Source organism: Carassius gibelio, chromosome A16 (genome assembly GCF_023724105.1).
Source record: "Carassius gibelio isolate Cgi1373 ecotype wild population from Czech Republic chromosome A16, carGib1.2-hapl.c, whole genome shotgun sequence".
NCBI lineage: Eukaryota > Metazoa > Chordata > Actinopteri > Cypriniformes > Cyprinidae > Carassius > Carassius gibelio.
In genome coordinates, this window is record NC_068386.1 from 25,595,890 (window position 1) to 25,738,434 (window position 142,545).

The following is a 142,545-nucleotide window of genomic DNA, read 5'->3' on the forward strand; positions in this document are numbered from 1 at the left end:
AGAGTTTGCAGCGAGGGTTAAAGGATCATTTGAATGTCAGCTGCTTTAGCCTCAGTCATGTAATAAGCTACACTTCCTGTTTCAGCACAATGTCAAGGTTGTTAGGGGAGAGAGAGAGAGAGAGAGAGAGAGAGAGAGAGACAGAGACACTCACAGAGAGGGAGAGAGAGAGAGAGAAAGAGAGAGGGAGGAGTTACTGCGTCATGCTTACTCTCGCCTTCCCTGTTCACCCTCCGACGGTCAGCCGAGCACATGCTTTAATGTTAGCCCACTGGAATAAAGGACCCCTGCTTCACACAGCTCGCTCCTGCATGCTCATACCATCAGGTGAATTCAGAGCCAACGGGAATATAAAGAGCGAGAAAAACAGAGAAGGCTGATTAAACTGCTCTCAGAATGTACTGAAACCTCAGGAGAATCAGGTGCAATGTGTATGTTTGTGTGTTTGTGATTATCCTGTTTAGTGCACTAAAAGTGGTGTTCTGTAAACCAAAGAGCCAAAAGGAGATTCAAGGGCACTGAAGAGTCGTCAGCCACTGGTATGAGCACAAACTGGTTATTGTGATTGGGGTGAATAGATCATAACATTTATGTCATAGAACAAGGAAGGTGGTAAATACTGGAACGGTTGGTGTAGTATTAAGTCTGCTGAATTTCTGTGTAATCTGAGGGGCTTTTGTACTCTAGTACTGTAAGTTTGGTTGGGAAAGGTCATGTGAAACAGAAACATAATAGAGAACTGCAGAAATTCAATAGCAGTAAAAATGTGACTTCCTTAAGGGAAGTAAATACAATTGAGAAAATTACATATATATATATATATATATATATATATATATATATATATATACACACACACACACATACACATCATGTAATTACTTATGCATGCAAAGGCAAATGTCACTATCCATAGTTATGTCCAATCTTGTTCCCTGAGGGCTACTTTCTGGCAGAATTTAGCTCCAGCCCTAATAAAACACATCTGAAACATCTAATCAAGGTCTTCGGGAAACTTCTAGTGTGTTGTAGTTATGCTGGAGCTAAACTCTTCAAGAATGGTCATCTTTGGGTTGGTTTTCTAAAGCATTGTTAGCCAACTACAAACTTGACTTCTGGCATTACTAAATTCGGTATTGCCATAGTTCCAACAAACATTAGCAAAACACATAGCAAACTTGTGTGGTTGGATTTACATCCCTCAACCTGTGGTTAAAAGACTAGATTCTTTAAGTATGACATGTGGACTTAAATAGATCATGCTCTTGGGAATGATAAGCAAGGTAACATGTTGTTCATTTGATGTCCTTCATTTGGTTTAAATACATTTAAATCCATACATTTTAGCATATAAGCTGTTTATAAAGAGTGTGCATGTGCATAAATGCATAAGGGAACCCCAGAGTATTATGTAAGGATTTTTGTGATCCTGTGCTGAATCAAACATCAGATAAAGCAAAACTATGGGGAAGAGAAATAGTGTTCGTAAGAGCAGCATCTCAGAGAAACTACATTGTGCAAGAAGCTGTTGACAAAATGAACCTCATGCATACTAGAGTAAATTATATTCCAATTATGTTAGCGTGATTTCAAAAAAATGAATGGTTTTCTGCTGTTTGTGTAAATTAACTTAAATTATCTGACATTAATTGTGATTCTGAATCAAAGTTATTACTTCACCACCTAAACCTTTTGTTGAACCAACATAGTTGAAATGACAAATGTGTGACTACATCATGACCGTTTCAGGAAAGAGTTGCAACTAGTTAATTTCTCCACATGATGCATCGTACTAAAGTGGTTTGCATTGTTGTATCGGAAACACTACCCTGGATGCTAAAACAGATTGTGATGGAAATATTTTATGTAATGGTTTAAAAAGGGTGTGTTTAATCCAGAATATTCAGAAAAGTGCAGACTAAGGATGCTCAGATCAAAGAACATGTATCTATGATACCACCAGTGGGCTCCCGGCCATGAATAAAGTTTTATTCCTGCACCATTGTGGCATTGAGCATGAAATCTGAAATTTGAGGCTGCTCAGATTCTGTCCTTGAATATTCTCTTCTCTGTTTTGCACAGTACAGTGTTAAAGTAGTATTGTGCCATTATATCAAATGTATTTAAGTTTAAATGATGAGCAAAACAGCAATTTTAAGTCAAAGAAATTGATGGGTTATTGTAAAACTAATTAGTTTCCCTGTACTTCATTCTTTCAGATTACTTATAAAAGCGAGTTGCCTTTTTGGTGTGTGGACCTCAGTGTCTTCATCATGTCGCTGTTCACACACGTGTTGGCCTGCCTCTTTGGCATCGGATCATGGGTGGCTATTAATGGGATGTGGGTGGAGCTACCTCTGATCGTCCCCTCCATTCCTGAGGGTTGGTACCTTCCCTCCTACCTCACAATCATTATCCAGACGGCTAACATCGGGCCTCTCTTCATCACGCTCATGCACCGCTTCAGACCGGGCGTGCTGGACGAGCGGCCGGTTATCTACACGATCGTAACGGTTGGTGTGGTGGCCACCTTCCTCATGGCATTCCTCTGGAACTGCACACTTACTATTGGAGGAGACAAACACAGTGCTGCCTTACTGTCCCTCAGCTTCCTGCTGTCTGTGGTGGACTGCACCTCATCCGTCACCTTTCTACCCTTCATGATGCGTCTGCAGCCTCGGTATCTCACCACCTACTTCATTGGAGAGGGTCTAAGTGGCCTGGTCCCAGCACTGGTGGCTCTTATCCAAGGCGTAGGGGTGGTCCACTGCAAAAATGCCAGTGTTAATGCAAACTTTAGCATGGGGAACTCATCCTGGGGCTTCGATGGAGAACTGCAGGCACACTACCAACCGGCCAACTTCTCCGCACAGGGTTTCTTCCTGTTCCTCAGTGCGATGATGATGGTGTGCTTGGGCGCTTTCTTGTTACTCAACTTCCACCCAGCAGTGGCGAGGGAACACAAGAGCAAAGGCTATATTGATGATTCTCAGCGGTTGGAGAAGATTGATATGAGCCAGGCCCCAAATAATGAAACTCCAGAGCAAAGGCCCATGTTGGATTTTCCAGAAGGCCAAGAGATAAAACGACGCAGTTCATTTGGAAAAGGAACCTACAGCAGAACAGAGCTGGTATATATTTTTCTAGTTCTGGCCTGGGTCAATGCATTGACCAATGCAGTCCTGCCCTCAGTCCAGTCTTACTCCTGTTTGCCATATGGAAATCAGGCCTATCATCTAGCAGCCACTTTGTCTTCAGTAGCCAATCCAGTGGCTTGTTTCATTGCCATGTTCGTGCCAATCAGGTCAGAACAATTATTAGACAGATTCATGCAGTTATTCCATGTCTGAATTACATTTGATTGGCTGACAAATCTAACTCTCTTTACTCATGTTAAAGGTCTCTGGTGCTGATGGGGGTTATGACAGTGACCGGCACAGGGTTTGGAGCATATATAATGGCCATGGCAGCACTTAGCCCTTGTCCTTTGCTGATCAATCATGACCTAGGACCAGCACTCATCGTAAGACTCACACACATGCTTTCTGCTTGTCAAGCATAACAATTCGGACCTGTAAATGTGACTGTAAAGTACATTTACTGGCACTGTTACTTTGTTTTACGGAATTCAAAAGAGCATAGGACTTTACACTCTTAAAATAAAGGTTATGTATTAGCATCAGCAGTTCAACAAAGAACCTTTAACATCCATAGAACCTTTCCATTGCATAAAAGGTCCTTTATAGTGGAAAAAAAAGATTATTTAGATCACTAAAATGTTCTTCACACAAATGATTATTCTATGGAATCACTGCAAAAGCCCCTGTTTATAACCTTTTTATTTTAACACTGTAGGTAACAAATCTTACTACATTTATATAAAAAAAAAATGTAATCTGTATTTATACTACATACAATGAATGGTACTACATACTTCAGAACAAATGCAATGCGAGGGCAACAAAACTGACATAATCTCTGTTTTCTCTTTCTCCCTTCATCTTAAGGTCATGACCTGGGTCATATTTGTCCTGACTTTGTCCTATGTGAAGGTGATTATTGGAGTGATCCTGAGAGATGAAGGTCACAGCGCCCTCGTGTGGTGTGGAGCTGTGGTGCAACTGGGCTCTATGTTAGGTGCCCTGTCTTTGTTCCCTATGGTTAGTGTCTATAGGCTTTTCCAGTCGGGAGATCCCTGTAATACCAAGTGCCCTACATAAAAACAATCATTATTCCGATAGATTCAGAGTAAAACACTAAGGTGTTAGAGAACAAGGCTGAATAATACACACATGTATGACCACACATTTTTTCATGGTGCTTTTTTTTTTTTAATTTACACGGAACCCAAATTCCAGGTACTGTATTGTTTCAAAAACTATTTTTACTTTTGGTTCTCATTTAGTTTATAGTATTACATGATGAAAAATCAAGCTTCATAATCTTCTGTAATATCTGGTACTGACTTATAGTTACAACGTAACTTGTCAGTTATGATATTTTTGTTATTTCAATGTTATACTTGATATGTAGTGTTTTTATTATCATATTGAACTGTTACTGAAGTCTGAGATCACTTTTTTTTTAAGAATTGCAAAATATTTATGATTTTAAGCCTTGCCAACCCTATTTATTTTATTTTATTATTTTTTATTTTTTTACAAGAATTTAGAACGTTTGGAAATAAATACATTTTGTTCTCTCAGAACGAAGCTGTGTTGTGGTAATTTCATATATAAAATCGTATATAGCCTAGAACACATAACACCATCATACAGTTGCTCAGAATGTGAATTTTTATAGGCAAACGGGAAATTATTTATTGTTATCAAGGCAAAGTGCTGCATAACTACACATATCAGCAAATGTGACAGTAATTTCCATTTCCATAAATCATCAGGCTCTTGATACAGCTAGTGTTATGCCACATATTCTCAAAAATTAGCTTAAGAAAGGCCAAAAACCCAAGTGAGCGATCCAATGGCATTAATGGCCTGTAAAAACTCCCAAAGATGTAAACATGAGAAAGAAATCTGAATTGTTCTTCCTCCTCTGGCTCATATTCATTAATCTCTGGCTAAATATAATACACCCACAGACTGTAACATATTGTGACGACTTAATTATATACCTTATAATCTGATTATTTTAGGACAGTGTGTTGTGTTGCATTCTCTAAACTAACCACTCCAGCTATTCATCTGTTTATACCACTGATCTGTATATTATAGATCATGGTTTATACCCCTGCTTTTGTGTTTCTCGATAAGCAGGTCTGCTAGCTGATCTAAGTAGAGGAGGCCATAGATGAATTACAAAATAATAATTATAGTAATAATAAAGTTAATTACAGTAAATAAATTGCATTACTGAATAATATTCATAAATGTTTTTGTTCACGAACTAAACAGAAAAAGCCCTTACCAAGATGGCCGCCGTTCCGGGTCGTGTACTTTACTGGCTGACTCACGCAACTTCCGCTCTCAACTCCTCCTTTGTCTGAGTCCTTTCGGTCCTCCGCCTAGTTATTTATTTATTTCCTTTTCGTTTGTGGGGTATATTTTAATATATCCATATCTCTCGGTTATTGAATGACACTCGATTCCGACACATATATGCCTAAAAGCAAAGCCCCCAGAATGGATGATGTGGACTACAGTAAGTGAAGCTGGTTTTGCGGTGTCTTTAGTGCCGCATCGCGACTGTCTTCTTCTCACGAGCTTCACGTAGAAGGATGCTCGGGGTCTTGTGAAGGTTTAAACTCTTCTGTCAGCTGTTTACAATCGTCTCTGACGCTACAGTAGATCATTCAGCTCATCAGCAGGATTCATTACTGCCTGGCCTGTCTCAAGTGTTTACATCTGTAATGTGACCAGAGATTGAATACATTAATCTGTGATTCACAGTTTCTTAGAGACACTATGTGATATTTTACAGCGGTTCTTCATCTTTTGGGAGGATGTTTCAGTCTAGGATCCAGCTCAGTTTTGCTTGTCATCTGTCTTGTCATCATCAGTCTGCATTCTTCATGGTTTACTGGAAGATCTTGAAGATTAGCTGGAGGCCTGTGTATAGTGACATGTACGAGTCTGAGAGCACATTAAACCTGTGATAGGGTCAGTAGAGAAGTGTCACTGATCTGTGAGGGTTTGTACAGTCGGTTTGCCTTCTTCAGGTGAAGCTCAAGAGTTTGAATGATGCTGCTGGGGTTTGTTCTTGAAGCTCCAAGACATTCTCAGAAAAAAAAAATAATAATAAAGTATGTTTACAAATTTAGAATTTGCAGATTTTACAAAATATGGCGGATTAAATCAACTGAATAACCAGAATTTACAGATTTTTTTGTAATTGTTACTCTGTGTATTGTTATTATTATTATTATTATTATTATTATTATTTATATTATTATTATTATTATTAAAAATTTTGTAACTGCTTTTTTAGAATATATATTTTTTCAATTAGTTTTTTAATGGAAATGCTGGAAGTGAGGTAAGAGATTGATGGTATTTTGGGATTTACTAAATATATCAAGAATCCAAATTTAGAATTGAGACAAAACCCAAATATTGAGACATTTACAGATTCAGGTGATTTATAATTTTTAAAAAATATTATTTTAAACTTAAAGAACAAAAATAGGTTCAAATGGCAAAACAGACATTTATTAGAAATTGAGTCTTTTGACATTTGACATTTTTGCAGCTGCTGTTTAGAATAAGTGATGGCTTATTTTGTACCTTTTTAAATTAAAATACTTGAAACCGGTTTAATTTCAAATGTCCAAATTTAACGTGAAATGGTCATGCTTATGTTTTGAAGTGCAATGGAAAAAAATCGTATTAAGTAGAAAAATGCAATGTTCTGTATATCACCGACTCTGTTCAGAAAGCAGAAGCTAATAGCAGCAGGTTTTTTATTTTAAGCGATTAGCTTGAGGATCTGATCTGGAGATTGTGGAATGTGTTTTGCGGGGAGCGTCAGAGTATGTGTCTCTGCCTGCAGCGCTGCTTTCTGAGCCGCTGTGGGTTTGGCTCTGTTCTGTCCCGGCCTGCTCTCTTTAACCTCCAGCTGGTGTCGTAAGAGTCCTCCGCTAGCACGCAGATAAACGGCCCTGTGCATGTGTGCTATTAGACACAGGCCAGCAATTACAGAATATATCCACCTCAGCAGGAAAACGAGAGAATGTTATTGTGGGAAACTGTGTGAATTTGTGTGAAAGATGTATGGATGTAGAACTCATATGCCTCTCCAGGACCCTTTGTCCTCATTTGATTCCTCTTTCGTTCCTTCCACAGTCCCAGCAGACCTGAGCCCAGAGGAGCGCTCCGAGCTGGAGGAGATCCGGCGCAGGAAGGGGGCGCTGCTTCTGGAGATCCAGCGGCTGAAGGAGGAGCTGAGGGAAGCCATCATAGAGGTGGAGGGGCTGGAGAGCAGCACGGAGGGCAGGTCAGTCTCACATGGACGGGAACCCGTTTGTGCTGCTGGTGGTTGCTCCAGTGTTTGCTTTATTTAGTTCTCCAATAACACTGAGATAAAAGCACACACACGTTATCTCTCAGCCCTCATTGACATGAACTTAAACTTTACATGCTGTAGGTTTGTAGGACACTCAGAGGCAGTCTTGTGTTTCACACCCGAAACATGAAAACAAGATTGATCTCCTCTCTGTTTTTTTGTAGTAAAACATTACAGAAGAATCGTCATGTGGCCATGGGGAGGAAGAAATTCAACATGGACCCGAAAAAGGTAAACCAACCTGTTTTAAAAAAGAAAAAACAGTGTGCCATTTTTTAACCTGCAATATTAATATCACATGGTTGCATTTTAATATATATATATATATATATATATATATATATATATATATATATATATATATATATATATAATATACACATACACTAGCCTTAAGAAGTTTGGGTAATGTTTTTAAAAAGTCTTTTATGCGCAACAAGGCTGCAAAAAATACAGTAAAACCAGTAATACTGCGAAATATGAAATATTATTACATTTTAAAATAAAATAATGACTATATTGTAAAGTGTCATTTATTTCTGTGATGTGCATTTATTTCAGCATCATTCCTCCAGTCTTCAGTGTCACATGATCTTCAGAAATCATTCTAATATGATGATTTTCTGCTCAAGAAACATTTCTGATTATTATCAATGTTGAAAACAGTTGTGCTGATTATTATTTATGTGGAAACTGTGATGCAATTTATTTCTGTGGTGACTAAAAAGAAAAAAAAAAGCTTTTATTTGAAATGGAACAAATGTTGTCATTGTTAAATAAAAGTATTAGTTCGTTTTATTAACATTTAATCAAGATCAAATAGGTTTTCTGCATCACAGGAAAACATAGAGCCCTACAATTATACCAGCACAATGTATACTCTCACACTTTAACTGTTTCTAACTCTTAATGATTATCTAATCAAAATAAAAGAGCAGCGCTGTATCGGTATCACACACACTCCAGACGCGTCACGTTCAACTCAACAGTGCTCTGAAACAGTTTATTCACCAAATAGACCCAAGGCAAAAATAAGTTTGAAGTTCAGTGTTTTAAAAAACGGAGCAAATGAAAAAGAGTGAACTATATTATAGTTTTATTAGAGCCACAAAAAGACAAAGGTTTTGATGAATGATTTGGGGCGAATATATAATGTAATTTAATGTTAAACCTCTGCATTAAATCTTGTTGTGTTTGTTTGTTTTCCTCCATGGTCTGTTTGGCAGGGTATTGTATTCCTTGTGGAGAACGAGCTTCTCAGACACACTCCAGAGGACATAGCTCAGTTTCTCTACAAAGGAGAAGGACTCAATAAAACAGCAATAGGAGACTATCTGGGGGAAAGGTACTGTGAGTTCATATCGGTATCAAGGAAGTTTCTATTTGGTGAAAAAGCAGCTGTTTGATATTTCTGTTGTTTTAAACGGCAAACCATCTAACAGCTGAAGAACAGCTCTAAGAATCATTGCTATATTATTGCTCAGCTCTCATTTATAAAGCTGTTTTGAAACAATGTAAAAGTGCTCTGCTCGACTCGATCTCACCAGACCTGTAGCTGATTGTTGATTAGTCAATCCCTGCTGCTTATGTTTAGTCAGAAACAAACCTATTATAAACCGAGATGTCCTTAAACTATTCCTCTCGCTCTCTCTTTCAGAGATGACTTCAATATTAAAGTGTTGCAGGCTTTTGTTGATCTTCACGAATTCACGGATCTGAACTTGGTACAAGCACTTCGGTAAGTCAGCAGATCTTCATCTCTGTAGCCTTTTGGGGTGTTTCTTCATGTGTGTCCCTGGAGCACAAAACCAGTCTGAAGTCTCTGGGGTAAATTTGTAGCAATAGCCAACAATACATTGTATGGGTCAAAATTATTGATGTTTCTTTTATGTCAAAAACCAATAGGACATTAAGTAAAGATCACGTTCCATTGAGATATTTTTTTAATTTCCTACCGTAAATATATCAAAACTTAATTTTTGATTAGTAATATGCATTACTTAGAATTCATGTGGATGTTTGGAAAAATTGACACTTAAGACCGTTTTTGTGCTCCAGGGTCACATATAAGATCTAGAGAGCTCTTCCTTATTTGGTTTTCTTTCAAAATCTGGTTGTTTTTCCAATTGTTCTTAAAGTTTTGGTTGTGTTCCTGATACATGAGTGTTTCTGCAGGCAGTTCCTGTGGAGCTTCCGCTTGCCCGGCGAGGCTCAGAAGATCGACAGGATGATGGAGGCCTTTGCACAGAGATACTGTCACTGCAATCCTGGAGTCTTCCAGAGCACAGGTCAGACAGACACACACCAGCGGCTGAGGCTTTCATCTAACATCACTCCCATTTGTGTGATTTGGATGTCTTTACCGTTATTCAGATATGCACATCCTATAGTCATAATTGTGTAGGCATGTCTGGTTTGACTGCTTGTGTAATTCATGCACACTCCCACGCTAAGAAGAGCTCAGAACTTGTCGACCACAAACCTGTGGCTACTTCAGGAGTGTTTGATTGTTAGAGCGTTTGTTTCGAGTCCTTAAACTCTGTGTTCTCCTCACAGACACCTGTTACGTGCTGTCGTTTTCCATCATCATGTTGAACACCAGTCTGCACAACCCCAACGTGCGGGACAAGCCCACGGTGGAGCGCTTCATCAGCATGAACAGAGGCATCAACGACGGAGGAGATCTACCCGAGGAGCTGCTCAGAGTGAGTGTGCTCTACTGAACTGTGTGCATTTCTTCAATGTTAAAATAATGAATGTTAATGATTCCTGTAATGCGAGAAGCACAGAGGGAATAATTTAATCCAGTCATAAAAATAACATTTGAAGTACTTCACGGAATGAATTTGGCATATTTGGTGTGAATAAATCAAAAGTAGGTGTATACAGGTAATTAAATCTTGCATTATTTAAAAATTGCATTTTTAAATAATAAAGAAATATTTTTTTTTGCCTTAATTTCAACATAAATCACAAAATTCCATTATTGTAAACATTTGTAAAAAATTATTGCATAGTAAAAGTTTTGTGAAATTAAATTGATTTGTTACAGTTTAATCAAATCTTTAGAACGGAAACCAAAAAGTCTTAAACTTCATAAATTGTTGTTGAAGCTTCATGATTTCAATGGATTAGATATGCTTTTTGATCACAAAAAAATATTATTTATTAAATAATATTTAAATTTACAATTTAAATGGAGTCCAGAAAAGTGAAAAATGTAGAGACAAATGTTGAGAAAAAAAGGATTTAGGAAAAAAAAAAAATCACAACACATGATTTACTAATGATTTACTAATAGTGTGTGTGTTTTCTTCAGAATCTGTATGACAGCATCAAGAACGAGCCCTTTAAGATCCCAGAGGATGATGGGAATGACCTGACGCACACTTTCTTCAACCCGGACAGAGAAGGCTGGCTCCTCAAACTGGGTGAGTCCCTCCTGATGTACTTCCTGTTTAACAGAAGTTGTTGGCAGGGTGTCTCTGTCCTTGCCGTCGCATGATTTCTTGCTATTTCATTGCTGCTCTTTGCTCTATTTTCCCAAACAAAATAATAATAAAAAACTTTCAGGCACTTTCAAAGATTTACTCCCTTTCTGCTTGGCCTGTCTGTGATCTCTCAAGCACTAAAAGCTTTTAAATCTTCCTGTCTCTCTGTCTTTCTGTTTCCTGTGATCCGTCCCGCGTTCACTTTTCCCACCTCTTGTGGCTCCTGCTCTGCTTGACCTGTGATTTTCTCTGCTGGTGCTGTCCACCCTTCAGGAGGTACGTACACAACAGCATCTTAACAATATACATGGTTTTATAAACATGGTCTGTATAATAAAATGATTCTCTTATTGGCCTGATTAACCAAGCTGTCCATAAAACAAACAATACACGCATTTTAGATTAATAAAAATTTATTATACAGACTTCATAATTAATGGTCTTTGATGATTTGTTAATTGCATTTAATATATTACACTTTCCATCCATCTTCAGTTGGTTTCTAAAAGATGTTTTATGCACGAGTTTATGCACTGTTCTGACAAATAAAAGCATATGCATCTAAACGGTGAATCATTTTCACAGAGCAATTGATTCAGTCGATTCAAAGATTCAGTGTTTTTCCCATTATTACTGATCAGATGCACCATCACATTTGAGTCTTGGAAATGAGCTCTTTTGACTCTTAGCAGTAAACAACAGCAACTAACCAGGCAATCGCTCACAACTCACTAGCATCGTGACAAAGAGCTCTGGACTAGCAAACATGACCTACATCAGGCCTAGAAATCTAGTTGATTTAGTTTAGTTGGGTTTTTCACGGCAGCATACTCTAGATGTTTCTTTCTGTGTAGTTTATTAACAGTCTGACACAGAGGAAATGATTCATTTCTTGTGTGTTTTACACCTCTAATCCGTATAATCTTCTTTCTCAGGAGGTCGTGTGAAGACATGGAAGAGGCGATGGTTCATTCTGACTGATAACTGCCTCTATTACTTTGAGTACACAACAGTAAGTCCAAGAGCCTTGTAGTCATATTTTATCTTATATGCATGTGCATATTTTTATCAAATATATTGCATTATTAATATATATAACTATTTTTTCTAATAGTTAACTATTTATTAAGCAAGATAATAAGTCGTGACACTTGTCTTATCAAAATTAGGACCCTTACGTGAAACAGAATAAATTAATGAACATTAATTTATTGTACTGTAATATAAGATATTTGAAACAAACACAACTATTTAGGAACTCGCTGGCAAAGGACAACAGTCAATTATGCAGTTTAGCTTACATAGTTTAGGTAATTATGAATGAACATGAATATTTTTTATATTAGTATTAACTAACTTTAAAAAAGTTTTTTTTTTTTTAAATGAACAAAAAAAATTGTTAATTCATGCTAGTTACTGATTAACTCAGCGGTTCTCAATTACAGTCTTCGCGCCCACTGCTCTGCACATTTTGTATCCATGAATGAATGTTCCGAAGTGAAGTAAACTTCAACGTATTTCCCTTGCTCAGGGAGTAGGGAGCAGTAAACACTGTGTAGAGACCATGTAAATCGGAACACAGTTTATGCATGGAGCTCACTTTTAACGAGGTGATTATCTGAATCAGTTGTGTTTACAAAGAGAGACATACAATATGTGCAGAGCAGTGGGGCGCGAATTTTAGAGCCACTGTATTAACTAATGTTAACCAAAGAGCAGCAAATGAACCCACGGTTCAATAGGACGAGGGCGAGAAGGGATGTCTCGAATGATCCTTCTGCCATTGCCTTCATGACTTTTTGTTTCTCTCTTGGGTGGAGGTCACGCCAGTGCCCCCGTCCTCCAACCTCATCTCAGACAGCCTTGTCTCGCCTTTCCCGAGCCAACCTTAATGATTCTTCTGCAGGTTCACCTACAGAAACCTTGTTATGACTATTACTTCCTCCCAATAGTCAAGTTTGATCGTCTTCTAGGCGCTTCCCCATCCAAGCGGTAGTAGCGACAGGCGGTGTGTACAAAGGGCAGGAACTTAATCAATGCGAGCTTATGACACACGCTTACTGGGAATTCTTGTTGATGGGAAATAGTTTCAATTTTCAATTCCCAAACCCAATAAGGAGCGGGGTCCAGCACAGGTTACACACGTCATGCACCACCACCCACCGAATTGAGAAAGAGCTATCATTAGCCGTGTTTCCACTATCGAGCTAGGACCGGGCGTGCTAGTGCATGCCAGGGCCAGTCACATTTCCACTGTCACTTCCGGGGCTTGATCGTGCCTCGCCGGGGCTTCCTCGGGGCCAACGGCCAGGGTTTTTTGGCCCGACGAAAACCTTGGGCCAAAGTGGGCCAGCTGGGGCTAGAGGAGGAGTTATGAACAAAGGCGGAGTTTCTCCGTGTCTAGAGAGCTCAGCGCAGATCATTTCAGAAAGATAACAGCTTTAACACCAGCATTAAAGATGTTTTAAAATAAGTTGAGCTCAAAACTCACTCTTAGTTAGCAGCAAGTGTTTGAAATAACTTGATCCGATGTGAATTATAATCACTAAACAAGGCAGAAATATTTATAAGCGATGTAAAAGACTATGCACGCTAAACATTAACGTTACCCTAAACATGGTAAATATGACCGCTGGAAAAATCAGACGTCAGCTTCTTATTCTCTATTACAATTGTGAATTTATTAAGTACATTTTATCTGTCGTCTCGTTTCGTTTGTTTAGCTCCACGTTGCATATCATCAAAATATAATAATGATTTTTGTTTGGGAGCTTTTATAAAAATAGAAAGTCTGCACTGAGGATCATTTCAGAAAGATAACAGCTTTAACACCAGCATTAAACACTTTTTTTTTTTAAATAAGTCAAGTTCAAAACTCACTTTCAGTCAGCAGCGAGTGTTTGCTTGATATAACTTGATCCAATGTGGATTATAATCACCATACAAGGCAGAAATATTTATAAGCGATGAAAAAGATATGAACGCTAAACATATAGTAAACATGGTAAAATATGACCGCTTGAAGAAATCAGACGTCAGCTTCTTATTCTCTATCACAATCGTGTATTTATTAAGTAAACTTATATTATCTGTCACAAGCATCGTCTCGAGAGTTTTTCTCACAAAATAATTTTTTCTCATAAAAGAATATAGCCTAATAATTTATAGCCCAATATTTTGTTCGGGAGCTTTTATAAAAACAGATATATTATAATTCATTCTAAATGTGACGGCTCCTGTGGCTAATAAACAGAAACAGACTCGACTGAATAAGCAGGCTATTTTCATGAGCGTTAAAAATAAATAAATAAAATGGAAATAAGTGTATTTATGTGTGATTAATTTTGAGTCCTGATAAATTAAAACAATATGATCAATGTATCACTTATTGTATAGTTAAAACATCGATGCTTTTGAATTTGAATATATAACAAAGCATGCAAACAAACGGCCGCTTTTATCATGTTCGTTTTGTGATCGCACATGTTCCAGTGACTTATTTCTTAGTTTTCTGATAAATTCTCTATGATGGTGAAATGATGAGGTTGCATGACGTTGTTCTGAGAGGCGTGTAAAGGGCGTGTTTAAGTGACGTGTAGCGGTGCTTCAGGTCCTGACTGTCCGGGTCGGGTTTGCAACTTTGCAGCCTTCACCCAAAGAATCGTGGTTTCCTGCACGCTGCGGGTTTGCATCATTTATTGTCAGAACTACAACGGTATCTGATTGTCTTCAAACCTCCACTTTCGTTCTTGATTAATTAAAACATTATCGGCAAATGCTTTCTATTTCATCCGTATTGCGCCGGTCCAAGAACTTAATCTCAATATGAATATGAATGCCCCGGCCGTCCCTCTTAATCATGGCCCCGGGTACCAGAAACCCACAAAATAGAACCAGAGGCTTATTCCATTTTTCCTAGCTGCAATATTCATTGGTGACGGGCAGCCTGATTTGAACATTCAAATCTTCTTAAAAGTAAATGCTCCAGGCCTTGAGGTGACTGGACACCCAGTTACAGCATCCGAAGGGTGCCAAAAGGCAGGGTCTGGGACAGGCGGTGGCTTGCCTCGCAGCGGACCGCCATCACACTCACGAGATCCAACTACAAGCTTTTTAACTGCAGCAACTTTAATAAATGCTACTTTTCATTAGATAGGGCTGTTCTTTTGAACTTTCAATTCATCTGTAAATTCTGAAAAATAAAATGCATCATGGTTTCCACAAAATAATCGACAACAAAACTGTTTTCAACACTGATAAAATTCACAAATGTTTGTTGAGCAGCAAATCAGCATATTTCTGAAGATTTAAGTTATGACGCTGAAAATACAGCTTTGATCACAGAAATAAATTACATTTTAACAGATATTCACATATAAAACAGCTATTTAAAATGGTAATAACATTACTGATTTTACAGTTTTTTGTGCAAATAGATGCCTTGGTAAGCAGAAAACTCATATCAAGGTGGTGTATGTAATAGAAGGAAAATAAAAATTGACCCATAGTAGATGGTACTGACTGTGTGTGTGCGTGTGTGTAGGATAAGGAGCCCAGAGGCATCATACCATTGGAGAACCTGAGCATTCGAGAGGTCGAAGATCCCAGAAAGCCAGTAAGTTTGTTGACGTTCTCATTACACAGCTAAACACATTCAAACATTTTCATGAAACTTTTCATAGGTTAACTGCAGGTTTCTTTACTGACCATTAGGGCTGGGTTTTGTATCAGAGATGGTTTGTGGGCTCTGCTTATTGATTGAATTGTGTTTTCTGTGCAGAACTGTTTTGAGCTGTACATCCCTAATAACCGCGGGCAGCTGATAAAAGCGTGTAAGACTGAGGCCGACGGTCGAGTGGTGGAGGGAAACCACATGGTGTACCGGATCTCAGCTCCCACCCCGGAGGAGAAGGACGAGTGGATCCACAGCATCAAGTGAGTAAACCGTCAGCGCTGGAGGGGTTCATGAAGATCTCAGAGGACACAGCATGTAAAAGAGTTAAGGAGCACACAAGGAAATGTATTCACACTGACTGCAGTAGACTGCAGACTGAGTGTTTGCATTACTGAAGTACATTTGCATTTCCTGCGATGAACGATGTATGTGAACTCCTCTGGGTACAAAAATGATTTTAGCAGATATACACATTTAAAATGTAGATTTGAGCTCACAAGCTTTTAAGTCCCTCCCCAACATAATGTTTAACCCTGCTGAGGCTGACATACAAAACAACAATGTGAAAAAAACAATGCAAATATAAAAAATATTAAGATTGAGATTATAAACTGATAAGATTTTTTATTCTGAGTTTATTTATTAACAGAAGTGTGGCTATCTAGGATAGTTTTTAACCACACACTTAAATGCTCACGAAGAAGAGAATTAATGAGTAATGTAAGGGGTTACTTGCACCTCAGCTTTTATGATGTGTGATTAATGTAAACACTGTGTGTGCACACTCTTGTAATTCACTTCAACCTTTTCGAACTTTATAAATGAGTATTTTAGATTCAAGTGGTGTGTGTGTAAGGAACTGGAAGCTAGCAGAGTAGGGCTTTATCTAAAGCACGCAGTGCCGTCTCCTGTTAAAAACCAAGCTCAGACTCGATTAAAGAGAGAATTGTGATGCTTTTGCAGAATCAATCAACGAATCGATTTATTGTCACACCCCTAAAAAATATGCAATTTGGTATAGATGCTGAAATGTGACCATGGACCGCAAAACCTTTTAGTGTATTTAATGTCAATTTCTTAAGTGTCAAGTGTCAATTAAAAATACATTTACATATTTCCATTGATGTATGGTTTATTAGGATAAGACAATATTTGGCTGAAATACAACTATTTGAAAATGGAGAATCAAGTAAAGCTGAGCTGCTGTACAATTACACTAAAAGAGCTTAAACCTTAAAAAAGAAAATGATAAACCATTAGATGACAGAAGGCATGGAGTAGATTGTGTGTGAAACCCTTTTATCAGAAAAATGAGGCCTTAGAAATGTGTATCAAATATGATCCAGTAGACTTTACAGGTTTAAGATGATCTTGTGTTTTTGTTTCAGATCTGCTGTGAGCGTGGACCCCTTCTACGAGATGCTTGCAGCCAGAAAGAAACGCATTTCTCTAAAGAAGAAAGAAGAGCAACCCTGAAAGTCCATCCATCCATACGCTCCCTCCATTCTCTGAGAAACCAACAATCCTTCATTAAGGTAGCTCTCGTCAGATCTGTCTGTAATTCTGGTTTATGGAGAAAAGGATGACTTTTGGGGAACCATAACATCATCGTCTTCGGTCTGGATTTCGTTGGTCTGGACTGCAGCTCTTATCTCCATGCTTCTCCTACACTTGCACACTACACAGTGTTATTCACTATCACACTAGTCTGTACAGATACTCACTGTATAATGCTGAGATTCCATACGACTTCACTGACAAACCTAACATTCATCAACCATCCTCATCTCACGCTCCCTTCTGCAAGATATTCACAGCATTTTACTGTGAAGTTCCTAATCAAACAGGGTAGACGACCAAACAGCCTGATGCATTCTTCATCACCCTCATCATCATCAGGGATGAATCTATCCCAACCTTTAGCAGAGATGAGCGGGACGCTTCGTTCACACTGAAGGCATTTGTTAGTCTATTCTGCTGCCTGTCTTAAACTTATTTAATGGAAACTGACTCTATTTATCTCAGACTCCTTTGAGTGTATTTACATGTTATAAATGAAGAAGTAAATGAAGGTCATTGCTGTTCACACCACATGATGAACTTCAGTTTATCTATTTGGTACATATCACTTCCATCATATCTGTGAAACAGGATATGCGTTTTACCCTAGTATTGGACCCCACTGGTGATGTCATTTCCTGTGCACAGTTGATGACAACTGTATTGATCTTCACTGACCCATCAAAGCGTCTGCAGAAGTGCTCATCTTTATATGTGAATCCTTAAATAAGCTCCTTCCCCTTGAGAAAAGAGCCTTAAAAGTCCCACTGCCCTGCTTCTGAATGTTCTTACTCTAGTGTTTCAAAACTCAACCATTGGGGCTGTGAAACAGTTATCTGGGGAATCCCACCAAAACATGACTAGATTATACCAGATTTTCAATAAAAAAATTTTTTTTATCATAATCTCATAACTAAGCAAAGTTCCTCCTAAATGCATACAAGTGTTTGGTGGGATGAAATCTAATTTCTTCTCTGAAATTTGGAATTAATTTTGACTGAGATTCGCTCGCTTACTATTTCATACTACAATCTTGATTGGGAAAAGAATCATGCAAGTAAAGGACTGAGTATGTTAAATTAGCTGAGTATGTACTCGCCCACCAGCCATTCAAGATGTAGAGGATGTTTCTTCATCAGATTTGGAGACACAAACTCATCCTAATCTTGGATGGTTTGAGGGTGAGTGAATTATCAGCAGATTTTCATTTTTGGATGAACTATTTAAATTTGAAGTCCTGTCTTTCTGAATGTGTGTTTGCTATGAGAGAGACAGATGCGTGTGCTTTATCCCCATGAAAATATGTTTTCCTCTTATCCCCGATCTTGAGATGTGTGCGATGACCTTGTGAACACTAGTCACTGCTGTTCGCTTTGAAGGAGTCCATGGCAGCTTTTTCCAGTGTACTTTATATTTTGCCTTTTCTGTTTGTAAAAATACATGTTATGTTTGTTTATACAAATTGATATCATTTTTTATTTATTGTTTTTCATTTCTTTCTTTGTTTGTGAGAACTAAGGATGGGGTTGCATGTTGTACTGAAGCGTCTTTTGTAAAGGGTGTTTCGGGCGACTATTAGCGCTCTGTATTTCTAGACTCCACAAATTGGCATCGCAGTTAAAATGGGCTACAAAGCAGTAACAAAATCGGAAATGCAATATTCCAAAAATATCTTAAAAATGATGGATCATACAGAACACTAATAGCGCCTGGAGTCTAACATAATAACTGCTCTATTTAAATATACTAAATATGAAACGGTTAATACTGAGAATTGTTTAGCAGTGCATTTTGCTTGACTTTTGTGACTTTTCCCGATGAATATAAAGCTTGGCTATAGTAATTGATGTCTTTGACTTTAAGACATATTTAATAGTTTGGAGTTAGAATCCATGTTTATGGCACTTTATTAGAGTTCAGCACAGTTTTGACTAAACCGCAGCTTGTTTTACTCTCGGAGTGTGTAACTAGTACTGCAGTTCTGAACTGGTTTAAGCTTTGCTGCACATGTATACAGTATCCCTATAAGATCATTTGGGGTGAATCTGCTTCACATTGTATTGTATGTGACCGAGAGACTCCAGAAGTGTTAAATAGCATCAGCTGCTGACTACAACAGTGCATTCTTTGATATAAGCTATGCGTTTAAACCCATAATTCAGGCATGACATGGTTTGATGAAGATGGAAGAATGACGTCTGGAGACTTACATTTGGGCATTCTTGATGAGAAGTGCAAAGGTGCCAAAACCTTTCAGCAAATGAAAGCATTTCCTCTTCCTCCTCTTTATTTTCTCTCCCGGCTTCTGATTGGCCACAGAATGGTACAGATTGTTTAAAAAATAATGTAGCAAAATGAGAACTCAGTTATGGTACACTGGTGCCAATCAACTCTAATAAAACGGATAAAAAGACTTTCACGTTGTGTGTTTTTGATTTCTGGTGAATCATTATTTATTTTATTTGTTTATTTAAGGTTAAATTTAAGTACTTCAAGGTAAACTCGACTAAGATGCAACATGTTTCTGTGGCAACTAACTGAAATAAAGCAACTATATTTTATTTTAGTTAATGTTTGTTTCAAATAACACATTTTTATGGTTTTAGTTTTAGTTAACATCTATTTGCCACCAATTTACCAAAATAACTTTTTTTGTCATGTGGCTGTGGTGCAAAATTAGGGCTGTCGACAGGTCAAACTATTTGCATACTTTTTGTAAATGACGTTATTATTATTTTAAAAGTATACTTTGTAGTAAAACTATAAGTGTAAGATGTCATTTTGTGTGGATAACTTATGGACTTACAGTAAAGATGGCTTTGGAAACCAGTTCAACGTGACGGGGAGCACCGGGCTTACTTTAGAGGTTGTTTTACATCTATTTTTGATTGTTGTAATGTCGTCCTTGCCGTCTCCCGCAGGTGGATATACATGCACACAGTAAGTGTGTTGCTCTGATCTCATGCTTTTCATCCTACCTGAGGCTGAAGACTTTGGAAATGCTATGAAAAATATTTACAATGTATGCAAAAAGATTTTAGAACTAGTCAAAAAATTATGGAATTGCAATGAATTACTTATTTATTTATTCAAAATTCAGTTCCTTTATTGCATTTCTGCTTTCAAAACTGTAAACAAATATAAAGTTAATAAAAACAATAAATGCATACTAAATTCCGATGAACAAACATTAGTGGAAAATTATATTCTTTTGAAACAAATTTGCATTAAATTAAGGACAGTAGATTAAGCTAAAATGCTACGACACTTAATATGAAACTAAAGACCTATCAAAAGTATCTCAGAATAGCTGCTTATTTAGCTCCGCTTTGAGTTGGCTAAACATTTTAACATGGACAAATACAGGTCAAACTAAGAAATACTAATTTCTTAATTAGAAAAACAAAAACAATGTACAAACACAACAGCAGCGTGTGTGTGACTTCTCTTTGGTTTCGCTGTATCTTTAGATTTTTCTTACAGTACAAGAAAATCAATCTGCTCAAGTTACTTTTACATCTATATTTATAGCACTTCTGGCTATGATCTATGGTTTCTATCCAAGTTATGACAATATGTTGTGTACTTGCATCTAACACTGAATGGCATTTAAGAGCCATTCATAGAATAAGAATTTTAAAAAAGTTCAGTAAGAAAACATTGGCTACACAAAACACTGAAACAATACAAAACAGGTCCGTGCTGAAATCCAGGAGGTCATGGGGTCATTCAAGTTTCTCATGTAAACAGAAGGCCATATTTTTGAAGTGATAATGAATTAGTTTTGCATTAAAACCAGGTTATAAGTGATCAGAAGCTGATGTGAAATCACTCTGCACTCAGATGCTTGTATTCGGACCGTCCTTCTCTTTAATGGCAGGGGTCAAAGGGGTATTTGGTGACCCCGCCATGCAGCTCCACCACTGACTCCGACCAGGCGATGATGTCACCGGTCATGTGACCTCCACATGACGCCAGGTTGTAGATGTCATGCGGTGTGAGAACATGAGACCACATCTGCACGTCTGAGATTTCACCAACGAACGCCTGCGTCGCATCGAAACGGCCCCCCAGTGTGTCCTGGAGATCGGGGAATATTAGATCAGATTATGCTATCCACATGTTCTTGGTTTTTGCTTAAATATGAGCAGTATGTGGTTCGAGTTTGTTGTATGCTGTGTCTGTTTGTCACCTGTTCCTGTCCCAGTATGAAGACTCCTCCAGGTTTGATGGGATGCCAGGGCGAGAGGTTTTCCCCTGAGCCTCTCTTCACTCCGTCCTGGAAGGCCTCCCACAGTCCGTCCCGCGTCGACCACGTCACACACACGTGGTGCCATTTACCATCACTCACCGAGAGTGGCAGAGACACGGCCTGTTAACACACACACACACACACACAGAGAGAGAGAAAGAGAACTGATCAGGACACAGAACTCAACTTAAACATTGAATTCTGTTGCTCCTCTACTCTTATTTTACCATCTGTCCTTCATTTGTCTAGTCAAAAAATCCTTAAGGAATGTAAACTAAGCTAAATTTTTGGAATTTATTTCCTAATTTACTCCTCTGTGTTCCAGATGGAATCAAATAAGAATCCTCTAAGATTCACCTAAGATCCTGCTGGATGAACTGAAAGTCCTACGGGAGTCTTATTTGATACCCGGAAATGTATTCAATATTCAATATTATTTAACGGAGGAAATCCGTTAAAAAGGAAATCACAGGAGAGCTGAAGGAATTTTAAAACTTAAAATTATTTTTAAAGTCTTAAAGAGGCCCACTATTATTGGGAATGATTGCACTACATCCCAAAGTTCAGAGTCAGTAAGATTTTTTTTTTCTTTTTTAATTAATACTTTCAATAAGCATGGATGCCATAAATTGATCAAAAGTGACAGTAAAGACATTTGTGATCTTATAAGATATTCATATTCAGTGTTGGGCAAGTTACTTTTAAAAAGTAATTAGTTACAGTTACTAGTTACTTCTTCCAAAAAGTAACTAAATTAGTTACTCAGTTACAAATTTTAAAAGTAACTAGTTACTTAAGAAAGTAACTATTGCGTTACTTTCAAGTAAAATTAAATTTTAAATGCTCAAATGTGACCCCACCTCTACCCCTCTTTAAAGGAACTTAAAATACATGTGCATGTTCAATTATTTATGATAAATCTGAATAGTATAATGAAATGGACACTTAATACAATACATTATTAACAGAAACATGAAACATTGTACACACATCTGAAGTGAGACTAGCCTCCAATCAAATTCCATGTATGTAGATATTATGTTTATATAGTGGATCAATGCAAATAACACGATAGATTTTTGGGAACTTTTGATATTTCCTTTTATTGTTTCTTTAATTTCTTGAAGGAAAAAGTAATGTATACTTCTATTTAGAGAAGGCTACTGTTGGATTATTTGGGCTCGTCGCCATACCTGTCTCTCGTTGACTGACTGGCTTGTGTTGTTCCTTGTGTGTCCTGTCCTGTCCTGTCCGACTATGCGTTATGATGGGTTGTTCGCAATTCATGAGCGTTAGTGATGATGGGTCGTTCGCGAATGAGCGTTAGTGATGATGGATCGACTCGTTCGCGAATGAGCTTTTGATGAGTCGTTCGCGATTCGCGAATGAGCCGACTCTAAGAGCCGGCTCTTTTAGTTGAACTTCGGGAGCTGGCTCGCATATCTGAAGAGCCGACTCTATTTTTTCAAATTTAGCCTATAGAAATTAAATAATTATGTAATAAAAATTGAAATATTATAGTCAAAGTCATTTAAAGAGCCGTTTGTGAGCCAAAGAGCCGGCTCTTTTCAGTGAGCTGAGTCAAAAGAGCCGAATTCCCATCACTACTATGCGTGCTTTCGAACACCCGCCCAACTCTACCTCTGATTGGCTTACAATGAAATTTTACTCTACCTCAGCCAATCGTCAGCATTTATGCGCTTGTCTCGTGCTCTGCCCACTAACCAAGGAAGAACAGTAAAAAAAAAATATTTGCCTCTCGCTCAGAGATCTAGTTGGTCTGATGAAAAAAAAGAACAGCTTCATCATCTGTTATAGTAACGCGCCGCATTTTTTGGCAGTAACGGTAACGGCGTTATTAAGATGAGAAGAGTAATCAATTAGATTACTCGTTACTGGAAAAAGTAATGCCGTTAGTAACGCCATTATTTATAACGCCGTTATTCCCATCACTGTTCATATTTCAAATAAAGGCTTTTCTTTTGAACTTTCTGTTCATCATAGAATCCCGAAAAATAAAATGTATCACAGTTTCCATAAAAAAAATGGGACTGTTTTTAACACGGACATGTTTCTGGAGCAGTAAATCATCATATTATTCTGATTTCTGAAGTTCATGTGACACTGAAGACTGGAGGAATGATGCTGAAAATACAGCGGAGCATCACAGAAATACATTACAGTTTACAATATATCACTTACATCAAATTTAAATAATATTTCACAATTTTGCCTTTTTTACTGTACTTTTGATCAGATAAATGCGGGCTTGGTGAGCAGAAGAGACTTAATTAAAAGATAAATCTTGCCAACCCCAAACTTTCACCTGTAGTTAGAGTGCATGAAAAACATTTTCAATGCATTCTTTTATGAATCATGTGCACATTCCCTCCTCTCTTTCACTCACTCTGTCATCGACCAGCAGCTCCATGGGGTTGTTTCCCCACTCGATGAGCACCAGCTCGTTGGCCTGTCCGGGCACAGAGTAAGAGAAGGGTGTCCCGAGCCCCGGGCCGATGCCAGCCTTCATCCACAGACACAGCGTGAAGGAGAAGATCTCGTGCAGCAGCGTGCGCTTCACACGACCGTACATGTAGTTGGTCCTCATGGGGAAGCCCATCTGGAAAGCTTCTGTGGGTCTGCTGTTCTTTCTAGAACCTGTGGAGATGATAATCAGTCTTACTTTTTTAGATTAGATGAATCTACCAATTCATGTTACTGATTAAAAAAAGTTATGACCAGTCTTAAAAAAAAAAAATTGTATATGAATAATTTACTTTAAGACTAGTCTAAGTCCTAGTGTAACCAGTCTAATCCAGACTCAAAGATAGAAGAATGAAGACAATGCAAATTTGTCAGAATATATTAATTATTATTATTATTTGATTTTTTTTTATTTTTTGAGAGAGAGCTTATCTTAATACTTTATTGGATCTGTAAATTGTATAAATACATTTAAAGTCAAATAGTTAATTGTTTATTTAATTTAGTTTATCGTTGTTTAACATTGCTATCTGATTTCATGTCTGAATTATTATGTGGATTATGTAATTAGATTCTAGAGAGTGTTTATAATCAGATTACAAATAAATTTTTACCCGTTTTGGAAACCATGGTGTAATGTTATGTATAATAGCAATCCATATAGTTGATGACAAAGAATTACATTTATTTTCTTTCTCTTTGGGTAATTTTGTATCAAAATAGTAAACAAATAATTGTATTTAAAATTATCTGATGAACGAGTTAGGTCAGAAGTAATCTAAAAGAAACTAACTACAATGTCCCAATAACCATAGCACTGTCTAAATTTTCAATAAGTTTTATTTTTTACAAAAGAGCATGGTATCTGACTTTTTACTGGTCAAAGATGGGCTACCAGCCGTAATCGTCTTGACCAGAAACTGTGAGGTCCACATCCAGCTAATGAACCATCTAGAGCATCTAAGGACCAGACCCGTCCTGAAGTGGTCTAAAGCAGGGTTCTCCAGCAGAGTTCATCTAAATTAACTCTTACCTGTGTCAGTGAGCCTGTGCTGCAGCTGACTGAGGACCGCGTCCAGTTTGCTGTGGACTCCACTCTGTGCTTCTCCGTGACCTTGTAGGTTATACGACAACCTCTCGAAGCCATGCTCGGAGACTCTGCTGTCATGGTGACTGCTGTCTTGGTGTCCGTTCTCATGGCTGTTGTCGTCGTCATGGTGGCTGTCATCATGGTGGCTGTTGTCATGGTGATCACCGTCATGGTGACCATCGTCATGGTGATCGTCGTCACGGTCACTGTCGTCATGGTGACCGTCGTCATGGTGATCGCCGTGGTCGTCATGGCCGCCGTGGTCTCTGTCGTCGTGCCGACCGTCATCCTCCTCCTCATGCTTGTGGTCAGTGTGAGCGGCGCTGGTTAGCGAGGCAGAATGGTGCTGCATCTGTTGCTCCAGAGCACTGATCTTCCTCTGCAGGAGGTCCTTCAGGGAGCTGGAGTGGCTGCTGGAGGTGTTTCTCGTCTGCCAACACAACCACAGCAGTCTGAGAAACGGCCTGCGCACTGCTGCTCTTGGTAACAGCTCCTAACTACTTGCTCACCTCTTATCTTATAATATTTGATAAACTGACAGCCTGGATGATTTTCATTACACTAATGAAACATATTTCTACACGTTTTACATGTTTGAATCCAAAAGAAGCAATGTCCCATCAGCTTTATCTCACTTTGATTGACAGTTTTAAAAATGGTCACACCTTGGATGTTGGCGTCATTGTTTTGTGTATTTGTTGTTGTTGTTTAATAAAACTAGTAGTAATGATAAAATGATGCACTTTAGTGAGATTTGGATTATTTTAGGTTTTATTTTAGATTATTGTAATTGTTTTTGCCCCTCTTAATTGTTGCTCCCCTTGGCTGTTGGGGGTCATTTTTTCACCCAGAACAGTAAAAGTGTAGCTTTTTTAATGAAAGCACTTATGAAATAATAACAATAACATCTTGCACTTATTTGGGGATTTAGATTATTTGATTCTTATTCAGATCTTATTCAGATCCTTTTTACATGAACATTCACCACAGTAAAAATCTACACTTCTGAGTTGTAGTATAAAGCCAGTATAAGAATACATCATGTGTTTGGGCAAGACTGCTGCCATCTGCTGAAAAAAAAATAATTCCACACAACTTCATACTTGATTGCATTCAAAACTTTTTTTAAAATTGCTTTTTTTAAGGGTCTTTCCCAATAATTTCCAATGGTCAGGGAAATTTTGACAGTAAACAGTTAAGTTTTTGACTATTACTATTACTATATTACAATAAATGTCACTATTACTATTACTATATACTATATACTATTGACTATACTATAAAAACAATATAGACATATTTAAAAACTAACATCAGATTGGATTGCATCAAATCTTGAATTAAACTGAGTGGAATATTGTTATGATACTGATTTTTTTGCAACATTAACACTGTTATCTTCCTGTTTATTACTCTGAAGCAGCTTTGAAGCCATCTGTGTTGTATAAATGCTGTTTTGTAGAGTCTACCTGCATGTTGTCCAGCCGTTGTTTCAGGCTCTGCAGCATCCTGCTCATCTGCTCCGGTGTAGAGGAGGGTGAAGGGATGTCCCCCGTCACGTGCTTCTCGCTCAGCGCAGCTTTCCCACCACGATGCCCTCTGACCCCGTCACCATAGTGTCCCAGCTCCAGCCCGAGGTGTCCGGTGTCGGGGGCCGTGGGGTAGGCGTGGTGGGCGTGATGGGCCAGGTGTGCGGGTGTGTGGCTCAAGCCCTCGCACAGGTTCAGTTTGGCGGTGAGCTCTCGGATGGTCTCCCTCTGGTCCAGGATGGTTTCCTTCTGCTGCACCAAACTCTCCCGCAGGTGCAGGATCGTCGCTTTGGCCTCCTCCGACATTCCCCACCAGCCGCTGCTGCTCCCGCCGTGGTGTCCGCCCGCCGTGGGGAAACACCTGGGATCGGCATCAGCGGGAATGGGGGTACAGATGAGACGAGGATGAGGGTTGTAGTCTGAACCCGGCATTCCTGTCCCAGCACACACGGAAAAACAGATGGCACAGAAGAAGAAGGGAGTGAACAGCCATTCAGTCTTTCTTGAGCTTGCTGGATGCATTTTTGTTTGATGAATGCTCAAGGTTTTATCCTTTAGTTATTTGATGTGTAAAGCTTCTAGATCTGTAGCTTCTTTAGTCCGTCTCCAGGATTGCACTGATATCTGTCTCGTCTTCTTAATCCTGTGAAACTGTCTCTTGCTGCTCACGGTGTGTTTCTCAGCCTCCTCCTCTCTAAGATCATCCGCCGCTCAGAGACCGTATGTAATCTGTCTGCTCTTGCCTCCTCGGAGAGGCTCATTTAAAGCCTGGAGAAAGACGGAAAGAAAGAATGAAAGTTTTTAAATGAGGAAGTTGCAGTTTAGTGCATTTAAAATATATGAACTTTAAATGTAATAGAGTTAAAATGATAATCAAGTTCTTCACGTGTGCTTCGATCACATCAAAGCAATAAGTGCACTTCTTTAAATCACAACAAAAGATAATTAAAACAATCATTTAAAACGTACTGTTTTAACAGAGTGCAACTAATACACAAGCAATAGCATATTATAAATGGTACATAAATACATTTCCACCACATGCCATCCATCCCTACTTCTATTTTCTACTCAAAAATAAAGACTCCTGTTTTAAGCAAACAGGATGCCACAGGAGATCCATTGGTAACTCTTAAGTTTAGGGATCAGTTCTGATTCTGTTTATTAGCATGAATATTACTAGCATATTTTCTGATTATTAGTACTTATAAAGCAGATATTAATCCTTATTCTTCATGAGCATATTTTAGATCCCTTAATCCTTTAACCCCAAACCCAAACTTAACAACTACCTACTAATTAGGAGTTTATTGAGGGAAACGTCGTATTTAATAGTTAATAGTGAGAATCTGTCCCCAAATTAAGATGTGAATGATCCTTGATATGATCTTCAATGATTTGTTTTACTCCCTAGTTCTTCTAAAAGCATTTAATGATATTTCAAAGAAACCCACAGACTCATCTGAAGAACCTGTAGTGTTACACACAGAGCTCCTTCAAAGGTTTCGTGAAGGTCGCTCCAATTAAGAGTTTGGGATTATCAGTTCCTTGAAGCTCCTGAATTAACACAGGACAAACATTTAAAGGACAAACACGAGTGGAAGTGTGCACGTCAGAGTCTCTCCTAATGAGGATAAATGAAGGAAAGAGTCGTCATGGAGGGTCTGTAGAGGATTAGGGAGTGTTTGAGAGAGAGAGAGTGTGATGTATTCAGGTCTATCTCTACCTGCTGAACTCTGAACATTAATTGGATTAATTAAGTTCTTGATGGCTAACAGGAAGGTAGCTGGAGTTTCATTCTGCCCGTAACTTAAAGAAGAGAGGGAGTGTAGAGTATTAGTAGAAAACAGGATGAAGAGTTTAATAAAGCAGGTTTAAAATGGAATGAAATGCAGAGAAATGCTTTGCAGTACAAACATACAATAAACATAATTTATTGGATTTTATTTCATGTAATTTTTAAGGCAAATTCAAATTCAACATCCTTTTTTTTTTTTCTTTTTTTTTTTTTTGCTTTCTGGCAAAATTCTAATTTGTTTTGGTGGCTATTAACTATTGCAGCATTATTGAATTTGAGAAATGTCTAATAACTTCTTGTGCTGAATGTCTTTGAATGGCACTTGAGCAATCTTTCTGCCATTTCAATCACAAGTTCAATTTAACATAGAGTTGAGTTTGGACAATTCCATTTAAATTCATTCTTGTGAATTGAAACAGAATGTTCTCTAATATGTGTGACAAAACATGTGCAGCACAAAACCAAGCTGAAGTCTCTGGGATATATTTGTAGCAATAGCCAAAAATACATTGTATTTTTCAAAATGATTGATTTTTCGGTTGCACTTTATTTTACAGTACGTGTACTAACATGTACTTATAGTGTACTTACAATGTATTTATCTAAGAAAGTTCTGGTAATACTAGGTAACTACATGGGGTAGGGTTAGATTTAGGGGTAGGTTCAGGGTTAGTGCCTAGTTATTACATAGTTATTGTAATTACTATAATAAGTACATAGTATGTACATGAGAAACAGGACTGTAAAATAAAGTGCTACCCATTTTTCTTTTATGCAAAAAATCCTTAGGATATTAAGATCGTGTTCCATACAGATATTTTATAAATTTCTGACTGTAAGTATATAAAAACTTAATTTTTGATTAGTAATATGCATTGCTAAGAACTTCATTTGGACAACTTTAAAGATGATTTTCCCGATATTTAGATTTTTGCACTATTATCCGATCCTAACAAACCACACATCAATGGAAATATTATTTATCCAGCTTTCAGGTTATGTAAAAATCTCAATTTAAAAAACTGACACTTAAGATTTTACCCAGAGAGACTTACAGTGCATTCAGGCTATACTTTCATGTATACCATGTGTGTTCCCTGGGAATCAAACCTACAACCTTTTGTGCTGTTAATGCAATGCTCTACCACTGAGCCACAGGACTGGGTCTAGAGTCACCTTTACACAATTCAACTTAGATTACAGTTCCTGTGCCTTTTGCCTGTTTGACTAGACTATATGAATAATAAGAGCAAATACAACTTCAGCCACCCGTACACAGCCGTACACAGCCGTACACAGGCAGGATATCTCTCTCATGAGTTATGAGCTCCCTGACCAGAGCTGGACTCCACGGATCGTGTGCTTGCGTGGACATGTGTGTGTGAGAAGATCATGCGTGTCACAAGCTTAGAAAGCGAGACAGATGGCAGCCGCTGAGAACAGCATGAAGCCGCTTCCCCGGTCTCTCTCAATCCACACTTCATCTCAGTTTATCGTCCTGTCTAAAGGCTCATGATTAGTTTGAATGAAGGCAGAACTTTAAGTCAGACACATACAATGCAGTTTAATCTGCCTTCTGCTGAATCCATTAAAACTGTATCTAGTCTAGCAAAAAACCTTCTGGATCTTCAAATGCATGTTAGTTTAAATAATTACTGCTTTAGTCAAAACACAAAATGTATTTTAATGTGAAATATGTCATCTTTCATTTAAATATCTCTAATGTTTATTTTTTTCTCAGATATTTCTCAGAGTACATTCAGAATCATGGCCAAAACTAAATCTGTCAGAGAAATGAATGCAATTAACCTTGTGGAAGAGAAGTAACTTAAGAGCACTCTTAAAATCACACTTAATTGCATGTCATTGACATTTAAATGAAAATGTATTGTAATTTTAATTGATATTATATTAGCTGAACTTTAGAGTGCTTTAGACCAACTTTGAACTGTCCTTTGCATTATTGACACACTGTTCTCCTAATGAATGTTGTTCAGTTGCTTTGGCACATTGTATTTTGTTTAAAGCACTATATAAATAAAGGTGTATCGACTTGGCTTGACTTGAATTAAGTATAGTATATGTTTTATAGTATATAAAACATTCAAAATGTACTTTAAAGTAAAAATTAAATTTGACACTATAACAAAGAAATTTTGTAAAAGTGTACTTAAGTGTGTTAAGAAACATAGCCATACTATTTCATTTTCGTAAATATATATATATTTTTTTGGGCAAATAGTTTTTTTTTTATTGCATTGAATGTGTACAAGTGCACAAGAAGAGAGATTAGAGATATAAACTCCATATATATATATATATATATAAAGATCGTATAGAAACCTTGAGTGAGATATTAATAATACCAACAAAATCAGTATTAGAGTTGTGATTAATGCAAATGTTTGAAGCATTAACTCCTCAATTACATCCACAACCGAAGCACAATTCATAAAGAAATCATCTGATGAGTTTTAAGACATGAACATGTGTTGATCAAATGAACAAACCATGCATTTTCTGATAATAAGCAGCTACAAGCCGATTTAAGTTCTCATGCATAACACCAGTCCAACAATCCCTCATAGACACAGCTCATGAAATATCATCTAGAGTTTGATATAAAGATTCGCTCAGAGTCGTTCACACTACATCAGATCATCTCCATCTCCTCACCTGTGCTACAGATCAAACACAAGCAGCGAGGGATCTATGATAAACAATCTCGGATGTGTCTGTTAGAGACAGACTTACGGTAGGAGTGCAGATGCTGTGGCAGCATCATTCGTCCTGATCTTCTGGACTGAGGCTGTTCGTGTCTGTGGACTCCTGCAGGTTTGTCTCTGTTCTGTGTCAGTCACCAAACAGATTGTAAGGGACTTAATCCAGAAGAGTCTCTTTAACACGCGCCTCCCCTCCTCCTTTCTTCCACCTCTTCCTCTTCTCTTCTGTAATTAAAGTCTCTTTTCTCCTACGCTCTTTACCAGTCTAAAGGCTGTTAGTTAGTAGTTTCATCACAGCTTCACTGTTGTGTTTAAATGCTGTGATGAAGTGTTTGGGATGTGCTACAAAGACCTTTAGATCTGACAAGAGTAGTTATTATCAAAGTAGACAATAGACAGCGGGATCTGAAAGCACTAGTGAAAAGGCTTTTGTTTAGCATCCTTACCAACTAATTTAAATATATATATATATATATATATATATATATATATATATATATATATATATATATATATATATATATGATTTCACTTTTTCTACTTCAAAATGTCTAATGTTTATTTCAGTGTATTACTTGCTGTTTCATTGTAATTATTTGTAAATCCTTCACCATTATATAACTGTATTATTAAAGTTTTTTTTATTAAAGTTTTTTAATTTTAGTTAAGTTTTAGTATTTAAAACACACACACACACACACACACACACACACACACACACACATATATATATATATATATATAGATATATTTAAACAATTTTATATGTTTAAATATATGTTGTTGTTTTTTAAGTTTATTTGGTTTTAAGCATTATTTTATGGTTTATGGTAATTGTTTTAGTTTTAGTCAACTATAACATGGTCTGTGACATAGTTTCTGTTCCTATTTGTTTGCCGTTTTGGATAAAGGCGTCTGCTAAAAGTATAACTAAATGTAAGTGACAAACTGGACTGAAGCAACATGAACAAAACCTGATGAATATGTTCTTTAGCATGATTTGAGATAATGATCCAAAGAGTTTCTTCTGATCTGAGTAAAGAGTCACACATCTGATAGATTTGATTAGTGACCCAGACATCTCTGTATCGGTCTCTCATGCAGTCTTTCCTCCTCTCTGGAAGCCACATGCTGTCACAGGTCTTAACGAGATAACCGGCCTAATTAAAGTCTGAGCAGAATCCAGCGCAGGGGCCAGCGAGACAGATGGACGCTGATTGAGGTCAGAGGGAATATGCACAGAAAGACTGGGAGAAAGGTGATGGGGCTCACACTAGCAACTCATTAATTACTCTCCTGGTCAAACGATGTCACAGACGTTTGAGAAGATCACTGTGTGTATGAGGTGAAATATAGCAATGCACACTATCCTGTCATAATCCATAAACCTCCTTTACTCTTTGCCAAAACAAGACTGGTTAACAAGAAGCTAGAAAAAATTATAATACTTAAGAAGCTAGTTTTTTGTTCTCTACTCAACATTATGTAAAACTGTAAAAAAAAAAAATCAACATGGGAACATGAAATAGGTACTGAGTGTATTTTAATTGCAGTTTTAGTAGTTTGGTAAATTAACATAATTAATCATTTTTTTATGATTTGTTGATAATAAAGACAGTAAAAGCAAACTTTTACCATAAATGTATCATTTTTTCAGTGTATAAAAGATCTTTGTGTGTTCTACATTGTAGCCTATAAAGTCAAAGTAACTGTTTAAAGGTTTGTGGCTATGTTTATTTGATCAAAAATATAGCAAAAGAGTAAACCTGTAAAATCTGAATATAAATAAGCCTTTCATAGGTACGAGAAGACCTCTTTAACCCTGAACAGACACACGCCAGTTCATTGGCTGATGGTGCTGACTCTGCTCCTTTAAAGGAGACAGCAGATGCATAATTCACTTTTACGTGTGTTTGAATTGTAAAGTGTGTTGGCAGTGTGTGTACACAACCACCCTATAATGATAAAATGTACCGAAATGTACTGAGCCGTCTCTACTGAGATCTCTTCTTGTGCAACACTCTCATGACCTTCAGGGTTCAACACAGTTTCATGTCCCTCAGATCAGAGATGAGTCCACAGACTGTTCTTCTAGGGTTGCACTTAGACTCATGCACTTACAGGTATTTTCTGTTTGCACACTGTAATTTCTATGTCCAGCGGTGTATATATATATATATATAGTGCATGCAACATTCCTTGAAGGAGCCAAGTAACTGTCACAGAGTCTCATTACTTATTGAGCGTCAGAGATTTCTTTAAGTTTTTGCCTGTCTTTGTGTGTGCCATATGACTGAAGACTTCTTCATCCTCAGTGCTGACGAAGAGTGAAGGAGAATTAACCTGGTGTCTGCGCACACGACCCCTGAGTGTGAGGAGGATTTATGGCATTATGATAAACCACTGAATCAATCACTGCATTACCTTAACTCACCTCGTGTGTGAGTGTATCGTACTGAACGAAGCAGTGCTGTAAACATGCATGTGCCTTTTACAATAAACTACCGGACACAGACACGGTGATCCAGCGCTCACCACACATTAGGTCACACACACACAATGTTTTAATGTTTTTATTTGATTACCAAATACATTTTATCATCTATTTTGAAAACAGTTTTTGCTAAATGAAATCATGATACATTATTTTGTTGCATGACTCCAGGACTCTTTTGCAACATTAAATGCAGATTTTGATGAATGAAAGTATTCATTTCTTTTCTTTTTTGTATATCTTACTTTCCCCACATTTTTGAAATAGCAGTGTATCACAGTTTCCACATAAATATAACTGTTTTCATCATTGATAATAATCAGCAATGTTTCTTGAGCAGTAAATCATCATATTATTCTGATTTCTGAAGATCATGTGACACTGAAGACTGGAGGAATGATGCTGAAAATACAGCGGAGCATCACAGAAATAAATTACAATTTAAATACATTACAACAGAAAACGGTTACACATATTAATTAACTTTGTTTTTTTTTTTTTTGTTTTTTTTTTTTTCTCATTAAGAAACCTGAATTATTATTATTTTAAAAACACAAAGAAAACAAGTATTTTTGTAAATGGACATTTTTCTCAAAATGTCATAGTTACTGAAATATATCACCTTGGATCTGACAACTAGCCCCAATTCCCTCCTATAATTCTCCTGTACATTAAAATCAGTCCGGTCCGGATGTTGAGGTGAGACTGGATGAGTTTAATGGCTGTTTTGGAAAAACTTTAATCTCAGGCATGAGGCCAGCTGGAGCGACAGCAGCGCAGACGTTCAGGAGCTGAGTTCTGAGAAAGATGATGTCCTCACTTCCGTCTGATGCTTCAGGAGACAGAGAGAGTCATCCGGTTACTAGGCCAGACCCTGTATCACTTTATCTCTGTCTGTCAGTTTCTAACACTGAGGTGTGCGCAAGCAGAGGGACCAAAATAGATTCCTACTGAAAAACACACACAACAGGCTTACACTGAAATACACATGTACTGACTGACAGAATGGTGGAAAACACACTGAAACTGAATCTGTGAAGCGCACGACAGCCACATTCCCAGAGTGATTTTAATATCTATATTTTGTCATAAAATTAACAAATTATTGAATAAATGAATGAATTAAATACATTTAAAAGGTGTACTTGCAAAGCTGTTCCACTAAATCACATAATATTTGTCTTGTACAGGCAAGAGTGAAGTCAGTATTTTTGGATAGTGCATGTTTTTTAAGTTTTGAAAGAGTTGATTTTGTCTCAAACGCGTACAGTAAGTTATACAGTATATAAGAGTGGTCCCAACCCTGGTCCTTGAGGCACCCCAACACTGCACGTGTTTGCATGTATCCTTAATCAAACACACCTGATTCAGGTCATCAGGTCATTAGTAATCTAGTGTATCAGAGAAAGTAGATATGCAAATGTGCTGTATACTGTATACACAACACAATCAATTATACTCAGGTCTCTACTGCCACCTGTTGACGCAGTTGTGTAACTTAGAGAAAGCCTTTTTTGTTATGTCGAGATCAGGAGAAAGCCAGAAAGAAAAATATTAATAGTCTATGGCCTCTTAATACTTCCATGCATATTCAGAAATAAGCCTATGCATTCGTAATATTAAGTTTAACGTATTGTAAGTTAATTAATTTTATTGAGATTTCCCTTCATGGAAAGACAGAAGGCAGTTTTGCTCTATCTATCTATCTATCTATCTATCTATCTATCTATCTATCTATCTATCTATCTATATAAAGAAATACTTTTTTTCCAGTTTCCATTGTCAGTGTTTAGATCAGAAACGCATATCATCTGATTACTTTAACAATTATTATTATTATTGTTATTATTATTGTATCACAGCATATTAAACATTGCTAGTTTCTCTTTCGTCAGTTTTCTACTTTTCAAGTTAATCACATTATAAATATCAAGTCTGTGATTCTGTACCCAAACGCAAGAGGGCAGCAGAGCTCACTCTGAACTTCAAGATACACTCTTGATTATTTTTAAATACTTTTAAATTATTCAGTCACTTTAAAATATTTGGAATACTCATTTTAAATACTATTTATAATGATAACAACTCAACAAAAAGTATAAATACGTAAATAAACCATCATCAAAGCAATGGCTCTTGCGTATGTTTAATTTTTTTTAAGAAACAGCCTCGTGTATCTTGTACATAAAGGCCACAGACAATTCCACAACTATTAGCTCTTCATAACTGCTGCAATAATTACTAACATGTTTTTGATCTAGTGAATTCTGCATTGCACTATAAATCCGTGTTGAAGAGCTTTACAACAATGTATTTTCATTAATATATTTGTTCATAATCAATAGAAAACAAAATACTTTTGATGCCGATATTTATTACTTTCGATACGCGCAGTGCAAAAAAAAAAAAAATGCAGTCTTCATTGAAAGCAATTACATTACTTTGTAAAAAAAAAAAAAAAATAATAATAATAATAATAAATAAATAAACAAAATAAATAAATAAATAAATAAATAAATAAAAGATTTGTCAAACCAATTGTGAAAAACTGCTAAATGGAGCCTCTTTTTCAATAATTTTGTGTGCAATTTTCTCTCTTAAAAAATAAGGCTTCTCTAAGGGGGTTTTCACAGTGGTACCACAGAAGAACCATTTTTGTTGTTGTTATTATAATTAATTAAAAACCCAACAAAAATACTGTCCAAAAGAAACGTGAGAAAGGGGTCTAGAATAATTTGTTTGCACATGCCACTTCTGAGAGTCTATTCATGGAATTAAAAGTGAAATGTGTGTGTGTGTGTGTGTGTGTGTGTGTGTGTGTGTGTGTGTGTGTGTGCGTGCGTGCGTCAGGGCTGCGCTGTCCCGTTCCCTCATTGACATTCAGTCCCAGTGAGAGACTGAGAGAGAGGAGACATTGTCCGGGACAGAGACGGAGGCCGAGCCGCTCGAGCTCTACATCGCGGCGGTGAACGCACGTTTAGAGCGGAATGAAGAGCAGAGTTTAATGCGAGTGTGATCTGAGGAGCAGTGAGTGTGTTCTGGCCTGGATTCAGTCAGGTCGAGGGGTGAGGGGGGATTCACTGGGTCAAACAAACTCACTGACTACCCCCACTGAAGAAGAAGAAGAAGGAACAGCAGACAAAGCGCTGAGGAAACGATGAACTGTGCAAAGGTAGGAGAAATCCTCCACATTACATAAACCACTGGAGATCATTCACTTCATCAGACAATCAAACTAACAATCAAACTAACAATCAAACTAACAATCTGCTACAACTGTGCAACAAGTGCCATTGAACAGAAATACGAGAATGTGATTATACTGACCTGCTGAAGGACGTGACTGGCATTGTGAACTGATCGAGTTACATTGCTCACCAAACTTTGAGTCATTTTTCAGCTCGATGATTTAATTGTTTTGCATTGAAAAGCAGCAGAAATTAAGATAGCATCTATTCATATCATCTTATCAAGTGTTTTCCGGTCTTTACCTCAGATTTCATCTCTGTGGGGGGGGGGGGGGGAATAGAGGCACAATATTGTATGCACAGTAACAGTTTATAGATAGACATTTATTTATTTATTTATTTATTTGAATGTGGCAATATATAGTGCACAAATATGAAGTGACACAATGATATCTTCAGTTAAGATTAAGGTTTCATGTTTCTGTGTGGTGTTAGTCCTAAAGAATCATATTCCTAAATCTTATCATACGGTTTTGATTTGAGGTCATCTGCTTTTAACTGGACTCTGAAAAGCTGTGGAAATGTATTTTTTTTTATCAGATGCACTCACTTAAAATATACAGTCTTTCTCTTCCAGGACAACACACATATATGCAGAAGACTCATGTTACATGTTACACATTTGTGTCTAAATCAAATGCAAATGCACTCTAGAACAGAACTGCACTTGTTTCTATGAGAAATAACAAATCATGGTCAATAGCTGTGATGTAAACTAAAGGAAGAACCTCGGGCAGAAGTTTTGTGCATTATTTACCCCTGACAGGTGCGCAGTAGTACATATTACTTCTCTAAGGTACTGCTCATATGCAGATTTTAGGGCTAAAGAAGCTTCAGTGTTGTCACTTTAAGAGCATTTCTATTCTAGCTAACAGAGAACGTTCTCAGAACTTGTCTATTGGAAAGGTTCTCCGCAGGATAGGAACAAATGTTCTTGCAGTAACATTAATGGAACATTTGTTTAAAGTTATCTGGTCTTTAATAATGTTCTGAAAACTTAAGCTCAAAAACATTGTTTGTAGTCCTTGTAGTTGAGTCTTTAATGACACTCTGAACATAATTAAATGTTGTGAACTGATAATGAATCACAATAGCTGGGGAACCATTAGTCTGCTCTCGGTGTGAATCAAGGGAAAGTGAAATGAAGTGTGGTCTGATGACAATGTTATTAACTCATTCTCTTCATGTAGGTCAAATTCTTGCTCCTAATCTTCGTCTAATAGCACACATGAGAGCGCTGACCTGCAGTAAACACAGCTGAAGCTTTATGTGATGGTAATCCTGACTGGAATCTCTGATTGGAGATCGTTCCAGAAGGGAAGCGGTGTGAGCGCAGTGTTTGTTCAGCGGCTGGGGAAGAGCGGCTCTCCTCCAGACTGACTCCATTTCATGAACTTTAGACATTTCATAACCGTGAGTTAGGACGGCTTTGGCCAGGCTCAGACTGTGAAATCTCTGGGGGGTCTCTAACAGGGGTGGTCCTTAGTTTGAAAGTCATAAAATTATGAAGTGAAGGTGACACACAAATAAAGCAAATGCTTTATTGCTTGTATCATCTCAAAATGTTAACTATATTATTGTCAAGCTCTAATCTGATGAATCCAACCATAAGGAAAGCAGAAATTAAGATATTTCAAGAATTAACATCACGATTTTCTGTAAATCTGATTTAAAACATTGTGTTGTGAAAAGCACTGTACAAATAAATTCAAGGTGACTTGATAAAAGCAATGCTGCATGCCCTTATTTTTGTTTAAAATCAAAACCTGAAAAGTAAAGTCAAATTCCTGAAAAAAAAAAAAAATCCAGGAAAGATCACATTTTCTGTTGATGGAGTTTGGGTTGAAAGATCTAGAGCTGTCATGGGTTTTCCCTGGTTTGGGCCGAAGGAAAATACTCACACCATAGCATACAGAGACATTTTAGACCATTATTTTGTGGCATTGTGACACCGGTTTCCTGTTTTTGAATTATAATATCCCTGTGAACATCCATACAAAAATATTTTTGTCAAGACCGTTGTGGAAGATCTTTGAGGTCTGCGAGTCTGTCCTCATTCACACAGGGCCTGACCTCTCTCATGAAGAGAAGCAAATCCCTTCAGCAGTCTTAGCATTCCTCAGACCGCTGGGGATGTTCACTTAGTCTCAGTGTTTAGAGTGAGAGCAGGTAAACTAATGTGATCGAGGCAGTCTAGGTTCAGTTTCACCCTAAAATTACAATTCTGTGATCATTTACTGTCCCTCAAGCTGTTATCAGTCTGTATGAGTTCCTCTCTTCTGTTGAGCACAAAAGAAGATGTTTTGAAGAATGTTGGAAACCGAGCAGCTGATGGTAGCCAGTTTGGAGAAAATAATAATACTATGGATGTCAATGGCTGGCGTGAACTGGTGAACTCTTCTTGAAGGCTCTTGATCTGCAGCTAAAGCAGTGACTGAATGAGCCGGATTCATCCTCTGTGTCTCACGCTCCTGCTCTCGTTCTCTCCGTGCAGCTGTGTGTGCTGTGACTTCCTGAAGTGAGGAGAACTGATCTGGACAGAGAAGCACGATGTCACGGTCAGATGAGGTCAACAAAATGACAGAAAATGTCTACAAGGTATGTGTTAAATGAAAGAGGACAATAAAAAGACAATCTATGATAAGAAGACATCTTAGAAATTTAACCTTTTTTTCGGGTTTTTTTGGCATTCACACATTTTGTGTAAAAATACATGAGTATACCAACAACTTTCTAGCCACATAGCAAAAAAAAATGTCAAGAAATGAATTTTTTTTTTACAATTACTATATGTGTATGTACTATATGTAAAGAGTGATAGTGATAATTATCATATCTGTTATAAATAAAAATTACTTTTTACTTATTTTTTATTCTTTTTAGGAAAAATACAAATTGCATCAAAACAATTTTTTTTCTCTTTCTTGTTTTACTGTTTAAACACCACCTAGACATTTTTTCATTTTAAATGAAAAAAAAGAAAAATAATAATAAATGCATTGTTTTGCCGCAATTTTCATTTATTTTATATATATATATATATATATATATATATATATATATATATATATATATATATATATATAATTAATTCTAAAGGTATATCTCAGTCTTTGTGAAATGTATTTTTAACAGTATTGTGAAAAAAAATAAGAGCCTCATGTATTGAATGTGTTTCTGATTGTGTGTCCAGGGCATACTGGACCAGTTCAACCCCAGTCTGAAGAATTTTGTCACCATGGGCAAACACTATGAAAAGGCTCTGACTGGTCAGCAATCATTATTAAAGAGTTTATTTTCTCTGTTATGGGCAAAAGTCCAATGTAAATCAGTCTGAAAAAGTATGTTCATCAGACTGATGCACCCTCTCTCTCTGTCTTTCTCTGTGTCTCTCTCTATGTCTCTCTCTCTCTATCTCTTTCTATATGTTTCCCTCTCTCTGTTTCTCTCTCTCTCTCTCTCTGCAGGCGTCACAGTAGCAGCGAAGGGTTATTTTGACGCTCTGGTCAAACTAGGAGAGCTGGCCAGTGACAGCCAGGGCTCGAAGGAACTAGGTAAGACACTTCAGACCCAAAAACAGTGGATATACCAGAAAGGTCTGAGTAAATAAATGCCCTTAACGTTAAATAATCTCTCAAACTGATTTTGTTGTCAGGTTCAAAACCTAAGTGAAGTCATTGCAAGTACATTATACTTACATCACATTACCAATGAATTGGCAAAAAACAAGAGAGTTTACTTTTTAATGTGTTTTTGAGAGAGATAAGTAACGGAGAGCAGTTAAAGTGAGGGGTTTATTTGAAGCTTGTGATGATTGGAGGATGTGTTACAGACAGATTGCCAATATTGCCAATGTTGAAACATGCTAATCCTTATTCTTCCGCTTATCCGGGGCCGAGTCACGGGGGCAGCAGTCTAAGCAGAGATGCCCAGACTTCCCTCTCCCTAGACACTTCCTCCAGCTCTTCCGGGGGGATACCGAGGCTTTCCCGGGCCAGCCGAGAGACATAGTCCCTCCAGCGTGTCCTCTGTCTTCCTCGGGGCCTTCAGGAAGGCATCCAGGAGGCATCTGGAACAGATGCCCGAGCCACCTCAGCTGGCTCCTCTCAATGTGGAGGAGCAGCGGCTCTACTCTGAGCTCCTCCCGAGTAGCAGAGCTCCTCACCCTATCTCTAAGGGAGCGTCCAGCCACCCTGCGGAGAAAGCTCATTTCGGCCGCCTGTATCCGGGATCTTGTCCTTTTGGTCATGACCCACAGCTCATGCCCATAGGTGAGAGTAGGAACGTAGATTTAGCGGTAAATCGAGAGCTTCGCCTTGCAGCTCAGCACCTTCTTCACCACGACAGACCGGTACATCGACCGCATCACTGCAGAAACTGCACTTATCCACCCGCTCCATCCTTGCCTCACTTATGAACAAGACTCCAAGATACTTGAACTCCTCCACTTGAGACAGAAGCTATCCACCAACCTGAAGGGGACATGCCACCCTTTTCCGGCCTCGGAGTTGGAGGTGTTGATTCTCATCCCAGCCATTTCACACTTGGCTGTAAACCGTCCCAGTGCATGCTTAAGGTCCTGGCCAGATGAAGTCAACATGACAACATTATCTGCAAAAAGCAGAGATGAAATCAGGTGGTCCCCAAACCGGACACCCTCCAGCCCCTGGCTGCACCTAGAAATCCTGTCCATAAATCCTCTGTGATGCTGCAGGGACGTGTCAGCCAAGTCACCCCCACAACATCCAGGGACTTGAGGTACTCAGGGCGGATCTCATCCACCCCTGGTGCCTTGCCACCAAGAAGCTTCTTAACTACCTCGGTGACTTCTTGGGTGATGGACAAGTCCATCTCTGAGCCCTCAGCCTCCGCTTCCTCCACGGAAGGCATGTTGGTGGGGTTGAGGAGATCTTCAAAGTATTCCTTCCACCATCAACAGTTGCCCACCTCTACTCTAAACAATGTTGGCAGGGGACTGCTTCCCCTTCCTGAGGCGCAGTATGGTTTGTCAGAATCTCTTCGAGGCCAACCGATAGTTTTTCTCCATGGCCTCACCAAACTCCTCCCAGACCCAAGTTTTTGCCCCCACAACCACCCGAGCTGCAGCCCGCTTGGCCTGCTGGTACCCATCAGCTGCCTCAGGAGTCCTGCAAGCATCCCTTGACAGCATCCCTTACTTCCGGTGTCCACCACCGGGTTCGGAGATTGACACCTCAACAGGCACCAGAGACCTTACGGCCACAGCTCCGAGTGGCCACATTGACAATGGAGGCGGAGAACATGGTCCACTTTGACTCAATGTCTCCAGCCTCCTTCGGAATCTGGTCAAAGCTCTGCCAGAGGAGGGAATTGAAAATCTCTCTGACAGGGGGCTCAGCCAAAAATTCCCAACAGACACAATACATTTGGGTCCACCAGGTCTGTCCAGCTTCCTCCCCCGCCATCGGATCCAACTCACCACCAGGTGGTGATCAGTTGACAGCTCCGCCCCTCTCTTTACCCAAGTGTCCAAGACATACTGCTGGAGGTCAGAGGGAATGACCACAAAGTTGATCATTGACCTCCTGCCAAGGATGTCCTGGTGCCACGTGCACTGATGGCCACCCTTATGCTTGAACATGGTGTTCGTTATGGACAAACCGTGACTTGCACAGAAGTCCAATAACAGAACACCACTCGGGTTCAGATCAGGGGGCCATTCCTCCCAATCACACTCCTCCAGGTATCACTGTCGCTCCCACTTGAGCGTTGAAGTCCCACAGTAGAACAACAGAGTCCCCGGTTGGAGAACTTTCCAGCACCCTCCCAAAGACCCCAAGAAGGCCTCGTACTCTACACTGCCATTTGGCCCGTAAGCACAAATGACAGTGAGAGACCTATCCCCGACCTGAAGGCGCAGGGAAGCGACCCTTTCGTTCACTGGGGTAAACTCCAACACATGGCAACTTAGCTGGGGAGCTATGAGCAACCCCACACCAGCCCGCCGCCTCTTGCCGCCGTCAACTCCAGAGTAGTAGAGAATCCAGCCTCTCTCAAGGGGGGTGGTTCCAGAACCCAAGCTGTGCGTGGAGGTGAGCCCGACTATCTCAAGTTGGTACCCCCCGCACAAGCTCCTTCCCCACCAGTGAGGTGACATTCCACGTCCCTAAGGCTAGTTTCCATGTCCAGTGATCAGGTCGTCAGGGCCCCTGCCTTCGACCGCTGCCCGATCCACATTGCACCAGCCCCTTATGATTCCTCCTGCAGATGGTGGGTCCAAGAGTGTTCCCATGATTTAAGCCCAGTGTTATTTTAGTATCATTGAACGTTTTCAGATTTCCCATTTTGATTTTAATTTTAGTAATATAGTTGTGTGTTTAAGTTTAGTTTCAGTTGACTATGGCTCTTCAGATCTGTTTCTGAAGTGACACGTCCGGCAGAGTAGAGTTAGTGGTGAGAACTAAATGTGAAATTGTTAGCAAATATAACTACATTGTTCAAGTTCATAGTACATCAGCATTTACAGGCAACGGAAGCTTGAACCCAAGTGACTACAGCAGCAGAGAATGAAGAGGCAAGGCCCGTACGATAAAATGTAGATGAAGAAAGTGAGAGAAAGAGAGAGAGGTCTTTGTTGAAAGATTAACAGCACCACATGACCTCATTGTTCTGCTGAACACAGCGGGGGTGAACAAGAGAGAGAGAAAGAGAGGCCGAGCTCAGTAGAGGATAAAGAAGGCCAACATCCACTGAACCCTCAACAAAACACACCACAAACTTACCCTCACTGAAACGCACCAACAGACAGACAATGCCACGCATATCACATCCTCCAAAGGAAGAAATGGCTCTTTTCGACTTTGCAAATCATTGCACAAACACCACAGTCTACAGTTTACGCAAAGTTTTAGAAACAAAACATGCAGTTGTTACATTATATGACCCTAATGTGAGCTTTATGTAAGGCAAGGCAAGTTTATTTATATAGTACATTTCATACACAATGGTAATTTAAAGTGCTTTACATAAAATAAATTAAAATAAACACGAAGAAAAATAATCACGAAAATAAAACAAGCAATTTAAAAACTTTGAAAATGATAAAAAAAAATACATATTTAAAATGAATTTAAAACATTTAAAAGTATAAAATGATTTGACATAAAATACAGTGAATATGTAAAAAACTGCAGGTGATGTAGTCAGGTTTACGTGAGTGAGATGGTGTTATCGAATCGTGTTTGATAGTGTGTCTGTAAATTGTGATGCTCTCATGCTTCTGTGTTTCTGATTGTGTGCAATGTGTTTAGACGTCTTGTCATGCTTCATGTTGATTCAGGCGACACGCTGTTCCAGATGGCAGAGGTTCATCGTCAGATCCAGGTCCAGCTCCAGGATGTGGTGAGTAAACAGCAGTTTAAGTACAGTATAGTAATCAAGAGTGTTTCTTACTGGATAGTGACAAGTCAATCACAAACACAAAGTTCTGCTTAACAGCTTACAGTAGTACATTTTGCATTTAAAATGCACTAAAACTACCAAAACACTTCATATGATCAAATTATGCTCTTGTGCTTTAGAGTATGAAGAGTTTGGAAAAAGTCACCCAAGTGTTGAGAAATGGGTGATTTGGAGATTGTAAAAAGGCCTTAATTACCCTCAAGACGTGTGTTTGCCTGAATGCTGTGTTTCCTGTCGTCTGCAGCTGAAGCTGTTTCATTCAGAGCTGCTGTCTCAACTCGAGCAGAAACTGGAGCTAGACATCAAATATCTGACCGTGAGTGGACACTAGTGTTTAACTGAACAACATACTGGATTTACTGAATAGTGCAGCTCGATCAAGTGAACCCAGAGTGTGTCTAGTAAACACTCTGAGTAAATGAATCAGGAAAGATGAATATGGGAATGAGCTCTGACTTGATATACTGTTTGAAACCCTTGTCCAGGGGACGCTGAAGAAGTACCAGAGTGAGAGGAAGTCCAAGGTGGAGTCCATCGAGCACTGCCAGTCACAGCTGAAGAAGCTGCGGAGGAAGAGCCAAGCCAGCCGCCATCCCAACAAATATGGAGACAGAGAGATGCAGGTACATGTTTCTAAGATCGCTTACAAATCAACATGATCCAACTTTGCTGTTCCACACACAATCTACTGTGTTGTTTTGAAGCAGCTCAGCTTTACTTGATTCTCCATCAATCATGTTTCAGGGTCTCAAATCTGATCCTCAGGATCTTTTGAGGAGCGTTTGTTTCTTCATCTCTCAATCATCACTGGATTGCATTGCATTATATGTTTGGATCATTAAATCTCATCTTACTAAAACATATTATTGAAGATACAGAGTGACGAATGATATTAAAAGCATTTTATTTAAGTCTCAGTTGATTTACATTACAAGCTATCAGCCATTTTAATATCAGTATCTGCACCAAATTGCATTTTTTTTTTCTCAAAAAGTTCAATAAGTCATTTCTTTTCATTCTGACTATTATTTCATATGTCATACTGTCAGATCAAGTTTAAAAGACATACACCAAGAAATGTAATGCTTGTATTTGTGTGTTCTATGAACTTTAATGCTGCAGTGAATGTGCAGTAAGTCACTTGGATTAAAGCTTGGATTAAAGAACTGAGTAATTGTGCTGCTTGCCAGTTCTTGACTGCTGTGTTGTGTTCATTACTGTAGATTGGCATGTACTGACAGTCATTGGTAGTTTGCATGACTCATAATGGCCTTCTGTGTGACCCTCTGTGTGATTAGTGAGTGGAAGACTTTTCCTCCCTGTGTGAGCTAGTGTTTGAGCGTGTGTGTCCTCTGCATGTGTTTGTTCAGCAGCGAGTCTATCTCTGTTTATGTAGACGCGAGCTACGCTATCACGAGCATTAGTCTAAACATGTTTTCTGCTCAGAAGGAGAAAGAGCAAGTCGTTGAGCTTGAGATTAAGCAGATATCCGGAACCGCTGATTCAGGGACAGAAAGAAGTAACACTGAGGTGGAGAAAAAACAAGAGAAGGGGAAATGATGAAGTACAACAGGACTACAGTCTCAAAGATGTTTAGAAAGGAACGTACAGGAGAAAATGACAGATTTTAAATGAAACATGTGGAACATAATTATGGTCACAGAATTTCATTTTGGGTGAACTGGTCCTTTAAGGCAGGTTTTCCCAAATTAATCGAAAAGTGAAATATTAATTATATATTTATAAAAAATAACCATGTAGTCTGATGTGCTGTGTGTTGGAGAGTGTTTTCAGTATCTCTGGGCTTCTTGCTCACAGTAGATGCAGTCACTGTTATCTCTACATGCTCTGAGAGTTTCATGCACATTTGGGAACACAATGTGCACTAGGTCCACACAAAGTTTCCACATTTTTTGTGGACAGGAATGTAGAGCATTTCAGCCACATTCTGCCGAAATAAAAGCTTGAGAATTTAAAATGTTTAAAGCATGTGGATTTAAACATTTAGAAGTAAAAAATAAGAACCGGACATAATTATTAGAACTTATAGTTCTAAAACGGTTACTATTATTATAATATCACTTAATATCACTTATTCATTTATTTTTTTTACAACTGTAATATATTTGTTTTAATTTTAAGAATTAGTTAAATCACAATTATGCTAATAATGATTAATAATATTTATTATTATTATTAATAATAATAATACTATTAATAATAATAATAATACTATTAATAATAATAATAATTAATTGTTTAGTTTTATTTAAAATTATAATAATATTATTATTATTAATGTTAATAAAACTAATAAGAGGTTTGAGTCTTATTTTGAAATCCAGCTCAAAATAAAACACTTGTTTAAAAAAGTTCAAATATTATTTATTTAGATTGTGTCATATCACCATTAACCGACATAAGAGAAGCATTGAATGTGCAAAGGTGCTGTTAAATTATTGAAAGATTTACTCAAAATCTAAGCAGGACTTCAAGTTTATGTTTATGCCCAAGGGGTTTGGCTTTTAGTTGGTTGTTGTATATTCCAGTCTTGCTGTATATTTTTCAGATTCTGTTTAAAGCTGATTGTGTGACTCTCTCTGTCTGTAACAGTATGTGGAGCTGATGAGTCGCCGGCAGGGTGAGCTGGACTCGCTGGTGGCCGCTGGTTACCGCTCCGCTCTGACAGAAGAAAGACGACGCTATTGCTTTCTGGTGGACCGTCAGTGTTCAGTCACCAAGATCCTCACCAGCTACCACTGCAAGGTAACAGATGTGAGCTTCAGCCGTGAAGGACTAGCAGACACAACAGCCTCACTGGGAAATGTGCCTCTGCCTTCATTCTAGCAAAACTCTACAAGTCACTGCAGTTTCCAGCTGAGACGAAATCTCTATACGTGTGTTTTTTCTGATGTGGTAAACGTGCTCAGTAGCACACCCGGTACAGCATCACATTTGTGATGTGAAGCGCTCAGGTACGCGTCCCATGAAACACAGTCACTATAAAAGAGCTTCAATACTTGTAGAAGGATACAATCTTTATCTCACATTTGTGATAACACCATCCACCTTTATCCTAATAGTCTACTGTCTTCTACGTTATGGGAGGCTCTTCAGGTTTCACAAAGACCGAAACAAAACACTTTAAATCATAGAGCTGTGCTACAAACAATCATCATCTGTCAGTTTGATAACATATATCAGTGAATAACAATGACAATTTAATGTGACATGATGTCAAGAAAACCTGTGGCAAAAGCTCTCTCGGTCTTCTCAGCATCTTTTCCTCCTGGTTATACTCATTTTTCCTTTGTATTTAGCTGTATCAACATGAAAAGAGATAACAGATACTGCACATTTGTGGTCTGCTCCCCTGATTTAATTTCTGATATATCCCATATAAAAATTCACTTGAATACACTAATACAGCAAAACATTCACAGAGGCTCGTTTTTACTGAAAATCTCCCCTTTATTCTTCTAAATCCTGTTAGTTTACTGGAATGTGTCTAAAGCAGGAAAACACAAAATTTGTTATCTGTCAAAATGACAGAAATAGCTTTGAAATATGATCACGCAGTCTTGCAGTTATCTCCCGCTGGCAGTGTATTTACTTGTCAGCCACCACAGCATTGACGCATATGAATATTGTAACACCCTTTACGAAAAATAACCATGGTTTTATTAAAGTAAAACTGTAGTAACCCATGGTTTTTTTGGCGTGTTGACTACCATTTGTATAACCACAGATTTACTACAAATACCATGGTTAAACTATGGTTAATTTTGCAAAACCATGGTTATTTTGTGGTTACCATGGTTTAATTATAGTTACCATGGTTTTTTGGTTATATTTGTAGTAAAACCATGGTTAATTTTCGTAAGGGACAAATGTCATCCTCCAGTATATTGTGTTGTGTGAAGATCTGAGCGTGCAGTATGTCAAAAGAGAGAACAGCCTCTGCTTTTAAACAAACAATAAAAAAACATCTTATTCTAGATCCTTGCATTTTTTATCAAAAAAAAAAAACAAAAAAAAAAAACATTTTAAACAAAAAGCTTAGAAAATTGTGTTTTAGACTATGTCTGTCAATGGCAGGGAAAGAGTTAATGAACATATATTATTACAGTGATATTAAACTAAACATAAAAAATATTGCTGCAGAAAAAAAAATCAAGATTTTGTGGTGATTATATTGAAAGTAATGTGTTAATGTAGACTTAAAGTTATTCCCGTAATTCGTGCAAAGCATCATAGGAGTTGGAAAAAATGTGTATAGGTTTGGTTTTTGGTGCAAATTTGTTTGCAAACAATAGAAATGATAGAGCATTACAATGTTGGTCTCATGAAATGTTTCCAGATTGATCTGTTTTAGATAGAAACAAGCTTTTTGCGGCGCTCACTGGACATTTCACTTTCAAGAATCAGCCTTAAGTCACTTTGCAGAAATGTTTCTACAAGCATGTTTTTCTAGTGAGCCTGTGCCCCAGCTGTGTTAGAAGAGAGACTGGTGCAGAAATGACTCACATCAGCTCTAAGCAGATTGAACTGATTGTGTTTGGTAGGTGAGAGAGCTGTTGTCTCAGAAGCTGTCATCGTGGCAGCAGTCCTGTGCGCAGCCAACCAAGCTCCCGGAGCGAGCGCTGAACCTGCTGCGTCACACCGCCCCCCAGAGCTCTGGAGGAGCAGGCCTCGCCGAGATCCTGCGCAACGCCAAACTGGGCATCTCTCAGCACGCAGAACAAGTGAGCGCCTCTGCTTCATCACACACATACTCAGACTTTCAGTTTGTCACAATGAAAAAAAAAAACATAATGGGGAACATAGTGTGAATAAAATGGTCAAAAATTATAGTACGCCTTAAAGTCTGCGTGAACCGGAAGTTACAAACCACTTTTCTCCAGTGCTGTGACGTATTTCCGACAGCAGAGGGGAGGGGCATTTTCAGATTTTGATTAAAGACAAGATTACGAAGCCAAACATTTTTTGTGTGTGTGTGGATTGACTTGCATGGATGAATTGTTCACCACAAAACGATCAATTTTGGCAAACAAAGTAAATCTGGTCAATTTTGATTTCAGTTGGACTTTAAGAAGCCGTGGTTGACAGTGAATTTATAACAGCTGAGGGGCATTGTTAGGCATTTAGCTGTTATAAATTCACTGTAAACCATGGCTTAGTGAGGCTTATTGCTTTTATAAAACAGTTATTCAATATACGTAGTAAGGTTTTACTAAATTTAACAGAGCAAATAAAAAAACACATCAAATACTGTAGATACATTTTTATAATACACTGCAGATTTCTGCTAATATCTCTTTCTAAATCTTTCCAAAATAATCTTGAGTACATATATGTGATATAAATAATACTGAGTAAAATAAAATAATTTTTGAAAAATGATAAAACGTATGCACAAAATTCAGTTCAATTCAAATTTTCACCTTAATTCTTTCCAAAACATGCTCAACTGGATAAATCCTGTTTAGTATTTTGTAGGACACTTCTTTACATTTGTTATTAAGGGATACAAAATTTCTATCACATTTTCCATGCTATCTTTCAATCTATATTAATAAAGAAAGCAAAATAAATAAATAAATAATAAATAAAAATCTTTCTGCAGAAAAAGTATTTCTTATAAAATCGATGTTGAATTCCCAATGAATCCCAATTGGATCGATGTAATGATGCTTGATTCCTGTTCTCTCAGAGGCTGTCTGTGCAGGAAGTCCCGCCTCTGTTGAACGGTGACAGTCGTCCTCAGCAGCAGCAGCAGCGCTCCTCTCAGTTTGTCCCGGGCCTTCAGTCTCACCAGAACCCCTCCAGTAATGGACACGCCCACTCCGGTTCTTCAGCCAGCCCCGCCCACTCACAGACAGCAGTGGGCGTGTCAGGGTCACAGTCTCCTCCCCCCATGAGCCACACCTCCAGCTCCTCCCACAGTTCCCTGCAGGGCCTGACTCCGCCCCTAACGGCCCCCCACAGCCCTCCGCTGCCCCACAGCGCCCCTCTGTCCCCCGTCCTGCTGTCCAGCTCTGCTGCTGCTGTCAGTCTGCTGAAGACTCCTGATCTCTACTCCACCTCCACCCTGCCACTGCCGAGGAGACAGTCCAGCGACACTCATCAGGGATTCATGGGTATGTGTGTGTGTGAGAGAGAGAGTGTGTGTGTGTGAGTGTGAGAGAGTGTGTGTGAGGGAGAGAGAGAGAGAGAGAGAGTGTGTGGGTGTGTGTGATAGGGCTTGCATAGACTAGTCGAGTAGTCAACCACTAGTCAGCGCTGTCAGAAACAATCGACTACTCCAGCATGCATTAACCATGATGCGTACAAAGAGTTTGCAAATACAACATGAATTTTAGGATTACAATATTGCATGTGGCTGTTATTTCTATGACCTTATCTATGTTGCATGTTAAATTAAAATATGCAATTTAATAATTAGGGGTGTACCCGAAACCGACCGATTACCTTATTCGGAATGGCACGGATAATGGCTTCAAAAACGAATAACAGACAAATAAATATCATATTAATTAGAATAATTAATATGTCAGAATAAGAATAATCAGAATAATTCTTCCTGAATACCCGGCTGAAACTGGAACAGTCCGGAGTTTGCTAGATAGCAGTTGAGCCAGGGGATCAGCGCAATATTATACGCAGACCTCTAAAGTCACAAGTGTGAAGTGAATGAATAAACTTTATGAGTGAAAAGAGCGAAAATCAAACACCGCATTGCTGTTTTCTCTCCGTGCATCTCTCAGAAATCAGTAGTCGTGCCACCCCTAGTGTGTGAGTGTGTTTGTGTGTCTCTGCTCTCTTGCTGTTTCTCCATTAACTGTATGTTGTGGTTGTGCTGGTTCAGGCTCCACTCTCCCCCGTGTGCTCCCTCTCTGTGCTCCGTCCCGTGTGGAGGCTCTGTTCCCTCACTCCCCAGACTCCTGCGAGGGACAGAAGCCCGGAGACCGAGGAGGAAGCTCATGTCTGCTGTCCTTCCTGCCTGGAGACGCTCTGACCCTGCTGATCAGTGAGCCCAGAGACGGCTGGCACTACGGCCAGAACGAGCGCACGGGACGGTATCTGACCATCAGCCTTTCAGTCAGGGACAGTTTAACACTAGCTGTCCCTCGTTTTTATTCTGATTTGTGGTGTAGAACTAATGAATTATATTAGCAATATGAGGAGCCTGTTCCTTGAACAAGGCTTATATGCTTTGTTCAAAGCAAGTTTAAAGCCCTTCGTAACAAAGCATTGGTTTGGCCGTACTCACACCAGAGACAAGACTTTGTCTGAGGACCACTGTTATTTTAATATTGTTAATATACTAATATAGTATTTAGAAATATTTTTTAATTGTTTGTATTTTTTATATTTTCAGTTTTGTTTTAATTATAGTTTAAAAAAAAATTGGTCCAACTGCTTTTTTATTCTTTTTTTTATTCATTTTTGTTTTAGTTTTAGTAATTTATTACTTAAACTTATTTTATTTACAGTAAGTTGCCAAAGCAATATTTCTAATTTTCTTTAGCTTCATATTTTTCAATATTTACATCTTATTTGATTGTTTTGTCCATTTTGTTGTCATTTTATTATTTTTTTTATTACATTTATTTATTTATTTTTGATTTTAGCTTTAATTTCAGTCATTTAAGTACTTCAATTAAAAGAATTTATAAATGCTGCTTTGACCACTAACTGAAAATACAACAAAATGACCAAAAATGTAACCAAGATTTAAATAGATTTAGATTAAAATGAAATATTTAAAAAGATAGAAATAAAATATAAATATTAAATTAAAATTAAAATGATTAGAAATTATAAATGACACTTTGTTAGCCAAGTGAAATAAAGTAAGTTTAATTTTTTGTGTAATATTTCAATAATTTTGTTACTGTTTTATTTCAGTTAAAGACATTTTTAATAGGTTTAGTTTTTGTTAATGATACCAATGCTGCTGATGGAAAACAGAGTTTTGGGATCATGCGGCTGAAATACAGTGCAATCTTATATTAACAGAGGGACTTTTTTCTATGCGTTAATACATATTATTACCTTTTCAAACAAGCGTAGAAGAGCTGCTGTTCAGATATTCAGACCCTTGTTTTATTGTTCTGATTTCTCCTTCATAGAAAAGGCTGGTTTCCCTTCTCCTACACACAGCCTTTCCCCAGCCCTCCCGGACAGGATCTCAGGTCTGTAGGGAAACAAAGCCCCATCCGAATGACATATTATCTTGCTGCTGTCTCAGAAAGGCATGTATTCCCATCACTCCTCTCTTCTTCTCTGTGTCTCTGGTCATGGCTGCAGTCCTCCGGTCCTGTCGAAGGTGAACAGCACTAGTATGGGACAGCTGGACAGGCTTCCCCCCACGGGTCAGGTGCCGCAGGTCAGTCCTGACTCTGAGGACGAGAGGAGTGTTATATCCCAGCGCATCAGCACCTTCAGACCGCGACCCTACAGCATGATGAACCCCGAGACCAGCAGGATGAGCCCCCGACTGCGTCTGAAGGACAGGGTCAGAGACTCCAGCACCTGTGACTGTGACTGGATTACTGTTTTAGTCAAATTAAAATATGCTGGGAATGTCCTGCCGCTCAGGATCATCTGAGATTAGGATGAGTTTGTTTCTTCATCAGGTTTGTAGTAATGTAGCATTGCATCAGTGTCTCATCATCGGATGCTCTGCAGTGAATGAGAGTCCAAACAGCTGATAAAACATCACAATAATCCACAGCACTCCAGTCCATCAGTTAACATCTGGAGAAGACAAAAGATGAAACATCCAGCATTAAGACGCTTTTAACTTCAAACAGTCGATTCCGTCCATAATCCATCATAACACTTCCTCCAGTGAAAAAGTGCATCTCCTGTTGTCTCTCACATCAAAATCCAGCCACATATTAGTTTAGAGCTGTTTAAACGCTGCTTGATCTGTGCAGATTTCTCTCCTGATTCAGACCAGAACACTGTTTCACTGGAGGAAGTGTTATTCTGGCGGCACCCATTCACTGCAGAGCATCCATTGATGAGACTCTGATGCAATGCTACATTCCTCCAAATCAGATGAAGAAACAAACTCATCCTGATCTTGGATGGCCTGAGGGGGAGGATACTTTCAGCAAGTACTTTTTCATTTATTTTTGGGTGCATTATTCTTTAAGACAATAAGGTGAATGGGGGGAAAACTGTCTAAGATTACGTATGTAATCCTGGTTCTTCGAAGGAATGAGACGCTGCGTCTATAACGCTTTGGGGAATGGCTCCAGCGTGACGTCTCTGAATACCGTGTGTAATCAGTCCAATGGATGGGCGATGCGTTACAGGCGGGTGATGTCAGAGACCAGGAAGCATAAAAGCATGAGCGGCGAAGCCGGCATCCAGCCTCAAAGGATGAAGCAAGAGCCGGCCAGAGATGCCGGAAGTGTGGCACTGCGACGCATCGTCTCTTTCCTTCGAGGAACCAGGGTTACATACGTAACCTTAGACGTTCCTCTTCAGGAACTCGAGCTGCGTTGAGAACACTTTGGGGAACAAGGATGTCCACGCCGCCAGACTTACAAATCTCTGCCAGTGTGGGAAACTGCACAGCTAGGACGAGAGAACAGAGGTGTCTAGATTGCTCGTAAATTTAGACCGTAAAATCTTACAAAGGTCAAAGGCGTGGACCACCCCGCAGCATCGCAGATGTCACGCATAGAGACACCTACTAAGAAGGCCGTCACACTTCTGGTGGAGTGATCCTTGACCCCCAGGGGAGAGGGGAGGTCAGAGGACTCATACCGCAAGAGAAATAACATCTACTATCCACCGGCTGAGGGTCTGTTTAGTAGCATGAAGACCTCTCTTAGAGAGACCATAACAGACAAATAACTGCTTCTCCACAAGGCAGCTCGCACTGGACACATACAATTAAGCTTCTTCTGGTCTGGCTCCCTGAAGGGAGGAGCCAGGGCTGCATCCACACACTTCATGAAAGTGCAGGTTGATAGTGCAAGGCCAAAGGGAAGTACTCAATATTGGTATGCTTCACCCCCGAAAGCAGACCTCAGACGCTTCCTGTGTAGGGGAAGGATGGAGATATGGAAATATGCATCTTTTAGATCTATCCAGTCCTCGGACCTGATCTGAGACACGACCTGTTGAGTGTCTGGACGACATGAGTGTGAGCATCCTGAACTTCAGTTGCTTGACTAAGCGGTTCACCAGACGCAGATCTAAAATGGGACGCAACCCCCCATCCTTCTTTGGAACAATAAAGTACCGGCTGTAGAACCCTGACTCTCTGTCGTGAGGAGGGACCACCTCAATGGCCTCCTTCCTCAGGAGAGTGTGCACTTCCTGTTCCATAACCAGAGCCTGCTCGGGACCCAGCAGCGTGGGTGAAACCCCGTTGAATCGAGGCGGAGGAGAACCGAACTGAATTCTGACCAGCAGGAGATAACCAAACTATCCATTCTAGAGACCTCCGCGGAGGCCGAGGACCTCTTTGCCCTAAGTACGGTCCGGAGAACCGGCTTAGACTTAGAAGCCCCCGACCCAGAGCGACATCTGGACCCACGGCTTCTCTTAGCTGGGGGAGCACGTGAGGCAACGCTAGGTTTTGGTGCCTCCCTGTAAAAGGAGCTGGAATACTGTGGAGGCTGACCCTACCCAGCAGCCTAACCAGATTTAGAAAGCGACATGAGAGGAACCGCTGGAAAGCCACCGTAGCCTGGACATGCTCGTGCCGCTCGTGCGTCTCTGACTTCACCCGTCTATGACGTCTCACCCATCCATTGGACTCATTACACACATGATTCAGAGACGTCACGCTGGAGGCGTTCCCCAGAGTGTTCTCGACGCAGCTCAAGTTCCTGAAGAGGAGCCATGGTACATTGGATAAAAACTGATTTTATTCTTATATGATTTTGTTGATGCATTTGAGTTATAGTTGTTATACGAACAGCTTTTAAAGATATGTACTGGAATTAAAATCTACAGACGCACCAAATTTTATTTTAATTAAAATTTAAAGAGACCCAAAAATGAAAACTGCCATCATTTACTCGATAGACAATATTTTGAAGAAACCAAACAATTAATTTTATTGTATTATTTTTTTTTTTTTGTACAATGGAAGTCAATAGATCCATTGAACTTTTCAACAGGTAGAAGGAAATTCATTCCGGTTTGGAACAACTTGAGGGGGATTTAATGATGACAGATTTTTCATTTTTGGATGAACTATCCATTTAAATGTGTGTTTTGGATTTTTCCTTTCACTTGTCTGAATAAAGACAAGTCGTGGAAGCAAAACAGCCCAAAATCTCAAAACTGACCAGTACATGAAAAACGATGCTTGTGGTGTCTTAAAACCACATCTTTTTTTTTTTTTTTATATATTATTATTCACATTTTTTTCGTTGGAACCTTTTCCACTGTAAATGTTCATTTCTCTTTCTGACTAAATCTTGCTAGGATTAAGAATGTATCTGTTTATATTGCACTGACACTGATATGTCCTCATGTTCCTCAGATGTCGACTGACTTCACCTCTCCACCTCCGTCACCCAGCAGGTAAGGATGGTCACCTGTGTTCACCAGAGCTCTCCGTGTCTGATGGGTTCAATCATTTAACCTCCCCTCTTCACAGGATCAACCCGTTCGCTCATATTCGGCTCAAGAAGACGGTGACCAATGACCGCTCCGCCCCTCTGATACAGCAGAGCCTTTGATTGACAGCCACACATGCTCCGCCCCTCTGATACAGCAGAGCCTTTGATTGACAGCCAGAGATGCTCCTGTTAATGCTTCACTGAATAACCAACCCTTGAGAGGTTACACTGTTGCCATCAGAAACACATTTAGATTATAACCAGTATCAGAGAATTAAATGCAGTTCAGTGCATTTAGATCATTTAGGATTTGTGTATATTCTATATATATTACATTATCAGAAAATGAAATATTTCAAGAGGTTTTTATGTATTTCAGATGAGTGCACATGGAAAATGTTGACCTCTAACATGTTTTTCAGTATTTCTAACCCCTTTACTGTGAGGTGTGATGTCTACAGTGAAAATGATGATCACGATTTTGCCGTCTGATATTTGTAGAGATGATTCCCAATTAAGTTTCATATTAAGTATTAGATTAGATTGATGCATCAGGATGCTTAGTATAAAAAATATTTTCTAGTATACAAATGCAAACTTTTAAAGGAATAGTTAGTTATTTACTCACTGTCATGTCCAGTGTTGGGGAAGGTTATTTTTAAATGATGTGCATTACAAAATTGCATTACTTCCTAAGAACACAACTAATTTTGTTACTTACTTTTTATGGAGAGTAATGTGTTCATTATTTTTGCATTACTTTTTCTCATCTGGGCTGGGCTTGCTTGTTTGGTTTAATATAAAAATTCTGTTTTTGGTAAAAGTGAAACGAATAAGAAAATGAAGATTCATGTCTGTACAGTAAGGGCTTTCCAGGGTTACATGAAGAACAGGATGCTGGAGAACACACTTCTGCAAAAAAAAAAAGTTTCTTTGAGTGTACTTCCCACATAAAACAAGATACTTTCTCCAATTTTTTTTTGTTAGTTTTGAAAAAAGACAAGGTATCCTGGAGCATGCTGGGAGAAGCAGGTGAGATGGCTGGCTGTAGGAGTCAAAAGTATAATGTAGTGTAATTACACACAGAAAGGCTTTGAAGGAGTTGGAAAAGATTTGTGAAAGTGTGATGTGATGAGGCTCTCGCTCTGGTCTCTCGTCCCCTCTTCCGTCCGTCTGATGTATCGTAATAATCCCCAGATCTCTAGAGTCGCAGCAGGTTTAGACGAGGGACCGGAGGATGAGAGTGAGATGTGACAGAAGGCTCTGGGAAGTGTAGATGTAGAGCAGAAACAAGCTGAAGAAACCCTTCCTTGCTCTTTTTTGACTTCGTTAAAGATATTTATGTCCACTGGTTTAAAATTAACCTAAACAATATGATTCATTTACTGTTTTAAGTCAACAGTTAGTCTTAAAAGTTGCTTATCATTGTAAGATTTTATACTGAAACCAATTTTATTATTAATGATAATGGTAGCTTTGTGCATAAATGTTTTGCTTGATTTCTCCATTTCAGGGTCAGTTTGTTCTAAGACCTTCATTTGTTAACTTCATTTTCTGTTATAAAGATATCTTAAATTGAGTTAATCTCCAACCTTATATATGCAAATATAACTGCATGCTTTTATACAGTAATTTTCAAAAGTCTGAGAACATTTCATGTTTTAACATCATGATAACTGTATAACTTTTCTTCCTATTTCTTTTAATGAACTTCAATAAAGTTAATCACCGTGAATTTGGCTTGTGTCCATCTCTATTCACATCCAGTTTGCCAAAAAGCCATAGAGTATTACTCTTATCTGTACTATAGCAGATATGACTGGTGTTTATTACTAACATGGCAAGTCTATTTCGTGAAGAAATAATCTACAGTAAAAACAGTAGGCAGATGGTTAAATAAAGATGTTTTATTGAGACAGAAGTAGAGGTGAGTGACTGTACAGGACTCTGAAGGACTTTCACAGGTTTTTCAGCCAATCCAGGTTTTTCCCCTGCGGGTCACAGGGATGCGCGGGAACGTCCGGCATGTTTCCATCATCTCGAACTGGGACTGAAGAGATCAACGGGATTCAGAAGAGCACACTAAAACACTTTAACCAGCTAATTACAGATGCATCCTGAGCCTAAATGCACTGCGCTCAAGCTTTTCAATATAAACACCTGAGAATCACCTCCAAATAAACAGAATAATTATATAAATCAGGGTTATTATAGTTAACAAAAACTAAATCGGAAACTAAAATTATATCCATAACAAAAACTACTAACAATTGTAAAACCAAAATTACTAAAACTTAAAATGAAAATGATACAGAAGAACACCAATAATTATTGTAGCTAAATATATATTCACATATTTGCAAAGTTCCCCTAATCAAATAACCCTGGAGTCCCAAGCATGTACACACCACGTGAGGTTAATATACCTGGATAATTGTATGGCATGGCTTGGTTCATCATTCCTGTGTACTTTGTTAAAGGGCTCAAAACCGGCAGAACACAAGCTGAAACACAACACATATATATATCTTATTATTCATAAAGCAGAGATGAAGATCATAATGAGAAGATGAGCATTAAATATCTCAATCACCCAGAAGCCCGATTCCGCAGGAAACTGTGATCACAGGCTCTTTATTCCAAGCGTTCTTCAAAAACCTGCCAACTACAGAAAAACACAAGTCTGATTACAGCGCTCATAACCTGCCTGTGACGTCACAGTGACGCTATCCCACGGAAATACCGCGGTAAACACGATAATATACCACAGAAGTGCTGAATTACTGCCACGACCGAAATGACACACAGTACATTCTGTTAGCATTCTTAATACGTTCTCATATCGAATAATATCGATATTGATGTAAATCATGTGTTCATGTGTGTTTGATGCAGAGCTAAGCAAATGATAGCTGGTATAAGACCAAGGTCAATCTCGTATTTAAACATATATATATTCGTTATTTACAGTAAACGAATTTATTATGATAGCCCTCGTAAGCTCCCTGTTTAATCTGTTATTGCAAATACGATTGAGTCGATCTAAAACAGAACACGACATATTTCAAGCAGCGAACACACAAAACAAATACTTACTGGCCGCCATGTTTGCTTCTGTAGTCCTGCCTCAGGCATCATGGGAATTGTAGTTCAATGATATGGGTGACGCATTCGCTCTGGATTGGCTGAACAGTCAATGACGTATTCAAAACGCGTCTCGTTGTTTCGAGAAGTAGATTTTTTATTTTATTTTTTATTACATGAAATAGACAAATACTCGCTTTTTTAGATGCATCGATTCAATTATGCGTAGACGGAACTGAAGAGGAGTGGAAAAACATTCCTGTCGGATTTATAATAAACGAACTGAACCATGTGTGGCTCTTACAGTATTACTAACTAGAGGTGAGTACAGAGCTCAAATCATCAAATAATTTTAGCATATTGATATGTGAGTTGATAGAAGGCATGCTTAGTTTAGTTACCAGTAATATGATTTAACATCTTTATCTGTGATCTGATATGCTGTTGTATGAACTTTACTAGGATGTGAGTTGTGTGTGTGTGTGTGTGCTCCAGATGATGGAGGACTTCTCGGGGCTGGCTCTTCCTCCTCTGTTCGGGGGACACATCCTGGAAGCAGAGCTGGAGCCGGGGGGTGTGGAGCTGGGCCCCAGCGGCACTGAGCTCCTGGGGGACGATGGGGCCCCGCCGGGCCCCGCACAGGACCAGGACGATGAGACGAGGGAGATGGACAAAAAGAAGTGTCAGGCTCTCAGCAGGAGGTGCAAGGAGATTGAGCAGGTGAACAGATTTACAGAGGAATGGTTCCACCCAAAAATGAACTCACTGTCACTTTCATCCAGTTCTTTAACTCAGTTTGTGAATCTAAAGTGGAAAAATCTCAAATGAGACACCCGTTGTGTTCCCCGGGGAATAAATAGCCACTGTTTTAACACAACATGAAGGTGATGGACATTTGTGAAAGTTTCTTGACCGATTGTCACATGAATGTGTTCTCAGGTAAATGAGAAGATTGTGGGACGCCTTCACCAGGTGCAGAGACTGACACGCCGACTGAGGAAAGAGAGGAGGTGCGTGCACATACAACATATTAATAAAAGCATAAACGGAGTAAGACTCATAACTATGACTGCTACTGATGACTTAAAGAATAGTTCACCCCAAAATGAAAAATTGCTAGAAATGTGTTCACCCGCAGGTCATCTGAGATCAGGATGAGTTTGTCTCTTCATCAGGTTTGTAGAAATGTAGCATTGCATCAGTGTCTCATCAATGGATGCTCTGCAGTGAATGGGTGCCGTCAGAATGAGAGTCCAAACAGCTGATAAACACATCACAATAATCCACAGCACTCCAGTCCATCAGTTAATGTCTTGAGACAAAAGAAGTGTTTGTAAAAAAACAATTCCATTAAGACCTTTTTTTTTTTTTTTGTGGTTTTGGAGAAAATATGAGTCCATCAAAATCCAGACACATATTAGTTTAGAGCTGTTTAAACAGTGCTAGATATGTGCAGATTTCTCTCTTGATTCAGACCAGAACACTTTTTCACTGGAGGAAATGTTATTATAGATTATGGATTCATGTTTTAGTTAAATGTCTTGATCGATTTATTTCTTTTAACTTCAGCAAACGTTGATGGACTGGAGAGTGCTGTGGATTATTGTGATGTTTTTATCAGCTGTTTGGACTCTCATTCTGATGGCACCCATTCACTGCAGAGCATCCATTGATGAGACACTGATGCAATGCTACATTTCTACAAACCTGATGAAGAAACAAACTCATCTACAAGAGTTTGGTTGAACTGAGGCTGGGGACATTTAAGTAAATTTTCATTTTTGGCTTAACTATTTCTTTAATCTCTTGATTTATTTTTTGATTATCTATCCCAAAAGTGAACCTGTCATTTGGTGCATTAGTCTGGTAACACAGTAAGATCTTTAATGGCTGGGTGTGTGTGTCAGGTTTCTGATGAAGACTCTGGACTCGTATGGAGATGATTACAGGACGGCGCAGCTCACCTTCACACTGGAGGTGAGAAACCTGTTTAACGCAAAGCTGTTCACAACTGGTTCAGACCCGAGTGTTAGTTTGCTAGTAATCAAACTGTTCTAACTCTAGAGTCTGTATCAGGGCTGTGACTTCATGTGTTCATGCAGGATGAGGGGAAGGCAGGTTTAGATCCAGCTGCTGGTGCTGAAGAAGACAGCTCTTCTCCAACGCTTCCTCGTCAGTCAGCGGCTGGATCAAAGAAAAAGAGACACCGGCTCCCAAAGGACAGAGAGAGAGTTGCACAGGTAACTGTTTTAAAGAACAGAAACCCACAGAACATGTCCCTGCTCCTACACTGAGGGCAGATGTTTGGGGTCTGCAACATCACTTGTTAAAGAAGTCTCCGCTGCATTTATTTGATCTCACATAGTACAAATGGCGAAATATTATTACAGTTTAAAACAGCTGTTTTCTGTGTGAATCTCTGTTAAAGTGTAATGTATTTCTGTGATGCACAGCTGTATTTTCAGCATCATTTCTCCAGTCTTCAGTGTCACATGATCACATCTCAGAAATCATGAAAATATGATGATTTACTGCTAGAGAAACATTTCTGATTATTATCAATGTTGAACACAGTTTCCACAAAAATATTGTGCAGCACAACTGTGATGCATTTTATTTTTCAGGATTCACAGATGAATAGAAGGCTCATAAGAACAGCGCTAATTTAAAATAGATTTTTATTTTTTTGCATTATAAATGTCTTTACTATCACTTTTGATCATTTTAAGGTCTCTGCAGAAAAATAATAATAATCTTACAGACCCCAAACAGTGATGTGTCAGAGATTGATATTACCTATTTAATATTATTTCCCACTGAGATGAAACCTCATTTTAGAAAGCTCCTTCCATAGAGAACATTATGATCTGTTTGTTTTCTTGATGCACATTGAAGTGTGCACTGCTGAATCCCTCACATCTCCAGTTACTCTATTTGAAAGCATCACACCTCTCTTCGTGATTCGAGGAATCATCAGTGCACAAATGCAGCAGTATCCAGAAGTAAGCAGCAGTGACAGTGAGGCTGGTGTGTGTTGTTTCGGTTGGTCAGATGGAGGCGGAGCATCCGCTGGTGACGGAGGGTCAGTTCACAGGATTCAGCCCCAGCTCACCCCCCCACTGATCCAGACCTGGACCCCCTCGAACCCCAGCATGCATCAAAGACAACTACGTTTCTGTTGAGAAATTATGACTTTTTTTAATGTTTTTAATGTACCTCCAGCATTTGAGCCTGATCTTTTGTAATGAAGAAGACATAGAGATGCTTTTACAGATAAATGAACAGAACTCTTGCCACCACGTGACCTCCCCATCCGTACAGATGAAGGACGCTGTCTATCTGTGTTTGCCGTATCTGTTGAAGCGGCGGTACAGGAAGCTGATCCTCTTGTCCAGGATGTGCTTGTCATCGGCCATCATCCGCTCTCCGACCATCCGCTTCTTCCTGATGAGCCGCTGGAGCTCGTTTCCTCTGAAGCCTCGGAGCCACACCGGCCCTCCGATCAGCTCTTTCGGATGAGCTTTGAAATCTCCTGCAGTCAGAGTCAAACACAGTCAGTCGGACACAGTCAAACACAGTCGGACACAGTCAGTCGGACACATTCAGACACAGTCAGTCAAACACAGTCAGACACAGTCAGTCAAACACAGTCGGACACAGTAAAACACAGTCAGACATACACAGTCAGTTGGACACAGTCAGTCAAACACAGTCGGACACAGTCAGTCAACACAGTCGGACACAGTCAGTCAAACACAGTCGGACACAGTAAGTCAAACGCAGTTGGACACAGTCAGTCAAACACAGTCGGACACAGTCGGTCAAACACAGTCGGACACAGTCAGTCGGACACAGTCAGTCAAACACAGTCGGACACAGTCAGTCAAACACAGTCGGACACAGTAAGTCAAACACAGTCGGACACAGTCAGTCAAACACAGTCGGACACAGTCAGTCGGACACAGTCAGTCAAACACAGTCGGACACAGTAAAACACAGTCAGACATAGTCAGTCGGACACAGTCAGTCAAACACAGTCGGACACAGTCAGTCAAACACAGTCGGACACAGTCAGTCAAACACAGTCGGACACAGTAAAACACAGTCAGACATACACAGTCAGTCGGACACAGTCAGTCAAACACAGTCCGACACAGTCAAACACAGTCGGACACAGTCAGTCGGACACAGTCAGTCAAACACAGTCGGACACAGTAAAACACAGTCAGACATACACAGTCAGTCGGACACAGTCAGTCAAACACAGTCGGACACAGTCAGTTGGACACAGTCAGTCAAACACAGTCGGACACAGTAAAACACAGTCAGACATACACAGTCAGTCAGACACAGTCAGTGTCAGTGAAACACAGTCAGTTGGACACAGTCAGTTGGACACAGTCAGTTGTACACAGTCAGTCAAACACAGTCAAACGCAGTCAGACATACATAGTCAGTCGGACACAGTCAGTGTCAGTGAAACACAGTCAAACACAGCCAGTCAAACACAGTCGGACACAGTCAGTCGGACACAGTCAGTGTCAGTGAAACACAGTCAGACAGTCAGTCGGACAGACACAGTCAGTCAAACACAGTCAGACACAGCCAGACACAGTCAGTGTCAGTCAGTCAGACACAGTCAGACAGTCAAACAGTCAGACAAACACACAGTCAGTAAACACAGTCAAACAGTCAGTCAGTCAGACACAGTCAGATGAGACACCAATAATGATGATGATACAATGATATATAGAAATTGAGGGGAAAACATTTTCTATAGAAACGCACAGATGAAAGTATTTAATAAATAGCATTGAATTAATGGGTAATTAAATTATCTTGATGCATTTAAATTCTCTATGTGCTCACCCAGGATACCGATGTTGTCATATACTCCAAACATGCTTCTCTTCTCCGTCCATCGATCCACCTCTCTTAGTTTGGGGATCGCGTGCATTCGTATTCTGGCGCACGAGCCTGTGTGACACATAGAGCAGACAAAAGTCACTCACACACTGCACACATGACTGAGAGCGGCGCGAGACAAGGATCTGCGCGTCACCTGTGCTGAAGAGTCTGGCGCACAGCAGAGCCGATGATTGACAGGCGGTCACCGCGCGCCCCAGCACCCCTCCAAACACACTCATGCTGCAGTCACCTTCAGAGAACAGCGATCAGATAGCACAGCTAACGTTAGATCCATTATAACGTGTTCATGAAGCACTTTAATCATGACCTTCAGTTGTGAGCACAGACTTTAGATCCAGCCGCGCTTAAAAAAACACACTTTACCTTCAGCAAAGCCGCGTTGAAACTGAGAAAATACTTTTAAATGACAGTTAAATCAATTACTGATGTTATATTCGTTAAAATCTTCAAGATAAAGCTAGCGACACCGGTGTGGTATCATGTGTGCACACGGCTGCTTCAGCCATTAAACGTTTTTTAGAATAAAAGTCTAGCGTGTCCTCAAGAATGCGTTTTATTTTTCAAACTAAAAGTCTTCCGGTTTCGACGATAGTAGTGAGTTTGGATGGGTCTCGATTTTCAAGATTCATAAAAGTATTTTTTTTTCATTAACGGTCAAAATTATCAACATAATGAACGTATTACTAAAATCTAAATACTTTAAATATACATTTTTAAATTGAGTTCAGCTTTAATTCTCTTTAAATTAAGATCTTTATGGCTGTAAAAGTTCTGTAATCTATGCTAAATAATGATCATGTAACCAGCTTAGTGTTATTTTTTTTTCTGTGGCAGATATATAGAAAAAATAGTTTTAAGTGACATCTTGACTTTGACAGTATTTTATCTACATTGACCATTTTGGCATAGAGTACAGGAAGTGACAGCTGTGGGGGGTACATAGTTGGGCTCTGCATTATTTTTAATAATTTCAATTCAAATATATATTCAAATCTTGATGTTAAGTGGGTGGCCAGATAAGGCCATTGACATTATGAGTTACAATGGTGCAATCGTCCACTAGTTACCCTAGGGCCAATTATTAGATCACATGATACTGTTGTTTTTACTGTGTGTGTGTGTGTGTGTGTGTGTGTTCTGGTTAAATACATGGTTTATGAGGACACAGATGTTTTTGATGACATGATTTCTACAATGTAAACATGGTTTACGAGCACACTTTCCATGTCAAATGGCTTGAAGACATACTAAACAGTGTCCAGGAACTAACAACTAACAATGTGCCCAGTCAACTACTGACCATATTTTTTTTGACTCTATTTTGATCTTGATTAAATATTTATTTTGATTTTGATTTATTAATTTTTTTTGAACATTAACTAATTAACATCTCTTTTGTAAGTTGCTTTGAATTGTTTGCTAAACACATACATGTAATGTAGAAGTTAAAAAAGAATTAAGTTACTTATTCAAAGAATTTCAGATATTCAGAATATAAATATTGTTCTGGTGCATAGAGCTCACCAGATTTTGATCAGTCATGTGATCAGCTGGAAAAGTGCGACAGGATCCAAGCACGTGGCTTTGAGTTTCACAGCATTACTGTTAATACAGTTAAGACTCACTGAACCTAAACTAGAATCCAGAATATTCGGAGAGTCTCTGTCACTCTCCTCTGAAGGACGCTCTCACCCAGCTGCATCAGATACGCAGTTTTGGTGCTTGATTCCTGCTGCTAATGAGATCTCATAATGACCCTCAGATCCCAGAGGAGCTGCACTGAATCCAAGAGTCTCCACACAGTCAGGGTTAAAGAAAGTGTAGATGTGTTTCCGCTTGTGTTCTCGGAGTACCTCCAGCCCAGTGGTTCCTCAGTCCAGTGGTTCCCAAGTCCAGTGGTTCTCCAGTCCAGTGGTTATCCAGTCCAGTGGTTCTCCAGTACAGTGGTTCCTCAGTCCGGTGGTTCCTCAGTCCGGTGGTTCCTCAGTCCGGTGGTTCTCCAGTCCGGTGGTTCTCCAGTCCAGTGGTTCCTCAGTCCAGTGGTTCTCCAGCCCAGTGGTTCCTCAGTCCAGTGGTTTCCCAGTCCAGTGGTTCTCCAGCCCAGTGGTTCTCCAGCCCAATGGTTCTCCAGTCCAGTGGTTCTCCAGTCCGGTGGTTCTCCAGTCCAATGGTTCCCCAGTCCAGTGGTTCTCCAGTGGTGCGCTGGTTTGAACCTTCACCCCTCCTCTTGCTCTTGTTCCTCCTGATACATGGACACAGAGATAGAGCTGTACGGATCCAGAACCATCTGAGCACAACGAACCATTGTTACCAGCAGAAACAAACACAGCACAGCTACGAAGAAGAGAGCGAAGCCCAAATCCACATCAACTTCCAGTCGAGGCAGAGGAAGAGGCTGGTCCATGATTACTGAAGAACGATTAGTGAGTCACAAGCAGCAATCATCTAATATAAGAGCCAGATTCTTCTTCCCATGAACTCCCAGCTGTCCTGTGCTTCTGTCGGTGTAAAACAGATCTGTATCAGATGATCTCTCTCACTCCAGCACACAAATCAAGGTCTGTACTCCACTTGTTTGAGACTTAATTGCATGCAGTTGTATGATCATTTTAATTCTCAACCGATGGAAAACAAAGAGGTTTGAAAGGAAGAGCTTGATCCCGTTGCTGGTTCAGCTTAAAGCCGTTGGTCAGCGATACACGTTCTCTTATCTGGGATATTAGCATGTCTTCCTTTGGCCTGAGAGACACACACACCAACACTTGGCACCTGTGTCCCAATGAATAGTTAAACAGGAGTTTGGTAACGATCAGGCCTTATATGGGTTCAAACGTCCCTCTAGAAGCACTGGAGGCCTCTTCATGTGTTACCAGTGACGGCTGAGCGGAGGATCAGGACACAGACTGATGGGGTCAGATGGGAACTGAAAGAGGATAGATTCCAGAAGGGATTGAAGAACCACTTTTGGTTCCGCAAAGAACCTTTCTGTGAACAGTTCTTTAAACTGTTTCATTTCAGTAATCTAAAGAACATTTTGCCACTTTGAAGACTGGAATGGACCGGTTCCTTCGTGGAGCCATCAATGCCAAGAGAGAAGCTTTATTTTTAAGACTGTGACCTGTTTACAGTAATTATTGTATTTTTATTTGAAGTGAATCAAATCATTTTTAAATATATTCCATCAAATATATATAGACCACCAAAAAAATTGTTTTCTGTGTGAATCTGTGTTAAAGTCTAATGTATTTCTGTGATGCTGCGCTGTATTTTCAGCATCATTCCTCCAGTCTTCAGTGTCACATGATCTTCAGAAATCAGAATAATATGATGATTTACTGCTCAAGAAACATTTCTAAATATTATCAGTGTTGAACACAGTTGTGCTGCTCAATATTTTTGTGAAAGCCGTGATACATTTTATTTTTCAGGATTTATAAGTGTCCACCATTCAAATAAAAGTCCCAACAAAGATTGTTTTTTGACAATAGCAATTTAATACAAAAAAAACTCAAACATTTCTCTTCAATATTTCATATACATATATATGTTTATTTATTTTTATATACGTTATACACAAACTGCAGTTCAAAACATTGTGAAAATATAGAGAAACAACTAAAAAAAAACACCAGAGCACGGACCCTTTCACATCCGAAAAAAAGTGACACGAGCACTCGATTTAATGCACAGAAGTACTGAAAAAAGACAGACCCCCCCCCCACATTCAAAATCAATCATCAAACAATTCATCAAAAGCTTTTGATTTAAAGAAAATGAACAATAAATCAAACCCACCAATAGAGGTTCAGGAATATTCTCTGTACAAGACTAAATCAGAATAACATGAAGAGATGAAGCAGAGTACGTTTCTTCTTTTATATATTAAAACAAGACATCATGATAATGAGAATTAGGATAGCAACAAAAATGGCTTTGACGGACACAGATCCTGCTCTTTATTGCTTGATTCGAATCCGTTTCACAGAAACATGCCTGAGTGAAACCATCATCAGCACACGCTAAACGAGATGCATCTGTCTAAACTCAGATAAAGCTGCAGAATCGATGGAAGACGAACATCGGAGGAGTTTTACTGCATCAGCATCTGTGCGTCTCAGTTTGAACAGAGGTAGCAAACAGGATGAAGAATAGTTTAAACAAGCAAGGGTACACTTTATTTTAAGCAGTCCTTCTTACGGTGTTATAACACAGCCTGTACTCATATAGGGTCTGTTTAGGGTTAACTGCATGTTATTAAGAATAGTTTACTACAGTAAGTATGTGTGATGTGCAACAAGGACACTGTAAAATAAAGTGTTAGTAACATTAAAAAATTGAAAAAAGTCATTTTTAAAAACATTTGAAGTATGAATTACATTTGAAACACTGGAAGACATCAAGAAATCGATGTTGATTTAAAATGCAAAACTCCAATTCAGTAAATTTTGAATTGATCTTGCCGTCTTTTGAATTCGACATCCTGTTAAACCAATTCAATTCAAACTCCACGTCGTATGGAAACAGAGCCGAGTCTTCAACTGTGAACAGACGCTCTTCAAAACAAGGGAAGGGAAGTGTGCCACGGCTGCGGTGTTACAGATCAGGATCACACGATCAGCTGACTCCAGACTCTCACAGCATCTTTCAGCTGAATTCAGTTCTCACACATCTTCTGTCACATCTTCTGAGAAGAGGCAGTGCAACTGGTACACAATCAGTCACACACAGACCAGTGTGTGTGTGTGTGTGTGTGTGTGTGTGTACGGCAGACAGTGTGAGACCGCTTGTGCTCCAAGTGTGCAATTGTGCGTGATTTTAAACACATTTCAGCACGGCCTGATGTCTGTCTGTCTGTCTCTGCGCTACACTGCATCCTCACATTATGGCTTTTAACTTCCCTTCCCACAATGCATCAGTCTCACTCTGGTTCCAGATCCGGCCAAGCCTCCGTTCTGCCATTGATTTGGTTAAGAGAATCAGAAATGGCTTGAGAGAGAGCAACAGGAAGTGAAGGAGGAACAGAGGAAGCGGGATCACTACTCGGGGAACGGAGGAAACATGGGCAACTCGGTGAATCCATCGTTGCTGAAACTGCCGCTTTGATCCAACATGGAGATCACATCCTGAAGAAGAGAAAGAGAGAGGCAAGTTATAGGAATAAACCACACATTCTGACAATTATTCAGGTATCATATGCACATGATGACGAAATGTACATTTCTTTAAAGTAACTGAAAATGAGCAGGAAATGGTTCAAGAGATGTTCATTTCTGGCTGAGCTGTTAGTTTGTGTGGTGTCCTCTCACCTGAAACAGCTCTGGCTGGTTGTGTGGAGGCTGCTGGTGTGTGTCTGCAGTGCTCTGTGTGTGTGGTTGAGTCTGCCACTGCTGCCAGCCTGACACTCCCTCTGCTGGCCTGGAGCTGAACTGCGCTCCCATCTGATTCATGTCACCTGAGCCAAAGAGCAAGAGCAGACCTGAGCGCTGCGACAGGACAAACTGTTTAATCATATAAACATTCTGCAGAATATTTACCGAATCTATTAGTTGATGGGATGGTGTGGCTGTTTATTTGTTGGTAATTTGATGTGCTGGCCATTGAAGCAGAAGCCCCGCCCATCTGGCTGAAGGAAGAGGAAGTGGAGGATGTAGGGGCGGAGCTGAAACCTCCCATGTTGAACTGAGGAGACTGACTCTTCCCAACCTGACCTGCCATCTGCTGGACAAGAGAGCACTTATAACAAAATATATATGGACACCACAGTGAAAGAATCAGTTACATTCTACAAAATTATGGAATACTAAAGTTTTTATATGTAATAAAATGAGAGATTTCTGTGTGAATCTGTGTTAAAGTGTAATTTATTTCTGTGATGCACAGCTGTATTTTCAGCATCATTCCTCCAGTCTTCAGTGTCACATGATATTCAGAAATCAGAATAATAAGATTATTTACTGCTCAAGAAACATTTCTGATTATTATCAATGTTGAAATCAGCTGAAACTGTGATACCACCTAGGCTAAGAAAAAAGATAAATACCTTTGACTCAGCAGTGATGCATTATATTGATCAAAAGTGCAAGTAAATACATTTGTAACAAGAGATTCCTATTTAAATAAATTAGTTTAATGAATATTATTGAGATTTATACATGCATAAATAATCTTTCCATTGATGTATGGTTTATTAGGAGGAGAATATTTGTCTGAGATACAACTAATTGAAAATCTGGAATCTGAGGGAGCAAACCAATCTAAATATTGAGAAAATCATCTTTAAAGTTGTTCAAATTAAGTTCTTAGCAATGCATTAAAAATTATTACGCTTTGGTACATTAACAGTAGGAAATTCACAAAATATCTTCTTGGAACATGATCTTAATATCATAATGATTTTTGGCATAAAAGAAAAATCAATAATTTTGACTCATCCAATGTATTGTTGTCTATTGCTACAAATACACCCCAGAGACTTAAGACTGGTTTTGTGCTCCAGGGACACAAATGTTAATGGTTTTATAATTTCTAACAAAAGGTCTGATCAGTAGTAATCGTGATACAAAATCACAAGAGGGGATCTGCATTTAGTGATATGTATATCAATATATCAAGGTGTAAACACTTTGAATGTGTACCTGTGTGTTGAAGGGCGGTCGTGTGGCAGGCCAGACTCCAGGGGGCGCTGTGGGACCCGTCTGGGGCTGCATGGGGCTGTTGTTGCTGGCGGAGACTCCAGACGGTGTGCTCTGAAGGGACATCTGTGCCAGCATCTGACCAGCTGAGTGAGGAACCATCTGCTGGACCAGTCCTCCTGACCTGAGACCAGACCACAGCAGTGAGTGCCAGACCACAGGACGGAGATGAGGAGTGTGTGTGTGTGTGTGTGTGTGTGTGTGGCACCTGAAGGGCTCGCTGGGACGGGCAGAGCTGGGGAAAGACGCTGCTGGTGGGTAACCCTGCTGTCCACCGGAGGCACTGGAGCACACGGCCTTAGAGTCTGAGAGAGAGACTGTGAGTATGAATCAGGCCTGGACCAGAGATCGCCTTCTTAACAGATCCAGGGCATCAGAAATACACTTATGAGTCATTTTTGACCTTTAACCAACGATCAGGTGCTTGTCTGGACATTCTGCATGAATGAGCAGCACAGGTTCATCTGCTACACACACTCAAGCATGCACTTCGCAGATTCATGTGAGAAAAGCTAGTGTCAAATACACACTGAACTCAAACCAGCTGCCAAAAATAAGTCTGTTTAACTTGAAACTTAAATTATGCAACTGCATAGCAAAATGTACTTCTAAATACAATATAATGTAATAAAGCATTATTTTATACATTACTTTATATCATGCATTGATTATTATTGTTATTTTAAGGAGTTATTTAAAAAGATATTTTTCACCCATGCTTTAAAAAATATAAAAGTGCAATGTTAATTCATTACATCTACATTTGATTACAATGTCATTATGACAGATTTGTTTGAAAACATTTGTAGCAAACAGAATTAAAAAAAAAGAAAAATAAATAATTCAAGGGGCAGTAAATTAAAAGCTAGGCTACTCTGTGTAGTTTACTTGTAAACAAATAAGTTATGTTTACATTCATTCTAAATGTCTAATAAACATTCTTTCCCCATTAACTGCAATATTGAAATATACTATGAAAAAAACACTGATAATATTTCTGGCCATATATATCTGTGTGTGTGTGTGTAGTCTTACTGTGATCAGCAGTGCTCACACCTACAGTCTGCACTGGACCCTGAGACAAACACAGATGGAGACGCTCAGTCACTTCACTTGATCAGCAGCTCAGCACATCTCAATAGGGCTCATTTTGGGTATACCTGAGGAAGAGTGGCCTGGTTGGTCTCATACGCTGCGTCTCGTCCCATGCCTCCGTCTAACTCGGCCTGCTGCTGCATCTGCCTGCAGAAGAGCAAACCACACTGATGTGAGAGCAGTCCTACAGTCGTGACCCTCAGACCCACCACCGACAACATACAGCATTCTCCACCTGCCACGGACAGCACAGCTATCTACGGGAAGAGAGCATGCGGTTAACCCACCACCGACTGACCGACAGCAGACGGGACGGAAGGAGGCTCACCCGAGAGAGAGAGAGAGAGAGGGAGAGGGAAAGAGAGACCGAGAGAGCGAGAGACGGAGAGAGAGAGAGAGACTGAGAGAGTTAGAGACGGAGAGCGAGAGACGGAGAGAGAGAGAGAGAGAGAGCCAGTGCTCCACTGGTCTGCTCTCACCTGGCTGTGACCTGGCCTGGGCTGGGGATGGAGGGGCAGTGAGGACTGCTCTGCCCCAGTGAAGGGGAAGAGAGGGGGGACAGGGAGTCCTGATTCGCACTTCTACTGTCATGTAAACCAGAGGGATTGGTGGAGAGAAAGCAGTCAGATTAAACAGAGTGTGGCTGAATTAACACGCTCACTTTCAGACACACACGGCTCAAATACGTCTGGCTCTTAAAGGGGTCATATGATGCGATTTCCACAAAAATATTCACCAGCACAACTGTTTTCAACATTGATAATAATCAGAAATGTTTCTTGAGCAGTAAATCATCATATTATTCTGATTTCTGAAGATCATGTGACACTGTAGACTGGAGGAATGATGCTGAAAATACAGCGGAGCATCACAGAAATACAGGTGCATCTCAATAAATTAGAATGTCGTGGAAAAGTTAATTTCAGTAATTTACCTAAAGTTGTGAAACTAGTGTATTAAATAAATTCAATGTACACATCTTAATATCAACAAGTTAGATTATGGTGACATGCCAATCAGCTAATCAACTCAAACACCTGCAAAGGTTTCCTGAGCCTTCAAAACAGTCTCTCAGTTTGGTTCACTAGACTACAATCATGGAGAAGACTGATCTGAGAGTTGTCCTGAAGACAATCATTGACACCCTTCACAAGGAGGGTAAGCCACAAACATTCACAGAACGCTGTTCACAGAGTGCTGTATCCAAGCATGTTAACAGAACGTTGACTGGAAGGAAAAAGTGTGGAAGAAAAAGATGCACAACCAACCGAGAGAACCGCAGCCCTATGAGGATTGTCAAGTAAAATCAATTCAAGAATTTGAGTGAACTTCACAAGGAATGGACTGATGCTGGGGTCAAGGCATCAAGAGCCACCACACACAGACGCATCTTCCCTGGGCTAAGGAGAAGAAGAACTGGACTGTTCCCCAGTGGTCCAAAATCCTCTTTTCAGAAGAAAGCAAGTGTTGTATTTCATTTGGAAACCAATGTCCTAGAGTTTGGAGGAAGGGTGGAGAAGCTCATAGCCCAAGTATCTTGAAGTCCAGTGTTAAGTTTCCACAGTCTGTGATGATTTGGGTGCAATGTCATCTGCATCTGTTTACCAAAAAATCCTGGAGCACTTCATGCTTCCTTCTACTGACCAGCTTTTTAAAGATGCTGATTTCCCTTTCCAGCAGGATTCTAATTCACCAAATCACTAAAAAGATTTTTTTATTGGTCTTTTGACGTATTCTAATTTGTTGAGATCGTGAATTGGTGTTTTTTATTAAATGTTAGCCAAAATCATCACAATTAAAAGAACCAAAGACTTCAGTCTCACTACTTCAGTCTGTGTGCATTGAATTTAATAAAAGAGTTTCACAATTTGAGCTGAATCACTGAAATAAATTAACTTTTCCACGAAATTCTAATTTATTGAGAAGCACCTGTAAATTACATTTTAACAGATAATCACATAGAGAACAGCGGTTTTAAATTGTAATAATATTTCAAAATTTTTTTGTTTTGTACTGTATTTTTGATCAAATAAGTGCAGCCTTGGTGAGCAGAAGCGGTTTTCATAACTGAAATAAATATGTTCTTCATTATTAGAGCTGGGGAGGAGGAAGACATGCTAAATTGTCATAAAATGTCACATTTCACTGTGCCATAAAATAATAATCAATTTCTTTATTTATATATTCTTTGCCTTTTCTACATAATTTCCTCTTTTTATTAATATCTTGGGGCTGAAATAAGACCCAGACATACACACACACACACAAACGCACGCACGCCTTCAAACAAAACTGAATTATATTACATTAGATTACCTCCACAGGAATTAACCTTCGATCATAAAAGCATATGACACACTGTATAAAGTCATACTGGATAAGACAACACTGTATAACATGAGGCCTAGATTAGGCTCATTAGATGACAAAATATTGAAAAATCACTTTTGCTGTGAGGTCAGTATGTTGTGTTTACTTGATGAATTTCAGTACTAACTTGACATTGGCGTTGGTGCAGATGATGTACTCGATCTCCTCAGAGAAGGGGTTCTGGAAGGTGAACGAGCTGGTTCTCATCCAGATCCACTCGCGGGATTTAGATCGGAACCGGAACATCACCGAGAGCACCTGACCTCGCAGTTTCACCACCTGCATAGGGGTCAGAGGTCATTAATACATTAACAAGGATCGAGGACTTAAGCTACAGTATGGTATGAACAGGGCTGGGGAGTAACGATATACATTTAACGGCGTTACGTATTTAAAATGTGAGTAACTGTATTTTGTTATAATTACATTTTAAATGAGGGTGTAATCAGATTACGATTAAATCTGAAAAGTATTTTAGATTTCCAGTGATTACTTTTATTTTAATGTCATATATTAATTTTATATTTAAGGCAACAGTTTGGGTATTTCAACCAATAATGCGACTAATTTTCCGTTGAAATAAAAAAAAACTGTGTGCAGCAGCTGTTCATGTAGCGACTCCTAGTGAGCGATACATGCTGATCGTGACACAAACATTCTCCTAGAACACAGACTTTGCATTCAGTTAACAGATCCATATGAACCACACATGAAATAAAAGTTTATAAACTCAAACGATAGCTTTATGTGCTTTACAGATGAACTCGAAGACTTTATTAATTCGAAATGTTCAATAATAGATCATCTTTGGCTCGGTAATGCAAGGTCATGATCCGATTCGTGAACAGAGGATTCTTTTGAGTCAATCTTTTAAACTGATCATTTCTTTTGTTTAACAAGTGTTGGAACCAATGGTTCATAAACTGGATAGATCTGAGCTGCAGGACTCGCAAAATCTCTAGCCCAACATCCCGGGGCTGTTGTGTTTTCCAGTCGGGCTCCAAAATATATCACCGCCCTGACCGACGGCTATCTTGAATAGTGATGTAAAATTCCTAACGTGATTCGCGTTGTTCACTCGTTTGTAAGGGTGAAACGGATCGTAGCTGATCGTTTGCACTTGTTTCTAAGTCTTGCCAATTCAAACATTTTAAACCATTTACGTGCATTCGAGCAGCATTTCAGACAATGCGCTTAAACAAAACCGACTCGTCTACTTGCGTATCCTTGTTTGTGAATGAACACATAGACACAAAATTATTTCAAAATAATTGTCTCTGCAAGTATTCTCGTAAACATACTCGGTTATGTCTTAAGTGAACGTATACAGTGGAGAAAGAAATCTCCTGTGCATTGTTATATTGGATCCATGCACTCGTTCTTAAAGGGGCAGCAGCCTTTAAATACCTGCTGCTCCATTAGTGCCACCTGCTGTCAGAGAGTGACATCTGCGTCCCATTCACAAAGGTAAAATCGGACCATTCGGTTTTTACTTCAAATGTTTTAATTATACAATCCAAATAACATGTATTTAGCATCTTTTTTGGATAGTAATTCAAATTGTTTCCTCTTATTTAAAATAGAGCACAGACACATTTTTTGTTTAAATGAAGAGATTTCTTTTAGTTGTATGATTTTTATTTGGTTTAGGATTTGTTTTAAAATTTAAAAGTTAGTTTTATTATTTAACAATTTCACAAAGAAATATGCAGCATTTTGTCTTTTGTCTAATAATAAAAAGGACACATTTTAATTTACAATTGGTCTTAAATCTCATTTTGTAAAAAATAAATATATCAATTGTAAGAAAATTGAATGGTGTAATCTGTATTGTGAATTTTATAGCATTAAAAGTTTATTGATCGTTACGTTCAGATATGTTACTAGTTTTTGCGGATCATGCTGATTTTTCCACAGTAAAGTTCAGCCGATGTCTTTATTTTTAATTTCAGCCTAGTTAAATTCATTTTGGGCTACCAAAACCTGAAGAATGCCTGCACGAAGGCATTTAGAAATTTTGCGACCCCTGAGGTGTGTTCCCCAAAAGCATCGTTAATAATCACATTGCGACCGTGGAAAACGAGCCCTGTCAATTTTGACTCTTTTTCACTTAAAGTTTGGTCCATTCATTAAAAAAAACTATTGTATACCTTGGACAACTGTGCCAGATGTTTCGGCTACTTTTATTATGCATTTGGTGTGTCTGGATAAGTTTTGAAGTTTGGAATAAAACCGCATAAAACAGCACTGACTCCCATTCATTGTATTCAAATTGAATTTATATTGATTGGAAGATTTAAATGACGTAACGTTTTTTTTTTTGTTCATAGAAATTCTGTGGAAAATTGATGTTAAAAATAAAATGCAAAGAAAAGACAAATCTTATGGTAGATGTCGGAAAGCATAAAAACAAGACATCAAATGAATATGTTCCTTTTGTGTTACAAAGCTTAAGTATTTCAAAAGTATTCTAAAGTATTTAGATTAAGTTACTAAAAATGAGTAATCTAACTAAATACATTGCTGATTACTTTTTAAAGCTTGTATTTTGTAATCTGTAGTGAAATACATTTTAAAAGTCACCTTCCCAGCCCTGGGTATGAAAAGAACAGGTTCAGAGTTACAGTCTGATCAAATGGCCATATAGCCTATTATGCTAATGTTTTAATTTACCTGGCAACAACCATATTGTGATGATCAATATCATTAATACATTTAACACTGGTGTCCCTTAGTATACTGCTACTGCTGCCCTTTTATAAAGGCAACAAAAGTACTTTTTGTTTGCCATACACATTACATAAAATTATATAAAACCTTTTTGTTTACAATAGTAACAGTCATGAATATTTGAGCTAGAGGTGTAATGTAAAAGCACACACACACACACACACACACACACCTGCTGAAGGCTGTCTCTCAGTAAGCCCTGGTCTTCTGGATGAGCAAACTCCACAATGTTCTTCCCCAGTAGCTCCTGTGTCACAAAAGATGGAGAACACATAACAATTTAATTACCAGTATTCAAATAAAACTGACTTTTGTATAACACATGTAAATTGTATTTTAATGACAAATCATGAAATATAAACATTTAAACAGTGGCTGTAATAAAAACTTGTTTTCACAACAGATCTATTTAAACATACTTTAATGAAGAAACGGGTAAACAAGCCAGCTGAAAATAAATGCTGACTAAAAGATCTTGGTTCATCCAAATTAAGAAATCAATACTGATATTGTCGCAATGTGCCACGAAATAGACACTGACACAGTTAAAACAAGCCATCAAAGAAATGCTAATTAAACAACACCTCAATTTAGGTCAATTATACTGGCCCTCCAGAACTATTTTGGCCGACACCAAGACAGTGGAGCTCAACAGTGATACTCAACAAATGCAGAGCGATCTTAAGAAATGACCCTGACTCAGGTTTCTGAGGCCTACCTGAGGCTGGAAGCCCACCGTCGCCTGACAGCGGTGATCCACAAAAGTGTAGAGGCCCTGACAGTTGTGGCGGGAAATAAATTCCACTGGAACGCTGATGTTATTTACGTTTGTGTCGCTCGGGCAACATGTGACCTGCAGGACAAACAGAGGATCTTAAAGAGACAGTTCACTCTAAACATGTCGTTCCAAACCTGTAGGACTTCTGTTCACCTCTGAAATCCAAATTATTATTTATTTTAAACTAAAGCTGAAATATTTCTGTTCCGCCAAACGAAATTCAACCAAGCAACCAAAACTTTCCAGATTCAAAAAGTTCATAAAACACTGTAAAAATTATCCATATTGACAGAGATTTAATCCATACTTTCTGAAATCGCTTTATATTGATAAACACAAGAACAAACCTCAAATTTGAGCTTTCGTTGACCACATTTAATGAGCTCTATGTAAGTACACTGATCAATGTTTATTTGTAATTAAAAAGCTAAATCGGTCATGACACAACAGGGCTCACAAAATCTGTAACCTGGCATCCTGGGGCTCCTCAAAAGTAATAATGTGCCATATATATATATATATATATATATATAAATGTGACAAATTCTGTGACATTCCGCGTAAAACTGTGAATTCAGTTTTTATGACAGTTTTCCTCATCAAGGAAATCAAAGGGCCCTAGGAAAAGTACCTGAAGCCTTCCAATGGCGACTAGACAGAAGCGGTTTCCCTGATTGTTATCTGCCTCCTCTTCAGAAAGAGTCACTCCTGAGAGAGAAAGAGAGAGAGGATAGAGAGACAGTACCAGTGTCAGTGGTGTTCTGATTCAGCTCCGCTCTCGGGGAACAACAGACACTTCCTCTGATACCTGCAGGAGGCCAGGACTTGATGAAGCCTGTGCAGTGCACGACCACATACTGCGGCTCGCCCTCCTTAGGAGGACCCAGTCCATTCCTGCGGGAGGAGAGACGCTCTTCATCTACATCTGTGCAGACGGAGATCTATACATACAGAGCGCAGCCGTACCTGTTTCTGCTTCTCAGGAAGTGAAGTCTGTTCATGGACACCGGCTCTACGGGACACACTCCACATCTGGGGACACACACACACACACACACACATTACAATCCATGCATCAGAGATATTTCACAACAGTAAAAATAGCTCACATTGTGAATATGATTAATACTTTTTCTTTAAAGCATTATTTTTGTGTATGCAAACAGCACATTCCTAACCCCTTCTCAAGATCTCAGAGCAAAAACACACGTGAAGCTCGAGCTGGATGTTTATAGAGTTAAACTAAAGGGCCTGTTGTTCTCCCTGATCCTCACCTCATCCTGCAGATGAAGGAGCGGCGTGTGCCCATACTCATCCTCACAGAAGCCTGCCCACCCTCTTTCTTCACCGTGCCTGTCTTCATGTCCAACATCCGGCCTACAGTCAGAAACGAGGAAGACGAGTTAAAGGTGCAGTAGGAGATCTCAGTAAAATGCTAACATTAGCCTGATAGCACTGAAAGCGAACGTCCCTCCCTCCCTGCAATCGCAGTCCAAAGCCACGCCCCCTGAGCGTTTTGATTGGTCGAACATTTCTTGGTCCTACACCTTCCACAGGATTGGTATTTATATATATAGACCACTTAATTTAATGATTGCTATCAGGATGTGAAAAGACTTTCAACCAGAACAACAAGAAATGTTTCTGAAGGCGTTCACCTATTGCACCTTTAAACAGCGCAAAGTAGGGCAGATATAGAGAGGTTTCTGACCGGCGTTGTTGTTCTCGCTGGTGGAGAGCTGCTCTCTGAGTTTCTCGGTGTCGTCTGGATGAAGCTGGTCATACAGAGACGATCCGAGCCAATCCGACTGAGCCTGGTTCAGAACCGGTGTGACAGAGTCTGACACATAAAGCACACGGCCGGTTTCACACGACACCACGAACAGAAACCCATCAGCCACCTCCAGAACCAGGTGCTTCAGCTCCTGCACACAGCGGAGACATACAAGCAGATCTACAGACGGTGAACAACTCAAAATCAGGAAGTATCTAAAATCTTTTCTGGTAGATCCTTACGAAACAAGACCCTGAGTGAGTGTACTTCATAAAAAAAGACAATCCAATAAAACATGTTTCATGGAGGGGGCATGCACAGAGTTAACTGGGTGAACTATCACTTTGAGTAAGAAAATGAGAAGAAAACGGCAGTTAAGAAGACTTTCATTCTTGACAGTGTTTGATGAATCTGGCCCCTGGTTTGTGTGCCCGAGGAACAGGTTTGTGTAATGAGTGCAGCTGATATCTGACCTGGTCTGTGAGGAAGGAGGGTTTGTGTGCTGCATCACCGCCGCTTCCTCGGAGCGTCTTCATGTGTGACACTGCCATGCGCAGGATGGTCAGCTTGTCTGGTTTGCGTGCCAGAGCGCTGCAGGTGGGCACCATGTCTGACAGCTCCGTGATGTAAGCGGTCATCTTGTTCCTCCGCCTGCGCTCGATCTCGCTGTGGTTCTCCCTGCGGTCAGGAGGCATGAGAGATGGGCAGAGCATGCAGTCATGGGGACAGAGAAGAGGTCGAGAGACAGCCACGAGAGAGGAGGGAGAGAGAGAGAGAGAGATGGATGAATACGCAAATAAAGACTGCATCAGTGTGCTCGTCAAATGAGACGACACTCATCTCGCAGAGACAAAACACAAATGTGTATGAATCTCATGAGAGCTGAAAGAGAAGCCTGGAAAAGAAGAGAGGGGTAGAAGACATGCTCAGAAGACACTGGCCTTGACTGAGTCACTCATTAATGGCAGTGAAAAGGTGGAAAGAGCTTTTTCAGCCCACGGAAATGAGCTTCAGTTTCACTTGTAGTCTATCAGGGACTTAAAGCAAGACACTACATGAACAGCGGATGAAGCCAGGCTCAAAATACCTTCATTCTGTTGATGTACTAGTGCTACGGGTTTCAGGTTTCTCTTTTTATCTCTCCATGAATCGTCAACAGCCATTAAAATATATATTTCCACCATATTTTTACCAGTGAGATATTATATAAATGAACTAAACTAAAAAACTCTTCAGAATACAGATGGGAATAAAACTGTAAAAAGAAAAGTCTGATGCATGAAAAGAAGACATGTTAGAAAACCCAGATGGCTCTTAAATTGATCAGTGCATGAAAAAACAATGCTTTTGTAAGCTATTTTTATATACATGAACTCATATTTCATGTTTAATTCACGGAGTGGATCCATCATCTTGGAAATATAAAAGTGATTGAGCATTTTTAAATGTGCATTTACATTTTTTGTGCAATCAATTTTGTTAAAAAAAAAAAAAAAAAAAAAGAGAAAAACCCCTTTGCTGTTAATACTGAAACTGCATCATGTCTGACAGCTCGGCAGATGTGAAGTGTGTTCGGAGACTTCACTGTGAAGCCCATACTGACGCCAGCACATGTAGTCTGCACCGCTCAACTCTGATTCTTGAGAACTAACAGAAGATCAGAAGATCAGATCTATAGTTTTCACGCTCTCTGACTTGCATCAGTCAATACCTGGCAAACCTCTCCTTGTCATTGGATCCCCCTCCATCATCATCACACCTGAGAAGACAAAACACAGTCTTGAGACGGCCGGCCCGTCACACATCAAACCCTCCAGTCACACATCAGGACTCACCTGAACAGTTTGCTTCCCTCCTCGTCGTCATAGTCCGAGCTGGAAACAGGGGAAATCACATTAATCACACAATCATTAATTATTGCACAACAGCAGAGATGACATTCACACATTCCCACAGTTCTCCACCCAGCCACACACACTCAATAAACAAGGGCACTATTGTTAAAACCAACGTCTCATTCCTATGAATTTGCCTGCTCTGTTGGCAAAACCACATTCAGCGCTGCAGTCACGCATGGTGTGTGCGTTTAGAGACAGTCCACCCAAAAATGAGCATTCTGTCATCATCCAAACCTCTGGGACCTTATTATTACATTATGTACATTAAGTAATTATTTTGTCCAAGTCCTTTGTGGAGCTTGAAAGTGTCAGTCAAGTCATTAAATTACAGCACTTCATCCATCCAACACAGATGGTTTCAAGCAGGAATAACCATGTCAATGGTGCAAACTGCATCACTTACGAAACTAATTCAATTATTCAGATCAAGTTTAGTTCTCATCTGACGAGTGGGGTCACACTGATAATATTACTTCATGATGTGTCTTGTAAACTTCATGGTTTCCCTTTCCTTCAGAGCTCCACAGAATACAGTGAAGTGATGAGGAAGACAGAACCGTGTTTAGACCAGAAGCATCTCAGCACCGATTTAATAATGACTGGGACTCTTAAATCTGTCTTACGTGGCCTGGCGTTTGTTGTTGGCCTTCGGGACAACGTTAGAAAGAGATCCAGCGGCTGAGGCCAGTGACAGCACCTCGGGCATATCTGAAACACACAGCCAATCACACACTCAGACTAACAACTACACACAATAGTCATACAGGCATGTATATATATAGAGAGAGAGAAAGAGAGAGAGAGAGAGAGAGATGCATTCAGTAGTTTTGCAGCACAATGCTTAGTTTAAATGATATCAAATGATCACCAGTAAAATTGTTTATGTGCATTGTGAATTCATCTCCAAAACCTTTATGACGAAAAAAATGGCAGGCTGATATAACGTAAAACCTACGTTCAACAAACAGACAGCATAACATACACTGCATTTAATTATTTACTGATTTAACAAATAAATGTTGTTCTGTTGAACTTCCATCAAACACTCCAGCAAATATTGTCATCATTAACATTTAAAATGTTACTGCATTTCATATAAATACTCTTCTTTTGAACCTTTCTGCAATTTGTCATAATAATAATAACCAAAAATATAATTAGTTGTGTCCTGCATAAAAACATAAAAAACATTCCTTAAATGTGTGATATATCCAGAACATTTTGCTCACACTATAATGCTGATTGCATTTATTGAGCTCACATATCTTTAATAAAATATAATCAATAAATATAAACCAGCATTTGGTCCAAACTGAAGTAGATTTATTAGGTTTATATGTCATGTAATTAGCTACACGTACAAAATAAAACACACATGGGCAAAAAGACACTATACACATTAACAATATGAATTTCTTTAAAGCGGTTTTGGAACAATGTGTATTGGGAAAATTGACTTGACTTAGTTCATTTTTGGATTTATATGCAAACCCTGTTACTTACTGAGATTTTGTTCCATTAACTTGTTTGGATTTGGTCAACTTAAATTTAATCTAGAAAATAAACTTTACATTAAACAGATTCTATATTTCGACATCTTCCACATTTGGTGAGACGGCAGAAAAATATATCAGATCACGTTTTCTTTAATCGGACGTTTACATTTCCCAAAGATGACTGCTTTATTGTCTTTAAGAGATTACACTTCTAATAAAAATTGGTGCTCAGAATGTAAAAACATAAATAATAATAATAAAGAAATAACGTGAATTTTTGCATTTAATGTGTTTGAAAGACAAAAGCCTTCCAAACACGCAGTAATACATTAAATAACATACTGAGTGATAATTCAGCTAAAAACGAATGTGATTACATGTGATCAGTTACTAGCAGTTCTGTCTTTATACCCTGCCATCAGACTAGGAAACACACGATCATAATATTACCCATCATGACAGCTCGGTTTGGACCTGCATAAGTCCCGTGTCAGAATCAAAGGCATCCACAAAGAGTATTTACACTGAGACGAGAGAGAGAGACACATGGAACAGAAGTGGGTCAGATCTTCAGACCTGGGTCAGATGACATGTGTATGTTTTCTGTGACAGCTGAAGCAATCGTGATGAAAACAAACCCTGACTCTCTCTCTCTCTCTCTCTGTTTGTCCAGATCTCACTCCAGAGTTAGCAGGCTAACGTTATATCACAACAGTAGAGCTAGCAGCAGCTCGAGCTAACTAGCACAACTGCTTACAATGTGCAAAATCAACACAAACCAGACGACTAAGAGGAAAACATTCGGTTTCAATACGATACCTGAGTTGGCGGATGTCATGTCCGACAGGTAAAGGTGTTCTTGTGCGAGCTAACACATACAAAACAACTTTCCCAGCTGACGAGGAAAACCTCCTGCTCCAGCGGCTGTTTATGTTTTACTTCGTCCGAGTCTCGAAAAAGTACTTAAAAGCAGATGTCATGAGTTCAGACCGAGTGTCATTTTCGCCGTCGGTCCAAACGAACGGGTTTCCCAACGTTTTATAGTTGTTTTTTCCTTTCCTGCCTCTTTGACTTTTTCCCGTTTAAAAACCTCCCCTGATCCAAGATGTCGCCCGCGATCTTTCAGTGAGCAGCAGAAGCGCGTCAGAGGAGGAAACTAGAGTCTCCACGCGGCTCAGATGCGCCACTCTGCGCCCGCAGCCAGCACCACTGGTCTAGGTCGCATTATAAAGCGACCTATAGTATTTAAAAAGGATTTATTCTTACAATTTTAGTCAATATGTTAATGTATTTTTTTTTCATGAACACCATTTCATCTTCCTGAGATATTTCCAGTACTGAATACTGATTTGGTTTGACTTATATGATTATGTGATTTTGTAATAAGGTAGCTACTAAATGTATATTGTAAATCATTTAATGTATTATTTTCCCAGACAGCTATTATCATTATGTATGCAGTTATCTGCCATCTGTTGTGGGGAGGGACTGGATGTGGTCTCTGTTGGTCGGAAGGGGTTAAAATAAAAGAGAAAACTGATGACGAGAGGCGGAGCAAATATTGTATTTAATAAGAGACCTATATTTTTTCTTATTATTATTTGATTAACGTGCACAGATAAATAATTCAAAATAAGATAGGAACTTACATTAAGAAAGTAAAAATTATCAATCATATTTCATAAGTAGCTACTTATGCAGCATTCACGCCATGTATGATTTGTCCCCATATGAACGTGCTTTCATAATTTTCTGAATAGCAAAATATCAACCAATCAGAGTAGCCTTTGGAGATCACGTGACTGCACGCTGAAGCGTCTCTCCAGTGGCATTCCACCATTCACTGAGAGTGTCTTTGACCTGCGTCCAGATTCACAGCCTCCCTACACAGTGCTCTCTGCTCAGCTCCCTACACACTGCTCAGCTCCCTAAACACTACTCAGTGCTCTGCTCCATACACACTACTCAGTGCTCAGCTCCCTACACACTGCTTTTTTATTATTATTAACAAAAACAGGTTACATGTATAATATGAAAAACATTCTACAAAATATAAACAATTATACACTACAGGGGATGTATACAAATACAGATGTATTAAATAAAGATGATAAAGTGTTTACAAACTTTCACTCCCACAGCTTTTTCTTTCAAATAAAATCGTAGCTACTGTATCAATATAATACTCCATCTCTTTCCAAAAAGAGTTTGTTCTTTCAGAATGATTTCTGAGGATCACGTGACACTGAAGCCTGGAGCAATGATGCTGAAAATACAGTAAATTCACATTTTAAAGTGCATGTGATATTCGGAGTCATCTCTGATTATTTGAATCCCTATATTATGTAATGGATCTCCTGTGTGTACGTGACAGACTGCAGGAAGTGAACGGAGCAGCACTCATGGCCAGCAGCTGTCTATCAGCAGCACTGCTGATATCAGTGTATCAGAGTCTCCAGACCTGAGCTCATCTGGACAGGGCCACGGGACACGTCGTGTGAGGACCTCTCGCTAATTCTGTTTAGTTAGTATTTTTTCTTTGCAAATTCTCAGTTTATTTCCATTTATTCCCATGAACTTTTCCAGCCTTAAAAAGTCCTGGATTTTTGCAAATTTAGCAGGCTACTGACATGCATTTTTAATAAACTAAAACACACTTCATTGTGTTCATTTTATTGAAACTTGTATGCCATGTATGTACTGAGGCTGCAATTCAGTACATCTAAAATCGATTAACTTAACTGAGTACATGTTCTTAAGTACGTTAATGTACTTACTGTAATGTAATTTACTTTCTTAATGTACTTTATAATTGACATTATTACAAAGTGCAATTTTAAAAGTGTACTTAAGTGTCACAGTTGACTCTCTTTAAGTACTTAAGTGGTCTTTTGTTGAATTTATATGATATTATCTGCAAATGCTGCACATTCATACAGTTAAAGGCACTAAAATCATCATGGTTAATATGTAAATAAACGTATCTGTAAATGTACTGTTGTGTGACCCAAGAAGAAAAAGGCCCTGGAGCCCTTTAGGAGTCTCCTGTGGGTTCTTATAATATTTTGGATTCCTATATTATAGTAAGGGCTGTGGTTGACACTACTTGAAGAGACCAACGGAGTTGTGTTTAAAGTGATATTAATAACAGAGAAATCAAACTAGCACTCATCAAGTGTGACTCACATTCAGTATTTTATTCTTAACTTCCTCCATAATAATTTTTATCATATTACAAAACACAGGAAAATACAAAATAAAGATAACACTGTAATTGAGTGGACGGGAAGCTGGCAGGAATGATGGAGTCAGAGCAGGACAGAAGTGTGATGTGAATGAGATGATTCAGACCAGCTGTGGGACTGAATCTGTTTGTTAGGAACTTAGTAACATTCAGCCGTATCTGAAGATGCACTCTTTGGTGACTTCTTTGGTTTTCTGGCTGATGGTCTTGGGTTTATACTGACACTTTAGAGCTGTGGACGCAGCACATTACAAAACAAACCAATGGCATCGCAGAAATGCATTATTTACTGTCAGCCGCCATGATTGGTTATTCCACGAGTGAAAACATGCACTGAATGCGTTTGTGACCTCTGTGTGAGATGCTCTTCACACATTGCTACTGACGATAGAAATTTCACTTTGTGACGGCACTTTAAGACCAAACTGATGAGTTTTTTAAATTACAAACTAAAAACAAGGCATGAAAAGAGCAAAGGAAGGCACTGTTAAAAGGCACAGGTCACTAAAATAATTCTGCCATCATTTACTCGTATGACTTTATTCCAATAGAGTTTAGCATAATGTCAGAGCTGCTCTCGGTGAACACGTTTCTGCGGGGGAATATAAAACCCCCCGAAAAAGCAGGCAACTGTGACTTTTTATCTCACAACTCTTGCATTTCTGGGATTAGAACATTTAGAACTGAGAGACACAAACTCGGAATTGTGTGGAATTCTGAGTTTTATATTTTGGAATTCTCAGAATTGCGAGAAACAAAATCGGAATTCTGAGATAAAAAGTCATAATTCTCTTTTGTTTATTGATTTGTTCCATTGGCTTCCATAGCGGTCTTCCATACAACAAAATCAGAGGATTTCAAGCTCTAGAAAGCACAAAAACGCAGCATAGAAAAGTCCGTATGAGATGAGCACTCTGTTCAACGTTGACTTTCAGTGTATGGGGAAGAGCAGTTTGGACATTCTGCTGGAGATAACTGTGAGAAAGTCCCAGAGGTGTGGAGAGGCAGATCTGTAGGTGATCTGCTCCTGTAAGCTTCAGTCAATAGAGGCAGCACTGCTCTGTGTTTGTCTCCAGATCGAGGAGTGTGTGTGTGTGTGTGTGTGTGTGTAGTGTAGACAGCAATCGACCCTCTGTTCCTGTGCTCCGCTTCAGCAGAGGAAGAATCTCTAGGTTTCTGACGGTTTCTGTCCTCTCTAGACATCACTCTGTTTTTTTGGAGTGGTTGTTGTTATGTGTAGCGTGGCCATTCTGAGCTGGTCCGTTTTTCTTTATCTCTCCATTTTTCATCTGTTCTTCCTCCTCGGACTCGTCCGTCTCCTCTCGGTCGGACCTCTCGTCTTCTACCGACGACTGTTGGGAAGAATGACAGGCTCAGGAGAGAAAGACATCGTGAAGACAATGGGATAGCTCACCCAGAAATCTGTCATCTTTACTCACCCTCATGCCGTCCCAAACCTGTGTGACTGTTTATCTTCCAGAGAACAAAAAGTGTGATATTCAAAAAAATGATTTTCACACAGCTCAAGCTTCCACCCAAAAAATTTATGAAAGTATCGTGACTCATGCGACACGTGAGCTATTTATGCCCTTTAAAGATGAAAAGATGCTTAAAATGTCCTCAGCCTTTTTGTTTCTTCATCAGGTTTGGTGAAATGTAGCATTGCATCAGTGTCTCATCAATGGATGCTCTGCAGTGAATGGGTGCCGTCAGAATGAGAGTCCAAACAGCTGATAAAAACATCACCAGAACACCTTTTCCCCGTTATTATGAATTATGGAATTAAGTATTTCTGTCTTAATTGCTGGATCTCCAGATGTTCACTGATGGACTGGAGTGCTGTGGATTATTGTGATGTGTTTATCAGCTGTTTGGACTCTCATTCTGACGGCACCCATTCACTGCAGAGCATCCATTGATGAGACACTGATGCAATGCTACATTTCTACAAACCTGATGAAGAAACAAACTCATCTACACCTCATATGACCTGAGGATGAGCATATTTTAGGCAAGTTTTCATGTTCAGGAACTGCTCCTTCAAATAACTGGACCTTATTATAAAGTGTTACCAATGAAACTAGGTGTCAATGTAGAGATGAAACCATGCAGACGTACGTTATTGCTCAAGAAGCGGAAGGCCAAGCGTATGATGAGCGCGGCCCAGAAGACGTGCAGACACAGCAGAACCATCAGCAGCCCGTTAAAGAAGTAATATCCGAAGAACGGGGGGTACAGGGTCACGGGATACACCCATGTGCAATACATGATCCTGAGAGAAACACACGAATGATGCGACACAAACATGAGCTCACAGCATCATACAGTTTCACACACACATCAGTTCCTCTCAGTCAGAGACACGGCACGACTGTATCACAATCACATCTGGAGTGGTGTGTTTGATGACAGCATGTGTGTGTGAGGACAGACACACACACACAGAGAGAGACGGATGGGGTGTGTACCGGAAAGGGAAGATGATGAGGCGTGTGACGATGAAGATCGCAGCGAACAGGATGAAGATGTAGTTGCATGCGTTCTTCCATCTGGCGTAGTTAAACATCTTAGCTGACTGAGAGAGAGAGAGAGAGAGAGAGAGAGAGAGATGATATGAGCGGAGAAACCCATGTGTCCAGAAGAGGGAGAGATCCAGACGGAAATGTTTTTCTACGGACATACATCAGTTCTCAGGTTGAATCAGTGCACACTTCTACACGGCTCTTTCCAGTCAAGTTCATACTGTAAGTGCATACATTAGCATGTGCTTTCTAGAACACATTAGTTCTGGGTTTAAGGGGAAGTTAGACTTCTCACCTCCAGCAGATAGTCGGCCGAGTCATGCATGAACATGATGAGCGTTCCCGCTCGGATGTAGTTGACACACCAGGAGAAGCTGATCAACAGGATGGTGGCCACGTGATGGATGACCTGCTCTCTGAAGTCCTGCACCACACAGACAGACACAGCATCCAGTAGAAACACTCCTTCAGTCCAGTCGTAATGCTGTGCAAGATGTCTGTCATAATTCAGTTTTTAATGACCATTCTCCTTTTGTGTTTCGGGCTTTGAGAGTGAGCTGTGTGAATTTTGCCATATGTGATCCCAGAGCACAAAACCAGTCTTAAGGGTCAATTTTTAGAAACTGAGATTTCTACATCATCTGAAAGCTGAATAAATCATCTCTCCATTGATGTGTGGTTTGTTCGGAGGATAATATTTGCCTGATACAACTATTTGAAAATCTGGAATCTGAGGGAGCAAAACAATCTAAACACTGAGAAAATCATCTTTAAAGTTGTTCAAATGAAGTCTGACTCGAGGAGATGCTCAGGTGAGGTCTGCAGTGTGGTGATTATTGATGACCACTTACTTTACGCTTGACATCAGACGCCAGGCTGAAGAGCAGAGAGGTGTAGAAACCCAGCTCCAGCATGTAGTACCAGTACTGAGACGGCAGGAGCGTCTGAGACACACACACACACACACACACACACACCGGTCACTACAATCATACACTTACACACTTTGATTTCTTCAGTAGAAGTGAGGAATCAGTCAGTTACATCATGTTTACACTCTCATTTATTATCTTATTTTGCTGGAAAATCAGCTCATAAAGTACATTTTGAAAAAAAAAAACACTTAAGTGTACTTTAAGAGAGACACTTTCATGACTGTTTCTAAACACACTTTTAAAAAGTGCACTTTGTAATAATGTCAGCTTCATTTAAAGTATATTTTGAAACCACTGTTTTATTAATCTTTTTTTTGTCATGTTTTAAAGCAGAGCACTTATTCTGATGTGTTGACTGACATACTAAAGCACATCTAAAGTACAGTGCTTGATTATACTTTATACTTTTAGTGTTATTCAATATTACGTTTAAAGTAAATATATTTTAAATTCCCTAAACTGCAACCTCATCATTATAAATGCGTAATTACAAATGTATTTAAATACTTGACATACAAGTTTCAATAGAAATGCCATTAAGGTATATTTTAGTTGATCATGAATGCTTGTGAGTACATTAAACAGGAACACTTTAACCATATTACATATGAAGATGTACTGAAGTCCTACTTAAGCAGGTAAAAAAATACTCCTAAGTTGACTAATTGCATTAAATATAAACTAAAATGCATTCAATTGCAAGAGATTTTTCACAACAGATTCTCTCTTATTTTGAACTTTATATGGACACAAACAAAAAAAGAGCACATTATTCATAACAAATGAATGCCACACCTGATATCAGTTCAGCATCAGCTCTTTTTATGTTAGTTGGCTATGGAAATGCTTCATTCTTATGCACTTCATGTGCAGCATGTTTCAAATAGTTGTACAGTTACTAAAGTATACTGCATTTGCTGGAAATGACAAGACGACCTTTAGAAAAAGAGCAGCTCGACATGATTTCATGTTTCTAACTCACCAGAGTAGGGAAGCCTTTCCACATCTCCTTTAGATCATACAACCAGGGTTTCTAGAGAAAGAGACGGACATGACCCATGTGTGTTAAGCATTAAATTAGCACAGGAAATAAAACCAGAGCGCTAGAACAGGCTGAAACTGCCAATGCCTTACATCTATTAGTGCAACAAGACCACCGATGAAGGCCAGGAGATAAAAGGCGAATCTCCAGCTGCAAAAGAGCAGAAGATCAGGTGTAAGAGCACGTAACTAAACCGTCATGGGGGAAAACTGATTTTTTTCCCCCAAGTAACATACAAATATTTCACTATATTTGTGATGCACCAATATAGCATGTTCGTCTGAAACTTCTGTGCATTATTCTGTGCACCGATCCAATGCATGCGGCTGGAAAAGTGTGCAGTGCTGCACGTGAATGAGCCTTTAAAACATTTACTGAACATATGAATAATTGAATAAGTGCCAAACACCAGTGGGAACACTTCAGAGGATCAGACTTGGCATTTATGCAGAACTGACTTCAGCTTTTGCACTTACAGAAACCGCTTTCATGAAGCACCATTTAATCTCTCACATCAGCAGCTCATCTCACAGGAAACGGTCGATGATAACAGGACGACAGAAAGCACTTGAGAGGAGCGTGTGTGTTTTCACCTGGCCTCACAGAACTTCTTGAGAAGGTTGGGTCTGTCTTGGTTCCTGCGCCTCCTGAACCAGCGCTGGACCTGTCGCTCTGTCCATCCCGTCTGCTCGCTCAGCTTCTCCACTGAACCCTGGAGAGCACAAACACACACAGCTGACAGTGATGAAGTGTGTTCCTGTGAGAGAGTGGGCTGTAGCGTACGCACCTGTGTGGGGTTTTTAGTTGTGTTGCAATAGTAGGACTCCAGCGTGAGGTTGTGTGTCACTCGCCGTCGGACTGTTTCCTTCAAGCCCAGCAGAGAGGCTAGCGGTGTAGCTACATATCTGAACACACAGAGGCAGACAGAAAGAAATGATTTCTGAAGATCATGTGACACTGAACACTGGAGGAATGATGCTGAAAATACAGCGGTGCATCACAGAAATAAATTACAGTTTACACTATATTCACACAGAAAACAGATGTTTTGAACTGTAACAATTTTTCAAATTTTTACTGTATTTTAAATCAAATGAATGTCGCTTAGGTGAGCAGAAGATACTATAATCATTAAAAAATCTTAACCTCTAACTTTTCAACAGTGTATATAGATGACTGTCGTCCGACCTTACTTATATTGTTTGTATAATATTAGTCCATTTATTGGAAGACTTTAGATCTATCAAAGATGCTATGCTAATGAATGGGAGAAAGTGTAGCTAAAGAATCAGTGAGCGTTCAGAGATGCGAGCTAGGACTGACATTGAGCATCTAGCCTGAAGAATAAGCTTTTATAATGCCATTTGAGCATAAGAAACAACAGTTTGAGAAAGTTGTTCTCAGATTTGGAGAATTTGATGTTTCACCATGAGGCCACTGAGTGAAAAAAAGACTTGTCTTAAAGGGACCACTGCTTTCTTTTTATGATTAGAATTATTTATAAAAAAATGTTGGACTATGCATTTTAAATGACCTGGTGTGATCTGTTGAAATGGACTGTTCAGTAATGATTAGTGACTTTAGACTGTGGCTCTGTTGCAAATGTCTCAGAGTCTAGTCAGACAGCTTATTATAGTTCAGACCAGATGATGTAATTAGGTGAATTTTAGCACCCTGATCCTAATTCAACCTCTTATTCCTTAATTCTGAGACTCACACTAATTAAAAATTCACAGGATGACTGAGAAAGCAAGAGATGACATGAAGAGACAGCTTAGGATGAGAGAGGGATGATGACGCAGGGAGAGAAGACATTAAAGTTTGAAGAGCGAGAGACAAAAACCACGTCCACATGTAGAAATAGAACTAAAGATCTATTTATAAACCGGTGAGACAGAGGGAGAGAAAATAATAAGCTCTGCATGGAGGGCATACTGTTAAACACAGAGGAAGAGAAAGAGAGCTCTGACGCACCTCTCAAAGACCTGTCGAATCACTAGAAACAGGACGGCGATTGGCAGGGCCACCCACAGATCCCGTGCCTTCGCATAGACCTGGCCATCACGGTCCTCCAGATCAGCCCATCCCAGTCCCTCGGGGAACCACAGACGCTCCTGCCAGAAGACCTCACTCACCCACTCCAGCATCCTGCAGAACACACACACACAGTTACACTCACGCCTCTGAGACACGCTGTTATACAAACACACTTACACTGCATTCAAGCTACATGCTCCTATCAGCTCTTGCTTGCTAGTGCCATGCTCCACTGTTTGAGCCATCCATCATCCATTCATCCATCATCCATCCATCCATCCATCATCCAACCGTCATCCATCCATCCATTCATCATCCATCCATCCATCCATCATCCATTCATCCATCATCCATCCATCCATCCATCATCCATCATCCATCATCCATCCATCCATCCATCCATCCATCATCCAACCGTCATCCATCCATCCATTCATCATCCATCCATCCATCCATCATCCATCCATCAACCATCCATCCATCCATCATCCATCCATCCATCCATCCATCCATCATCCATCCATCAACCATCCATCCATCCATCCATCATCCATCCATCCATCCATCCATCCATCCATCCATCCATCATCCATCCATCCATCCATCCATCCATTCATCATCCATCCATCCATCATCCATTCATCCATCCATCCAATCCATCCAATCCATCCATCATCCATCCATCCATCATCCATCCATCCATCCATCATCCATCATCCATCCATCCATCCATCCATCAATCCATCATCCAACCATCATCCATCCATCCATTCATCCATCCATCCATCCATCATCCATCCATCCATCCAACCATCATCCATCCATCCATCCATCCATCTATCCATCCATCCATCCATTCATCCATCCATCCATTCATCATCCATCCATCCATCCATCATCCAACCATCATCCATCCATTCATCATCCATCCATCCATCCATCATCTATCCAACCATCATCCATCCATCCATTCATCCATCCATCCATCATCCATTCATCCATCCATCCAATCCATCCATCCATCATCCATCCATCCATAATCCATCACCCATCCATCATCCATCCATCCTCCATCAATCCATCATCCATCACCCATCCATCAATCCATCCAACCATCTATCCATCATCCATCAATTAATTATCAATTCACCAATTCATACATCTATGATCCATCCATTCATCTATTATCCATCCATCCATTTTCCATCCATCCATCCATCCACCCACCCATCCATTCATCTATCATTCATCTATGCGTCCATCAATCCATCCATTAATCTAATATTCATCCATTCATCCATCCATTAATTATCAATTCACCAATTCATACATTTATAATCCATCCATTCATCTATTATCCATCCATTCATCCATCCATCCACCTATCATCCATTCATCTATCATTCATCTATGTGTCCATCCATCAATCTAATATCCATCCATTCATTATCCATTCACCAATTCATGAATCTAACATCCATCCATCCACCCATCTATTATCCATCCATCCACCTATCCATCAGTTCATCTATCCACACATCATCCATTCATCAGTTTTTACATCTACCATTCATCCAACCATCCATCCATCCATCCATCCATCCATCCATCCATCCATCCATCAGTCTGTAATTAAAAAGCATGTTAAAGATATGTTATTCCAGAATTGCCTGGATGTTCTGACAATAATAATTACTCCATTTACTGTGAAACCAGTCTGTTTCTTCCCTCTCCTGTCCTGGGTGGTCGCTGAGGCACTGCTATGCGGTTACTATTAAGAGTTCAGGGTGGTTTCAATCACATTACTTCTGTAGGACTTTGCTGAGATGTTCTGGGTTGTTTCTGCCATGGTATAAAAATAAAAAGTAGGATAAATTTGACTTTTCATCTCACAGTTCTGAGAAGAACAGTCTGAATTGAGACATATAAACTTAAAAATGTGAAATATAATCTATGTATTTCTGCAGAAGCAGCACGCTCTCCTCAACAACAACACACGATCTGAAGAATCCAGTCTGAACACCGCAGGACGAAGCAAAACCGTTTGTTCTGATACCTCTAACCTCTAACACGCAGTATGAGTGAAAACAACAGTGCTGCATTAGCAAACACAACTGTGTTACAAAATCTGAGATGTTAAACAGTGATGTATGATATCATCTGATCCCACGCAGCATCTCTGAAGCTTGAATCATGTAAAGCTCTGTTCCAGCTGCGCCGTGCTCACAGATGGGTTTGGCTCTTAATAGACACCATCTTTACTTTCGACCTACACAGATCATGCACAGGCTTCTAGTGGGTGGAGTGACTGGTTACAACCTCAAGACAGACCACAGCTGATCTAGATAAGCTGGAAGTATCGTATCTGAAGTCAGACCGAGGCAGATGTGACGTTTGTGTGATCTGTACAGATATAGCTGAGGTTTGTGTGATGTGGTGATTCTGTAGTGGCCTTCTAATTATTACTGCCGCTTACCAAGCCTTGCATTATTATTACATGCACTTATTTTTTGAGTGTGAAACCCTGAAAAAAAGAAGAGGGAAAAACTGTATGACCACTTATACCTTCACTTTGGTGATGCATGCAGGACTTTTCAATTAAAATAATGGGAAAAAGAACTTTTAAAATCGTTATGTTTTACTAATATTGTGTCATACTTTTAAGCACACTTATTTAGATTTAGCTGACTAACATACTAATGCACTTTCAAAGTAATGTACTGATTATAGGTATTTGATTGTAGTTTTAACTAGATTTAAAGTAAATATATCTTAAATTTACTACATTTGTTATTACAAATGGCTAATTACAAATATATTTAATTACACAGGTTTCAAGAGAAATTACGTTAAAAGTATATATTTTTTTGTTTATCATAAATGCTTGTCAGTATATTCAATAGTAACACTTTGACTATTTCAAAGACAGTTATGTGTACTTTTAAACTTAAATCCTACTTAAGTGGGTCAAAAAGCAAACTAAAGTTCAGCTAACTTCATTCAGTGTAACTTGTTAGATTTAGTTTGCACTTAAGTTTAGTAGTTCAGCCCACTTTTTAACCCGCCCTTTTCTTACAATTGACTCCAAGCTTTCATTTGTTTTTGAGAGCCATGCATCTCAGCATCCAATCAACAGATAATGCACAGAATCTCTAGAGAGGTCCTGAATCAAGATCTTTTTCTTTTTTTGATAATGCATTACACTGAGATGTACACCACAATAAGGAAGAAAAAAATACTTCCATTTCTTCACAACTTTAATGGGTTTCTGCCATAAAACTCTATTATTGTGGCATCACTCGGCGGTTTAGCACAATCCATTTCTTTGAACCGTAAATGGCATGTGTCTGATCACTCTATATCAGAGCTCCATGCATGTATTAAAGTGCACACAGACAATGATCGGGGTTTTACTGAGAGCGCTTCCTCTCGCTGACCCCTGTGGGAGGACAAAGCTCCAGCAGATGTGGCCTGAACATTAGCTTCATTGTTATTCTCCACTCACACAATCCATCACAAAACAATAACGGCACACCGCTCAGGAGACGAGCAATGAATTCATGAGATCAGACGAACATGAGCAGCAGTAAACATCAGGTTCATTTAAGAGAATTTGTTTCGGATGAGTTTTCAAGTGTTTGGTCGTGTGCATAAAGGAAATAATACATTTCTAATTTTTGTATTCCACAGCAGAAAATAACAAGGATATGAGAGTACAATATTAATAAATGAACAGAATTTTTATTTGGTGAACTGTTCCTTTAAATCCCATGAGTCATATTTAAAAGAAATCAGTTTTATAAAACAGAAGTTGAATCAGTGGCAGGCTAACACACTTCTGTGTTAATGTTTGGGTGCAGCGTTTGTGTTCCTCCTGTTGTAAGAGCGGTTCATAACCAGCTCTGAATAAACCCAGATCAAAATTAAGATCATCAAAATTGTATTCACTGTGCTTAAAACCTGTCACATCAAATGTGTTTGTACTATATATAACAGAGACTGGCCTTGTGAAAATGAAGTCCTCTCAGTTGTATTGAATGTGCACTGAAAATCATAAAGTGCACTTAAAGAATATGGCAGATAGGTGTAGAGGGCATGATATGCTAATATCGGACAGTCCTCCAGTGGTTGTGGGCGGGGTCTGAACAGTGTGACATCACACCACCACACCCAAGTGGGAATTAAAAAAAAATAAGTGAATGTTTTTATCATTGTAGGCTGGTTGTGTACACTGCTTAAGACACATTTACATACAACTACATCATATAAAAGTGAATTCAGCATCCAATGTCCCCTTTAACACACTTAAAGCTGCAGTAGGGAACTTTTGACGCTCTAGCGGTTAATAAACAGAACTGCTTGCGTCTTGCGGAAGAACATCGTAGCCAGAACTACTTCTCTCTGTTTATGTCTATGAAGAATCACAAAGGTACTGGGTTACTCCGCCGCGGTATCCCCGAAGCAATCTAAAATAGTCCGAATATAAACACTTATTATAGGTGCACCCTAGTGATTCAGGACAAGCTAAAAACACGGTTTGGAAAATGGATTCATGGTGTACTCGCTTATTATGTTCATTTTTCTACATTTTAAACACAAACAAAGTTACGGACCGCAGCTCTGATTGGCTGTTTCTTACCGGGAGCGGTGCATTTCTGCAAATGGCAATAGGACACTGGGAGGAGCCAGAGGAGCTTGATTTTTACACAGATTATCTGTCTCATATTCTACTGTCAGGACATAATGACAGGTTTAATAAATATGTAAAAAATATTTTTTTACAAAAGTTCCCTACAGCCCCTTTAAGTACACTTAAAAAATGAGCTTTATAATAGTCATTTTAAAGTACATTTTGTTTAAATCATCTTTTGTTATGTTTAACACTTATTCTAAATTGTTGACTAACATTGTAAATCACATGTAAAGTACTTTATAATTATAAAAGTGAATATATTTTAAATGCACTAAATTGCAACTTCATTACAAATGTGTAATTACAAATTTAAATAAATGACAACCAAGTTTCAATAGAAATGACATTAAAGTATCTTATGAAGTGTATATCATAAATGCTTGTCAGTATTCAGCAGTTGTTCATAAGTAAAACTTTAACCATATTTCAAAGACTCTTTGAAAAAAAAAAAACTCTTCTTGTTATTCCCCGCACTAGACTTTCCACCGTGGGTGGTAGGTCTTTCAGTGCCCTGGCCCCAAAACTCTGGAACTCCCTCCCACAACCTCTTCGTAACTGTTCATCTCTTCCTTTCTTCAAAACGCATCTCAAGACATTTCTGTTTAATGATCACTTCTCCTCATACAATTTATAATCCATTTACTGTATGTTTTGTTGTATTACTGTTTGTATCACTAATTCTTATGTTTCCTATGTAATGTTAATCTGTTTATTCTGTTATTATGTTTGTTATTCTATTTCTATGTAAAGCGACCTTGGGTCTGAGAAAGGCGCTATATAAAATAAACTTATTATTATTATTATTATTATTAAAGACAATCAAATTATGAAATAAGCCTACATATAAAGATGTGCTTAAAGTGGGGGTGAAATGCTATTTCATGCATACTGAGTTTTTTACACGGTTAAAGAGTTGGATTCCCATGCTAAACATGGACAAAGTTTCAAAAATTAAGTTGTACGTTTGAAGGAGTATTTTTGTTCCCAAAATACTCCTTCCGGTTTGTCACAAGTTTCGGAAAGTTTTTTTCGAGTATGGCTCTGTGTGACGTTAGATGGAGCAGAATTTCCTTATATGGGTCCTGAGGCACTTCTGCCGGAAGAGCGCGCGCTCCCGTATAGCAGCGCACTGAGAGCACAACAGACTTCACTGATCAGAGCGAGAGCGTCGCCAAATGTCACAAAAGAAGTGTGTTTTTGGTTGCCAGGGCAAGACAACCCTGCACAGATTACCAAAAAAAAAAAACAGCATTAAGGGACCTGTGGATGGAGTTTATTTTTACAGAGCATCAACGGAGTTGTGCAAGTGTTTGTGTTTGTTCCCTGCATTTCGAAGATGCTTGTTTTACAAACAAGGCCCAGTTTGACGACGGATTTGCGTATCGTTTATTTCTTAAAGATGATGCAATCCCAACGAAAAAGGGTCACGATCGTGTGTTGGAACCGCAGGCGGTGAGTAAAACTGCTTCAAATATCTCTGCCTCCTTGTTAGTGCGTCCGCCTCCCATCGGAGACCCGGGTTCGAGCCCCGCTCCGAGCGAGTCGTTGCTGCTGCTGCTCTCCTTCAGTTTCAGCCTCTGGATCTGATTCTGGATCATAAATAAACGGCTGAATCTGACTGTTAGCCATGGTTTGTTTTGTATGATGGTTTTTCCCTAACGGTAATGTCACAGCTTCCAAACGCTCTCAACGCAAAAGCTTACTCGCGCTCGTGATTCTTTAGCTCCGCCCACACGTCACGCCTCCAGCCGGTTGTGTTTTTCCGGGAAAAATCGGTACAGACTATCTTTTTCTTATGAATATAATAAAACTAAAGACTTTTTGGAGTTATGAAGGATGCAGTACTACTCTATATGTACTCAAGATTAACAGGATATTGAGTGAAAACGAGCATTTCACCCCCCCTTTAAGTCCTATTTAAGTGTGTCAAACACACTCTAAAGTTCAACTAACTGCATTTAAATTTAATTGCGGTTAAGATGCAATTAAGTGTCTGAAAACATTACATTTAGTTCACACTTAAGTTCATTATTACTTTTGTAAGCACTCTTTTTAAAAGTATCGTAATGAGCACTTGTTTTTCCCAGAGTGTGTTTAGCAGTAAAATGCATCAGTGCTGCCAACAGGCTACAAGTAGAAGGTCAGATATAGTTTTGCTGAACACTCTCACTGTGTTGTTAAAGCAAGCATTCCTCGTCACCGCAGTCAGACACGCCTGTGAGGGTCAGACGAGACTGAGCTCTCATTGGCCGCTCAGGTCATGTGACTCCTCTCTGGCCATTCTCTGCTCAACCTATCAGTGTGGTGTGTGTGTGTGTGTGTGTGCGTGTGTGTGTCTGGCAGGAGCGTGAGGAAGGAAGTCAAGTGTTGTGCGAGGAACAGGGTTTTGTTGAGTACTGGAAACTCGAGCAGTGAGTGTGTGGATTGACAGATGATTTTAATACGTTCTGAATGATATTTTTTGGCATCCTCATTCATCTCAGTGCACATGCTTTGCCTGCACTGCTATCACAATATAATCAAATATCTGCTGTTTATATGAAGAACGATTACTGAACCACATGGTACTGTTATAATCTACTAGCAGAGGCTAAACTAGAGCATGCTAACCAGAAAAACCTTGAGACTTTGGCATTTGGCATATTTGTGTCTTTTGGAAAACACTGCACTTTATGTCTAACAGCACCAAAGACGCATTAAAGTCTATTTACAGAGCAATAATGGCAACCGTCCAAACTCCACAACACACTTTTCTTTAGATAAAAAGAGTAAAAAATCCCCCAGACTTCCACTGAAGCAGGGAGCTGAGTCATCCACGGAGACCACAGGGCTGTTTCACTTCAGACAAGAAACTTCCTAGTAACCGCATAGCAAGATGTCAACAACCACCCACAACACTTTACTTCACAACAGGCCCCGCCCACATTTCACCAGCGATGGTAGAAGACCGCGTTTCTCATTCATTTTGCCATAGGGACTTTTTTTTTTTTTTTAAGTCTGTTATAGCGTTATGAGGCATGAACCAAACCAACCAGATCCAAGGTGCACCACAACATTACAAACTTTGATTTGAAGCAGTGTTTAAAAAAAAAAAAAAAAAAAAAAAAAAAAAAACTTTATTTAAAGAAAGAATTACAATCCCATGAAGCATTGCGAATTACATAATGGAATTAAAAAACGATTGAGAAATATAAAACTTCATTTAAACTTAATTATATGTATAGAAACAATATATTTTAAATCGAATGTAAAACACACAAGTATGGTTGGTGTAATATTCTGTGCAGCATCATGGGTAATGTAGTTTTTCCACCATGAATTCAGCTATTAAACATGATTCTTCTGAAAATAAGCATTAGCATTCTATTGTGGCCGGCCGTGATTATTGCACCACAACATTTCCTTTAGAAACTGAATAAAAAAAATAAAATAAAAAAAAACTTAATTAGATAATTTCATCTCTGGCACATCAACATCACTTTAGACAACCAGAGGAATCACAGCTGGCTCAAGAGACTCAAGTGAGGGGCGGCTGTCAGACGTCCAGCACTCAGGATTTGCTTAGTAATGGTGAGGTGTTTTGTTTGACCGTGATACGCACGTGAAAACATTCAATAACGAGTCAAAAACTAAGTAAACTAATCAACAGCAGCGCGTCTAGCCTGCTCAGTGTTTGTCAAGCCAGCAACAAATATTTGAGATTCAAATGTCCATCACTGGCCTTGTGTAAACGGCTTTGCTCTGTTGTGTGTAGTAATTAAATTGGTTGGTGAGGGTGTATTATGGGATGCTTTCTTGCTGATGATATGTCTGTTTAGGCAGCTGAACCAACACCGGTGTGTCTGTATAATAGCATGACAGCTTATTTCCCTGCAGAGTCAATCAATTAAATCATCGGTTGCTAAGTCCACAAGGATCCTGTGTCATAGACCCAGTCCTACAGAGACAAACCAAATTCTGACTGCTGTCGACTACCATTTTATCTATTTTACATATACCACATTTTACATGGAAGATATACATGACTTTGGACAGACAGCAAGTGATTCTATCGTATGATTATTCGTTTAACCAAACGAGTCAAAGTTATTTTCTGTGGTAACACGTCATAGATTCAGCGCTGTGTAAAGTAACTTCATTTTTCACTTCAGTTGTTTTCCTGATAATATAGTTTTTTAAACGCAAACGTTGCACATTTTGTTGCGCTTTGAAGTTACAATTTGTTGAACTCTGACCTGCGAATTCATTTCATGAAGACATCGTAACCTCTGAATTAATACATAAACCTGCAGGCTTGTAGCGTTGCAGTAAAGTGGAGTAAATGTAATATTTTATTCATTTAGTGAATGTTGTCATATTGCTACCATTGCAGTAATTTCACTCAAAGTGTGACTGCGACCCTAGTTTAACTTCAAGATTAACAACAGCACTACACAGAATGAAGAGATCTCTGATTGAACTCTCTCGTAACTGAATCAGACATCGTCAGTCCTCCGTATATCAGGTGGAGGCTGAAGTGATCATGTTGATAACACACACACAGATCAATTACTTCAAACATATCACGAAACCACAGGTGATGAATGGAAAGTTTGGGCAGCATTAACTCCCTGTGAACTGATGAAGGACCTGTTTATGGATCATTGGATGTGGGAAAACGTGTTAAACACCTGAACGTCTAACAGCAGATGTCCTCCTCACGCACCCCGTCATGTAGAGGGACCATTAGGGGAGTAGCTTTGCATCGCTGTCGCGTTCATTTGGGTATTAAAATCAGACTCAGTGTGACTCAGAGCGACGGTGAATTCATTTCAGAGCTCCAGAAATGTTTTATAGATCACATTATGCTTTCAAATGAAACCATCTGAGCCAAGTGGCAGGCGTTTCAATTCAGATTCCCACTGCATCTTCAAGGATGGTTTGTTAGTAATAACCTAGACATTTGTTTTTATCATGCTGGGAGCTTGCGAATGGGGGGACTTAAGGAAGAGTTGTGATCATTTTATAACTGTTTTACACTATACATTTTCCTGAAAGCCTGTCATATCCAGTGAAAAGTTCCCACTGTGACAACATTCCCTACTATTGAGGGACGTCTGACTTTTCAGTATTGAATTATTGACTGGAGTAAAGTGTGACAACTTGCCCCGGTCTCGTCTGCTCGTATTTGTCACTTCTGGAGCCTGACTGACTCTAATTAGGTCAAAGGTAAGAGCAGAAGATTGTCATGCTGGTCTTTAGCTGATGCTTTATTAGTCACATCTTCCACACATGCTTCCAGTGGACACACACTCACCAGCACTGATGTCTCGTGTTAGTGTGCCATCTTTAAGGCTGTCTATTTTGGGATTGTTCCAGTTTAAGATGAAAACACAACATGTGTGCAGCCCGACCAAGAGAAAATGTTTGGTAAATGTTTCATAGCAGATGGACTGAAAGGGCTGACGAGAGGAAAACACATGGACTTTTGAACTGTTTCATCATACAGTCCAGCTGAATGGACATGCATGCACACGCACGCACGCACACACACACACACACACACGCACACACACACACACACACACACACACACGTGCGCATCTATCTGGCTGTCTAAACGGGGATTCCCACTGAATTATATTGTTCTTAATTACTAATATATATATATAAGGAGCTAATTGGTTAAATTAAAAATAAATGTTTTGTTCAGATTTGAACTGTACTTAATGTATTTATAAATTCCTGCTGTAGCAAAATGCAATTTTTATTTTATTGTCTCCCAGATACAAATAAAACTAAACCAAAACAAACACCATCAAACACCTGTTGATTTCGAGACAGAAGACTGGCTATGGTTTTAGGAAGTCTTCATTATCTACAGAATGCTGGCTAATAATGTCATGATTCATGAAAAGGTCTGGAGGAGGAGGAGGAGGAGGATGCTGAACGCCTGGAGCGCAGTGCAATGTTTCCCATAATGACCGAGATTTACACAAAGTCCACAAAAGTTCTTAGTATGTGTAACAAAATGCCAAAAGTGATTAAATAAAGAGTTTAGAGGCACTATTTTGCTGGTAGTTTGGAATAAATATGAAATATGAACAAGTGTCTGCATATGGAGACCATATTTGTCATTTTAGGTATCAGTAGTTGCCCTGGGCCTTTCGCACTCTGACCCTTGACCCCACACTTGGGTTAGTAAATGAATTATACAGTATTTTATTTGCGTTTTAATCAAAACAAACTTCTTTATTCGTTTTTACAGAAATGTTGTTACTCTTTAATACTAAACAATCCTACTGTAAACTCTGGGGCCAATACAAAATCTTGTTTTCCTTAAAGGAACGGTTCACCCAAAAATAAAAAAATCTGTCATCATTTAGCCAATGAAGTTGTTTCAAAACACTGAAAAGAAGATGAAAAATGTTGGTTCTTCAAAATATCTTCTTTTGTACACCACAAAACAGAAAACGCTAATACGAATTTGGAATGACATGATGGTGAGCACATGATGACAGAATTTCATTTTTGGTTAAATTATACCTGGAAATCAGGCACTTAGCCCCACTGTCCCCCCATAGTCTCTTTGTGTAAAGCTTTTCCCTCAAAGCATGTACCTAAAATTATAGCTTTCCTGCGTTTTAGCTAATTTTAGGGTTCAGATATTTATAAACTTTTTACATTATATATATATATATATATATATATATATATATATATATATATATATATATATATATATATATATATAACCTTAATTTAAATACTGTTTGACAAACGAGGACGTTCTTTTTTTTCTTTTCTTTTTTGTCAAGTTTGGCTCACTTCTGGCTACAAATCTGTCACAAAGCATGTTTGAGTATCTGCGCACGCGGTTACATTAATGCAGTGAACGAGACTCACTTCAGTCGCTCCACGGGAACAGCGGGTCGTGATGATGGACGCGTCGTGAAGCGCTTCTCCGGTTCAGTGCTCCGTTACTGGATTCCTGCTTCGGCCAGACTGTTTACCACCCGCATCTCTCCTCCCCAAACAACAAAAAACGTTTTCGACTAGATGAAAATCGGTTTGACGGAAAAAGCGGCTCCACAAATCGGCAACTGCGGTGAGTTTTGGTGGTATTTCCTGATTGTGGGGTATCAGACAGTTTCTTCCGCTCGGCTCCGGTGATGAGCGCACGGGACGGGCACAAGCGTCGGTAACATACGCAGGATCGAGAGAGAGAGAGAGAGAGAGAGAGAGAGAGAGAGAGAGAGAGAGAGAGAGAGAGAGAGAGAGAGAGAGAGAGCGAGCGAGAGAGAGAGGAATAACGGAACGGGCGGGACTTAAACATCGTGACGCTTATGGAAGGCCAAAAGGGCCAAAAACACTTGAATTTTAAAAGTGAAAAATCAGCGCATTAAATACGAGTATTCATCATGTATACAACGCTTTAAATACGTGTGAAATACCCGTTACAGTCAGTTTGAATGGGTCAGTGTCATAAGCTGTGTTCAACTTCATGCAGCGCTGCACAGACCGATCGGAGAGAGCAGCCGCTTGCAGTCGGGGACAGAGTTGAAAGCAGAGACGTCAAGACAGACAATTTCTACTGCGGTAGTGAGGCTCTCGCTGTGTTTGCATATCACAGATGAAGTGAATAACATACAATATTTGTCAAATACATAGACGTTTCAGAAACTTTTTCATGAGCAATGGAAAACACCTTTTATATACTGCTTGATACAGCGCCACCTGTTCAAGAATAAAGTAGCCTACAACATAAACATATAGAAATACCAATAAAGTGGGGGTTTATATGCTATTATATATATATATTTTTTTTTTTTGATAAATGTGACTCAATATGACATTGTGACTACAGAAACAAAAGCTTTTACTATTCTAAAAACAGATTTGTGAGCAGTATAGTAATTGAAGATGTTATAAACAATTGAAGATGTGGTTAAAAATAAAATATAATTATGTTTTGGGTAAATCTAGCAGGTAATCTTGGTCTGTATTCATTTTATCTATATGTTAAAATGAAAATAAAAAAAATTATATAATATTTAGTTTTGTTATAATGGTTGTATATATACAGATATTCCTGAACTAAAAACATTCCTGCAGCTGTCATTATGTTTAAATGAACACGAAAGGAGGCAGTGGTATCTGATATCATATTTCGTTTTATTGTCAATATACAGAGAGGAAAATTGCAGTAGTCAAGGCGAGCTGACTGATGTTATCAAGTACGCTGCTGTTTGCAGAATTACCGGATTCACGTCGTCGCGGACATCACACTCCTGAGTCGAATGCGCAAAGTCCGAACTACCAAGGATGCAAGTCCAAAATCAGCGTACTTTGTATTTAGAAACGCACGCAGACCTACGTCACCAGACTATTTGCCTAATCTTCACGGTACTTTAGACCGCGGTGGAAACACAGAGAGCAGCAGGTCTGGGGGGAAAATATGGTACAAATGTTCGGGTAATTTCGGTGGAAACGCGGCAAAAGAAGTATCTGGTTCATTGCTGTGAAATACAAGAACCTCAGTATCTACACCAGTACCACACAAACCATCTCTCCGACGCACACAGACCTCAATCCATGTACATTAACACACAAAACATGACCAACCTTTCTTTTAATACCTTTATTTTATTTAAATCAGAAACAAAACGTTTGATCCAAAAATTTAAGACATAAATATCATCATTGTAGTTCATATTTCAATACGTTACAAAGTTTTACAACTGTTTTAATGTAGTTCTCTAAAAAACATTGAAAAGCAAGAGACTCCAAACCATGTTTTCCAAATATGAATAAATAGATAAATAAAAAGATAACATATTAAAACTTGCCCAGAAATTCCTGAGTCCCCTTACACTTCACATTTATAATGAAAAAGTAGAAATCTTAAGATGGTTTTCTTACGATATTAATAACACTACTGACTGTAACTACTGTCTTTTGCTATTCTTATTTTCTTTTTTCACATAGTTTATTTTAAGTTTAATCTAATTATGGTCATTTACTGTGGCTGGTTTTCTCATTTATTATTTATATTTATTTATTTTGTATGAAAAACAATACTGTTTTATACATTTACAGAGCTAAGAAGGTCCATAGGAAGTAGCATGTTTTTTTGTGTGTTAATACCATATTATCTTTCCATAATTCTCTCTCTGTGTGAGTGTGTTTGTGTGTGTGTGTGTGTGTGTGTGTGTGTGTGTGTGTGTGTGTGTTGAATGCGATTTATGTACAAGATCTTATTTTTGTCCTTTGCATATACACACACACGTGAGCATGCAAGATAACAAACATCTCATGTTAGCAATTCAGCTGTGCAGCTCAGCGTCTGGAGTCCGTCTGCTGCGTGGATGCCTAATAATCTCCATCCTGTGACAGACAGAAAGAGAGAGATCGATTGATTGCATTACACTGATGTTCATGTTATTAAATTCTCTGCTTTGGATCGCAGACAAACAGCAGACAGTGATTCAGTTTTCAGGTTAATGTCTGCTTTATCAGGTTGCTAAGTGTAAATGAAAGCATCATCATATCATCCCCAACATCTCGCTCATGCCGATGACCTACCAGTGTACTGACCCTCCTTCCAGTCATGTGATTTCTGTGATGGTTCTTATAAAAGATTCAAATCATTTTGGTTTGAATCAACATAATGAATCATTCACTGAATGAACTATCTGAATAAATCCCTATATGAGCAACAAATGATGTCCGTGAAAAAAAAAAGTTTTAAATATCAGACATGCTATTTTTGGAAAGCATTAAAGAAATATTTCTGTAAAATTGCTAAAAGATCACTGAATTTGCAAAACTAAATTCAAGAATTGCAAGTTGCAGTTTTACAGTGAAGTGTGTAATTTTGTCAGCAAATGTAAGTGCAAAAATTATGACTGTTTTCAAAAGATATCCCAAAAAGATGGCCCCGCTCTAAAATCAAAGCGTTGGTTAAGTTATTGTAGTGTTGGGCTGGTCATGATGCTCAAACCAACACATCAATGTTTTACAGAGACACGGGATTTAACTCACAAAGTCTCTCATTATTAATTTGGGATATGAGGACGTGTTCAGCACTGATAAAATTACAAACTTCAGCAAGGAGCCAAACTCGACCTTAAACCTTAGAAAATCTACTCACAACCTGTCAACAACCTCAGTTGCTGCATATATACCATATCAGCTGTGCTTTGATACACGCAAACACATGCAGGTCACAGTGAAGCTCAAGACTGCTTAACTGGAGATCATGTAGTGCTTTCCTATCGCAATGTTCCATGTGTTAATTCTGTATGTGTGCATTAAGAACGATTTATATGAGTGTTTCTGATTGCAGCCCACATGCATCACTCTTTAGTTTAAAGGGATAGTTCACCCAAAAAGGAAAATTATGTCATTGATAACTCACCCTCATGTTGTTCCAAACCTGTACGACCTCCGTTCATCTTCAGAACACAGTTTAAGATATTTTAAATTTAGTCCTAGAGCTTTCTGTCCCTCCATTAAAAAATCTATGTACGGTATACTGTCCATGTCCAGAAAGGTAAGAAAAACATCATCAAAGTAGTTCATGTGACATCAGAGGGTCAGTTAGAATTTTTTGAAGCATTGAAAATAAATTTTGGTCCAAAAATAGCAAAAACTATGACTTTATTCATCATTGTCTTCTCTTCAGTGTCTGTTGTGAGAGAGAGTTCACTGCAGTTTGTGATATCCGGTTCGTGAACGAATCACTCGATGTAACCGGATCTTCTTGAACCAGTTCACCAAATCGAACTGAATCATTTGAAATGGTCCACGTCTCCAATAATCATTAATCCACAAATGACTTAAGCTGTTAACTTTTTTAATGTGGCTGACACTCCCTCTGAGTTCAAACAAACCAATATCCCGGAGTAATTCATTTACTCAAACAGTACACTGACTGAACTGCTGTGAAGAGAGAACTGAAGATGAACACCGAGCCGAGCCAGATAATGGACGAAAGATTGACTCTTTTCCACGAACTGATTCTTTCGGACAGTTCGATTCAATAAACTGGTTGAAGAAAACGGTTCACCGGTTCTTTTGCGCTCGACGTAATGGCGTCATTGGCGATGATTGCCCTTGAATCAAGCCTTCGGTTTACCCGCGCTCATAACATTAGCACAGAATCAGTTCAGAATCAATCACCAAAAGAATCAGTTCGGTTCAGGCGCTCTGTGTGTCAGTCTGCTTCTCGCTGAATCACACATGCGCAGTATCATCAGCTCCTCGGTTCACGAATCGAACGCGTCTGACAGAAACGGCTCTTGACTCGAGAATGAGTCAGTCTATTGTTCGTTATCTGGCTCGGCTCGGTGTTCATCTTCAGTTCTCTCAGCAGTTCAGTCAGTGTACTGTTTGAGTAAATGAATTACTCCGGGATATTGGTTTGTTTGAACTCAGAGGGAGTGTCAGCCACATTAGAAAAGTTAACAGTCAGTTGTGGATTAATGCGTATTGGAGACGCGAACCGATTCAAATGATTCAGTTCGATTTGGTGAACTTGTTCAAGAAGATCTGGTTACATCGAGTGATTCGTTCGCGAACCGGATATCACAAACTGCAGTGAACTCTCTCTCACAATAGACACTGAAGAGAAGACAATGCTGAATAAAGTCGTAGGTTTTGCTATTTTTGGACCAAAATGTATTTTCAATGCTTCAAAATATTCTAACGGACCCTCTGATGTCACATGGACTACTTTGATGATGTTTTTATTACCTTTCTGGACATGGACAGTAGACCGTACACACAGCTTCAATGGAGGGACTGAGAGCTCTCAGACTAAATCTAAAATATGTTAAACTGTGTTCCGAAGATGAACGGAGGTCTTACAGGTTTGGAACAACATGTGTCATTAATGACATAATATTCCTTTTTCTGTGAACTAACCCTTTAAGTTGCAACAGGAATTCTGGGTACTTGCTGAAGAGTTACTCTGAAGAGTGACTGTAAAAGATTAGGTTCACTAATGTGATATACAGTGGTGTGAAAAAGTGTTGGCCCCCTTCCTGAATTCTTATTTTTTTGCATATTTGTCACACTTTAATGTTTCAGATCAAACAAATTGAAATATTAGTAAAATATGACACAAGTGAACACAAAATGTAGTTTTTAAATGAAGGTTTTTATTATTAAGGGAAAACAAAATCCAAAACTACATGCTCCTGTGTGAAAAACTGGTTGAGCCACCCTTAGCAGCAACAACTGCAATCACGCGTTTGCGATAACTTGCAGTGAGTCTGTTACAGCGTATTGGAGGAATTTTGGTCCACTCATCTATGCAGAATTGTTGTAATTCAGCCACACTGGAGGGTTTTTGAGCATGAACCGCCTTTTTAAGGTCATATCACAGCATCTCAATAGGATTCAGGTCAGACTTTGACTAGGCCACTCCAAAGTCTTTTGTTTTTCTTCAGCCATTCAGAGGTGGACTTGCTGGTGTGTTTTAGATCATTGACTCTGGCATTTTCCCAGCCTTGATCTCATCAGCATAACAGTCTCATTTAAATACAGAGGTGCCTGATAGTATCACCCATACCTTCACATTATCATAGAAACAAAGGCACAGCTGTGCCTTGAGTTTAGGAGGCACCTTTATCTTGGGACTCCTCTCTATAGTCAGGAAGTGCATGAAGACAAAATGTTAATGTCTGACTTTATCATCTCAGAATGTCATAATCTTAACCTCAAAATGTCTTTATTACCTCAAAATGTAAAAACACAAAGTACATACTATTATATTTTAACATTGTACAAATTTTGGTCTAGTGCACTTTGTCAGGCAGGGCCTATTTAAGAGATTTCTTGATTGTGAACAGGTGTGGTAGTAATCAGGCCTGGGTGTGGCTAGAGAAACTGAACTCAGGTGTGATAAACCACAGTTTTAACAAGGGACAAACACTTTCACACAGGAGCATGTAGTTTTGGATTTTGTTTTCCCTTAATAAGGAAAACCTTCATTTAAAAACTGCATGTTGTGTTTACTTGTGTTATCTTTGACTAATATAAAAATGTATTTGATGATCTGTAACATTAAAGTGTGACAAACATGCAAAAAAATAAGAAAAATCAGGAAGGGGACCAACACTTTTCACACCACTGTATATCTCACACATTTTGCCCAGAATCCCTGTACTGGTGGTGTTTTCTCCATTCAGCACCAGGCACTGTACTTACTGTCACCATCACCATCAGACGCTCAGGTAGGTCCATAATGAAGAAGGTACTTCAGAAATTAAAATGTCATTCATTCAGCCTCATGATTTTCGAAACCTGTATGACTTATTAATCAAGTTTGAATATGAGATTTAAATTTCAGTGTGCCTCTCACACAATGGCTCCGGAAGACTTAAAATAGCACATAAGTCACATGTTTGACTTGTTTAGTACTTTTTGCGCCATTTGCGTGTATAGGAAAGAGCAGCATGAACACTCCTCTAAATACCTTCTTTCATTCAGTCATATGGGTTTGGAAAAATATGAGGCTGAGTGTTTGAAGCTTTATTTTGAGCTGAACTGATGCTTTCTTCACCGCTGCTTTCACCTGTTGACCTGCTCTTATGTATTATGATAAACATTCTGAACCATTCACCTTCCCACATTCAGAATTATAAGCAAATTATTAGCAGCACAAAGTAGCACATTTCAGAAACGAATCAAAAACAAACTGCAGTCTAGTTCATCATAGAGAGAATGAGAGGGTTATTCATTTCCAGTCAAATCTCACAGGAATTCATCAGTGAAATCAAAGCCACAAATGCACCAAACAATCCTTCGTAGCCACGGCAACATGCCATGCAGCCCACCATGGCCAAACAATCAATGTTGCTAGAGCAACCCAAACACAGGCAGTCGCCAACGGCAACCAGACAGCCCAATCAACTTACTACAACGTCAGAGGTAGTGGATTATCTGTTGCTAGGTAACCATAGCCACCGGGTCTCCATCATTTATGATTGGCCATTTGGAGCTTGTCATGTGGTTTGTGATTTTCATTGAGAAAATACAAAGAGCAGCATCAACAACAGAACCAGATCGTACTGTTTTAGTTTTAAGCTTATCTATCAAATTTAAAGGTGGAGTTTGTAATTTCTTACAGTCACTTTAGAAAAATCTGTGATTTAAGTAAAAAATAAATAAATAAATGAATGCATTTAGCAGACGCTTTTATCCAAAGCGACTTACAGTGCAATCAGGCTATCAATTTTTACATATCATATGTTCCAGGGGAATTGTACCCCCAACCTTGCACTTGATAACGCAATGCTCTACCAGTTGAGCCAAAGGAACACTGATTTACAGTTTTTAATCATATTTCATAGTATTGTTTTATTTTTACTTGATTTTTCAAAGTTGCATTGGAGTGCATTTTACAAAAAAATACAGTTTCAGTCTATCGACTTTGACGTTTAATTAATTGTGTTACTTGCTATGTCTTTAGCACTTTCTTAATGAGAACTGCATCATTTTTTCAGTCCTCTGGATTATTTTCTCATCTATTCTTGAGTATGCACTGGCTCCATTGCCTCCTATTCTTCATTATAAGTGTGTTTAGCATCCGTATTCAGACAAATCCCTGCAGTATTTTCTCTTTGTTCTCTCACCTTCTCATTTTTTACATTCTTTCTACCTTCTGCATTATAAATCTCTTTCTTTCCTAATGTTTTGTCCTCTCTTACCCGTCTGGATCTCAGTAGGGTCTGTTGGCATCTTTCGGCCTTTTCAGCTGCACTTTGAGTCTCTTCATGCCGATCTGAAATCCGTTCATGGCCTGGATGGCCGTCTGAGCACTTGCTGGGTTATCAAAGCTCACAAAGCCTGAGAGACAGAAAAAAACAAAGAGATGAATGTTCAGTGTCCATGCAAAACTCACCACTGTGTTGGAGGTCTGCTGTGCAGTTGCTGAGTTTGTTCAGGTTGATAGTGTCTACTACAACTTTACGAGGAACGCAGTCTACGACTAGGAGTGTATGGATGTAACAATTCTGTAAGGTGCCAAACCAAGTAATGCTTTAAAAGTAAGTGTTATAAATGTGAAATCCACTCTAAACCTGACCGAGGAGCCAGTGCAGAGATTCTAACACTGGAGTAATATGACTGCAAATCCTAGTCCCAGTTAAAGTCCTAGCGGCTGAATTTTGTACATATTGCACCTTATTAAGTGTGGATTTAGAAGCTCCAGCTAATAGAGCATTACAATAGTCTAACTGTGAAGTGACAAAGAAATTTATTAGCATTTCCACAAAAGTAAAATTTAACATAGGACACAATCTTGTGATATTTCTAAGGTGAAAAAAATTGTTTTTGACAGTGCTCTGGACAAAAAGAATCAAAAGAGAGATTTGCATAAAAAATAACTCCAGGGTTCATTATTCGACTCTGGATTTCCAAAACAGCCATCAAATAATCAGAGACAGAAAACCAGCTTTAGAAATTTGATAACAGCAACCAATGAGCATAACTTCAGTTTTACCACCATTCGAGCACAAGAAATTATTATCCTTCCATATTTTAATATCAGTAATGCAGTCAGACAAATAAGTAAAGTCAAGGTGCTAATGAGGTTTTAAATGTGTATCTGTATGTCGTCTGCATACAAATGGTAATGAAGGCAGAGCTATCTGAAAAGGTTGCCTGAAGGTGACAAATAAATGTTAAAAAATAAAGGATCTAAAACCGACCCCTGAGGGACGCCAGTTGAGACAGAACTAATCTCAGGCCTATAACCACCCAAACTCGATACAAACTGGGAGCAGTCAGTAAAATAATACCTTAGCCACCTTAAGACACACCAAACACTCTTTCAAGATGAGTTAGTAGTAGACTGTGATCCACAGTATTAAACGCAGCTCTTAGATCAAGAAGAATAAAAATAGATGTTCTTAACAGAATCAAAAGCCATCAACAAATCATTGGTGATTTTTGACCAAGGCTGTCTCAGTACTGTGAAGTTTAAGAAAACCCGACTGAAGAGGTTCAAAAAGATTATTAACTGTGAGATGTTACACAAATGAGAGGCAACAATACGCACAAGTAATTTTGTCAAAAACCAGAGATTTGAAAGAGGAGGAAAGTTATTGAAGCGTCCAGTGTAACATTATCTTTTTTAGATACAGGGGTTACAGCAACAATCTTCAATGCTGCTGCAACAACCCCAGTCTGTAAGGAATCATTTATAATACTGAGAACAGCAGGACACAGAGCATCAAAGCAAGATTTAAATAAACTCGTGGGTCGATGTAATTACAAATCAAAGAAAAAGGTGGACCCTAACACTTAAGACCAAGCACTCAAATATAGAAAACTAAGGAATGGTCACAGCACTGACATTAAACTGCTGATTGAAGACAGCAATAAAACCAGCACCTCTGCCAGGAGACCTCGGGAGATTTAAAGTTGTCAAACAGTAGTCAATCATCTCCTTTATGCCACGATTCAGTAAAAATTACACTAAAATAACACCAGTGCATTGCTATGTTAGTTGGGAATTGTGGGAGGTTTCTAGGTAGTTGCTCCCTACCTAGTTAGTATTTCAGGAAAACATACGGTGCTCATTCTTACCGAAGCACTTGCTTTGATTGGTGGCCCGATCAACAAAGACTTTTGCAGAGATGACATTACCGAACGTCAGAAACATCTGGAGCATTTCTGAGTCAGTGAACTCCTGAGGCAAATGGTAAATGAAGATGTTACACCCCTCAGGACCTGCAGCACACACACACACACACACACACACACATACATTAGACTCAACGTCAGTTTTATAGACAGACATCATTATCATGAAAAACTCAGACACAATGATTTATAAACGTGTGTATTCATACATAAAGCAATGATTAACCATACCATAGACAATATACTTGTGAAATTTGGACTTGAAATACTAAAAGTTATATTTTTCCACACACACTTCTTTTTGACAAGGGTACAGACTAATGTCTGAGGAAGCATGCAAAATGTCTTTTTTAAACAGGAAATGACATCACCTTCTCTCTGTAGCTGTGGTTGTTGCTGGGCAACCAGGGTAGGTTGCTGTAGGAACGGTTGGCTGACCAATCCGTATGCAGTCGGGTAGGCTGCTGTGAAACAGAGTTGACACATGCTGATACAGCAAGACAACGACTGATTTGACCCAAAATATCATCTGTGAGAGATATATAGTACCTGTATAGTACTGCATGCCTGCGTAAGCCTGCTGGAGAGGATCTAACGCAGGACTCTGAGCTGAGAGACCATGAAGAGACAGCGTTTTAGTGGCTAACTGCCATTGTGTTAGAGGATTACGGTTGATTGGCATTCAGTAGCTAGTGTGTTCTGGGCAGCTGTTGATTTAACTCACCTTGATACGGATGAACACCACTGGAGTAGATTTCTGATATTGGCTGTCCATTGCTGGTTGCCTGTACAGGACTATAGCCGTTCAGTGGAGGCAGAGCTGAGATGGGAGTGGCTGCGATAGTGGGTGGAGTGTTTGCACCTGTAGCCAATCACAGAGCAGTGTGGAGTTTAGACTGACGAGTAAAAGAATGACAAACAAGAAGCTGTTTGCATAAAGATCTCCATGCTGAAAAACAAGAGTGCTGTACTGTACTGAATGTGCACTTCAAATCTTAAACGTATATTTTTTATAACTACTTGCAGATAATAATATAATATTAATAATGATTAAATAAAAGGTCACTTGTGTTAAAGTGAGACACGTTCATGATTGTGACTCATAACACACTGAAGTTACATTTAAGCCAAAGTGAACTTTTTTCATAAGGGTAAATATGTTTTCTGGCTTTTAGTTACTGTTTGCTAGCTTTGATTTTAAAATAAAAATAAACATTTAGCACACAAGTAGACATTCTTATTCACATTTTACATCCTTCTGGCTGGTGTAATTATTATAAAGAAACCATATTATGATGCAATTCGGACCTCTTTCCTGAAGCGCAAGTAGTTCTGCTGTAATGCTGTGGTGAAGGTGGCTTTCACCTGAAGAGGATGTGAGAGGTGCTGCTATGATGCCGTTAGCATTGAGTGCTGCCATCTGCTGCATCTGCAGCGCAGCGACTGTAGACACAGGTGACAGATATGATGACTGTGCAGCCAGAGCCTGCTGCTGAAGCACCTGAGGCAGACAGAGAGGAAAAAGTATCTGTAGTATAAGAACAAGTAAAATATAATAATATGATGGATACATTTTATGGCCTAGGTGTTGAATTTTATTGCAGTATTAAGTTTATTTAATTTGTCCACAACATTTTTCAAATCTGTTTATAAATACAGATTATAAATAAATAAACCATTTGCATTTTTTTCTGTGTGAAAATGATCATGATTAAAATAATACAATAAAGTCTGAAATACGATAGGATCATCGCTCTCACCTTAATGGCTGAGTAAAGTCCCAGCTGCCTATTTGAGGTGATGGCCAACATTAATAATATTTATATAATATTTATATAAACTTAATGTTTTTATATTATATGTTTTAATAAAACAATACAGTGTTATTATTAGTAGTAGTAACAGGGAAAATATTTCGATTTTCAAGTCTCTTCTGCTCACAAAGACCAAGTAAAAACAGTAGTATTGAAAAATACTTTTACAATTTCATACTGTTTTCTATGTGAATATCTGTTAACTGTAATTTAGTTGTAATTCAGTGTCACATGATCTTCAGAAATCATTATAATAACATTTCTGATTATTATCAGTGTAGTGATACCCAATATTTTTGTGGAAACCATGATGCATTTTATTTTTCAAGGATTCACAGATGAATCTTGATCAGTCATTAAATGCAAAACAGCTATGCATTTTACAGCTATTTAATTAGTGAAGAAAAAATTATTATTAAAAAAACATTCAACACTTAAAATATGCTTTTCGTTCTATACTGATAACCAGAGGTGTCAAGTAACGAAGTACAAATACTTCGTTACTGTACTTAAGTAGAAATTTGGGGTATCTATACTTTACTTGAGTGATTATTTTTCAGCCGACTTTTTACTTCTACTCCTTACATTTTCAGGCAAGTATCTGTACTTTCTACTCCTTACATTTTAAAAATAGCTTCGTTACTGCTGTTTCATTTCGGCTTGTTTACATTCCGGCTTGTCATCATTAATAATAAAAAAAAAAAAAAAAAAAAAAAAAAACCTATCCAGATAAATCGCGCCATCCGGATGGAGTGAATTTGATTGTGGTTGGATGAGAAGTATAAACATATACCATTCCGACACCCTATTGGTCTGTACGCGATCCATCGCACCTGCATGTGACACAAATCACATCACAGTCCAGCCAGGACATAGACAGTTTTGGGTTCGTTTATCAAAAAATATATTTCTTAAAAGTAGGGTTGGGTATGGAACCGGTATCCCGATTGCCTCAGAGTCAGTCCGCTTAAATTTCAAATGAAACCAGCGTCAGACCGGTCTCCTCCCGTCTTTCAGCGCGCTCTTCAATCCGCAGAGGCGCAGACCGCGAACGGAGCAGCGCATGCGCACTTAAACAAACAGAGGACACAAGGTGTGTGTTTATCGATAGATTGTTAGAATATCCATATCTGTGCAGTTCTTTGTCATAAATACAGTTTACAAAAGGTCACGAGGTAGCAGTCGGTTTCTTATCTGTAAAGTTTTCGCTCATCACACCACAGCCGTTTCCTCCAGCGAAAATCTAGCCCTTAACACATATGAACGAACACATACTTTAATTACACTTACTTAAATATACTTAATTTAATCATACGGACTTTATACATACACTACTGTGCAAAAGTCTTAGACACTTTAGTATTTTCACTTAAAAGAATGGTGTTCGGACAGTTATTTATATATTTTGCTGTAGTGTGTCAGTATAAAATATCAGTTTACATTTCCAAACATTAATTTTGCCGTTGTCAGACTGCTTGTGCATTCAAAATCGCACTAGATTATTATTAAAATTAATGGCAAACTGATATTTCCTACTGACACACTACAGCAAAAGATATAAATAACTGGCTTAAAACCCTTTTTGGGGAGAAAATACTCATTTTTCCATAAGACTTTTGCACAGTACTGTATTTTAAAAACGACATTGTTGCTACTTTATAAAGAATGACCATACAGTAATTCACAGAACTGATTTAAGACAGTGACAGACAGCACTCATCTTAACTAAATATCAGAGTGAGTGACAGAGATACAGTAGAAACATTATGTGTGGTTTTGTATTAAATAATGACCCAGATTGTGAAATACATTTATTAGGCTTAGATTAAGGGAAGCACAACTTGCACAACAAGCTATGGATTTATTTAAAATATTTGTAATGTTCTTTAAAGTTATCCATAGTTTTTTTTGTGGTTCTTTTTTTTAAAGTATCGGTTCAGGCACCGTTTAGGAGCCGGTACCGTTTTAAAAGTATTGAAAAGGCACTGGACCCTACTTAAAAGTTATTATTTCTCACTGGCTCATTTACCAAATGAGTGCTTTTTCTTCGTCCTCCACAAATTAAGCTACTGTAGGTAGTTTGGTAGCGAGACGTTTGAATAATTTAGCGTTTTCGATTGACGATGCGATTGACAAAGTTGTGATAAGTAGGCTATACCAACTTTGTAACTCGTTACCCCCCAACACTGGACATAGCAGACGTATGTACCAAATACAAGAAGCTATCAATTAAGAAAGTATCAGGATTATGATTTCTTTTTCAGTTTTAGTTTTTGATTAATCACTTGGATTAATCATTCATTTTGACAGCACTATAATGTTTACTGTAAATAGACAACCATACAAGTGTAATTGTTATTAAGCCTGCACCAATGTTCTTGTCCATTGCCCTCGCAGATTCCTGCAGATAATCATGGATGTACATAAACATTCCATTAAAAGTTATTGATGACAAGCCTCTGAAGTTTGACTTTTTGCACCATAACAATACTTATTGGCAACTAGTCATCATATCTCTAGTCCTTTAATGTATTTGGATTGTACTAAAGTGCGTTCATTTTAAATGGGCATATATGCGGCTGAGGAAGACCTGAAGGTCGAAACGTTGCTTGATTAAATTCCTCTGGAGCAGTAGTTTTCAGTGTTCAGACTTCACTTCTTTATTTGTCTATATCATTCAGTTGTCTTGCACCTGTGTCCTAATTGGATGTTTGGGATGTGCACACCATTTTTGTATTTTCATATATGCGGCTGAAACAGGAAGCCTAGTGCATCCCAAATTTTTCAACATGAACATTTTAATATAACATTATAGTCATTATGGCCTATGGCCTTTAGAAAAAATTTTTTTGAGAAGGTGGGGTAGTGTACAATAGGCCCCTGTGGTGCGGCCTAAGCTTTTGTTCTTAATGGCATTTTTTTCCCCTTACATTACTTTTACTTTTATACTTTAAGTAGTTTTTTAAACCAGTACTTTTACACTTTTACTTGAGTAAAAAGCTTGAGTTGATACTTCAACTTCTACAAAAGTCTTTTTAAACCCTAGTATCTATACTTCTACTTGAGTAATGAATGCCAGTACTTTTGACACCACTGCTGATAACAGGAAAAACCTAAAATCTAATAACCTAATGTACATGCTCAAAAGCACTGTGTGTGTCTGAGCTGTACTCACTGCTTGTGTGTAGGCATTATATGCATTAAAATTGAGCGTCACTGGACTGTAGATGCTGAGCTGCGAGGCCACCTGCTGCATGCGCCGCATGCCACGCTCCTTATCTGTGTCTGCAAACTTCACCACCAGACTGGAGGAGGCACCCTGAGCACAGACAGACAGAGATTACAGCTGAGGGGAGAGGAGATGGGAGAGAGGAGGAGAGGAGAGAAGAAGAAAGAATGAGATGAGATAGGAGGAGAGGAGAGAGGAGGAGGAGGAGAGTAAGCGGAGAGAGGAGGAGGAGAGACTGAGAGGAAAGAGGAGGAAAGGAGAGAGGAGGGGAGACAGAGAGGAGATAGCAGGAGAGACTTTGAGAGGAGAGAGGAGGAGAGGAGAGACTGAGAGGAGAGAGGAGGAGAGACTGAGAGGAGAAATGAGGAAAGACTGAGAGGAGAGAGGAGGAGAGACTGAGAGGAGGAGGAGAGACTGAGAGGAAAGAGGAGGAGAGACTGAGAGGAGAGAGGAGGAGGAGGAGAGACTGAGAGGAGGAGGAGAGACAGAGAGGAGAGAGGAGGAGAGACTGAGAGGAGAAATGAGGAAAGACTGAGAGGAGAGTGGAGGAGAGCAAAAGGAGTATAGACTGAGGGGAGAGAGGAGGAGAGAAGAGAAGAGGAGGAGAGACAGGAGAGAGGAGGAGAGAATGAGAGGAGGAGAGAGGAGAAGAGGAGGAGAGACTGAGAGGATAGAGGAGGACAGCATAGAGGAGGGTAGACTGAGAGGAGAGAGGAGGAGAGACTGAGAGGAGGAGAGGAGAAAGGAGGAGAGACTGAAAGGAGAGAGGAGGAGAGAGTGAGAGGAGAGAGGAGCAGAGACTGAGAGGAAAGAGGAGGAGAGGAGGAGAGACTGAGAGAAGAGAGGAGGAGAGACTGAGAGGAGAGAGGAGGAGAGCAAAAGAAGAGGAGGAGAGACTGAGAGGAAAGAGGAGGAGAGACGGAGAGAAGGAGAGACAGAGGAGAGAGAGGAGAAGAGACTGAGAGGAAAGAGGAGGAAAGAAGAGAGGAGGAAAGACAGAGAGGAGAGAGGAGGAGATGAGATAGGAGGGGAGACAGAGAGGAGATAGCAGGAGAGACTTTGAGAGGAGAGAGGAGGAGGAGGAGAGACTGAGAGGAGAGAGGAGGAGGAGGAGAGACTGAGAGGAGAGAGGAGGAGAGACTGAGAGGAGAAATGAGGAGAGACTGAGAGGAGAGAGGAGGAGGAGACACTGAGAGGAGGAGGAGAGACTGAGAGGAGAGAGGAGGAGAGACTGAGAGGAGAAATGAGGAGAGACTGAGAGGAGAGAGGAGGAGAGACTGAGAGGAGAAATGAGGAGAGACTGAGAGGAGAGAGGAGGAGGAGACACTGAGAGGAGGAGGAGAGACTGAGAGGAGAGAGGAGGAGAGACTGAGAGGAGAAATGAGGAGAGACTGAGAGGAGAGAGGAGGAGGAGACACTGAGAGGATGAGGAGAGACAGAGGAGAAATGAGGAGAGACTGAGAGGAGAGTGGAGGAGAGCAAAAGGAGTATAGACTGAGGGGAGAGAGGAGGAGAGAAGAGAAGAGGAGGAGAGACAGAGGAGAGAGGAGGAGAGAATGAGAGGAGGAGAGAGGAGATGAGGAGGAGAGACTGAGAGGAGGAGAGAGGAGAAGAGGAGGAGAGACTGAGAGAAGAGAGGAGGAGAGACTGAGATGAGAGAGGAGCAGATACTGAAAGGAGAGAGGAGGAGAGAAGAGAAGAGGAGGAGAGACAGAGGAGAGAGGAGGAGAGACTGAGAGGAGGAGAGAGGAGAAGAGGAGGAGAGACTGAGAGGATAGAGGAGGACAGCATAGAGGAGGGCAGACTGAGAGGAGAGAGGAGGAGAGACTGAAAGGAGAGAGGAGGAGAAACTGAGTGGAGAGGAGAGGAGAGGAGGAGAAACTGAGAGAAGAGGAGAGGAGAGACTGACAGGAGGAGAGGAGAATAAACTGAGAGGAGAGAGGAGAGGAGAGACTGAGAGGAGTGAGGAGGAGAGATTGAGAGGAGAGAGGAGGTCTCACTTACAGGCAAAGTTCGGCTCCCATGCAGACTGTTAATGGCAGACTGGGCCTCTGAGTGACTCTGAAACTTTACAAATGCACAACCTGTAAAAACAAGACATAAATCTGATTTTGAGTGGCAGACTGGGTTTGTGTTTTACACAGTCTTTCTAAATGAAAATGCCCTCACCCTTAGATGATCCAACATGTTTTTTTCCTCAGATTTGGAGAAATGTAGCATTGCATTAGTGTCTCATCACTCATTCACTGTAGTGAATGGGTGCCATCAGAATGAGAGTCCAAAACTGATAAAAACATTACAATAATCCACAAGTAATCCACAGCACTCCAGTCCATCAGTTAACATCTGGAGAAGACAAAAGCTGCGTGTTTGTAAGAAACAAATCCATCAAGATGTTTTTAACTTCAAACAGTCGATTTTTAACGCTTCCTCCAGTGATAAAGTCAATTTCCTGTTTTCTCTCACTTCAAAATCCAGCCACATATTAGTTTAGAACTGTTTTTGCTTGTAAACGGTGCTTGATCTGTGCAGATTTCTTTCCTGATTTAGACCAGGACACTTTTTCACTGGAGGAAGTGTTATTATGGATTGAGTTTTAGGATCGGAAGCAACAGTTTGTGGATTATTGTGATGTTTTTTTCAGATGTTTGGACATGTATTCGGACGGCACCCATTCACTGCAGTGCATCCATTGATGAGACACTGATGCAGTGCTACATTTCTCCAAATCTGAAGAAGAAACAAACTCATCTACATCTCAGATGGCCTGAGGGTGAGGACATTTTCAGCACATTTTCATTTCTGGGTGAACTATTCCTTCAACAGACCTTTGCTGGTGCCGTCAGGTCCTTTCAGTACCGTGCACTCATCGATGCTGCCGAACGGCTCAAACATCTTCCTCACGTCCTCATCAGACTGCTGCTTTCCCAACATCCCCACAAACAGCTTTCTGTCCTCTAAAAAGAGTGAAAAAGGGAGAAATTAGCATGATCTGTTATTTAGCATCAGGTATCTGACTTTATTTCAATTCCAGGTTTCGTGATGTGTGTCAGCAATAATTCAACAGTGCTGTAGTTCCCTCAGTCTCGAGCAGAGGGATGAGCTGACTGTAATATGAACAGTATGGCCATATTTTAACGATCTAAATGCAAAGTGTAAAGCGCAAGGGGCAGGTGCACTCAGGGCCAAATCCACTTTTGGTATTTTAATGACAGAAAAACAGTTGGAGCGCCCAGGCACATGGTCTAAACGGGTTGTCCATATTCTCTTCGCCCATGGGCACACAAATGAGTGCAAATGGGGTGGTGTTGGCACAGTGGATAAGACACATGCCTTTGGTGTGAGAGACCTGGGTTGGAATCCACTGTGAGACACCAATGTGTCCCTGAGCAAGACACTTAACCCCTAGTTGCTCCAGAGGCGTGCGACCTCTGACATATATAGCAATTGTAAGTCGCTTTGGATAAAAGCATCAGCTAAAAAAAATGAATAAATGCAAATGCATTTGTTAATTAAACGACGTGGCGCTGGATGGGAAAATGGGAACTGCGCCGGACTGAAACTAGCAAACACACTTGCGTCGCATTGCACCGCATTGCACCGGGTGTATTATAGGGCCCAATATGTGATTGTTTTATTGTACTTCTGAGGTCCAGATATCCTGACTGTATTGGGAAGGACATTTGGACCTCAAAATCATACATACTGTTCATATTACATGTTGCAACATGCCTCTGATGTCATCACGTCTCTATTCCTGGTATTTATTTACATTATTTATGCAACTCTCGTTCACTGCTCTCACTGTGTGGCAGCCTGCATGGCATGTATTGCTTGAACTGTACTGGCATAAAAAACTGACACAAAAATCCCATCTCTGCCTTTTGTTGTGTATTAAAAAGGTATCAGTAACATACAAATGCTAAAATTAACTATTTAAAACAAACTGAACTGGACTAGTTCATTTTCATTTAATGCTCAAATGTCTTGCAATACAGCTCGCTGTTGAGGGTGGAGCACCCCTCCCACTCCCCCTCTCTCTGTCGTGTCAAACTGCACGTCAACAGACACAAGCACAAAGCGGAAGTGGAGAATGAATGGACCGTCAATGCTAATAAGTTTGAAGGGAAAGAACGACTCTATTAAGCACTTGGAACTTAAAACATAAAACACTTAAAACACTTGACCATAGGTTGAACTGAACATCTGGTGTCTCTGTCGGTCTCGCGTTACAGAGTGTTTCAGAGTTCAACAATGCAGGTCAGTAGTTGTTCTGTCGTTAATTTCGCATTACAAACAGGAGACTGTGATAAATCTGCAGTTTATCTTAACGACCAGCCCACAAGCGTGATATGAATCATTGTGTTTTCGTGTATTTGATGCTGTCTGACATGATGTAACAATATTTCCTGATGTGTGTTTCAGTGTAACACAATGAAGGCTATTCTGATTTTGATTTTGGCTTCAACATTTATGGGTGTCTTTTTTAAAGGTAGGCCACTTATTTGACTTTCCTTTTTTTAGATTGATGTTGTGTCTTTACTCTTTATACAGTATAATTAGCCTTAATCAGTGACGTTCAGTACTAAGGCACTATATATTTTCAAGTATTTGGTTGAGAAATCATTTTCTTGCAATTCAAATGCATGCATAAGTATAGCTGTACATACAGTGTATTGGAACAGTAAACTGGAGTCAAGAAATCTGTAAATATGATCAAAAGATGAATATGACACAAAACTACAGAATCTTTATTGGAGAGGTTGGAACTGGCTGCATTAAAGGCTGGATACAAGCATTTCAAAGCAGAATATTAAGAGTATGCTGATGTCTATGTTATGTTTTACATTTGCCTTAAATTCAACTGTTCCAATACTTCTGCTCACATCAAATAGTGGGATAAACTCTAAAAGTGCTGTCCTTTTTATTTGGTAAAACATGTACGTGTCGAAAGAACTAATAATAAGATGTGACATTCTGTAGTGTTGTTGCAAATTCATCTTTTAATCGTATTTGCAAATGTCCTGACTCCACAGCAGAGAAAGCAATTTTGTCTTTACTGTTCCAATACTTATGAAGGACACTGTATACATTATGTTTACATTTTCATTTTACTATGTCATTGTTATACATGTACTTACTATAGTAATAACATTAAATTGTGCAAAATTACAAACAACTAACTATACATCAAACTAAATCCTAACCTTAACCGGATAGTTCACCCAAAAATAAAAATTACCTCATGGTTTATTCACCCTCAAGCAATCCTGGATTTATATGACTTTCTTATTTCAGACAAATACAGTCAGTTATACATATATATATAAAAATGTCCTGCTCTTCTAAGCTTTATAATGGCAGTGAATGGGTGTCATAAGACGGAGGACGGAGGAACGAGGAAATGAGAGAAAACGCTTTGGTGGACACGGGGCCTTTACAGTTTATAAAGTTTTAAATATGGATATTTTTCTAACACAAACGCATCTCTTTGCTTCAGGAGGCCTTTATTAACCTCCCGGATCCGTGTGAGGCACTTTTTATGATTGATTTATACACTTTATTATGCTTCAAACTCTCAACACCCATTCACTGCCATTATACTATAATTTTTATAAAACTCCAGTTGTATTCATCTGAAAGAAGAAAGTCATACACACCTAGGATGGCTCGAGGGGAGTAAATCATGGGCTGATTTTAATTTTGGGTGAATTATCTCTTTAAATCTATAATAAGTACACTCTTAGAAATAAAGGATACGAAATGACGTTTATCGCAGTGATGCAGTAGAAGACCTGTTTTTGATTCCTCAAAGATTATTCCACTGAACGGTTCCTGAAATAACCATTTCATTATTAATGTGAAGATCATTTTAATTATCTAAAAAACGTTCTCCACTATAAAGAACATTTTCGTGCGAAGGAAAGTTTCCATGGAACCATCAATGCCAATACAGTACAATATAATATTACTTATTTTTGTAATTACACTGTAAGAATGACACTTAAAACACAGCGTAACCAGACTTGCTCCATGGATCATTAACACGTCTGTCTCTCGTGTGGGTTTTGTTTCAGCAGCTGTCTGTGAGAATATTCCGTCTGGTTTTACATTAATAAACCGAGCGTACACATTCCCCGGTAACGCCAGCGGCTGTCATCACGCTGAATGGAGGAAGAGCCCCCCCGCAGACGCCACTATCGCCACATTCACAGATCATACGTGCACGACTGAAGAAGGCTTTGAGGAGGAGTTCACATGTAAAGACCAGCATCTGCTTCTCAGAGCAGCTAGATACACAGACCAGGGGCGCTACGAGTTCATCTGTAACACGGCTACAACAGCAACTCAATTGGACGTTCTGTGTAAGACGTCACTGTATACGATTTATTTTTGTGGAAACCATGAAACTTAAATATAACTTTAGTAGAAAGTTTAAAAACAGCTTTTATTTGAAACAGAAATCTTTTGTATTATAACTGTCTTCAGCAAAGCTTGGATCAATTTCATGCATCCTTGCTGAGTGAAAGCATTGATTTGAATCGAATAATTTCCCCTATAGATGCTCTAAAGCTGAGTGTAGACGAGACAGACAGCATCACCTTCAGCTGTTATTCACGCAGCGCCGAGGATGTGACGTGGCTGCATGACAAGGAGACAGTTTTGCACTACACGATGGACGGATCCGTGATTCCTGGCAAAGGTTACGAGGGAAGAGCATCGCTGGAGAAGACCTGCTTCACAACCGGCGATTTCTCTCTGACCATCTCTAATGTTCGCCAGGCAGATGCTGGCGTATACCGCTGTTTTGTGGATGATGAAACCATTAAAGGATACCCACATGCCTATGAGCTGGAAGTGAACGGTAAGACTGAGAAAACTCGACTGCATTGTAGGGTTAAATATTGCATGTCGTTTGACATAATAACAATCTGATGCAGTTTGTGCAAGCAGCTCACAGTCTCTGAGTCCAGATCTGTTGTGTGATTCACAGAGAAACGCTCCAGTCCAGGAGACCAAACACACCCCGACTGCAATGAAGCAGCTCTGGTTTTTTATAAGACATCCACCATAGTTTTGGGGCTCATCTTGGGGCTCATCTTGGGGCTCATCTTGGTTGTCAGTGTGATATGTTTGATCATAAAACTACACAATCGTTGGTCCACATCCGCTCCATCCACTCAGAAGAGTGAGGAGAGCACACCTGAAAATGACTGTATGCTGATGTCTGACAGAACTCCAGCCACCGATGAACGTCCGCCTGTCCAGGAGAGCGACTACACCGAAAATAAGCCTTCTGGCACACAACCTATTTTTGAAATCTGGCAGAATGAAGCTTGTGAAGAAGATACAGACATCTAGGCCTGTTTCACTCAAGCAATAGTGTTCATAAAACATCAGGTTCATGTTGAGCTCTCACAGTGTTTCTCTTCCTTAAAACGTATTGGTTTATTGTGGACAAAACTGACTGTTGCAGACCTGCCAACCTGTACAAATTTTGAACTCAAAGTACGTTTATAGTTTCAGTTTAAAGCCTTATTTTTAGTTTAGTAACTTTAACTTCTGCTTTAAAAGGATTTATTTTATTTTTTTTAGATTGCAGTGTTACAATGTTTTAACCCTTTCTTGCACATAATATATGCCTACATGCTTACATTCACTTTATTTGTTTATCCAAATATCAAATACCAAGATATACAGGCTACCGTATACCGCAAATCAGCCGATAGAGATATGAATCTCCCAGCCCATTCAGACGTGTACCAGAGTTTCTAATCTTTTGAATGGCATTATAAAAAAAAACACAAATTAAACAGTTATGTTAAACCATTACAGCAAACAGTAAAACACTAAACTGTTTACCCCCCCCCCGCCCCCCCACGCTGATGGTACTTAAATAAATGTCTAAGGTTGGCAGGTCTGTTATTGTCAAAATTCATTTACATGAGAAGCAGGACCACATTTACATCCAAACTGTGCTGAATCAAACAAGCTTTTCTCACTCCAGCACTAAAGGATGTTCTGCTGCTAATGTTTGTGTTGATTATTTAATGCTTTATTCCTTAAAAAAAAAAGACTTAAGCTCCATTCTAGCACTTTTTTGACTCCGAACACTTTAATTGTGATCTTTTTAGTTCCATGTCTCTTCTGTTTTTTTTTTACTGTATGCATTTTGTTCTGTTTAATGTACACTGTCAAGAGTGGTCCTTGTAATACTTCAAATGTCTCTTTGAATGGTTTTGGTAGTGCCTTAATTTAGTTAAATGTATGTTTTTTTTTTCCAATGCTGACAGAACAAGTATGTATTAGCAAACCAATAAAATACTTCAGAGTAATGAAGTGCGGGTGCCAGTCAATAAAATACATATTTTGAACAAATAATGCTGTTCTAAAGTTGAATTGAATATGTTTCTTATTATTAGAACGATGTCATGTGACCATGAAGCCTGGAGTAATGATGCTGAAAATACAGCTTTGATCACTGAAATAAATTACATTTGAACAGATATTCACATAGAAAATAGATATTTTAAATTATAATAATATTTAAATTTATTTGTATTTTTGTACTATATTTTTGATCAACTGAATGCAGCCCTAGTGTGCAGAAGATCTCACCGAGTCAAAATCTTTAAAATAACCCAAATAACAGATGATTTACCTCCTCTCCCCTCACTGTCTGCAGGCTTCACTTGAATGGGCCGGTTCATCTGAAAAAACAAAAACAAATAAATGAATAAGAATAATTTAAATTACAAAATATACAGGCTCTATTCATGTACAAGGAGATTTTACCAATAGATTAAAACTACTCATGCACAGTACATAAGCGTAGCCTCTTGTTTCTACATAACCTTGATGACGGCTACACCAGTTTTTTTTTCTCAATGCCAGTTTATTATTTTGGTGTCACTGTTTCATATAAAACAGCACATAGCAGTCTGTGGTCACTCACTTTGCATTAATGCTTAACGCTGATTTCCATATGCTCTTCAGCATTTATATCCTGTGACCTCTTCAACCTGCTGCTGTCACTTAAACTAATGTGCACTGGATCGTAGAGATCAGCTTTAGAATGATGGCCATCTGATCCGGATTACACAGACACGCTGGATTACACTGAACTGTGTGTGTGTGTGTGTGTGTGTGTGAGTGTGCGTGTGTGAGTGCGTGTGCGTGTGTGTGTGTGTGTGTGTGTGTGTGTGTGTGAGAGAGAGTGTGTGAGGGTGAGTGTGTGTGTGAGTGTGTGTGTGAGTGCATGTGTGTGTGTGTGTGTGTGAATCCACCAGTGAGATGCTGGGAATCACTGGAAGCACAGTGGTGTATAATGCATTGCCATGGCTCTGCTAGCAGCTTTTCTTTCATTAACAATGTGAAAAAGATGACACTAAAATGTATCTTAAAAAAAATAAAACTCTACTGTATATCTCCATGATTTCTCTGTTTTTGACTGTAACATGAAAAGGCGTATGTAAAAGGCACAGTGAGGCTGTACAGTAGATTCTGCATTAATAGAAGCGCTGCATGTGATCTGTCCTGATTATTATAAGATAATTATGAATCATTAATAACTGATTTACACATTAACTTACTAAAATCTGCTTACAGTGGACTGATAAACCAAAATAATACAGGTGTAATAATACAACAAGTTACATACAAGACTCTAATATGCACAATCTGCAACTAAAAATAAGAAAAATAACAATTTAAAAAAAATACATTGCTCTTAACTATGGCTTGTATTTTGACCTTAAAAACATATTTAACATTTTATGTTATTTATACATAAAATTGACAAAAAATAAAAAAAGTTACAAAATACATATTTTTAAGACTAAATCTATATATATATATATATATGTATATACAGTGCTGATAAACCTAACACAGTTCTTGCACTATGGACTATTATATATGGCAAGGTAACTTACAATAACAATAGTAGTATTTCACATGCTTTTCTGATGAAATGAAAAACGTTTTTAACTGTCTAGTGAAAGCGAGCGAGAGAGAGTCACGAAGCTCATTTGTGAAATGTCACGAGCTCAGCGATGTGCTTAGTCATGGAGAGAGATACTGAATACAGGAGGAGGACAAGATCCTGACAGACAACACAGTGAAGACATGAATGAGAGTGAGGAGAGCTCACACGAGGAGAGAGACAGAGAGAGAGAGAGAGAGAGAGAGAGAGAGACAGAGAGAGAGAGAGAGAGAGAGAGAGAGAGAGAGACAGAGACAGAGAGAGAGAGAGAGAGAGAGAAGACGAGGCCTCTGGACCACGGTTACACTGATCTACAACTTCAACAAGACATGTTTAGCTGTTTAGCTGCCATCCAGATTAGCACCACATTACATTTACTGTTCATTATTCCTGGAACACCGTGACACTCACGCTGCCATGGTAACACAGCCAACAGGCTCTGTTGTCATGGCAGCATGCTGACCTCATCAGCATCATTCTGACCGTAGGTAAACAAGGATGCTTGTTGCCGGGGGCAACAGTTCAAATCAGTCATTAGATAAAGAACAAAGAGGAGAGAAGAACCAACAGAAGAAGAAGAGAATGATAAGAGCAGAAACATTCAGTATTGTGAAACATTAAAATTCTGTGGTTGATAAGGTATTTCAGGTGGTTGCTATGCTATAGGTTCCTGATAACTCAATATGTGTCTGTGTTTTGTTTTGTTTTTTCTAATAGCCAACAGTTGTAAATAACACATCTGACCCACAGTTATTATTAATAACTATAACGATAAAAAAAATTTATAATAATAATAATAGAAATCATTACTTGATATAACCATTAAGTGAAATAAAATAAAAGATAAAAAACTGAAGTAATAAAATAACTCAAATTGAATCTGTAAACTAAAATTAAAAACTAAACTTAATTAAAGCATATCCAGCTTTTTCTTCACCACTGAAGTGAGCCTACGGGCGAAACTTCACTTCATTAGCCACTATAGGGACATAATGAGAAGAAGGTGCACTACAAACCAGTGTGTCCATAATTAACATAATACATTCAAATAATATGGTAAAACACACCAATTTGCAATATCAAGCAGCAAAACAAGCTGGAGGCAGATGAGACCAGAAGCCAGACACAAAGAATTAACAAATGCCACTCTTACGGCAAACATAAGGTGAATAGACATATGTAAAAAAAATAAAAAAGATAATTATAATAACAAAATAATCAACAACTAATGGTAAAAACACACAGCGAAATCACTAAAACTGAACTAAAATGAAACTATAAAATCTAATGTATTCACAAAAACTACAGCAGTATATCAGTGATAATAAAACAGTAGTGATCTGATGACTTGAAGCAGTGAAGCCGCTCTGGTCTTCCAGGACTGGTCACATGACTAACACTAGTAATAGTGAGGGTCTAGATGTGCTGGTGGAGGGGTACAGTAATTCTGCACTTCATGTCCTTCAGCAATCAATCACTCAATCAATATGATGTACTGACACAAGCAACCACAACACACACTCTCTTCTGGGTGAAATATTAAATGATTATTTAATAAAGCATCTCTACACATCCACGCAGCAGAATCCTGCTAGATGAGGGTTTCATTTAAACACATCTGTAGGGTTTATATTAAGTCTCTCTCACACATAAATAGATTTTCATGCACTCTCTCTCTATCTCTCTCACACACAAACACACACACACACACACACACACACACTCCTCTTGTTCAGTTTACAAAACACACACAGCAAGATGCACATGCTCTGTAAATCTCAGCCCTGCAGTCATTCTGGATTATGGAGTATTAAATCTGAGGATTATCAACAAATTGCATTTTTCACTCTCCATCCACAGGCAACAAGCAGTCATCGAACGACCCTCCTCATGGTGTGTGTGTGTGTGTGTGTGATGTAGTTTGATATTTCATGCTGGATTTCAACATAAAACACACACACACACACAAAATACAACACAAACATACACAATATCACTAGTCACACTTTTTAAAGGTGCACTTCTCACTATTCACTATGACTTTTGTCTCAGTAAACTCCTAATTTGCTGCTTATTAATAGTTAATAAGGTAGTTGTTATGTGTAGGTATTGGGTCAGATGTATATGTTAATAACAGGCATGCTAATAAGCAACTATTTAATAGTGAAAATCAGTCCCTACACTATGACGTTTCTTCCTCTCCTGAATATTTCCACTCCACATTCACTTGTTGCATCATTCATGTTCCCTAGCAACCTCTCATCTCCTCTCTTAGCAACCATCTCCTCCTCCAGAGGGTTGGTGTGAGTGTGTGCTGCTAATACTAATATGTTTTACAGTGGAGATAGCATTGAACGTGAGGTGTACATTTGTCCGAATCATCAGCAGACCTCATGATCTGATCTGAATGAGCCTCAACAAGCAGCATCAGTAATCTCATAACCTCGCTCTGATAGCATCACGCTTCTGTATTAGAGTGAGGAGACACACACTCCTGAACGAGCTGCTGTTGTTCAGATCCTCACGTTCACAGAAGCTGATGAAGACGCGTGTGGAGCACGACTCAATGAGAGAAACACAGCTGTCAGTCTAAGCTTTATTTCCCATCCTCATCCTCCCAGAGCCCTACTCATCTCTTCATTCTCCTTCTGACCTCTCTGAGCTCACTCATCTCACCCCAATGCCTTTATCCTTCACAGAACAGGGACAATTATTATCAATTAGGATGGAGAAAAAATGAGATCTTAAACATAAAGCTAATTGCAATTGAACTTAAATGTTCATGGAGCTTTTAAAATGTGTGATTCTAGCAGATGAATTCATCTGTTTGGGCTCAGTAAGGTTTTGTAAATGTAGAGAAGTCTCTTCTGCTCATGAAGGCTGCGTTTATTTGATCAAAAATTCAGTGAATACATTTATTTCTGTGATGCACAGCTGTATTTTCAGCATCATTCCTCCAGTCTTCAGTGTCACATGATCTTCAGAAATCATGAAAATATGATGATTTACTGCTCAAGAAACATTTCTGATTATTATTAATGTTGTGCTGCACAATATTTTTGAGGAAACAGTGATGCTTTTTATTTTCCAGAATTCACAGATGATCAGAAAGATCAAAAGAACAGCATTTATTTGAAACAGAAATCTTTTGTAACATTATGAATGTCTTTACTGGCACTTATGACCAGTTTAATACACACTAAATCAATAAAAGTATTAATTTATTGTATTAATCTTACAGAACCCAAACTTTTGAGCAGGTGTATATACATATGCACAGTCTGGGTGCATGATGCTGATTAATTGTTTATGTAAACCTTGTGCTATTGTTTCACATCTTTCAGAATTTCAGCATCTTGTGGCATGAAATATAGTGAAAAAAATACATTTATTTCGTGCTAAGTATACTACAAATATACTGTATGTGCTTAATAAAAACAACCTGCACTTGTACTTCTGGTATATAACACTGGTATAGTAAACTGGAACAAGTATTAGTCTAACTAAATATACAGTACTTAAGTTTATTTGAGTACACTTTAAATATCTTGAATCTTGAAAGCCCAATATTATACAGAGATCATACAATCCTTATTAATAGTGACATTAAACACACATTTCAGGCATAATATTAAGAAAAGCGCATTTTGCAATACAGAAATACTTCAAAGAAAGTTAATTATGATTTTATATCAGTAAGTCTTAAGTGATATATCAGTTATGTTAATGGATTTGAAGCATACTACACATGAACTAAATGTATTTTAAATAAATGATGGTATAGTTTTTGATTGTTCCTTGTGCGCTCAGTTTTTCTAACAACACTAAATGAACGTGCTAGATTGACCAGACTTCAGTGTATATATCTGAGTTCTCCTCACTGCACTCATCCCAAACTGTGCGGCGTGACTCCTGGTTGACCTCTAGCAATCCCCTTGGCTCTGCTCTGGACTCCAGCAGCTGCTGTCATTAGATGCATGTCACTGTTTCTGTGTCCTGTAACAGCTCAGCCTCCGCTCCACCACAATCCATTACAGTCCATTATCAGACCGTGTGTGTCCCAGAGCCCATACCAGCCTCCTCATCTCTGCACTCCGACAGACACCGCCCGAGACATAACTATATCATTTAAATCTAAATTGATTTTAGGGCTGAGTAGTGCATGCACGTTGTTTTCTATAAGCAGTATGTGTGTGTGTGTGTGTGTTCAACTTCAGATGAAAAGCACTGTGTGCTTAATGGCTACTAATTACATTTCGACTAATGTGTTTGTGATTTATGTCCTTACTACTACTCCACCCCTCCTCCCCCTCCCCCAAAGTCTAATTAGCATGTGATATATGCCTTCATAAAAACAAAAACATGCACTTTCTGATCTATCCCAATGGATGTCTGTTGTTTTATAGGCAGCTCGTTATCAGTTCTGTAGACTAACCCCACAGTAAACTCAGCACTAACAGAACACATCACAATTGCATGCAAACTAGAGTTTAGTTAAATAGTTACACACACCACAATGCATGCATGAACTTTCTACTATCTCTAAATGATCATAACCGGATAGTGATTTGCGAACTCGTGCAGCATTTGAGACTGTTCAGGCCCGTTCACATTGAGCACATGCAACAATAAATACAACTAGACTTTCACAGCAATTTTTTCTTTTCCAAGCTGAAGAATGATTAAGAACATTAACAGCCAATCTGAATCCACCGACTTTAAAGCACTTGAGCATTTATGACACAACTGCAGTGCACTTATAATAAACATAATGTTATCATCCACACATGTAGACACAAATATGTGGATGCTAATATAGTTATTGTTATAGCTATCATTACAGTCATCGTGTGTTAGTGCGGACGCAAATATAGTTGTTGTTATAAATATCATCCATTGTTGTGGACGCTTATATAGCCTAGATATCATTATAGTTATAGGAATAGTTATCATTTGTTATCTAGTTATCATTATAGTTATCATTCTTGGCATGAACAGGATGTTACTTCTAAAACGTACACAAAGAGCATGTAGTAGTGATGTATATAACAGCAGAACATCACACACACACACACACTGTGAGTTACAGTACACCACAGAAGCATTAGAGTGAACTGCTCATAATAGCACTTCCCAAAGGACAGCGAGGCCACACACACACACACACACACAAACACACAAACACACACTTACACACACTTACACGCACACACACACACTTACACTCACTCTCTCTCACACACACACACACACACAAACACACTCATCACTAACATGACGCTTCAACATTTTCTCAGAAGAAAGAGGGGAATGAAGGGACACAGAAAGAGAGAGATGAAAGGAAAGTATAATGTCTGTCTCTGGCTGCCCTCAGTTATTGCCCATTGTCTTGTTGTCTTTCTCTGCTGAAATTAAACCAGTGTTTGTGCTTCAGTGATGCACGGAAAGGGCCATCTGTCACCCTCAACCACATTTACTGCTTGTATTCCACTACAAACTATCAGACCAATACCACTTCTGAGCATAGAATAGGACAGAGATGTTGAAATACAAAAGGAAAAGATAAAATAGACATCGAACGAGGGACAGAGAGGGTGCAAGTGTCCATCTAAAGAGTGTCAGAGAGAGGCAGGAGGCAGAGAAGACTGTCAGCGGGATCTTCAGCTAAAGGTCAGCCTGGTGTCACGCTGCTAATAGGATTAATTACTGTATTTGCACCCCACCAGCCCTCCATCCCCCGTCATCACTCTCAGCCCCGCTCTTGGCTCTGCTGTGCACCGCATTTACATTTTAATGCCACATTTCTGAGAGCCTGCAGCTTGAAAAGGTGTGGGGAATACTCCAAATAATCTCTGTGGATGCATACAGCTCGCCACACCAGTGGATGGACACACACTCTCTGAGCTGAGCGCGGTCTGGATGTGTGTACAGCACACACACACACACACACGCACACACACACACACACACACACACACACACGCACAGAGAGAGATGGCTGGACATGAAAGAGGATAAAATGTTACGAGACCCCGGTCATGCCCTCCACACACACACACACACACACACACACACACACACACACAGAAAGGACTCACCCCTGGCAGGGTTTTCTGTTCATGAAGAGCACTTTGTGCTTTAACGGCTGACTCTCGTGCACAATATGTCAGAAAGGCACATCCTAGGACAGAAAGACACACTATTAGTATTCACTGACAGTTTATACAGTATTTGCAATGGTTTTTTTATATATATAAATATGAATAATTTTCATTAATGCAAAATTATTATTATCAGTCATATGTAGTAATACCCTACATTTTAAATTAAAATTCACTTTTTGAATCAATGTTTTTCTTTTCATGTAGAATACAGTATAAGCACGTGATGAGGGACAGAAAGGTTACTTCACACGCGTTACATTTTATGAGATAGCTCACCCTGAACTCTCTCTCTCTCTCACACACACACACACACACATTGGTTTTTATGTTTGTTGAGGACTCTCCAGCTGTAATGTGTTTGTTTTTTCAATATATAATACTCTATGCTCCGACAGTAACCTCCCCCTAAACCTACCCCCACACAAAACTTTCTGCATTTTTACATTTTCAATAAATTAATATTTATTTTGTTTTAAATGTTCATAATGACGGCTCAGGAAATGTGCTCATAAAACATGAGTATGTTGTTATACCAGTGTAATAATCATGTCATTATACACATTTGTGTCCTCATAAGTCACTAAAACATGCACACATACACGAAGCTAAAAAACAAAAAATACAATCAGATGGCAGCTTATGCCTTCATTAATCTGAAGTAAAGGAATTGATTTTAAATGTTTTTATTGTTAGTTAACAAAGATAACCCTGGTTTGAGCTGGTGTGCAGGTTAGTAAGGTGCTAGTGTAATTTGGGATTGGATTAGCCTGTGCATTGATTTAAAGGAATATTCATGGAAAACTGGAAATGCTGTTATTTGTTTTTTAAACGAAACATAAACAAGGAATTTTTGAAGAATATCCCAGCTACTCTTTTCCATATAATGAAAGTCAATGGGGACCAGTGTGTTAAGCTCCAAAATAACAAAGCAAGAATCACGGCACCATATCAGCAGTCCTTACACCTCGTGTGCTACCACCATTCATCAGAAGATCTTCCTTTATGCTCCACAGAAGACAGAAAGTCAAACGAGTTCAGAACAACATGAAGGAGAGTAAATAATGACAGACATTTCATTTTTGAATGAACTATCCCTTGAAGTCATTATTCAGGGTGGAATACACTGCATGTATGTATAATGATTTATAGTCTGGACAAGCTGACACTAGTTGGTGAAACACTGCAGATTTGAGTTAACAGATTTCATAGAAAATCACGTAGTGGATGATGGTCACAGACTTCAGACTATAAGCATATCATTCGTGGCTTATATTTATATTCATATTGTTTTAACTTGTCTGTCATCATGTGATGATGATTAGGCATTTGTTTCTGCATGAGTTTATTCTGAACCACTTGAAAGTCCTCAGTCGTTTAGTGTGTGATGGACAGTTTTTCCTCTGCAAGTGTCTGATGTCTAGTGTTGTAAAACCTGTTCAGATTTTAATAGTCGTGTAATGTATCCCAGCCCTAATTTCTTGAAAACTGACCAACACGACTGTCTATCACGACTGTTTTTATGCATTTTTGTGACCAGATTTCATTAACATCCCATCCTGGGTTCCGTTTCCCAAAAGCATCGTTAGCTAATGGTCGTTAGTTCTATTGAACTCTATTGGTAACGACAGAACTTATGACCATAGTCGCTTCTGGGAAACGCACCCCAGGGGGGTAACAGATTGTGCTGGATTTTGTATTTCAATTTATTATGACTTTTATTTTGATATTCATTTTGGGCTGTGGACTGAATTTCCTCCTAGTCTCTTCCTAGCTTTCTGTTTTACAGGAAAGGGGGTCATTATTAGTGTAGTGTTCAGTGTAAGGTGCTCCACACGGTTCCTCTCATCCGAGTCCATCTCACCTTTCACAGCACACTGAGATGTGATGTCTGCGAGTACGCGTTTGATCATGATGTCAGCTTGTATTTTTGATTTGCATTTTGAGTATTTTATAATTGTGTATAATGATGTTATTGTAGTACCAGTTATTTATGCTTCAGCATGTTTGCCATTTCTGCTCATTTCCAAAGTGTTTATCTGTGTTGAACTATAACTTTATTGCGTTGTTGGTTATTTTGCCTTGTGAATGCTCATTTATTTGATGTCAGTTTTCCTCTTTACTTAGGTTAGAAAGATACTAACCTAACCCTAACTCTCTCTCTTAAATTTTAATTAAAAAAATTCTACCGCTTTCATATATTTCACTTTTATTTTCATGAACTCGTAAACCCCTGTAGTTCTATGGAATATATTTGAGGTCAAAGGTAATCAAAAAGTAGTCATAATATGTGTAATCCAACAGATTACATTTTAAACTATCATTTCCGTCATGCAATTTATAATGAGTAACAAACTACAGTTTGTGAGTAATCCACCCAGCACTGCTCCACATCAAACTCATCTAATGGCAATACACAGTGATTTGAAAGCCACAGTGAATATCTGAACTACTTACTCATCATAGGACTACAGTGCATTAGTCATCATGATGACCACTTCCTGGAGCTTGAATTGCCTTAATAGGTAAAGACTGGGCATTTTCTACAAAATATGCAATTTTATTCAAAATCTCACCTTTTGTGTTCCATTAAAATAAATAAATTCATATTGATTTGAGAGGGAGTAAATGATGCCATATTTTTCATGCACGGGCGAACTATTCCCTTAAGGTCTTTGTTCTTTAATCACCTCAGTGACCTTAAACCACTGAGAAATCCACATGATTAAATCCCGGTCGAGCCCCCGAACAGGGTTCATTCAACCCTGAATGACACGAGCGTAAACAAACACCCAGAACAGAGTTAAACCGCAGAGTGGAAACCTAACACTCAACCACTAGACACAGAAAGCAAACAAAGTTCATGAAGACGACAACACAGAAGGCTAAATGTCCTTTTAATAGTAACAGCGAACTCACGCTGTGCATTGTCATGCTTGAAGCTCCTGCAGGCGTGTGCTGCTGTCCTCTACACACACACACACACACACAGCCCATGACAAAAACATCACTCATATACACACATGCACTGTACGAAACTGCACTGCATGCCCCTGTATGTGGGTGATAAACGCTTCAGAAGCTAGAATGAGTGACACTGAGTGTGTAGCATGAGCATGCACACGAACACCGCTGTGAGAGGGTTAAAGCACACTGTTTATTTAAATGCACTCTACACATGCGAGTCGTGACTGAGACACACTCAGCCCCGTCCCCTCCTTACCTTTGTGCACGCCTGTGTACTTGTCCTTGATCACAGTCAGCTCGTAGATCTTGCCGAACTGCTCAAAGATGGGCTTGAGGTCCTTCTCCTCCAGATTGCGCGGGATCTGCCCGATGAAGAGTTTGATGGCGTCGGGCTCCTTCATTGGGTCGATGTTTGGAGAAAGTCAGAGCTCTGGCTGTGCGGGACAAGATGAACGTGTGGAGAGTGAGCGGGAGAGAGAGAGAGAGAGAGAGAGAGAGAGAGAGGATGGAGGTGTGGATGTGCCTGCGGAAGCGGGGTGAGATCAAAACAATGAATGAATGCATCATCAATTTAACCATCATTTTAGATGCTCTTATATCATATAAAACTTACAGTAAAGTATTATTCAATGGTAATATTAATGCATTATCTATCATGAAATGACAACAATACTTATTTATATAGCTAGCATTCTCAATTAATACTCATTTATTTATACACTACTCTTTTTTCGTTTTTAATATGGATATATAAATAATTTTATATATTAATAAATGCTATTGAATCAGACCCAATAATAAAATGCCCTTATTGATGTGACCTATGATGATTCATATATATATATCTGACTTCCATAAAAACAACTGGGTTACAAGACAGTCCATCTTTCCTCCCTTTGATATGGTTCTTCCTGTATGAAAAAGAGGCATACAAATTGGACGTCGACCGAATATTTTATAAATAAATAAATGAACGAATAATGTGCATTATAACTCTGAATTCTGACGAGAAACAATAAAACAAAAGCTCCTGCGTTTGCCTGTAATTACAGCGATTATCATAAATGCACGAAAACAATTATGGCATGTTCACGCGTTCAACAGAACAAAGACAGATATGATTGCCAGAATGATGGCAGCCAGATCTTTAAATACACAGATCATTATGAATAAAGTCGCGCATATCGCCCGGGATGAACGCGCGCATCCTTTGTTCAGGAGGCGGAGGATCTGGAGCTCTTTGTCCGTCTCCGTTAACGCGTAACAGTGCACGTTCACACGAGAGGAAAACACACACTTATGAAGACTGAAAACAGCTCACCTAAAGGGCGATCTTCGGATGACTCCTCTATAGATCCGTGCTGCGTCTTCAGGGATCTGCGCGTCCTCCGGCTCACGCGCGCTGTCAATCACTGCATCTCTTGTCAAATCAGTTTCGCCCAATTTCTTCGGCTATAATGTCTTGTTATTAATATATATAGATTGTGTTGTAAGCTCTAAGATAATGCACTTGACATATTCTCTCACAACGCATGTGTTTATTGGTCGTGTTTGCTCCTCTCCTCATCTCCAATTAACTCTTGTGGTGTGACGTCACGCCGGTGTCTCCCTCTCACGAGCGCTTGTCAAGCTCGTGATGTAAGGGGCAGGGGACGTCTGCAACTTACAGCTCTCTTAAAACAACTCAGACTCTCACATTAAATTAAAGCATAAGTTGAGCGTGTTTCATCAGGGACAGAGCAGGCGCTGTCTACATTTACAGTAGCACACTCTGAATGACATGTAGGATACTGAAACACTGACTGAAAACGCTGTAACATGCTTATAGTAGGCTATACAAACAAATAATACTTACTTTTAAGACCCCATTTTTTGTAAAAAAGCGTAAATTCAAGCTCCTTAAAGGGACAGGTCACACAAAAATGAAAATCTTCTGTTAATTTACTCACCCTAAGGCTGTCCAAGATGTAGGTGCCTGTGTTTTTTTTTTTTTTTTCTCAGTAGAATAGTAAAGACGATTTTTAGCTGTTCCTTGGTGATTCATATAAATGCAAGCAAGTGGCTGCCGGCACAAAAAAAAGAAAAGAAAACATAAACAGGCAAGACAAAATGTATAATCGTGGCTCCTGATGATATATTAAGGTCTTATGAAGCGAAATGATCGGTCTGTGCAAGAAAATGAACATTATTTACAACATTATTACCTGTAATAGAGGAGCGTCTGGCAAACGTTCTGGACTAATGTCCAGTTTGTGAATAAATCATTCTTTTGAACCGGTTTCTTTTTTAGCGAATGAATCAGGTCCCCAAATCAGATTAAACCATTTTAAACTGTTTAAGAAGCACAGGTATACAAGTAACCCAATCAAAGCTCACTTTCAGACCCCTGACAGTCACTCCGACTCAAAATGAACCAAAATACTGACGTATCTGATCCTATGATGAATGAACTGATTCATTGCTGAGGAAACCAATGAGCCGCTGATATGACATGCATGAAGAAAGGTGAACTAATGAAGACTAGTTTATTCACTTTATATGCTTTAGACATGTAAAACATTCACATTTCAGATAATTATTAGGTGCTTTAATAATATAATTGCATAAAAATTATGCTACGTCATTGCATGACTACGTAAACAAACTGCTAATAATGTAAATAATTTTCAGTTTCTTGCACAGATAGATCATTTTGCTTCATAAGAAATGACTATGTCTTCAGGAGCCATGGGTTTGAACTTTGTTTTGGCTGACTCTCATGTGCCGGTAGCCACTGACTTGTATTTTTATAAATCACCAAGGACCTCGATTTCAGCTAAAAATCTTCTCTACTCTTCGACTGATAAAAAAGTCACCTATATCTTGGATGGGCTGTGGGTGAGTAAATTAACAACACATTTTAATTTCCGGGTGAACTGTCTCTTTAATCTTGCACACTGGTGATGGTGTAAAGCAGTGGTTCTTAATTCTGCTAAGCTGCACATTTCGCATGTCTCCCTTATTCGCCTGGTGTATGTTAGTTTGTGTTTTGGATGAGTATGTGTTATTGGTTGACAGTCCCCGAGGCTCCCGCTGTGGTGCTGAACCCGAACGCGTCACACGGGCGCGCGCATACAGCTGCTGTCACGCGTCATGATCTTATGTATACAGGCAGCTCATCATATTGCAATCTAATGTTGAGAGAGGATTTATAAAACACAGCTCTGGGTATCTAACTGGATGAGCAAGCCCTTGTAAAACAGATAAACACAACACTTTTAAACATAAATATAATAAAGAAATACGGAAGGATTTTTTTTATTCCACTTATTATTAACATCATATGTAACCGTGTATTTACAATAAATGTATCACATTCGCTGAAACGGTGATACATGTTAACCCTTGTGTTTTCACTCGGAGCCCCGTGACCCAAATGTGTCTGGTGGGATGTGACCGGTTTCAGAGTGATTTACTGGGAAAAGGTCACCATCTGCCTCCAGATCCAGACCCCACCCCTTCCGAGGTCACACATCATCATCCTGAGATCTGCCTTGAGAGCAGATGATTAGAAGGAAGCTGTTGTTTCTCGGGTGAACGAGCAGAGCAGTTTTACTAATATCATATGCAAATAAATGCTGCTAGACCCCCCCCCCCCCCCCTTACTGTGCAGTTACTGTAAAATATTTATTATTTTCTGATATGAAAGCATTCTGAAACTTCTGCACCGATGACAAAAGAGTAGAATGGTTTTAGGTTTGTTTATTATGAATAATAATTGTGGTAAAATCTGCAGACATTGTCTATTCCATAATAAAGCAACATAAATGTGTGGCAACAAGTTGATCTTGAATTTCTAAAGACAGTTACTGATCTGTTTATGAAAAAAATAAATTATATATTTTTTATCATAGATAAATAGCTATGTTTCCTGTTTCATATATAAAAACATATTTTTTTCTTCTTCTAAAGAGTATCTGCTACCTGTCTAAACGTATGTGATAATATACAAACAAAATATGTACATAAGCTCTCAGACATGACACACACACAAACACAACTGACTGTATTTATATACTAAAATGTAACATTTTTGCAATCAGGACTGAGTCAAGTTACTGAGACAAACATCCTCCCTATCTCTGCCATTATTCATCTATATATGCATTTGCTCACTGAAATACTGCTCATTGCATAATAGGTTCTAGCTATGGGCTGGTAACAGGAAGATCACATACTGTAGTACTAGAGAGTATCTTTGATCTATTTTGATCCAGGGCAATGGTCTTGTATTGTACATGACTCTGGCTGAAATCACTGTACTATTAGCATATTTAATACTTATGCAACGAATAAACCACACAAATAATGCTGCCCTAAATGCTTTCTACCTTCGCATATATCCATAGCAACTGTTTAGGCCTTGGATTACACAATACCAAAAGCACAACAAAACCGTTTTATAATAATAACAAGTGATGCTAGTGTGCCTCTGATTCTGTAATATTTTAAAGGAACAGTTGAAAAATGAAAACTAGCTGAAAATGTACTCAC

The 142,545-nt window shown here is 39.1% G+C and overlaps 12 protein-coding genes across 25 annotated transcripts in view; 5 read left to right on the forward strand and 7 right to left on the reverse strand.

Annotated features, from left to right (window-relative positions):
• The first annotated feature begins 205 nt into the window (after positions 1–205).
• Positions 206–4,338, forward strand: LOC128030978 (solute carrier family 52, riboflavin transporter, member 3-B-like). 3 transcript variants are annotated; one of them, XM_052619090.1, is made up of 4 exons: positions 206–431; positions 2,220–3,304; positions 3,400–3,523; positions 4,008–4,338. In XM_052619090.1, exons 2-4 carry the CDS (start codon positions 2,274–2,276, stop codon positions 4,218–4,220), a joined length of 1,368 nt encoding a protein of 455 aa, XP_052475050.1. In that variant the 5' UTR covers positions 206–431; positions 2,220–2,273; the 3' UTR covers positions 4,221–4,338. The 3 variants fall into 3 exon arrangements, with proteins under 3 accessions (XP_052475050.1, XP_052475049.1, XP_052475052.1); XM_052619089.1 differs by having other exon boundaries at positions 206–422; XM_052619092.1 differs by having other exon boundaries at positions 221–327.
• A 1,136-nt stretch (positions 4,339–5,474) lies between these two features.
• Positions 5,475–19,657, forward strand: LOC128030979 (cytohesin-2). The gene is made up of 12 exons (XM_052619093.1): positions 5,475–5,658; positions 7,299–7,449; positions 7,683–7,749; positions 8,745–8,863; positions 9,176–9,256; positions 9,694–9,806; positions 10,075–10,223; positions 10,838–10,949; positions 11,945–12,021; positions 15,553–15,624; positions 15,790–15,944; positions 17,073–19,657. Exons 1-12 carry the CDS (start codon positions 5,592–5,594, stop codon positions 17,158–17,160), a joined length of 1,251 nt encoding a protein of 416 aa, XP_052475053.1. The 5' UTR covers positions 5,475–5,591; the 3' UTR covers positions 17,161–19,657.
• A 725-nt stretch (positions 19,658–20,382) lies between these two features.
• Positions 20,383–31,286, reverse strand: si:dkey-283b15.2 (neuronal pentraxin-1). The gene is made up of 6 exons (XM_052617656.1): positions 31,152–31,286; positions 26,540–27,367; positions 25,014–25,500; positions 23,904–24,154; positions 21,437–21,616; positions 20,383–21,324 (listed from the first exon to the last, which is right to left on the reverse strand). Exons 2-6 carry the CDS (start codon positions 27,119–27,121, stop codon positions 21,115–21,117), a joined length of 1,710 nt encoding a protein of 569 aa, XP_052473616.1. The 5' UTR covers positions 27,122–27,367; positions 31,152–31,286; the 3' UTR covers positions 20,383–21,114.
• A 5,205-nt stretch (positions 31,287–36,491) lies between these two features.
• On the forward strand, positions 36,492–57,637 carry zgc:158689 (uncharacterized protein LOC791177 homolog). Its single transcript, XM_052619002.1, has 15 exons — positions 36,492–36,786; positions 39,357–39,460; positions 40,056–40,131; positions 40,330–40,416; positions 44,181–44,242; positions 44,547–44,618; positions 44,788–44,925; positions 46,916–47,068; positions 48,868–49,047; positions 50,016–50,442; positions 51,171–51,381; positions 52,438–52,500; positions 52,616–52,823; positions 55,824–55,864; positions 55,941–57,637. Exons 2-15 carry the CDS (start codon positions 39,413–39,415, stop codon positions 56,020–56,022), a joined length of 1,848 nt encoding a protein of 615 aa, XP_052474962.1. The 5' UTR covers positions 36,492–36,786; positions 39,357–39,412; the 3' UTR covers positions 56,023–57,637.
• Positions 57,638–57,794: 157 nt separating this feature from the next.
• Positions 57,795–59,067, reverse strand: ndufa3 (NADH:ubiquinone oxidoreductase subunit A3). The gene is made up of 4 exons (XM_052619008.1): positions 58,999–59,067; positions 58,496–58,567; positions 58,329–58,406; positions 57,795–57,952 (listed from the first exon to the last, which is right to left on the reverse strand). The coding sequence occupies exons 1-4, from the start codon at positions 59,006–59,008 to the stop codon at positions 57,861–57,863; spliced, it is 252 nt and encodes an 83-aa protein (XP_052474968.1). The 5' UTR covers positions 59,009–59,067; the 3' UTR covers positions 57,795–57,860.
• A 44-nt stretch (positions 59,068–59,111) lies between these two features.
• tfpt (TCF3 (E2A) fusion partner) lies at positions 59,112–62,183 on the forward strand. 2 transcript variants are annotated; one of them, XM_052619006.1, is made up of 6 exons: positions 59,112–59,307; positions 59,449–59,706; positions 59,926–59,996; positions 60,894–60,963; positions 61,089–61,226; positions 62,038–62,183. In XM_052619006.1, the coding sequence occupies exons 2-6, from the start codon at positions 59,482–59,484 to the stop codon at positions 62,107–62,109; spliced, it is 576 nt and encodes a 191-aa protein (XP_052474966.1). In that variant the 5' UTR covers positions 59,112–59,307; positions 59,449–59,481; the 3' UTR covers positions 62,110–62,183. The 2 variants fall into 2 exon arrangements, with proteins under 2 accessions (XP_052474966.1, XP_052474965.1); XM_052619005.1 differs by having other exon boundaries at positions 59,114–59,307; positions 59,482–59,706.
• On the reverse strand, positions 62,159–64,440 carry mrpl51 (mitochondrial ribosomal protein L51). Its single transcript, XM_052619007.1, has 4 exons — positions 64,279–64,440; positions 64,049–64,144; positions 63,856–63,963; positions 62,159–62,518 (listed from the first exon to the last, which is right to left on the reverse strand). Exons 2-4 carry the CDS (start codon positions 64,131–64,133, stop codon positions 62,322–62,324), a joined length of 390 nt encoding a protein of 129 aa, XP_052474967.1. The 5' UTR covers positions 64,134–64,144; positions 64,279–64,440; the 3' UTR covers positions 62,159–62,321.
• Positions 64,441–67,386: 2,946 nt separating this feature from the next.
• On the reverse strand, positions 67,387–83,895 carry arnt (aryl hydrocarbon receptor nuclear translocator). 5 transcript variants are annotated; one of them, XM_052618997.1, is made up of 21 exons: positions 83,568–83,895; positions 81,876–81,960; positions 81,190–81,228; positions 81,066–81,113; positions 79,828–80,032; positions 79,292–79,505; positions 78,855–78,957; positions 78,547–78,612; positions 78,389–78,474; positions 78,212–78,288; positions 77,521–77,655; positions 76,975–77,049; positions 74,200–74,351; positions 72,182–72,283; positions 71,768–71,849; positions 71,643–71,682; positions 70,816–70,912; positions 70,551–70,731; positions 69,450–69,633; positions 69,222–69,367; positions 67,387–69,038 (listed from the first exon to the last, which is right to left on the reverse strand). In XM_052618997.1, the coding sequence occupies exons 1-21, from the start codon at positions 83,584–83,586 to the stop codon at positions 68,952–68,954; spliced, it is 2,223 nt and encodes a 740-aa protein (XP_052474957.1). In that variant the 5' UTR covers positions 83,587–83,895; the 3' UTR covers positions 67,387–68,951. The 5 variants fall into 5 exon arrangements, with proteins under 5 accessions (XP_052474957.1, XP_052474956.1, XP_052474958.1 ...); XM_052618996.1 differs by having other exon boundaries at positions 72,182–72,286; XM_052618998.1 differs by lacking the exon at positions 72,182–72,283 and having other exon boundaries at positions 83,568–83,893.
• A 2,029-nt stretch (positions 83,896–85,924) lies between these two features.
• cers2b (ceramide synthase 2b) lies at positions 85,925–104,440 on the reverse strand. 2 transcript variants are annotated; one of them, XM_052619003.1, is made up of 12 exons: positions 104,107–104,440; positions 92,466–92,639; positions 91,279–91,396; positions 91,085–91,203; positions 90,584–90,641; positions 90,432–90,482; positions 89,366–89,458; positions 88,810–88,938; positions 88,461–88,567; positions 88,111–88,264; positions 87,432–87,465; positions 85,925–87,344 (listed from the first exon to the last, which is right to left on the reverse strand). In XM_052619003.1, the coding sequence occupies exons 2-12, from the start codon at positions 92,636–92,638 to the stop codon at positions 87,223–87,225; spliced, it is 1,158 nt and encodes a 385-aa protein (XP_052474963.1). In that variant the 5' UTR covers position 92,639; positions 104,107–104,440; the 3' UTR covers positions 85,925–87,222. The 2 variants fall into 2 exon arrangements, with proteins under 2 accessions (XP_052474963.1, XP_052474964.1); XM_052619004.1 differs by lacking the exon at positions 87,432–87,465 and having other exon boundaries at positions 104,107–104,438.
• Positions 104,441–105,822: 1,382 nt separating this feature from the next.
• celf3b (cugbp, Elav-like family member 3b) lies at positions 105,823–139,584 on the reverse strand. 3 transcript variants are annotated; one of them, XM_052619313.1, is made up of 14 exons: positions 139,334–139,584; positions 138,269–138,535; positions 134,983–135,065; positions 127,562–127,610; positions 121,728–121,856; positions 120,904–120,983; positions 118,846–118,989; positions 115,222–115,357; positions 114,581–114,718; positions 114,406–114,465; positions 114,228–114,320; positions 113,800–113,943; positions 111,918–112,056; positions 105,823–106,587 (listed from the first exon to the last, which is right to left on the reverse strand). In XM_052619313.1, exons 2-13 carry the CDS (start codon positions 138,411–138,413, stop codon positions 111,929–111,931), a joined length of 1,329 nt encoding a protein of 442 aa, XP_052475273.1. In that variant the 5' UTR covers positions 138,414–138,535; positions 139,334–139,584; the 3' UTR covers positions 105,823–106,587; positions 111,918–111,928. The 3 variants fall into 3 exon arrangements, with proteins under 3 accessions (XP_052475273.1, XP_052475272.1, XP_052475271.1); XM_052619312.1 differs by having other exon boundaries at positions 114,228–114,317; positions 115,165–115,357; XM_052619311.1 differs by having other exon boundaries at positions 115,165–115,357.
• Positions 121,540–126,771, forward strand: LOC128031087 (uncharacterized). 4 transcript variants are annotated; one of them, XM_052619316.1, is made up of 5 exons: positions 121,540–121,672; positions 123,325–123,391; positions 124,977–125,264; positions 125,462–125,764; positions 125,894–126,771. In XM_052619316.1, the coding sequence occupies exons 2-5, from the start codon at positions 123,334–123,336 to the stop codon at positions 126,259–126,261; spliced, it is 1,017 nt and encodes a 338-aa protein (XP_052475276.1). In that variant the 5' UTR covers positions 121,540–121,672; positions 123,325–123,333; the 3' UTR covers positions 126,262–126,771. The 4 variants fall into 4 exon arrangements, with proteins under 4 accessions (XP_052475276.1, XP_052475277.1, XP_052475274.1 ...); XM_052619317.1 differs by having other exon boundaries at positions 121,550–121,672; positions 124,980–125,264; XM_052619314.1 differs by lacking the exon at positions 121,540–121,672 and adding an exon at positions 122,977–123,159.
• A 2,154-nt stretch (positions 139,585–141,738) lies between the features above and the next one.
• LOC128030923 (ADAMTS-like protein 4) overlaps positions 141,739–142,545 on the reverse strand; it is a 51,219-nt gene continuing 50,412 nt past the window's right edge. Inside the window, exon 17 of the mRNA XM_052619013.1 lies at positions 141,739–142,545. This exon is cut by the window's right edge and continues 1,628 nt beyond it. The gene's annotated coding sequence lies outside the window, so the exon portion shown is untranslated.

Coding starts and splice junctions, on each gene's coding strand:
- LOC128030979 (XM_052619093.1), top strand. CDS start 5,592: ATGACACTCGATTCCGACACATATATGCCTAAAAGCAAAGCCCCCAGA. Junction 7,750..8,744: donor TCAACATGGACCCGAAAAAG/GTAAACCAACCT, acceptor TCTGTTTGGCAG/GGTATTGTATTCCTTGTGGA. Junction 15,945..17,072: donor GAGTGGATCCACAGCATCAA/GTGAGTAAACCG, acceptor TTTTTGTTTCAG/ATCTGCTGTGAGCGTGGACC.
- arnt (XM_052618996.1), bottom strand. Junction 78,475..78,546: donor TTCCTGAGAAGCAGAAACAG/GTACGGCTGCGC, acceptor CTCCTCCCGCAG/GAATGGACTGGGTCCTCCTA. Junction 69,368..69,449: donor CCCATCAACTAATAGATTCG/GTAAATATTCTG, acceptor TCTTTGGCTCAG/GTGACATGAATCAGATGGGA.
- LOC128031087 (XM_052619314.1), top strand. Junction 123,392..124,976: donor TATGGGTGTCTTTTTTAAAG/GTAGGCCACTTA, acceptor GTTTTGTTTCAG/CAGCTGTCTGTGAGAATATT. Junction 125,265..125,461: donor AACTCAATTGGACGTTCTGT/GTAAGACGTCAC, acceptor TTTCCCCTATAG/ATGCTCTAAAGCTGAGTGTA.
- ndufa3 (XM_052619008.1), bottom strand. Junction 58,407..58,495: donor CTGCGGAATCGGGCTTCTGG/GTGATTGAGATA, acceptor GTTGTGTTTCAG/CTTGTGTTCTGCCGGTTTTG. Junction 57,953..58,328: donor CATGCCATACAATTATCCAG/GTATATTAACCT, acceptor TGATCTCTTCAG/TCCCAGTTCGAGATGATGGA.
- tfpt (XM_052619006.1), top strand. CDS start 59,482: ATGATGGAGGACTTCTCGGGGCTGGCTCTTCCTCCTCTGTTCGGGGGA. Junction 59,997..60,893: donor CGACTGAGGAAAGAGAGGAG/GTGCGTGCACAT, acceptor TGTGTGTGTCAG/GTTTCTGATGAAGACTCTGG. Junction 61,227..62,037: donor ACAGAGAGAGAGTTGCACAG/GTAACTGTTTTA, acceptor TCGGTTGGTCAG/ATGGAGGCGGAGCATCCGCT.
- mrpl51 (XM_052619007.1), bottom strand. CDS start 64,133: ATGAGTGTGTTTGGAGGGGTGCTGGGGCGCGCGGTGACCGCCTGTCAA. Junction 63,964..64,048: donor CGCCAGACTCTTCAGCACAG/GTGACGCGCAGA, acceptor TGTGTCACACAG/GCTCGTGCGCCAGAATACGA. Junction 62,519..63,855: donor TGACAACATCGGTATCCTGG/GTGAGCACATAG, acceptor CTCTGACTGCAG/GAGATTTCAAAGCTCATCCG.
- zgc:158689 (XM_052619002.1), top strand. CDS start 39,413: ATGTCACGGTCAGATGAGGTCAACAAAATGACAGAAAATGTCTACAAG. Junction 47,069..48,867: donor TCACCAGCTACCACTGCAAG/GTAACAGATGTG, acceptor TGTGTTTGGTAG/GTGAGAGAGCTGTTGTCTCA. Junction 52,501..52,615: donor CCTCCCGGACAGGATCTCAG/GTCTGTAGGGAA, acceptor TCATGGCTGCAG/TCCTCCGGTCCTGTCGAAGG.
- si:dkey-283b15.2 (XM_052617656.1), bottom strand. CDS start 27,121: ATGCATCCAGCAAGCTCAAGAAAGACTGAATGGCTGTTCACTCCCTTC. Junction 25,501..26,539: donor AACGGCTGGACAACATGCAG/GTAGACTCTACA, acceptor TTGTGTTGGCAG/ACGAGAAACACCTCCAGCAG. Junction 24,155..25,013: donor GCACAGGCTCACTGACACAG/GTAAGAGTTAAT, acceptor TCATCTCCACAG/GTTCTAGAAAGAACAGCAGA.
- LOC128030978 (XM_052619090.1), top strand. CDS start 2,274: ATGTCGCTGTTCACACACGTGTTGGCCTGCCTCTTTGGCATCGGATCA. Junction 3,305..3,399: donor GCCATGTTCGTGCCAATCAG/GTCAGAACAATT, acceptor CTCATGTTAAAG/GTCTCTGGTGCTGATGGGGG. Junction 3,524..4,007: donor ACCTAGGACCAGCACTCATC/GTAAGACTCACA, acceptor CTTCATCTTAAG/GTCATGACCTGGGTCATATT.
- cers2b (XM_052619003.1), bottom strand. CDS start 92,638: ATGCTGGAGTGGGTGAGTGAGGTCTTCTGGCAGGAGCGTCTGTGGTTC. Junction 90,642..91,084: donor AAGAAGTTCTGTGAGGCCAG/GTGAAAACACAC, acceptor GCTCTTTTGCAG/CTGGAGATTCGCCTTTTATC. Junction 88,939..89,365: donor CGTCTGATGTCAAGCGTAAA/GTAAGTGGTCAT, acceptor TGTGTGGTGCAG/GACTTCAGAGAGCAGGTCAT.
- celf3b (XM_052619311.1), bottom strand. CDS start 138,413: ATGAAGGAGCCCGACGCCATCAAACTCTTCATCGGGCAGATCCCGCGC. Junction 127,611..134,982: donor AACAGAAAACCCTGCCAGGG/GTGAGTCCTTTC, acceptor TTGTTTTTTCAG/ATGAACCGGCCCATTCAAGT. Junction 114,321..114,405: donor AGGCATGCAGTACTATACAG/GTACTATATATC, acceptor TCTGTTTCACAG/CAGCCTACCCGACTGCATAC.